The sequence below is a fragment of the Rhinolophus ferrumequinum genome, chromosome 8 (assembly GCF_004115265.2).
Source record: "Rhinolophus ferrumequinum isolate MPI-CBG mRhiFer1 chromosome 8, mRhiFer1_v1.p, whole genome shotgun sequence".
Lineage (NCBI taxonomy): Eukaryota > Metazoa > Chordata > Mammalia > Chiroptera > Rhinolophidae > Rhinolophus > Rhinolophus ferrumequinum.
In genome coordinates this window covers 26,450,304-26,594,482 of record NC_046291.1, presented here as the reverse complement: position 1 = coordinate 26,594,482, position 144,179 = coordinate 26,450,304, and the positions used below count along the sequence as shown (strand labels likewise).

The following is a 144,179-nucleotide window of genomic DNA, read 5'->3' as shown; positions in this document are numbered from 1 at the left end:
GGCCCAGTGTAATCACATGGATCTTTATGAGATAGAGGCAGGAAGTCAGAAAGGGGAGAAAATGGTCCATTGCCAGCTTTGAAGATGGAAGAAGGAAACATAAGCCAAGGAATGGAGGCAGACTTTAGGAGCTGGGAACAGACTCTCCGCTAAAGCCTCCAGAAGGAATGTAGCCCTGTCAATACCTTGATTTTAGACTTATGACTTCTAGAACTGTACAGTCATAAACCTGTGTGCTAATTTGTTACCATAGCAACAGGAAAATAATACAATGCTCTATACCAAAGACTTTTTCCACATGGAATCTGGAAAGTTCACAGGCCTTGACCTTGCAGCAAGATGCCCAAAGCAAATCATAGCTCAAGTAGAGAAAAAACACACGACTGTATTTTTTTAAAGAAAGATTTGGCATCATCCTCTGGATTGTTTCATGATCAACTAAGAATGAGATCATTTGCTGTCTAGTCACGAATCATACCTGCAGGTGTCTCCAGATAGGAGACAAATGTCCATATAGCAGGAAATTTATTCTTTAGAATATATTTGAAAAGTTTTCATTCTTCTTTTGTGCCATTTCTTCTATTGTTTTTGTTGACTGTTACCTAAATCTTCTATTTACATTTTTATGTATTTATATAATAATACTGATAGCTAACATTTATCTTGAGCCTCCTGTATAACAGGCACTGTCCAAAGCATTTGCACACATTCATTCATTTAATCTTGATGATAACCTTTTGAAGTATATACTACTGTTATGCCCATTTTACAGATGAGGAAATTGAGGCACCGAGAGGATATGTCTCTTTTCCAAAGGCATACAACTAGGAAGAGGCATGGCTCCAGAGTCCATGAGCCTAACTGCTATGCTATTCATATCTTGTCCCTCATAACAGTGAACTTCCGAAGGGCCCAGACCCAGTGTTCCTCTTGTTTTTACCACCTTACCCCACCATGCCTCACACATTTATTGAACACCTATTATTGCTAGGACTGTAATGAATACTTCCACATATATTACTTCATGTAGTCTCTTCTATAACCTCAAGTGCCTTGTCCAAAGTCATACAAATATGGAAGTGGAAGAATCCCAACTCTATGCTCTTTCCAAATCATCATGCAGAATTATAGAAATGAGAGCCCTGGAGTTGGAGCCAAGAGCCCTGATTAGAGCCTTAGCTCCTCCACTTATTACCAACTGTGCAACTTGTACCAGTCTCTTCACCATTTGGGCCTCTGTTACTTCACCTCCGAAACGGAGGTGACAAAACATACCCTGTAGGGATTTTGAGCTCCTGCTGGATGGGGCTGGTAGAACAGTGCAGTTAGGAGACAGAGCTGAATGGGTATATGAGGCTGGTTGTTGGAGCAGAGCAGAGCTTCTCGTCTCCCCAAGCAGTCCAGCACTGCCCCTCCCTCCTTGCCTTCGTTAGGAAGAGCCAGCATCCAATTAGAGCGGTTGGGGATTACTTCCTCCCTAGGAGCAGCATTGCATCACCTGCCCCATCTCCCCTCCCATTCATTAGGTGCCAACGCTTTTCCTCCCTCCCACCTTCCACACCCCAACCAGGGTCTTATTGCCACAGGTATAGACAGCAGCTTAGAGAACCACTGTCATGGGAGAATGGGGTTGGCACCTGGTTGGCACCAGGGGCCGAGGCTCTACCTGATCTTTTCCCTTCACCATGGTTCCAGACACCCATGCAGGCATTGAAGGAAATTTGAAGACTAAAGGACTATGGGACCTTCTTGTTTGAGGTGAGGGACAAAGTCCCAGTGCCTGGGACATAGGTGAACCACCAGGTTCTGCTATTTCCCCAAGTCAAGGATAACGGAGAAAGGAAGCAGCCCAGAGTAACCTCCAACCCCAACTCCAGGAACCAGGAAAGCCTCTCAGCCACCTACCAAGTTATTTAAAACACAATTCAGGATTTTCAATTGTTTAGTTCTCTGGACATTATAATATGAAAGTCTATGCCTTGCTTTTTGGACATTTTACTTTCAAACAAGTTTCCAGTTCTCATTGTATGTGAATGAAAATAGAAGATTGCCTCTACTACATAGGCAGGTGATTCTCTGCTACTCACTGACTTTTCAAGGGCAGATTATACTCCCTGGGTTTCAACTGCTGTAGCAGAAACCATATTGTCCGGCTCAGTGTTTCTCAGTGCTGGCTGCATGTGAGAATCACTTGAGGGGACTAAAGGAAAACACAAAGCCCAGATCCGACCCTGACTAGTGAAATCCCAATCTCTAGGGCTAGTCATCGGTATTTGTAAAAGCTCTTCCTTTGGTATGAATGGGTGGCCAGGACTGGGACCTCCTCGTACAGTGGTTAAGAGCTCGGTCTTTGGAATCAGACAGACCCACAGTATCAATCACTAGCTGTATAGCGATGGGCAAGTCACTTGAGTATTCCTTGCCTCAGTTTATTCATCTGTGGACCAATAAGGAGAGCAGCCCTTTCCAATTTTTGATGTCATGGAACACAGAGAAAATAAAAACGTTTGTAAAGCATTCCAGAGTAATCAAATGAGGGGAGGCGATTTCTCAGGTGCTTCAACCACCCCAAGAGCGGAGGGGATCAGCACCTTTGCACACTTGTGTCCCTTTCAAGGCATGCTGGTTGGGGGACTTTGCAGAGAAGAGCGAGTGGTGGAGGTTTTGCCAAATCATCCACCATAGACTAGGTAAAAGGGATCTTAGAAAATGGTCTGTTCTAACTCCTTCATGCCACAGAGGAGGAAACTGAGGCTAGAGAGGTGGGGTGACTCATTCAAAGAGTGTGCCAGGTCTGTGCCGGGGATTGCTTCGGTCAAAATCAAATACCCATCCAGTAAGGTGCTTATGCTCCTTTGATTAGAAGACAGCCTGGAAAAAACGCTTCCATCTCTTGTCAGGGGATCTCACTGGCATCCCCTTGGATGACAGGCTCATTCGCCAGCCCCAGCCTCTCCTTAGCAGCCCAGGAGGCTGGCTGAGAGACAACTTAAAGGGCAGTGCCCGTGCAGAATGACAGCAAGCAAGTTTCTTTGCTCTGCTTCTTTTCCTTTTCAACGTGAAACCCTGCAGTCAATGAATATGTGCAGAATTGAAGCCGGGAGTAGGGTAACAGAGGTATAATCAGAGAGCTACTGAAGACTAGGGCAGCCGTTCGGCAGGTTGAAGTCATGTCTGGCTTGAGAACTGCTTTCCCCGTTTAGGTTTATTTCAGTGGCAGAATGGTTGGGGTTTGGGGGAGCTGTTTGGGTCTTGACACTTGAGCTGCTGCTGCACTGCTGATTTATACCAGACCCTTGATTCTGGAAACACTGGTTGCCCTGTTTACATGCAACTCAGAATTCCCTCCCCTACCCAGCCTCTCAATTCCGTTTCCCCTTGCTGCATGAAAAACCAGAATGTGAAATATAAAATGTGCTAGTGACAAAGAAAGGCCAGGAAGCCACTGGTTACATGGGTTTGAAAGTGGAAGCCAGGTGCATTCTCTCCAGTACGACTGCAGACTGTCTTTGAAACAGATGTCACCCACTTCTCCGCCATTCTCTCTGCATAAGGGAGGCACAGAGCTCTAGAATGGGAGACAATAGGCATTAATATCCATTGGAATGACAGCTGTTTATGACTCGCTTTGCTCAGGACACGTGTCCCCCAAGCAGAATGATTAGCACTCCAGCAGAATACAATATTTGTGGCTAATCAAAAGCGAATGGCAAATGGTTGGGACTAATGGGAAGCAGGGCCTGCATCAGCCTTTCTGGAAGTTCCCACCAAGAATAACTAATAAAGTGAGCTCCTCGCAGTAGCCTCCCTCCTACTCATAACATGGTAGGTTTGTTTAATGTATCCTGGGAAAACTTACCTGCCTCGCCGGGGTGTTATGAGGATTAATTAATGTTTGTGAAGAGCTTGGAATTCCGCTGAAGAAATGTACCTTGTCGACGCAAATTATTATCATTCTATAGTGCCTTTCATCCCAGAATCTCAGAGTGCTTCCCCAACAATTAATTAAGCCTCACTACACCCCTGTGAGGGAAGAAAGCATCACTCTGCCCTCGCTAATACAGCAGAGTTTCTGCACCTGAGTCACAGAGGCTAACGTTCAAGTCGCCCTCCAGGAGGGAAAGAGGCCCCATTAGCGAGCGTCCCTAAGTGCTCCATAATACATGAGTTGCTAACAATGCAAGGCAAAGCACTATGCCCCATACCTATGGCCATAAGGACTTGTTTAATTTTGCTTGGTCCTAATTGCCTGGGATGCTTGTTTTATTTTTCTCCTTCTCCTGTAAAGCAATAAGGTGCTTGTCAGATGAGAACCCAATTAGCCTCTGTAATGAGTTACAGTCTTCTGACTCTGCCTTCTAATCCTATTCCTCAGCTTCTGTAATTCCAAAAACAGGTTGCATCCCTCTCACCGTGCACACCCTAAAAGAAGTTGACTTACCTTTCCTAAAAATTTTAATGGGATGGTTAACAAGATGGGCAGTTAGATGCCATGTTAGCAATCTAGAAACCACACGCTCATGTAACATATGAGCATCTCAAGCATGTATTGTAATTCTGTTTTCATTACAAGTGCAGTAATTCATAAGCACAAATCTCTTGTCTTGGCTCCCTTTAAAAGGAACCTGGAAATCAAGTGAGCATGTGTAGCATTCCAGTGTGTGCTGGAGACAAATCAACCCCACAGAGTCTTCACCAAGTGCATTTTGAAACAGAACTTCTTGGCATTAGTTCTGAACAGGTTTTAAGAGAGGAATTTCCTTAGGAGGCCAACATTCTGGCCATGAAAACCTGGGAGAGAAATCATGATTTCCAACTCTAATCCTATCTCAGCGGTTGAGTCACTCTGTGACCTCAGAAACATTCCCTAAGCTCACATAAAGCTTCCCATTTCTCCTTGCTCATCTTGGAGCTGGAAAACCCACACTCCTAGTGAGACTGACTGCTTACCAGTCCTATTACCTGGGACAAGCCACTAATCTCTCTGAGACCCCATTTCCTTATCTATAAAATGGACATAATGATGGCTTCTTTTCATGTTGTTGTATAGATGGGATAAGATTATTTTTACGTGGGAGTGCTTGGTAAACCATGAAAGCTATACAAGTATAAGTGGCTGCTAATAGCAGGAGGAAAGTCACCATAAGAACTCTGCAACTATAGGCAGACATACGTGTTCATAGTCCTAAATCACACTGAGGGAGCCATCTCTAGCTGAGGCATATTTCTTGTCCATGCTAAGCAGCAGTGATAAGGGAAATTAAAGCGCTCTAAAATCTGAAATTCTTAGGCATGATCAGATGGATTGTAGCAATTCTGGTTCTGTTGCTCTAGCTTCTTTCCCCCTCCCCCACCTGACCCCCAGCCTCCTAGTCTCCTAGGATTCCTCCCCACTGTGTAGTCATGGTGGGGCTTTCATGTATGGGGGCTTTCATCCACATCCCCCTGTGAGGGTGGGTACACGACCCAGGTTGACACCGTCTTCTGGCCTCAGAAATGGGATCAACTTAAGTATTGCCAGTTGTAGTCTTTTCAATGACTGATGTTCAGATGTTGGGACAGAGAAGTTCGATTTCCCCTGAAGTTGTTAAAGCTGGGAGGATGTGACTTCCCTGCCACTTAAACAAAGCCTGCTTGGAAATGTCACCAGGCAGAGACAAGCTGAGGCAAGAAAGAGACGATTACTTGTGGCACATATGTACTATGACACAATGACTTGACCATCCAATTATTTGGGTTCCTGGATCTAGCTGCTGTGCCTAGATTCTTACTTTCCTGATGATATGAGCCAAAAATTCCCATCTTGCTGGAGCTAATTTGGGTTGAATATCTGTTCCGTGTAATAGGAAGAGATTTGATTAATTCAGGCATGAACTTACCAATGAAGAATAGACAAGGTTGATCAGTTTATCTTTGGGGGAAGGTGAGCCACGTAAATCCAACCTCCAGGATTGAATGAAGCAGTTGCTTTGTGATTCCTTTCACGGTACCTATGAAGTAGATAGAAAAGGTGATTTAAAAGTACCCTGTTCATTAAAGAAAATACTGTTGGTCTCCTCAAAAGTCAGTTGGGCATCATTAGAAGTTTGGAGTCCATTCGCTTTGCCTGCTTCTTATAATTGAGTCCATATTGTCAAATAGCGACTATTCTCCTGATATTGGTTCCTTTGTTCGGGCCTCCCACTCTCTTCTATTCCTACCCCATCTAAAGGCTTCATTCTCATCTCGTTGCTCTGCCACTTGCATAATGTTATTCTCAGTAAGTTAGGTGCTATCCTGTGAGTAGATTGAATGCTTTTTGGGGACAAGTTTGGAATCCCTGAAAGTAGAGCACATTGCGTGGTACATAGTGGGAGCTCGCGTTTACTAAAGTGCTATTGACTCTGACATACTGCTCACTAGATTCAAGGGAAAGCTAAGGTACAAAATAATGACTTTTTGGAAACTACAAGACATTTTTAAAAGAAATTGAAGAAGACACAAAGAAATGGAAAGACATTCGGTGCTCATGGATTGGAAGAATCAACATGGTTAAAATGGCCATATTACCCAAAGCAATATACATATTTAATGCAATCCCCATCAAAATCCCAATGACATTTTTTAAAGAAATAGAACAAAAAAAGTCATCAGATTTGTATGGAACCACAAAAAATCCTGAATAGCCAAAGCAATCCTCAGAAAAAAGAGCAATGCTGGAGGTATCACACTCCCTGACTTTAGCTTGTACTACAGGGCAACAATAATCAAAACAGCATGGTATTGGCAGAAAAACAGACACACAGACCAATGGAATAGAATTGAGAACACAGAAATAAACCCACATAAATATGGACAGATAATCTTTGACAAAGAAGCAAAAAAACATACAATGGAGAAAAGACAGCCTCTTCAATAAATGGTGCTGGGAGAATTGGAAAGCCACGTGCAAAAGAATGAAACTGGACTGCTATCTGTCACCATGTACCAAATTTAATTCAAAATGGATCAAAGACCTAAGCGTAAGACCTGAGACAATAAACTGCATAGAAGAAAACATAGGTACTAAACTTATGGACCTTGGGTTCAAAGAGCATTTTATGAAATTGACTCCAAAAGCAAGGAAAGTAAAAGCTAAAATAAATGAATGCAATTTCCCTCATCCAGTAGGGGCGGCTGAGGTGTTCATGGCTGGCTAAGTGGATCTTTGACAATTTGCTCCTAGAGCTTGACTGGATTGGGGTTGATTTATACTATCGTGTTTCCCCAAACATCAGACCTAGCCGGACCATCAGCTCTAATGCGTCTTTCGGAGCAAAAATTAATATAAGACCCAGTCTTTTATATTATATTATATTATATTATATTATATTATATTATATTATATTATATTATATTGTATTGTATTGTATTGTATTATTATATTCTATAAGACTCGGTCTTACTGTAAAATAAGACCGGGTCTTATATTCATTTTTCCTCCAAAAGACGCATTAGAGCTGATGGTCCGGCTAGGTCTGACTTTTGGGAAACACGGTACCGTTTATGATTACAAGCTCTATCTCTGGTTCCAGATATCTTGAATTTAAATCCTGACATACTGTGCGACTTTGGGTTAATTATTGCCTTTCTGTGTCTCATTCTCCTTCTCTGTAAATGGGGGCAACAAATAAACCTATCTCATTATTGTGAAAACCAAACTTTGCACCAGTAGAGCAGCTGACCATTGCCTGGATTGTAGCAAATACTCGATAAACGTAAGCTAGTATTATGAAGAGGTAGCATACTCCTCCTGAAAGCCTGATATATGGCCTATCATACTCATGCACCTGTGGGCGCGTAAATACAGAATCGACCAGCAACTCTCTACTACACAAGGTGTACTCTCTAGTTTTTCTGATTGTTTTGCCCGTGAAATCAGGTGTTTGTTTCTCCACACTCAATCATTGTCCTGTATGGTTGGGCAGCAAATGGCAAGCTCATGAAAGCCTACGATGATGTGCCACCACCATGGTAAGTCACAGATGACGTCCTGAGATGCCGTTATGGAAGCCAGTAAAACGGGACTGAGAAGCTTCAGTTAAAAATCTGTTAGTTCAGTTTAAGAATTTTCTTTTTGTGCGTGTCAGTGTTTTTTTTTCTGGCTTGTTACTCTCGTGAACATTTATTTTTCTTTATCACATCCCAGTGGCAGGTTTTACTCTCTATTTTGGGGAATAAACTTTTACTTTTTTGCCAATTTCCCTCCCCACTCACCCTCATCTGACCTTTGTTTGCATCTCCTTGCTTGCGTGAGAAACGCAGTTGTTCACGAGTGTCAAACAGATGAAATGAGTCTCATGCTAAGGCAAGCTCATGCGTCCTCTGAGGCCTCCCACGAGCTAACTTCTGACCTACATGCACTTCGTTCACAGAGCTTTGAAATTTGTTCAACTTGCTAACAAGTTGGAGAGTACTTACAGAGCATGGATGAGTCAAATGGGGAACATGAACAGATGGAGAAGAGCCAGTTGTCATGCTTCAAGTACATTTCCCACATCGGAATGCATCAAAGCCTGGCGGTATACACTGCATGCAAGTCACCCACATAGTATAAAACTGATTTAATTTACTATCAAACACTTTGTTTTGCCATTACACAATCACGAGTGTGCCCCTAAAGAGGCCATATTGGAACATAAGCCAGGGCAAGGAGCCAGCCAGACATGAGTTCTCGTCCTCGTTAGATAACTCCTCCACTTTCCTACAAATCCTCAGTGGCCATGCTGATCTGTGACAAGGATGTACCTTGATGCCACGCTTATTTGTTGACTTGCCTTCCGTTTATCTCACTAGTGAGGGGTGCAGTTTACCAGCCAGATTCCAGAGTATGCTGGAGATACATAGGGTAACTGACATGGTACATTCAGGTGTTAAAGCGACGCCCAGTGCCACTGCCTCATTTCCTGCCTACTTCCTCCTGAAATCACTGCTGTGAAAACAGAACTCAGTGCAGCAGGAGAAGGGCCTGGAGAGTGCAAACCTCACTGCATTTCCCCCCCAAGCCTGGCTGTTAAATCACCTACAAGCTCTAGGAGCAAATTGTCAAAGATCCACTTAGCCAGCCCTGAACACCTCAACCGCCCCTACTGGATGAGGGAAATTGCTTTCAGGGATAGACGCATCTCAAAAAAGTTGGCTACAAAATGGATTTCTATAAAGAGAATTCCATTTTCTCCTGGCTTCCATTACAAAATTGGAAAATTTGTCACACTGGGGGGAAAAAATTCTCTCAGGAGACTAAAATGAACATTTAGGATGAAAAAGAAATTAACGTAAAGCCATAGCAATGGCATGTGTCTCCTTGGAATGGACCGGTGCATGCTGGGAACCACCTGATGGTTCACTTTTCCTTTGAATCACTTCCAGCATTTTGTAGAAATGTTGCAACTCGTGAAACTTACATACACTGTCAGTCCTTTTCCCTCCTCACCCATATTTATTAGAATTGTCCTCATGACTGAAGGTTCCATTTCCATGTTCTTGAACCTCTCAAAACTTGCCACTGTTCACTCATATTAGTCTGACTATGGCATTAGGCTGCAACGTAACATTTTATTCATCCATTCACTTATTCATACCCCACTCTATTTCCATTAATAATTTGATGTGGCTTATAGGGATAAAGATGATAAATTGTAGTTTGTATTTCAGATTTAATTCTACTTATTTGCCCTAATTAAGTCAATTTTGACATTTTAATGTCATAAGTTATAGCATTAAAAAATAAATATTAATCTATTTGAATTGCAAGAGTTTGAGAGGTCATCTAGTCCTACCTCCCACCCAATATACCTTCTACCGTATCCTGTCCAGTGACATGAGAGATATTTCTATCTCAGGTCTGTAACAGATTACTAAGAAACTGCACAAAACCGTTCTCATGAAACAGTCCACGAGAAGCTGTCATTTATGACATGAAGCTTGGTGAGGTCCCCAGTGAGTTAAGAAAAGTTAGTTTCTCTGGGGAGGCTATCACAAATAACCCAGATCATTTCCTACCGCCACTATCAGATGATAGGGTTTTGTCTTTCAATAGCAATACCTCGGGCATTTCTAGTTTCTCTTTTAGTTTTTCTCCTTTTTAAGGTTCCTGGAAAAGCAGGAGTCTTTGCTTTCTGAACTCCAGTCCACCCTCTCCCTTACCCCTCCTCCAGATGAAAATTGCTCATCTCATTGTTACCCACACTCTGATTCAGTGGAATTTCCTGGACTCTGTCCACAGAATCTTTCTGCCCCAAACTTCCTCTTTTCTGGATCAGTTCCCCCTGTTATTTCTGCTTTAAAGATTTTGTAACTGTGAATAAGCCACTAGGTCCTTCTCTTGGGCCTTCTATTTTGGGGCGGAGAAAACACAGGCAGGGACAGTGAGCTGACAGCTTAGCTGGTCAGCTAGTTGCCAGAGACCTCCTGATTTCCCTACCTACTCTATGGGAGCCAAGCACACCTCTTTCTGCAAGGACACACCCTCCGTCAGAACTCTAGTCCCATCCCACCCACCACATTGATGCAGGATCACAGGGAACATCCATACAATGTAAAGTGGGTTTGCATATTCCACATTCACTAGATTATGCTGTTGTAAACCCAAGATCTTAGTGACTCACGGAGCAAAGGTCTGTGTCTCCCTCACAGCTCATATCGACATGGCTCACCTGCAGCGTGGCTCAGCATCTTATGTCATCTTCATGCTCGGATCCAGGTTGGTGGGCAGCCCTTGGCTGGTACATGCTATTCTCATGGCAGAGGGAAAGGGCAATAGCCAAACCTCATGATGGCTCTCCAGATGACTGACTGCAGGTGACATATGTCACTTCCACTTACATTCCAATGACCCAAGCATGTTATATGGCAGAGTCTGACAGCAAAGGGATAGAGATGTACACTACACCACAGAGCAAAGAAGGGATATATCATCCTTTTGCAGCAACTGAGGTGAATAATTAGGACCAATAATATAATTTATCCCAGTTGGTGACATTAAAGTTTGGGGAAAGCTCCCACAGAGAAGCTAACTAGTTTATTCCAACTACTAAGCATCATGGAGTTTCACTGTGTAGATTTGTGAGGCAACAGCTCACTGCCATTATTCTTCACGCAGCACTGAGTGTCCTCCACAGAATTTCTTGACCTTCCTCTATGCCAGATTCTTCACTTCCTAACTCCCTCCTCACCTCGCACAGACAGCACCGGGGTCTTCTTTACTCTCCCAAATTCCCTGCTTCCCCTTCATTCCCAGTCTGTGGTCCTTCCCAAAGCTTCTTCTTGTGCCTTGGAAATCTTTCGGGCTATGAGTCACGGATGTTCTTGCCTGGGCCCCAAGTCTTTATGGTGAAAGAATGAAAGGAAGGTACATTGTGGGCTTGACTTTGGGAGACACTGTGCTATTGGTCTCTTTCTCTCTCTCTCTCTCTCTCTGAATCTTTAAATAAATTAGATATCTCACAGTTTATCTCCGACCAGTGGGTTTCCCTGAGTTTTGGGGTGAGACTTATATTCTCCCTGCTAGCAAAGCTCTTGTACCTTCTTAAGCTAAAAGGATACCTATCTGTCTCCTTTACAACCTTTGGTTACAGACAACTTACTTTTCTGTCAACTTATCCTTGAGAGATGTATCCAGTGGTTGCACTTTTAACATTTCTCAGTGTGTAGGGGTATGTGTGTGTTCCGCTTTGGGGGAGTTTTGTTCATTTGTTGTCAGCGATAAGTGAAATCAATTCTGCCACTCGATCAAATGGGAGCCCGCGGCAGGGTACCATCCACCTTTGTTGAACTGTCTCACCCCTGCATCACCACCACATTTTGTCCTCTCTGCCAAAGGTACCACTGTTTCTTTATACTCCTCAGGCCCTTCCTCCTGCCCAGAAGGAGCCAGGTACAGATGTTCATTTCCCAAGTCCTACGTCCACGTGTACTTCTCCCAGCATCGTACTGTCCTTTATCATTGACCCACGACCTCATATCGTTGTTTAAGCTCTCACATATAGCCTGAGGTTCTAATTACACACTGACATGTCTAAATCATCTCCAAGACAACCCTTATGGGCACCGTGACTTTCATTTTTAGTTTTGTCAAATTGTCTTTCTATTGTCGCTTAAAGAACTACAGCCCTAACTCTGCTTACGCCCGCCTGTGTCCCTTGAAGAGCCCCTCTACCCAGGGTATGTGACTCACAAAATACTCCAGGGCAAAGGGGCCTTGAGACTGGCCCAGATCAAAATCCTATTGCCACTCAGGTATGCAGTTGCCTTGGTTTCCACCCAGAAAGATCCTGACCTTTGACCCTCATGATGTTTGCATTCTGCCCCTGTGTCTAATCCCACTGCTTTGGGACAAAGGGTGCTAACCTATAAATTGCCAGGCTCTTTCTTTCCAAGTATGGATGACCGCTTGAAATCATGTAAAGCCAACTGCCTCGTGAAAAGAACGCACATCAAGAGAAGGCTGTTGATAGAAATGTCTAGTGAGCTCATAGAACTATGGAGTAAAAGGAAGACTAATCTTGCAGGGAGTACCAATCTATTCCAACCCACCCAGTTTATAGAGGAAGACACAGAAACCTAGATAGTTAAATACACCTTGCTTGCAAAGCTAGTAATGACAGAAAGTTGACTTCTTATCTCCTAACACATGCTCTTTCTGTTTCCCCGTGCCCCTTCCTTGGGCAAAGCACAGTAATTTTTTTTCAGCAACAACAAACCCACATGAAGATATTTGAGGTATTTCTATTCCTGAAACTGTTACATGACAAATAATGGCAACTTGTTCCCATGTAGACAGGAGTTGGGTGATTTAACTTAGTTCCCATTGGAACTAGCAGAAATAATATTCAGTGGTTCTCCCCCAACCCAAGCACATCATATCTGCTTATTCCTGGAGGGATCTGCCACACCAACACGAGACATGTTATCACTCGGGAGTGTGTTTCTTACTTTCTGTGCATGTCATACCTGGGTCTTTCCCTCTCTTGCTCACAGACTGTTTAGCTCTATGATCTGCACTCATAGATCTGCTGAAGGAGGAGCTGTATGTTTGCATGGCCCCAACTACGCTCCAGGAACAATTAGTTGCTTGGTAAGTGCTACTGCAGGGTGACATGTTTTACTACAGTGGTGATAAATGCTTTTTTAAAAATCAACATCCTGGTGACAGACCCCATTTTGGCAAGCTGATGCTGATTTTTGATATGTTGCAAGATTTCTTTTGAATTCTATTACCAAGTTCTTTTGCTGGCAAAAAAAAAAAAAAAAAATTAAACAGACCATGTGGAGAGAGTTAGGAAGAACTGGAGTCCCTAGTCTGAATGTTACCCTGTGGTCAAAGTATAGAACTTGGTGTCAGAAGTTTAGGGTTTAATTTCCTTCTCAGCCAACAACCCTTTGTGTGATAAATAAACTGACGGCCCTGCACCCATAGGCAGAATGAATACACTACTTGGAGGCAGATAGGTCTGTTTATTTTGCAATTAGCAAAAGGTAAAGTGTCTTCTCTGAAACATTTAGTGAGGATCCCAGACTTGATCCTTCTTCCACAGACTGTATGCTACTCCCTCCTCTTTAAAAACAGACTTTCCACCACCACGTTTTAAGAGAGTCTGGGATTTTAAAATTATTACTAACCATAACAAATATCACAAGAGCATTTGTTCAAATTGACTTTCTAAAGTCACTTTCATTGGATCTGGGGTTTCTCCAAACACGTTACCCTTGAACAGAAAGGATCAAAATACAAAAGCTATCATAACAGTATTCCTGATGGAATTGCCCTGGTGAGTATTTTAAAAATAGCAGCGGAAGAGGCTTTGATTTCTTCCCATCACAATGTTGCAAAAGAGCCTAAATACAGCTTTGCATTTGTTTAACTGAAAGCTGCCATTTTGGTGTCGCATCTTGAAATGATGAGCACAGTTAACTTCAGTTACCAGCAAAAAATTATGTCTTAGCATATTTTCACCGGAGTGTCATTGTTAAAATGATTCTATGAGAGATTCTGCAAGGAGAAAAATCTACAAAAACCGAAATGACTTGGAGAAATACATGGGATGGGTTTGCATTTTATATGACTTATATTGGCAAGAAAAGAAAGGAAAAAAAGTGAATACGTTGTACTTCCCTGACCTGGGCAAATTCATCATTAGTAAAGCAAGTAATAATAACAACAACAAAAAATAACAATACAAATGAAGACTGTAAAATGATGCAAAAGCTTCATGATTTTTGCACATTTTGGTGTAAACAGTCATTTCACAACTAATTCCAAGCAAATATCCTTTACTTAATTCCAGGTGTATCTAGACTTCTTGGACTAATCAACTGTGAGATCCTTATTTGCTTTAAAAATATGGGCTTCCTTCAAACAGTATCCTCTTTTTGATTATTTATAATATACTTTGATTCACAAAAATGTGATTTCCTATGTTTAAGTGCACTTAAGAGCACTTTTTGGCATGAACCAAGGTGCCCTGTAACAAGAATACAACGGTGGCCATTGTGTTGGTCCACGCGAGATAAGCAGTCACAATGCAACTGGGGTGGCAAGGGTACTGATGCTTCTTCTTGGTATATGTGTCCGCTCTGCCTTGGGGATGGTGGGAGGGGGTGGATACAGATGACTGGGTGTAGCCATCCTATACTCTGAGTCCATTTTACTGGCTATGAATTTTCAGGCAATTAAGGAAACGGACTTGAAAATGAACTCTTGGGCATGTGCTTTGAGCCCTGAGCGGTGTCCATTGACTCTTACCTTTCTTAAGGGTGATGTATCATTGATTCCTCAATGAGATCACTTTGGTCTGGTTCTTCCATCCCCATGGACATCAACAAGGGTTCCAGGAAAGGAAAGAAGGAAGACTTGGGTCATCTATTTCTAATCAAATATATAATTTTAAGAAATGATTCTGAAACTAAAACGCCTATTACTTAAGCCAAAAAAAAAACTCTTTGTTAAAGTAAGATTACTACTACTTTGAAAAACGTGACTTAACAAATGAAAACTCACAAGGCCAGTTTCAGGAAGGCAGAATTATCTAGATTCCCCAAGGACAAGAAATAGAAAAATTTCTCCACTAATTCTTTTTTTTTTGAAACATTCTAAATGTTTATTGAATTATAGTTATAAGTAGGAAGAAGGCAGTTTCCTCCTCCTTGAGAGAAGAATATGTTAAGTGCTCTTCTCTCTCTCTCTCTCTCTCTCTCTCTTTCTCTCTCTCTCTCTCTCCCCCTCCCCCCACCCCAATCTTAACAGAATTTCTGAGAATTCTAAGAAAAGACAGTTCCTAGCATCACAAGGGCAATATAGTTCTGAGTTTAGTTTTTAAGGCTGGCATTTGGGAAAATAGATTATTTTAATACTTTCGAAAGTTATTTGGTAATTCATAGTAGGTTGCTGTATTTATTTTAAGACCTAGTGCACAAATCTCATTTCCATTAATTCAAAAAGCATTTATTAAGCACCAATCATGGGCCGGAAACTGGGTTAAACACTGGGATTATCTGGTGACCAATGCTACTATTTATTCAATAATAAGTAAACTCAAGCAAGAACTATGATCCATTGGGCCCCTGCTATAAAAATTTAATAGAATTATAGACTCTGAGAGCTTAAAAATATTTTAGAGATCACTTGACCCACTGCAGCTCAAAGAAAGAAATATATTTTATGTGTGATCCAGAATACTTCTGTGTGTTTCTGTGTATATAAATATAAATAAATATATATATACACACACATATATAAATGGAAACAAGTTTCATGAAACAATATACACTCTTATTTTATCAGAATAAGATAAAATATCAGAATAAGATGAAATGACTGTTAATAGATAAAAAATGATCTATTGCATTTTTTTTAATGTCGATCACAAACTTTTAAATTGATTTAATAACCTCCTAATGGGGCTCAACCTGAACTTTGAAAAACACCAGTGCAGCATAGCGCCCTATCTTAAAGGTGAAAGACTGATCCTGAGCTAGGTTACTCAGTTATAGTAGAGCTTTGGTTAGTGACAGGGTTAACCCAAAATTCCTGTCTGTTGCTTTACTGATCTCTATCACATTATCTTACTTTGTTTTCTTCTTAGCACTCACTATCACTATCTGAAATAATTCTACTGATTGTTGACTTGGGTGTTATCAGTCTCTCCCACTAGGAAGTGAAGCTCTGGAGAACAGCCGTTTTTCACTGATGTAGGCACTATTATTCCACCTGCGAAGAGCTTGGCATATACTAGGTGCTCAATACATTTAAAAAAAAAATCAACGAGGGCTCTAAACTGGATCCTGCTTTATATCTAGCGTAAGTTTGCCTGCATAGTTTGGTAGGGTCATTGCTTTAGAATAACAACATATCTTTTACCAGTGAGGAAACAGAATCACAGTGAGATGAAAGGACATGACATAAGTCACACACAGCATCAAGGAAAAAGCTAGAAACAGAAACTGTCTCCTGACCCCGGTTCATGGCTTTGAGTGCCCTCGGTTCATGGCTTTGAGTGCCCTCTGACGTGTCTGTCACCTTACATTGTTAACCTAATTATTAATGTTATTAGGCTGACTTGCCTGAGAACACTCCTCACCCTTAAAGTGCAGCTTTTCCATTTCCTAAGGGTTAGAAATGCTCAGTGTTGGAGATGCTACAGTCTCTGTGGTCATATGGTCAGTCTGGTGTAGCAACAGGACAACGCACTTCCAGATGTGTTGAAAGGTCAAAAATGATATTCACTTCTTCTAAATTTTGATCAAATCAAGTGGGAAGTGTTTTGACATCCTAAATCCTAGACAAATGCTAACAAACATGCTTTGTAATTTAACTTTGGGGGACTTGTTTAAAGGGAAGCAAATTGCTTCTGGTCAGAGAGGTTTTTGTTTGGCCAACTTTCCAGTATTACTTTAAAAACTTCTTAGACATGAAATTCCAGATTCCGTATCAAAGAAAAAGAGAATGAGAGAAGGGACTGAAGAGAGCTTCTGACTTTAAGCTACAGGGGAAACCCCAAATTCTGTAAAATGACTACTGTTTAGCATAGCTCATGTTGTTACTTTCCCAAATTCCTCAAAATCCACTCCCACTTGAGAAGGACCAGTTTCATTTGACACAGGGTTTAGGGGTATCTTATGGCAAGTACACGTCAGGCTTTTCCTTTAAAAATCCCCACATGCCCATAGTGTCCCGTGCCCATCCTGGGTCTTCAGTAAATAACTGTGAGTCTAACTGCTGTGATGGGTGATTAAGAGTGAGTGTCTTTGATCCTAAAATGAGAGTTTTCACTGGATTGTGATGCATGACCTTGGGTATAGAGTTTGGGGCAGCCTGGGAGGATTCTATCTTCTGAATAAGATTTAGCAACTCATAAGTACAGAATGCCCAAGCATTTCATGTTTTATCTGGTGACGCTAGACCAGTGTTACCTTAAGTTTTTGTTGTCTGTTTTAAGGTTGGGGAAGGGAAGTTTGGCTTAGAAAGAGAAAAGAAGACGAATCTAAAAGTGATCATATTTACTGTGCCCTAGAAGCAATTTTCCGTTTCCTCTTATCCCAGTATAAATGTTGCCCCCCCCCCCCCCCCGCATTCCATTCACAGTGCCAAACAGCAGGGTACAGAACTTCTACGAGGGCTTGTTTCTGCCTAATGTACCCAGGAGTGGGGAGGGAGGGAGCCTAGAAAACATTCAAGTAGTAGCGAGGAGCTTTAATAAAGTTAACCTGCTGAAACCAGGGGGAGGTTTGCCTGAACTCCACCTGAAAGCACTTTGATTATGGAATCAGCTTCAAAAGAATACCAGTCCCTCATTTCTGAGCTCTGCTGCATTGAGAAATAGAATTACACCTTTATATTCAAACTGATTTCGCAGCCTTACTGAGGGCAGAAAGCATTCTTCAGCCCTCTGAAGATGTAAGGAAGGGCTACTCCTCTCCGTTCCCATCCCCCACATCAAGCCCAAATGGACAGAGGGCACTCTGAATCCTTCAGTTCGGAACAGGGTCTAAGAATGCCAAGTCCAGCATGATAAATGCCTTCCAGTTCAGAAAAAGATCACCTCACACTTTCTGCTAACATTGAGCAATTGGAGTCCTACAGGTTTGCCTAAAACAAAACAAAACCGAAAAACCAAACCAAAACGCAACAAACATCTCAATCTCTGGCCTTTGGAAACTCCCCCTTTCTTAACACATGCACTTCCTTGAGCTTCTTAATACTGTTACTTCATTCTTCAGTTCCTTTTATTTTGCAGTGCTTTGCATTTGTTTGTTTCTGCTTTCTTTTTCACTTATCCCTTTTGCTTGTCTCTGTCCTAGCATTCTTTTCATTGCCTTTTGCATCTCTTCTCCTGGATTTCAGTTCTGCATTTTCTCCTGTTCTTTCCTTTTCTGGTCACAGCTGCCCCCTAATGGTTTTCAAAATCATTACTGCTTAGGGTTGGGGGTGGGGGGTGCAGAGAGAGAGGGAACACATATGTGTTTTTGCTTTTGCAACATAGTCCCACTATCGCTGGAAGGATACCCAAAACCTGTATGGATGGGGAACTGGAGAGGGGAACTGCAAAACTGGGGAACAGGGTGGGAGGGAAGCTTAAGTTTTCATTGCAAACCTTTTTTGTGTTTTTGAAATTTTTAAAAATGATATACATGTACCACTTATTCTCTCTTTTTTTTTTAATTTAAAAAATAAATAGATCAAAGTCTAGAGGTGGAAAAGGAGACTGCCTCTACAAATGATTTCTTGGTCCCTGAAGAAAGCATCCTTCTGAGCCTCCTCCCCATCAGGGCTCTCATCCGGATCCTAAGGGTTGATTGGCAGCTCAGTAAACTGTGTAGGAGTAAATATGAAGGAGGAGTGTGGGAACTAATGACTATGGTGGGTGTGAATTAACCCACCCTGGAGTATCCTCAATAGCAAAAGGTCAGCTCCCTGACTCTTGCCTTTCCATCACGACTTTCATGCTCAAATTAGCAGCTATTGCCATCATAATCTAACAATCACCTGACATGTAGATGTCTAATTAAGGTACCATAAGTCACAGGTTACCGATTTAAAAATAGCAATAACCCTCCCCCCACCCCCCAAAAAATCCCTTATAAATATGTGGGGCTTAATAAGGTACTTAATGCAAGCGAATGAAGAAAAAGCAATGGGTACTCATGGATGGCTGATTCAAGTTTCCAAGAAAATCAGCCTACAAATTTAGTAAGAGAATGGGAATTTTAGTTCAAAATAAGATTTTCCTGAATGGTAAAAAATTTTAGACAGTAATTCCAAAATTTCCAATCACATCACCTTTAAATGCTATGAGATTACAAGTAAGTTCTTGTTTTTAATTGTCAAGTGGAATCTGCATTTTGTTTTGAGGGACTAGGAAAGGCCTTTGCCTGAAATGTCTTCTCTCAAAGCCCTGCCAAGATACCTAACATACTTACACTTTGAGAAAAGGTACCCAACGTAAATACTGTGAAAATGGAATATCCCATTAAGCCTCACCCGTGCATTAATATCTCCTTGAGTGATAAGTGATTATTAATTTCAATTCCTTAGGGTAACTATGAAATTAGGACTAAAACCAGTTTTAAATTTATGAATGAGAATGGAGTCAGGAAAAAGCCTAGTCAAAATTCAAAACTGGAATGGAATAGTAGTCACTCAAACCAACCCCTTCCTTCTACAGGTAAGGAAATTGGTCCCAAACTGGTTAATAGACTTTTCAAGGACACCCAAGGGCAGTGGAGACCTAAGGTCCATTTGCCCTGATCTCAGGTTCTGCTCCTCTCCACCAATCCCTGGAGCTGAGACCAAGAGCCTGGGGAGCGCTGTGCAGTTCTGGATCCCGGGTGACTATTCTGGAAAGTCATCCAAGATCACACAGAAGGGGCACAGGATCATAGAGAACAATACAAGCCAGTCCTTCTCTTCTTCACCAAATAGACACCAAGCATTTTCAAACTGTGCCTCTGCTGCCAGTGGGGTTCCCTTTTTGGTGAACAGGTGAGGGTAGACTTGGAGATTTATAAAGGTCTGAATTTCTCTGGGCTTCTGAGGAAAATTTCCATCTTTGGTCTTATGATTATCTGAAGTTGAGCTGCCCAATACAGCAGCCATTAAATACATGTAGAATCTATATACAATTTTTAAGGTGCTAAGAAATTGTATTTAATAAAATTATGTTCAGTTAATCACACCAGTCACATTTTAAATGCCCAATAGCCATGTGAAAAGCACAGATATCTCTAACACTGCGATGAGTTGTATTGGAGAATGCTGTTCTAAAGGTAGAGGTTGACTAGGTCTTTTTTGAAGCACAGATGCTTCAAACATATGAAAATTAGTGTAGCAGAGGGAGATGAGCCTCATGCTTAGGCCGAGCAGATTAGAAAGAGCAAAATGATTTCTTTAGTATCCTTTGCAGTTCCACCGATGTTTAAATAAATTTTGCACATTTCGGTCCTTTTTCTCTTTTTTTTTTTTCATTCATAAGTTTCCCTCCAACTTGATTCAATGTCTGTGGCTGAGAAAGAGATGAGAGACACACATACAGTTTAGAGTGAAGGAGATTTCAATACTTCATGGAAATCTGTAAGGATCCTGGGAACCCACCAAAGGTAATACCAAATAGAAACTATTAGGCAGTATTCAAATGTGTTGAAATGAAAGAAAAACGTTAATTGTTTAAAGGGTGAGTGGGAAAACCCCTACTGACCAGAAACCTGACTTTAGCTTCAAACAAAAGAATAAAAAATGAGGAGCTATTACATTTTAACTGAAACTTTGCCTCTAAGAGAGATGCAGCTAAATATTAACTAGGGCAGTGCAGTCAATTACAGATTAAGACACAATTATGCCTCATATCTCTCCCTTTCAGGGTGAGAGCTTACTGATGTCAGTGCTCAGATAAGGGAGAGCACCATGTGACAGGTGGCATCTATTGTGAAAGCATGAAACTTCTGGAGCTTTCAAATGCTGTGTTCCCAGGGGACAAGACCCAAATGTCTGACTTGCTTGCGTACCTCCTGCACAGTCATGCTTCCGTGAGCATTTAATAAGTATGTGGTGAACACAGATGGAGAACCCTACCTGAAACAAACCTCTAATAACAACCAATGGTGAGTGGGTTGGTGGTGAAAGGGCTGGATCCAGCTCCATAAAGCCCATCATCAGCTGGCACTTGGAACACGTTTCTGCAAAACTCCTGCCCTTGTGAGGTGGGCTTTTTGGTGTTTTCCCATGGACTCTTTGCTGTTGCTGCTAAATAAAGGTCATGAGGGAAAGCTGGGAATTCCCCCACTCTGACATTTTGAGGGCCATGTTCTTGGTGGCTTTTCCCAGAAACTTGAGACATCGGCAACCCCTATCTGAAAAATGCCTGGAGAGGAAATGTGAAAAAATGCTTGTCCAGGTGTCCTTCAATGGACGTGCAAACATCAAGGTCTATGTGTAAATGTTATACTTCAGGACAGACGTTCCCGATTGCTGGCCTGTTAAGCATCTGCATCAGAATCACCTCAAATGTGTGTTAAAAATACATATTTTCAGACACCACCCCAGATCCAAGGAAGGCAACTTGCAGGAGAATGGCACATTCGCCCTAAGTGATTCTGATGCAGCCTCCATTTTGGGACTAGCTAGCTGGAACGCCCATTGTGGCTAGGTTACAGCTTTTTCTTAGCCTCTTTTACAAAATCTATTTTATGTTCCCACATCCCTTCCTGACAAAGGAATGGAATGCAGGGTGGGATTATCTATTATTATTTCACAATTAAGGAAAATGACATGAAATATCCTAGGTGAGTCAGCGATGCTGCCAGGAATCTCAGCTTTACTAGTTAGCTGTTTTCTCGTCAGTGGGGTGTTTCTGTTTACAAGCCGATTGTTTCTGTCGATGCTACTTGCCTTTTAGTAGACAGGCTTCTCTATGGGGCAAGGATGTGTACTCACAAAACAATGAAAGGTATGGTGCTGGCTCACCTCACTCCAGCACCTCTGCTGGAAACCAAACCCATTGCAGCCAAAGCCCTGAGATTCCAGTCCAGATAGAAACTGGTGCTTGGCAGGTCTGAGCCAGCCCCAGTTTGGAGAATTTCCCTAAAGATTCATTTTCCATCAGGCACACGTGGAATTTATGTTTAGTTCTCAAGAGTCCTTGGAGGTCCTGGATTAAAGCAATTCTAAGTCCTCCCTGTGCCCAGGGGGTCTTGTTCAGAGTGGGCTGGGGGAGAACAGGTCTCACTCTGAATCTTCCCTGGTCTTATTAGGGCTTTGAGCTCCTAGAAGTAAAAAGCACCATCAGAACTGCTACGGCAGGTAGCGTTACCATTATTTATTGAGTGCTGCCCCCTAGAGGATTAAAAACTGGAGTCCTGAGGGTTGGGAACCAGACACCAGACCTCTTCCCAACTGCAGGAAATCAGGCCTTTTACTCAAGTGAACTGATGAGAAGTTTTGCAGCAGTCTTTCTGAGGACTCCCAGGAAGTAAGTTAGCTCCCTCTTTAGGACACCTCTGAAAAATTAAAATCCATAATGCTGGGAATCAGGTCCAGGAACAGAACACTGAAACTGAAACACTCTACCAGACCAAGGACTCTGGAAGAAGCCTGATGAAGAGACCCTCAACCCTGAGACCCCAAGACCAGAAGCCCAGAGTTGTCATTCTTGTCGTTTTACAATAGACTTCAGTTTATGTTTTCTCTCTCTCCTCGTCCCTGTACCCTTCACCTAAACTCTGGCTATAATGTTCTCAGAAACAGGATTCTTCCATGTTGGGCACTTGCTAGAATGGTTTGGCAAGACTGGTAAGTGGTGAGGAGAGGTAATACTAAATGACCCTCTTCACTAAGGCGCTGTCACTGTGGATAGTATTATTTGTTCTTAGGTTAGCTTCTCGGCCATAACAGAAGCCGGGATTTTTGCTTAAGATTCAAAATCCAAACTGACTCTTATTAAATACAGGGGAGTGGCAGTCTTTCTTTACAATTGACATTTAAACAGGGGGGGAAAAAGTAAATCTGGAGTTTTTAAATATTGTGGATGTGCTCTGAAACCAAGGGAGAAAGGAAGGAAAGAAATAAGGGAGAGAGAGAAAAAAAAAATGAAAGGAATGAAAAGTAGCCTGTAGTCCAGCCTGGCCATTTGCTTGCTGGAAGAACTCACCAGGCCTCTCTTAAATGCCCTTTCAAACCAGGCATCTAAGATTCACAGGGTGATATGCAGCCTGTGGATTTACACAGTGCTGTAAAACCCCTCCACGGCTTGGCTCCACTATTTGCAAATCACTTCTGATTCAATTTTGTTTTGGTTATCTCAGTGTAAATAACAGTTAAGTGGGAGTTACAGATTTTTCAAACACTAAAAGTGATAAACAAAGCTAATGGCAAGTCCAGATAAGGAGGAAAACCACCCAGAAGAATCCACAAGTACAAGCAAAGAAATAAATGGGATAGTCAGATGTGTGTGTGTGTGTGTGTGTGTTTCTTGTCACCGAAACTTTATTTTTCTTTATCTGCAGAGTGGCAGAAAAGGTATATTCAGGGTGTTGTTTAGACTGTTCCTGTTAGAGTCTTTATGATAATGTAGTAATAGGTGTCTAGTGAAGCAAGACAGTTTGGAATCCACAAAGCCATCCTCAGAAACAAAGATACAAGTGTTTCCCCAACTGTTAGCTTGCAGCTCCGTCTAAACAGTTTTTACGCCTCCATTTAAAAATAGTTAGCATAATGTTGTATTTTTTTTCTCCCCACGTTGTGGCCACATTTCCATGGGGGAAATGTGAACAGATTAGTTACAGAAGCATTTCGAGGAGAAGGCTTCCAGTACCTGTACTTTTTGGAAGGCTGGGGAATCCAATTTAATTATCTGAACAAATTCTTTGAAGTCCTTCCTCTTCTTCTGATAGTTGCAAGTTAGGGGAGCAGCGAGAACTAAATTCTCACCCAGGGAGAAGAGGAATATGTTTGGGACACAACAAAGGATCTGAGTAGTAAACGGTGGGTGTTTGGGGTTTTATTCAGCCGGGGCTGAGCGTGTGTGTCGCCGCCACGCACTGCTGCCTGTGCGAACGCATGGCTGAGCTGCCGCTGAGCTGCTGCTCCCTACTGCAAACACCTTACGCCTCCCAATTCCTCTTGTAACGCCATTGCGCGTGGCATTGTGTTGGGTTCTACGTGTGTGGCATCGGAGGCTGGGAATTTGGGGAAAACAAGGATTTCCCCCGTTTCCCGCGGAGTCTCCCTCGGGAACGGCCGACGCGGCCAAGGGCAGCGCGCCCTGGAGGTGTCCGGGGGCGCTCCTTCTCCAGGGCATTACGCACAGGCGGCTCCGCGCAACCAGGCGCGGAGGAGCCCAGGGTGGGCGGGAGGTGCCGGGTGGGAGACAGGCGGCTAGGTGGGAGAGGGACAGCTAGGTGGGCGCTGGCTTAACTTTGATCCGACCGCGGCCGAGGAGGAAGCCGCCGCCGCCCCGCCCGAGTAGGGTGCCGCGGCGCTCGGCTCTGCGCCGCGCGTCTCCGCGGCTGCCTCTTTAATCAGGAACACAGAAGGGGCGGGCCCTGAGCCGGCGCGTAATCGGATAGCTCTGCCGCGGCTCTGACATCCACATGCTGCACGGCCTGAAAAGGCAGGGGGGAGCCGGAGGGGAAGCAGAGAACGCGAGCGAGGCAGCAGCCCGCAGCCCGCCCCCAGCACATCCTCAGACGCGCAGACACACGGCGAGGCGCTGGGCGAGGTGGAGGTGAAGGCGGGCGCGAGCGAACTCGGAGAGGGGCTCGCTCACTCCCAGGCGATCCCAGCCGCCGCCGCACCACCACCAGCAGCAACAGCAACAGCAGCAGCAGCAGCTTCCTTCCTCAGACTCCCCTCGTGAGTCTGGCCAAGCGGGTGTAGCCGCTGGGGGAGGCTCCCGCTAGGGGAACTCGGCGAGGGCAAGAGCCCGGCGGCTGCCTCCCACTCCGGCTGTCCGGCGGTGGGTGCCTCCGCCCGCGTGTCGGTCCCGGGCGCCGGGAGATGTGTGGCAGTTTACGCCTCTGAGATCACACAGCTGCCTGGGAGCCGTGTGATGCCCAAGGCAAGTCTTGGCTTTTATTTTTATTATAATTTTCTTTTTTACGCTTGGCTTTCGGGAAATATTCGTGATGTTGTAGGATAAAGGAAATGATACTTTGAGGAACTGAGAGGACATAGATCCGTTTTAAGAGAGGAAACCCGTCCTCTCTTCCAGGCTTGCTCCCTCTTTGCTGATTTCAAGAGCGACCCTCCTCCTGGTGAGGTGGGGATCCAGCAAGAATAAAGGTGAAGACGAGCCGCCCGGACCCAGGAGGGAGACTCTGACCATTAGAAACCTTTGCAGAAGACACTGTAAAGGAGAACATAAGAGCGAGAAAAACACAAAGACTTACAATTGTACAAGAAACCTACAAATCCAGCTCTGGAGAGAGCCTCTTTCTCCAAAATGGATATGTTTCCTCTCACCTGGGTTTTCTTAGCTGTCTACTTTTCAGGACTCGAAGTGAGAGGCCAACCAGGTAAGCCCCTGAAAGTTTTTTCTGTTCATTTCAACGTGCTTTCCCTTTAAAAGCAATGCTAATGCAGGGGGGCCACACGGAATGGCACAAAAGGAGGCTCCCTCAAAACTGAATAATTTAAAGAGAGATCCCAGCCGGCCCTCCCTACACCACCACTGCTGCTAAAACCCAACTTTTCTGTCCTGCTAGGAGTGTGTGTGTGTGTGTGTGTGTGTGTGTGTGTGTTTTGAAACACAGACAGAATTTGGCGGTGTTCAGATGTCACATATGGACTGAATCAAAGGTTTAAAAATACTACAAAGCCTTTGCATTACAGTATTTGGGGATTTTTTTTCCTGTCTTGAAGCAGAGCACATCTCCCTTGAGTTTCTTCAACCTAGCCAGCGAAATATAAATCATTTGCATTCCCTCCACTTAGCTACATTGAGCAATGTTAACTGAAGGGCTTGGGAAAGTCAAGAGTCTAGTTTTGGTTTTCCAGTGCTGTAGATTCTTTGCAGAATGTGTGGATACGCCTCAAAATCACAGCGCTCAGGCTGATGGAGCAAGTCGGCTTGCGGCTGAGCTAGGGGCTTGGGGCTGGGCGCTGCTGGCAACCAAGGCAGTTAATCGTCCCTGCTCTTTCCTGCATCCATGTGTTTTCTGGGAAAGTAAATCATATGTTCTTTTAAAAAATATTATTAGATAAAACAAACTGCGTGGCCCTCCAAGGTCTCACTCTTGTGAAGTGGTTAGAAACTTTTGAGTGGAATTTGTTCTCAACCACTGCCAAAAGGGGTGTGTGGACTGAGTGCAGAGATAAGCACCGCAAGGCCCAGAACGTCTGCGGCCAGTATTTGTGTGGGGGAAAGGGAGGGGTTTCTGGCAAGGGGTACACTCCTTGAGAAGGGATCTCTGATTTCAGGGAATCCGGTGGGGCTTGTCCTTCCTTCCCCACACAACTCTCCAGGGTGAGCCTCTCTCCCCTCTGAGAAGTGTCTGAAATCTGACAAAACTCTTAGAAGCTGCTACAGGTGATTGAGAATAGGGAAGCCATCTATGGAGGAAATCGGGAGGTATTAATACTTACAAGGCTATGGCCGCAGTGGTTGGGCTAACCCCTTCCAGCTTCCTGGGCACCTCCCCCATCACAACTGGCTAGTGAATCCAGTGGGAGCCTGTGTTGACTAAGGGGGAAGCTTTGCACCTGGTACTCTGGTTCTCACCTCCGAACAGACACACACACATCCCATTTTAAGCTTGCATATTTATTTGAGAGGGAGGAAGATTCACGAATGCCGTTATTATCCAAATCCACACGTTTGCTGCACCTTCTCTGCCATAACTGGTCTTCAGGGCAACTGCAAATCGTATCAAAGAGATGGTTGCAGGTCCCACTTGGGCAGATTTCCTGTGTTTCCCCATTCCCTCCTGCCTTAATTCTAAGTTCCCAGTTTGAAGCGAAATTAAATTACCTCCCACAGACCTGGAGGATGCATAAATTATGTACGTTTGTGTGATTTGCTGTGTGTGTGTGTGTGTGTGTGTGTGTGTGTGTGTACGCGCCTGAGAGCCGGGTGAGGATGCCTACGGTATATTATGTATTCAGCCACGGTCTCTGGTTTAAGGCCCCGGTGCGCGAGTGCGCGCATACTGGCGCACACACGCACACAAACACACACACGCACGCATACATGCACACACACAAACTTAAGGTTCTGAGTGCTGTGCAGAGCGGGAGGGGTCGTGAACACTCAGGGGCCATCTCCTCCTACCCCAGATGTTCGCACATCTGTCCCCGAGCGCTGCGTAGTGTACGTGTGCGACACCCGCTCGGACCCACTCCCGCTCCGCCACCTGCCTCCCGCGCTCTCCGCAGAGCCCCCTCCCATCCTAGCCCCGGGCCGCGCTGCGTCACTTCTAGAGAAGCCCAGAGGCGCGGAGCCCGGGGCAGGTCACCCAGTACCGGGCTGCAGGATGCCTCCGACGCGGGTTGGGTCCTCCTGGTGGGACGCGGAGCTGGGACCTACCCAGGATAGAAAAGGCGATCTCAAGCCCCGAGCTGGTCAGGCTTTCTGTCCGAGATGCCGACAGGCACCCGGGTAGCTGGCAAAGGGCGAGGCCCAGCTAGACCTCTGAGTCACCCGGTGCGCGCCGGCCGAAGGGGGCTGGGCCCAGCCGGCGGCGGCGGGAACCCATTCCGAGGAGTCATGGCAAGGGTTGGGGTGTGTGGAAGGTATAAGCAAGGAAGCAACTGAGCAAATAACCCCGCGGCGCGCGGCCTCTGCGACTGGCGGGCGGCAGGGAGGCCGCGTGGGCGTAGCGCACTAGGCTCCCCTACTCCTTGCCACGCCGCCTGGCCAGATCGCAGCGCCGCCGCCTTGCTGCCTGCTTTCTGCCATGGCCCGGGGAATCGCGGCCACTCGGCCGGCCCTGCCCGCAGCAACCCCTCCTGCCCCACGCGTTCCACTCTGCGCTGCATTTCCCCCCGCCGCCGTCCCTGGAGAGTCTTCTCTGAAGGGCTGAGGCCCGGAGCCCGCGGGGCTGGAGATCTGAGCTCTGCCTAAGCTGGGTGGCGGGAAGCTGGGGTGGGATTTCGGAGCCAAGGGCGGAGAGAGACGGAAAGGAGCCAGCTGGAGCCGCGAGAATGCGCGCAACTTGCACCGCCTCCAGTAGCGGTGCGCGCCAAGCGCCCTCGCGTGCGCCGGAACAGGTGAAGAGTACGCAGCGCGCGGGCATGCACGTGGTGGGGACGTGGTGGCCCCCAGTCCCCCATCCCCCCCAGCGCCATCTCTAACGCCGCATCGATTTGTTTGGGCTACGCAGCAGAAACAGAGCCGAGCGATCCATAAACATTCTATTAGGCAAAAATATTCCCAGCGAAAGCAAAACCAAGGCTCAAGCCTGGCAAAGTTGGCCGCCTCCAACAACTCCAGCCGTGTCCCTCCTCCTCCTGACTTAGGACACCCCCGGGGGGGAGCTTGAGGCATTTCCTCGACGTTGCCCATAGCCATAAAGTTAAGTCGCGGCTGCAGTTCCCAGCTTGGAAGAAACCCCCGTAGTCGCCGGCAAGTTCTGCCTCCCCTCCCCCGCCGCCTTGCTCTTTGGTTTTCCACGTGAGAAAAAGAAATATTCACGGCCAAAGCTTCATTTTCACTGATTGATTTCTTTTTAATATCAACACAAGTTAATAGAGGCGAAGCGAGCTGTGATTAAACGGCTGTCCCCAACCTTCGCCTGGGGCTAACTGCACTGCAGTTTTTCCCACCAGGTCCTGGGCGCCGGCTGCTGGGTGGGGGGTGAGGGAGGGTGGGGGTGAGTGGGCTTGGGGAGACACACGCGGAGCAAACGTCCTTGGGGCTGGCGGAGGGTAGTAGTGTAAAGAACCGGTCGACCCACTGGAAATCAAAGGAGTGTAGGGTGGGAATCAGCTTTCCAGGCCAAGCTTAGAGGATCCGGCTCTTCCGTGTCGCCGCTTCTGAGGCTCGGGTTGAATTCGTCTGGAACCAGAGGGGATCGACGCTCTGGTTTATTGGCGTGTGCTCACTGCTCGCCTCACCCCCTCCCTCCGCCTTCCTTCCTTTCGGTTTTAGACAGAGAGAGCCCCCTGGCGCTAGCCATTCCCGGTCAGCGCCCGGCCAAGAAACTCCCCTTTGCTAGAGTCAATCGTGGTCCGCGGGGGACTCCGTTATGCTCAGGAAATCATTCAGGCCCTCACAATGGGTTTTTTCAGATGGTGGCAACTCCCAACCCCAACATCCACACCGCTTGGGGCCAAAAGAACCTGGACCCTATAACCCTACTCCCCCACCCCCGGCTATGCCTGGAGAGCTTTGATCTGTGTTAGGGTTTTAACACCATTGCCATGGACACGGGCAGACGCGGTCAATTCGACCTTCTGTCTGAACTGGATGATCAGATAAGAGGTGTAAATTGGCTGGGGTAAGCAGGTCAGGGTTCAAACAAATCCTGAAAGAGAAGCAATGACCGTCTAGGAGCCCGATAAGGGTTTGAAGAGGGTCTTTTCCAGCCTGTCTCCCCCAAAATGTGGGGTAATTATGAGCAGGCATAGTAATTTGCAACAAAATTGTAAACGCCTAGATTCTACACAGACAGCCTGCTCTAGGCTCTGGAGAGGGTTATCATGCCCACGTTCAATGGGTTCCCAGTCAACTTTACCCCATAAACTGCCACTGGAGGTAGTGAAACTGTTGCCTGTTGCCAACAGCGCACACAGTGCAAAACAGTGGGAAGAGGAGAGCTCCCCATGAGGGCTTCAGGGCAAGCAAGCCCCTTCTTGTCCAAGATGTGCCTGGTAGAATTGTGAATGCCCGGGCAGCACCGCAGGTTTGGACTTTCACGTCATTCTGTGGAACCCTCAGATTAAGCCACAGAGCACCCAGCTAGCAATGAAAGGCTGGAAGGCTGCAGTGACTGAAACCCCAGGCTATCCAGATAGGATTCCTGCTGCTACCAAATGGCTTTCATTCTCTGCTATTGAATGTAAAGTCCATCCTGGCGGTAGAAGGCCAGTTCCTCTCTTCACGGTATAGAAAAAACTAGGAGCCCAAATGCCAATTCAGATGCATTGAATTGAGAGGTATTAATGCGAATAACAGTTGGGGAGGGCTCTGGGGGTGTCAGTGGGGAGAGACATCACAGACTAGATGCTTCTGAGTACCCTGCCTGCTGGTGTTTTTCATTTCACTCAACTGCTCCTTAAAGCAAGAGAATGACCTGACTTTGCGTCACCCAAGTGTGGGACAATTCTGAGTTGACAGAATTCAGAGGTTCATTGGTAAAGAGTTTTCAGAATATACTCCCCAAAAGTCCAGTTTGTAAGGATTAGGAAATAGAGATGTGATTTTCCTTTTGTAAAGGATGGGGCAGAAGCATAATATCTGTTTAATTTCTTGCACTGACAAGAAAGGACTTGACAAGTGATGTCTGAGAAGTAGTTTGTAATATCATTAACATATTTGAGGTATTATATCATCTGACCCATCACTTGCTACTGGACAATCTTTGAGGCACCGTCCTGGAGTGGCAGACATGTGTTCAATCCCCAGAAGTTAGTCTTTGTACTATTCCTTCCAGGTAAGAAACTGATTTTTTTTCTTTTCATTAACCCATTCCTGGAAGATACTGTGCAAGTTGGTCTTGGAGAGTCTGCAGCATTTTTCAGAGCTTTATCTGCCTTGATGAGAAGTGGCCCAGGGGCTGAATGGTTTCCTTACCTACCAGGACTTAGTGTGGTTGGATTCCTAGAGACAGTGGCCTTGTAGTGTGGCTGGCCCTCCAGGAGAAAGCATCTTCTAAAGGTTTAGGAAGCTGTCAAGTTTAGATAAGGCTGAGCTCCAATCCTATGGGACCTTGGTTGTATTAATAAGGAGAAATTAATTTTTAACCACTGGGAACGTTGCCAAATTATGTGACCTTTGGCAGACCAGCTGTGCTATAAAAATAAATCCCCCATTTCTGAAAATGCTGCTCCTATCCAGTAGAACAATAACTACGAGGCATTTAGCATAGACTAAGAGTGGGGTTGAGAAGAATGGAGAAAAATGGGAATTGTCAACAATAAACACCCCCAACGTTGTAACAGAACGCTTCAGACCTGAACATTCTATCCACCCCACCCCAACCCCAAACACACATCCTGGTTTCCAGTACGTAGGAGAGAGGGCCAGGATAACAAGGAGCAGTGTGCCTCCGTGTGGGGAGTGGAGAAGGTGTTAAGTGTTTCCAGCCCTCTCAACCCCAGCCTTGAACACGTCTCATTGTCCACACAGATGACTGGCGTAGGAAGAGAAAAAGGAGTTTTCAAACAGGCAAAACATTTGTCTTTCCCTAAATGCCACTAACTAAGTTTGTCACAGAGAAGTTTTGCAGAGACCTTCATTGGGCTTTCCAGCTTCTGAAGCATTGGAGCCAAACTGCTTGGCTTTGCTGTCTAGCTGAGCCCCTTGTCTGCTGTGTGATCCAGAAGACTTACTCTCTCTGCACCTCAGCTTCCTTTACTGTTTGATGATAATGTCTACTTCATAGGGTTTTTGTGCTAGGTCAGATGCATAGAATACTCTCTAGTACCTATGAAGTCTCTTCTGAAGTCATTTAATCTTCAAAACAGCTTCAGTGTGGCTAACTGTAGCTCATGATCACACAAAGCACACTATAACCATTGTGGCGAGTTTATGTTATTTTTATGAGTTTTTTTTTTATAAGTCAATAATTATTCATAATCAGCCCTTACCCCACTAAATCTTTGCCTGGGTTTTATAAACGTCAGATTATCTCGCAATACACCATTCTTCAGAAACGGATATCCCCTGCTTGGTTCTCATCTTAGATTTACGTCTCTTCTTTGCAATTTTTTAAAAATCTCTCTCCTTTCCTTTCCTTTTCTCCCCTTCCATCCTTCATCAGGAAAGTGTGCTCAGTGGGGAGCACAGTGCTAAAGGTGCCCCCCCAAATGTGTAATAACTTCTACTCTGGCATTAAGGCCCCTTAGCAGCTGAACTCAAAAAAGTCGTCATAAAGACAAAATAGCTTTTACCCAGCAAGGCTCTTAATAATCCCATTTCCCTCTGGGTCTTCATAAAAGAGTCATGATCTAATCCAGAAAAAAAAGAGAGGGGGCCTGGGACTAACAAAAGGAGAGCTCTCCTGGTAGTGTGCAGTGGATGAAGCTTCTGACCAGCTTAATACAACGTCCAGCGTGACCCTGCGTGCTGCCTCCGAAGATCCCTTGATAACGAAAGTCTGTTCTGGCCAGTCTTTCAGTGAAGAAGATAAAGGGAATTGCAAATTGCTGGACCGAGTGGTAATAATAATTGTTTTGATAAAGGGGAAAAAAAATAAAACAGATGTGCCCAAAAGGCATATTGGGGGCCAGGTAATGGGAGATGGGGGTGGGGGTGGAATGGGTGGAGAGAAGTGAACTAAAACTCAGCAAGAGACGATCCATTATCAGCAAACAGTTTAGTGATGAAGTAATAGTTTGCATCTTCCTGGAGCTACTGACAACAAATATCTTGAACTTGCCTTTGGGAGGATGGAGGACTGGAGTGAGGGGGCAAGAAAACCCTCCTCTAAATCATTTTTATCATCATTAGAAATAAAATGTAAGTGTCCTTTGAACTTCATCATTGTTGTCTGACTTTAAGGGGTCTTAGGAGACAGAGTTCACACTAACTCTACCTTGACTTATGACTGTGTGTATGTAATATTATCCCAGACAAATTATTTAAACACTCAGTTCACCATTAAAAAACAAAAATTCCCATTTAATAGCAGCTGTGGGCTGGGAAGGACGAGTCGTACGTAGCAGGAGAAGCAGAACAATTTGTGATAAGAATTTCTTAGAATTTGTGATACCTACTAATACTTTTGGTGTTACTTTAGCCAATTACTAGTAATTCACCAGTTTATCAAACCTCTTCTAATCTGACTCTTGGGGAAGGCTCTGGGTTTGATCCTGTAAGGCTCCCAAAAATGAGTCAGAAAGGAGTCGTGCCCTCATGAGGTGGTGGTCCAGCAAAATGGATAAGCCTGTCCAGAGCTCTCACACACCTTAGCAGATACTGAAGAGCTTCAGTCTCCTACGTTTGAGATAGGCAGAGGGATAGGGACCCCTCGTGTGGGTGATCACAGAGGGCAGAGGTGGCAGCTAAACCTGGAGTGAGAGACTAGATGGCACTTAGAGGTGGGAAAGGCACAGCAGGGGAAGGTGGGAGCAGAGAAATAGACACTGGTTTTGTTGGAGGAATACTCAGAAGCTGCAGTTTAGAATGTGTGGAGGGAAATAATTGCAAATAAGGTTGGAAACAGTAGCTTGAGCTAAATGTAAGGCCCTAATTGCTAGGCCAAGAGGTTTCAATTTCATTTACTAACCAATGGGGAGTCATTAACGTTTCAACATAAGCCTTTAGTTAATCAAAATAAATGAAATAAAATATTATGTTACTTTTTTTCTCTCTCCTTTGGTTTTTGGAGAGACCTCAAAATTAGTCTTCTTCTGCTTCCTTCCCCAAATGTCTGTTGAAATGGTCAGGAACTGTAATCCCAGATCTCTCATCAATGGCATCAAAATTTCATTTGCAATGAGGGCTGGAAAAGAGTGGACATAAATATAAACTAATGATATTATATTGGCTGCCCTATTGGAATTGCATTTGTTTATGATATAAGATGACAAATAACAAGGTTACCACAGGTGGCATGATTCGAGGTCAGGGGAGGTAATCGCATCAAACTTACATTTTAACGATTAAACAAAGGTTCGTTTTTAGAATCCAGATAGAGGGGAAGAGACTTTCCAAAAGCCCTATTTCCAGACCCAATGTCCAGTTCTCTCCTTGGTGAAATGAATCATTGGAGGTATTCTAGAAGAGGCCCTTGGCCTTGTTCCTTTTTCCACTCTCGTGTCCTGGTTTCCTCTCCCGCTCTCTGATCACCTCCTTCCTGCCCTCCCAGAGATTCTTTTATTCAGATTGTGAACTTCATCACTGCAAAAGTTCACAGGGATTTCCATTTGCTGTGCCTTCAGGAGTGTACCATTCACTGCCACTCAGCCCCATAAATTGAATAGATTGCATCCCTTCCCAGTTGCCTTAGGAAGTGGTCAAACGGTCGCATTCCTGGGCTGATGTATTGGCTTATTTCTTCCCAGCTTAAGCCAAGATACAGATTTTATGAGACTGTCTTGTGACAGGCTGAAGTCACTTTGAATAAAACAAAATCCAGCCTCAGCTCACAGGAAAAAAAAAAAAAAAAACTCTTAAAAAGCAGCTTATCCAGGGTTAGTGAGCAAAATTTGGTCAAAACCCTGAGCCGAGGACTTCGATGATTTAGGCAAGGGATTTGAAGAAACTCTTTTTGGTCTTTCTTTTCATGCATCACTGTTGTTGACTTGCTCACACACAGAACTGTGTATCCATAATATTTATAAATGTGCAGCCACAGACTCAGTTAAGAAAAGAAACCCACGTCAGTAGAGCTAATGTGATTAAAAGAGATGTTTGAACTCTCCTTAATGCAAGACAGACATGTTCATCCGAAGAATCCTGGAGTTTTGTTTTAGGTTTACCTAAAGTGGATGAATGGGGAATAACACCTTGAAGAAATATCTGGTTGTCTAGGAGGATAGAAAGTCTTTTAATTTGGGGTTAGTCTATGGGTAATAGAATATTTTCCCCATCTTATTATATAGGCTTTAAATTTTAGAACTGGAACTGACCTCTAGAATCACTCTCTTTATTTTATGGATGAGAAAACAAAGGCTCGTAGTTGGTTACTAACTTACCCAAGGTCACACAGCTTGCCCATGGTGAGACCACACTTGAGTACAAGGCTTCTTACTAGTTAAGTGGCAAGGTGACAACCCTCTCTCTTTTTAAGTAGGAGAAGAGCTTCTTCTTTGCCTTGCTACTAATAATTAAATGAAAACAATGCTGTGGAAATAGGAATAGGATGGGATTACACTGTGGATAAAGGATAAATTGTAAAGTAAACAAAGTGTATTATTTTCAGGGGAAATGAGACCCACAACTTTTCTCCACCACCATATACCTGCTGTCAGGTATATGCAAGAAATAGATGTCTTCTAACCCTTCTACCTTTTCTCTTTTCCATGGCATTTTAAAGTAGCCAGGGAACTGAGAGCTGGTTCAGAGGGTTTCCCACCCTGTTCCACGAAGCCCTGATGGTCTTACAGAGAAGGCCCTCAGGGATAAAGAAAGGGAGTTCCAGGCCTGGACGTGACCCAATTTTGGCCGCCCTCTTGTCCCTGCACCCAAGGAGAGCTCCACTTTTAGCTGCTTTGCACATTGGAGTGCTGGGTAGAGTTTTGTTCAAGGAAAAACAAAACAAAACAAAACACTTCTAGAAAGAATTTTGAAAACTACACTGTTAATTCAATCCACTCAATGAATTACAGTCTAGGAAGCTGAGACCCAGGAAGGTCACCGAGTTAAGAATCGAGGTGCTGCATCCCTAGTCTTGCTAATATCAGCACCACCCCCCACCCCACACACACCCGATTCCTAGTAACCTGGTCTTGTTACCCCAGACCCATCAGTAGCAACACCCGGACTCTCCAAGCCCACATCCAGCCTGTCCTAAATTCCCCAAGGATTTTTTTTTTTCCCCTTTAAGGACTTTTTCCTTCAGTTCAGCTAAATCAAGTGATCTGATTGTTCTTTTATTGTCCAACTGCCAGTAAGCTGTTGCCTGGTGTTGTCTGGTGTCTCAAGCCGTTGTGATTCTGATCATTTAAAAGTCTTCACTGCAGTCCGGCTTCAGTTCTTAACGAATATTATTGTCAAGTTCCAGTCATACAGTGTCCCTTTAAAACAACTCCCGTTGAGTTTCCTTAGAAGGCAGACCAGATTTTTAAAAAGATCTTTTACTCCTTGTTAATACTTCCTAAAAATCAAACATTACAAGGAACCAGTGAGTTGTCTGAAATTGGGTTCTGTAGGAGGGAGAGTCTCTTCTGAAGCTGGCAGTGCCTTAGAATTGTAAGTGAATGGGTACAGAATTTCTTTATGATCCATGGCCAGATTACCCCTGGCAGTATCAGTTGGTGCTTAGGCCACCAGCAAAGCAAGGGTACCTGAGGAAAAAGGAGAGGGAGGGAGGGAGGGAGAGAGACAGAGAGAGAGAGAGAGAGAGAGAGGGAGGAGATCAGAAATGATCTGACATTTTATATGTCAAAAACACCTAGGTAGTCATTATGGGGGAAAAAAATCCAACCTTTGTGACTTTAGGACTTACTATTCCCTTTATTTCAAATTACTTTTTATAAATGTATTGAGGTAGCCTTGGTTAATAACATTACGTTTCAGGAGCACAGTTTTATAATACATCATTTTTATATGTGCATCGTGTACTCACCACTCAAAGTCTAGTCTCCTTCCATCATATGTTTGACCCCCTTTACCCTGTTCATCCTCCCCACACCACCCTGTTAACCACCTGTTAACCACCATGCTGTTGTCTAGAGGTGTCACTTTAACTGCTATATTCTCAGGCCTCTGAAGTCTTTATCTGTCTTGACCTGGCCCATGTCTTGCGCTTCCCTCCCAGATGTACAAGAAAACTGCTCTAAACAGTGCAGGCCTGAAATGAATTTGCCCCAGGTGAAAGGTAGTCACAAAATCATTGGAGAAAGAAGTCCCCTGGGCAACTCACCAAACTGGCTCAGTCGCTCAAACTTCAACAGGGTCAGCTTCCCTTCAGGTGTGTGCATATTGGCCTAAAGGGGTTTGCCCTTGAGTTCACCTCTCTTTTGGTTGGGCTGGACGCCTCTGCAAGAGGACACAAATTGTTTCTGCTCTTCCTTTTGGAACACAATAAAGACCTCCAAAAGAATTGATGGTATATCTCTTCAGAAGAAAACCCAGCTCGTTTCTCTTGGTGGCTTGTTTCTATTTAAGAAACGAAGTATCCCCAAACCTGGAAATGAAAGAGCAGTTACGAAGAGGAGGTGTAGGAGGATTAAGTGTGTTTTTGAAATAATTTTTACTGATTTCTAAGAATTCTGTTTTTCTCTAAGAAACATAGAGACTGAAATTCTAGTATTTGTCTTGGTGGATATACATCTATACAGAGGACGTGTGATATTTTATGGAAGGTGTGAAAGTGTGTACAGGACTAAAGTGTGAATTTCTAATGTGTATGTGTACCTGATGTACCGTATGTTTAGTATCTATCTATGCTTGTGTGTGTTTCTGAGTGTGAGTGCCATTCAGACAAGAATGCGCGTTTATACAATGTTTGGATATTGGAAAGGCTAACTACACATAAGCAAAGCAGATGTTTTAATGAATTCTCAAATATTTTATTAAGTGCCTTGATTTTCTTCACATTAAATAAAGCACAGAAAAAACGAAATGGGTTACCCCTTGTTTCTTACGTTTTTACCAGCAGAAAACACAGACGATCAGCTATAGGATATATATAGTTTAAATTTCTTCTTCGGTGGGGAAATGATTAGAAATGGATCAGCAATGAAACCTTTCTATGAGGAACTTTCCTCTTTCCTGCCTTTCTTGCTGATGATGTGTGCCTGCTCTAATTATTAAAAGCTTAAACTTGGGGGGCTGGGGAATTGAGAGGAAGAACTTCCTTTTTCCATAAAGAAGTTCAGTAGAAAATTTCCTCTCCTGCTAGCTTGGTAAAAGAGCTGGTGACCCGAAGTCCTCACACCTATGCCTTTCTTAGAGGGCTACTCTGGGTCCTATTTTCACATGCATGAGCCAGGACCAAAGGGCTACAAATGGACTTGTTACAAGATGTTGGGTGCCCAGCATGGGTGAGTAGAGTGGGCACCTGCCTGGATAGCCTTCCGGGACTGGCTGCAGAGGAACTGGTGGCACAGGCCTCACTGCTGCCCTCATCTTCATCTGGGTGGGACGGCTGGGTGCACTGTCCTCCTGGACTGGGGAGGGTGCAGGGTCATTAGTTAGAGGATGATGTGGTCTCTGCTAGCCAGAGGAAATGGCCTGCTTTTGTTTTCCACTCAGTAGGAAATGGAACCTGAGTCCATTAGATTCTGGGCAGTTCAACACAGCACAGTTTGAGCTCTTGGAGGCGTGTTGCCTAAAAGGCTACTTGTGTGGATTTGTGTGCCCCAACCGCCATTGTGCAGCGTGCCCATCTTTTATGCATTTAAAGCCTGTCAGGCTGATAATCTAAAGCAGAGGTCTGGAAGACAGTGATGCCAACAGGCACAGGGAATAGTAAAGTGCACCTGTAGAGATCAAAAATGCATGACCCTTTCCCTCAAAGGGTGAACGCAGGAGAGAGACCCTGTCCTGGAGGGTGACTGCTGAGCCGTAATACATAATTCACCGGGCCCATGCTGATCCATACAGATGGCGATATTAAATCATGATTGATGCTGAGAGAGGCACACCTCTCAGGAAGGTCTCCAAGAGACTTCTGAATATTTCCAAGTCTCTCGTGCCTTCCTGTGCCCTCTCTTCTACTGTGGTATGAAGCAAACCCCCCATTTCCCAGGAACCCCTTCTGGGGATTAAAGAACTTCACTCCCAAATATGAGATTCTTCAAATGTCATCACCCACCTTTTCTGCCTTTGAAGATTGCCCCCTTCCCTCCTGGCACACATGAAGCTGTTTACCTCCAGCCAGGCACTGCCGGGAAGGGGGAGCCAGCTGTTCCCCTGCAGCCGCCTTTCCAAAGGCTGGTTACCACTAGACAAAGCAGCAGCACACTCTGGTGGTGGTGACCAGGCAGGAGGGACAGTGGGCAGAAAAGCACGGAAAAAACACAGCCGTCCACTCAGCACAAAGCACTTTTTGTCAAAGCTCTGAGGTCAGAGCCAGTGGGTTCTCCAATGCAGATTTTTCCACTCAGTGTGTAATGAAATAATAAATCAAATTTGTGGTGTATGTGGAATTAAGTGTTTGGGGGTTTTGCTTTTTCTTTCTTTAAAAAAAAAAAAAAAAAAGTGCTGAAATCACCCTCCAGGGCCTGTTCTGGCCCAAAGCTGAAAATGCTTCCTCCGCATCACATATAATTGTTACCAGGCTTGCTTGTGGGTCGGCACCACAAAACCGCTATTGTCAATTCCTGGAGCCGTTACTTCAGGCTGCCTGGGCTGGGCTGGGCTGGGAGACACCGGAGAACATGAAGGATTTACGAGGTAAAGATAAAGATGAGAGGTTTGAATGAGGAGAAGAAGATGGGCCCAGGAGAGGAGACAGGAAAAGGCAGGGAGGCATGTTAAGTTTGCAGCTTTCTTGTTTTTTTAATCTCAGAGCATGTAATTGGGAATATTTATGAGCATTTTCTGGAATATTTTCATTTGGGGTGTGTGTGTGTGTGTGTGTGTGTGTGTGTGTGTGTGTGTGTTTAGTTGGATAAGTTGGGGAGAGGATGAGCTGAAATAATCTCTTCCACTGAATGAGTAAGTAGGTGAGTCTTCTAGACTGCCATACAAGGTCTGTACAACAGTTGTAATCAGCTACTGGTAGAGAAGAGAAACGGAGAGGGGAAAAAATGCAGTAACATATTTGAAGTTCTTTGGGTTGTTTGCCTTCTCTTTCAGACCCACCCTGTGGAGGTCGTTTGAATTCCAAAGATGCTGGGTACATCACCTCCCCAGGTTACCCCCAGGACTACCCCTCCCACCAGAACTGCGAGTGGATTGTTTACGCCCCAGAACCCAACCAGAAGATTGTCCTCAACTTCAACCCTCACTTTGAAATTGAGAAACACGACTGCAAGTAAGCACTATCCTGTCCACTGTACATACGTGAGATACACTCCCACCCCCAAACCTGGGCTCCTGCCACTGCTGCCACCTAGTGGCCGCACCCCTAACCCCAGGACCCGCTAAACAGTGCTCCATCCTGGCCCCAGAGAGAAACCTCAAGATGGCATTCTGTGGGGACAGAGCCAGGAGAGCAGTTTCCAGGCTCTGGGCCTCACGTGGAAAGGTGCCGGCTCAGTTATTAGATAGCCATCCGCTGTGGCTGGTTGGCCATCAGCTGTTACTGGTTAGCTATTAGCCACTAATATAACTGCCGTGGCTACGCTGGCGGGTTGGTTGGTGGCAGAGAAGCGGACAGCGGATTGCGGATCGTGTGGCTCCTGCTTCCTGTATCTCCAACCCAACCGCCAGTGAGAATATAGTGGCATGAACCCCCTATCCATGGCTCCATTGTCCTTCCTTTTTGGCCTCACCATATCCTGAATTCTGGTGCGGGGAGTGGGACCAGAGACGCTGCATGACACATTCTCTTTTAGGGGGAGAGAAAGGACTAATTGGTCCTATAGCATGGAGAAAAGAACCTTCCTGAGTGAAGAGTGTAAAGAACAGCAACCTATCTTCAAAAGCTGGCAAGGGAGGAGAATTCCTTTTGGGGGCGGGGGTGGACTATGTGAAACTCCAGCTCTTGACTTTGGGATTTGCCTTCCCCTTGGAAAGCTCCCCATTTCCACTGCTGCTACCATATGTAGGAACCCCACCAGCTTCCTTAATAAAGTAGTAGCCAAATCCCCAAGTGGAGACTTCCTCTGCAACCAGCCGCGGAGGATCACGCTGTTATTTTATAAGCAGCAGCTGATTTCCTTATAGAGAGTTAAAAATCTGAGTCTCCACTGGTAGAGCTAAGATTTGCCTTGATTCTTGGTATCTGTGCTGAACAGGTTAGAGTCTCAAAGCTGCATTTCTTTAACACTCTTCTAATAGCTTTATAAATATCAATCCATTCAACTCTCACAACGACCCTGGGAAATTGGGGTCATTACCACCTCCATTTTGCAAATGAGAGAACCAAAACCCAGAGAACTTTTGTCAGTCACCGAGGTGACTCAGCTGATCTCACAACATCAGTTCTGTCACTGTGGAAATGTGTGGCTTAGGAGACACCACGTGGACATTTAGACATCTGTGAGTGCTTTCGAAATGCCATGTTAACACCGAGGTCCCTACAAGTTAAGGTGAGGGAGCAGCAGGCAGCTTTGTAATGTCAAGAATGTGAATGTGCTTCGGACCGTCTAGTGGGCTCTACCTTACAGTCTGCCCTCATTGAAACAAAAGTGAAAAGTTTTTCTGTGCAGGAAAGAATATGCCAACAATCGTGTCCTGAGCCAGTTGGGCACCTCCAATGTGTCACTGCTCTGATGGGTGTTCAGTGCCTTCTAATGATTGATAAATAGTCGGAGCCTGTCTTGTAACCCAGGTGTTGCAAGTACTGAAAAATTGATAAAGCGGCCAGCTGGTGGGAAAGGTACAATCAGAGCGCCTAGGTCCAGTCAGTGCTTCCTGGTGGAGGAGCTGTGGTGAATTGGTGTCATTGTTATCCTCCGAGGACTACTTTGCACCTACATAATGGTTTTCTCTTAACAAGAGATAGTCTTTGTCGAAAACTGAAGGGTTTCCCGGATGGATGCCTCATGTGACAAAGAGTCATAAGACCGAGTTTCTAATCCCAGCTCCACTCTTGACCCCATGGATGACACAGGGTAGCTCATCAGTTCCTCTTTAAGTTAAATACACACACATTTGCACAGCACCTCAAGGCTGCCTGTTTCCTGCCAGTGAACTTGATGAAAAATTTCTGTTTGAGGAGCTTCTTTAAAAGGTGTTTTTGCAATTGGTGCAGGGCTGCAGAAGTTTGGCACAAACAGAAGCATAATGCACAGGGAGCTGGGGTCTGAGCTCTGAGAAATTTGACTAAGCACCTCTCTCAACTGAGGGCCAAATTCTGTTCTGCTTAGGCCAGCAGATCTCCCAGGGAAACTGCTAAGAGGTCATCTTATGTATATGCATAGTGGCAGAGGAAAAAGGCATGGCTGTGGAAGGAAAAACTCAGGAGCTAGTGAGCATGACTTTAAACATGTTGGGAAGTGTCAAAGGCCAGGAAAACATGCTCCTGCCCTGTTTGGAGCTGTGGGGTACCCCTTCCAGGACTCAGTCCCAGGGAAAGGGAGAAGTCAAGGTGGCCAACCACTTTGGTAGAGGAGGGACAAAGTAGTTTCTTGCTGGAGTTGGAGTAGGGGAAGCAGGCAAGTGACAGGTTATCTTCTGGCTTTATCATCCTCACTAAGTAGCTTCCTGTTTTTCTCCCCACTCCCTCATTCTATGCTTCTGGCTTGAACTGAAAAGGTCAAGAAGGTCAGGGAAAAAAAGTCTTCATGGTGTCTCTTTCCCCCAGTGCCAAATTGTCAGAAAGACTCTGTTGAGGTCAAGCCTTCACTACTTAACCTCGTCCTTAATTCTCTCTCCCTCCCCCATGTCCCCTCCGCTCCCCATTTCTCTCTCATCGTGATTAATTTTTGTACTTAGAAAGACACGTCCGGTTCTCTCAACCTCTCATACTGCAAGGTATTTTACCCTTCTTCCCTGGCCATTTGCATTCAGAATAAATAGGCTTCTCATCCCCCACTGCCTTGTTTCACTTTCCTGTGAAAGGAACAATTAATCTAATTGAAGTCCTGGAAGTTCTGTCTTGTTCCTCCTCTTTCCCTCTCTCATTTTCGGTCCAAGGGAGGTCCTGGGTTTGGAAAGCACTCACTATCAAAGCAAATTAGCCTCCTAGCTCCTTTCATTTCGGGTGCATGTTTCGAATTGGATTTGGCTCTCAGGCCCATAAGGTGGATGCTTATTTACCAAGAGAAAACTGCCTAAACCGTCCTTCTGATGAGAGAACATAACAGTGACACCCCTGCAAAAAGAGAAATGAGTAAGCAAGTCAGAAAAAGATCCAGCCCTGCTGTAGAGAAATGGCAGTGGTTACCATGCTCGCCCTCGTGTTTTCCCCCTCTTTTTCCTCTGTGTAGGGTTAATTGCAGAGATTACCCCATGACCTGGGAAAGGGCCTTGATAGGAGACGATCATCCTGGCCAGTGCCATTGGCACTCTTGCCTTGATGTCAACATCCCAAAGATCGAAGCCGTTACTGAATAAACCCCACACAGAGATCTTTACCCCCTAACCGTCTCTTGTTAATTTTGTTCCGTTGAAGCACGCTGTCTGCTTGGAAACTTTCACTCACAAGCCTCAGCTATGCCTGAGTCAGTGCCATCCAAGGCCACCATCTGTGGTGAGCTCCCCGACTCTTCCCTCTGGTCCTTCTTAGGAATCCAACTCCCCCAGCACCCACAGGCTGCTCTGAGGCTTATTCACCGGGTGTGGGCGGAAACCAGAGTCCACTCTGACCCTGCCAGGTTGGTGTGGCCGAGGGACAAAAGGGCAGGGACGCAGGGCCATCTGAGCAAACGGGGAGAAGCCACTTCATTCCTTGTGGTGGGAAGAGGATTCTGCTGCCTTTCTTTCACTTGTGTCATCAGGCAACAGGCTGAACGTTAGAGTTTCAGAAATATATGCACACAAAGCTGAATATTTTTTCTGTGTCTGAAATCTAAAATATATGCATTTTGAAGAACACCCACCTCCATATGATACACAGCTTATTCAGGTGCCCTCACACGGGCTTGGCATCCCAGAGGCTCCACCCAATAAAACCAAAATCAACAGCCTGGGTCCTTTTAAGGATTGGTCATTTCCAGATGGGTATCTCGAAAAATGTATTTCACAAAGTGCAGAAACCACTAAGAAGACTTGAAAAAATGTTTCTTAGGCTAAAAACCTACACAGAAGTCTACACTAATGATTTTATGTGTGTGTTCGGCACAATATCTGATTTGCCATGCAGGATTGAAGAATAGCACTCCATCTAGGTGAAATTTCCAGGTACTAAAATATACCCCTTTGAAGTTCCAAAAGTTCATTTTTTTTAATTTTTTTTCATTTAGACTTTATTGGGGAAGGGGAACAGGACTTTATTGGAGAACAGTGTGTTCTTCCAGGACTTTTTTTTTTCCCCCCAAGTCAAGTTGTTGTCCTTTCAGTCTTAGTTGTGGAGGGTGCAGCTCAACTCCAGGTCCAGTTGCCAGTTGCTAGTTGTAGGGGGCACACCCCACCATCCCTTTGCGGGAGTCAAACCGGCAACCTTGTGATTAAGAGGACGCTCTCTAACCAATGGGAGTTCAGCGGCAGCTCAGCTCAAGGTGCCGTGTTCAATCTTAGTTGCAGGGGGCGGAGCCCACGATCCCTTGCGGGACTCAAGGAGTTGAACCAGCAACCTTGTGGTTAGAGCCCACTGGCCCATGTGGGAATCGAACCGGCAGCCTTCGGAGTTAGAAGCACAGAGCTCTAACCGCCTGAGCCACCGGGCCGGCCCCCAAAAGTTCATTTTTAAAAGGTTATCTGATAAAGGACATTCTGAAACATGTGCCACACGTTCTATCTTCTTAAAACCAAAACTAAGGCGAGTTAAGTTTGTGTTTTTTGTGTGTGTGTATGTTTTTTTTTGTTTGTTTGTTTTTTTGATGATTCAGGCTTCTAACTCTAAAGTTTACTTTTTGTGACAGAGGCTGGGTCAAATAGACTTAGAGTTGTTTTTGTTGACCTTTTCCCAGGCCTCAGTTTCCTCATCCGCAAAACAGTGATGATAATAGCCACTTTGCAAGATCACCAGTGTCTTGTTTCTGTAGCTGCACAACAAATTAGCAACTGTGTAAGCATCTTTGTGTTTTGTCGTGGGGAAGTTTGGGCCTTTTTTCCATCGATACTCTTGCTGTCACTTCCTGTTACGAGTATGCCTGCCTCCTGAAGCCTTCCTCTTCTGACCTGTTTTTACTCTTGTATGACGGGGATGGATTTTGCTTCAGAAGGTCTTGCTGTCCATTGGGAATTTTTGGTCCTGGGGTCTAACCTTTCCCCCAGGCCGGTACGGGGCACGCATGTCAGTTTGCTTCAGTCAGCCAAGCTCACAGCAGAGTGAGGATGGGGACACAGCCTAAGAGCATCATGGCATGGAGGGCGTGGCATGAATTAAGCTGCTCATGACCTTTTCTTCCGAAACCATCACCTCACCCCCACCCCACCTCCATGTTCTGGATATTTGAGGTTTAGGGATATTTGACCTCTAGCTAAGTGTTCTGGGTAAACAATGTGTTCTTGTGTTTATAGGAGCCCTCAAAATCTTAGAAGATGTGTCTATTTCTCCCCAAATAGGATGATACCTTAGAAAGGTAGCAGTTTTTCTGGGAGATAAATTGACTATAGTAACCAGAGGAAACCAACCAGACCTCAATAAATTGGCCACTCCATAACCAGCCAACAATGATTTCCTGTGCTCAGTAAACACCCTCAATTTCAGCCAAACAACCAAATACAACCTTACATCTGCATGAGACCCTGCGTGTGCCCAGAGCTCAGACTCCCCTCCCTCCAGAGTGTCCAGCTACACGCCCCCCTCCCCGGCCCCTTTGTTTCCTTGATTCCTCCAGGTTTCTCTTAGGGATCCTGACTCTGAATTCAGAGTATTGCGTAACACCTTGATTTGTTTACTTTAGTTCATGTGTGGTCACCTTGTGTTTTGAGCATGTATATTCTCTGAGGACATGGACCACATATTTCATATTTATACCCCTATGGCACCTAGTCCTGGAGAGTGCTAGACAGGTGCGTGCAGGTGATTGTTTTAGTGATATTTTACATTTGTGGTGCCAGGACATGGGTCAGCATGGCATGCACCTGCATTAGAAGGCGAACAGAGCTGTCTTCCCTATTTCTCCCTCTTGTGATGTGACATAATGACAGCAGGAGGATAAGACTCGGGCTGTGGATGTCACTGAGCTCACTGTGACGTGATCTCTCACCCACAGAATGGCAATACACCATTCATCCATTCGTCCAGAAACGGTCACTAAGCACCTACTGTGTATCGAGCAGATGATAGCATTGGGAATGCAGTGATGAGTAGGTTGTACTCTCTGCCCTCATGGAACTTAGAGTTTGGGAGGAGAACACAAGTAAACACGTGTGGTTACTGACACAGCCACCATCACCGGAGCGTCACCTATGGGCCCTAAGCCCTCTACGTACGTCGTCTCATTTGATCCTTGTAACCAACACCTGTGAAGTCGTCGTTACTCTGCCCATTTGATAGATGTAGAAACTTGGGCTCAAAGAAGTTACGTAACTGGCCCAAGTTACCTCTTTGGGAAGTGGCAGGACTTTGAAGCCGTGATACCCTACTTTGCAACCTGTGCTCTTTAATGCTCTACTTCCTCCCCCAACACCGTGCATTCTGACTGGAGACGTGACGTTATGTGAACCCACAGCACTGGAATCCAGCCCAAGCTGGGGAGATCAGGGAAGGCTCCCTAGAAGAGGTGATGCCTGTACTGTCCCTGAAGAAGTTAGCCAGGCATAGGGGAATATGTATGGCTGGTGGTCCAGGCAGAGAGCAGCATGTCAAAGACAAGAAGGGGAGATAATTTAATGCCTTCGGGAGCCACAGTAATGGAAGGTCTGTCCTGTGACTTGCTGCTACAAAGCCTCTTCTAGGTGAAGAAGTGCCTGAGCAATGCTATTTGATTTTATTTTCTGGCTAGACAACTTTGAGCATCTCAGTGAGAGGCTATGGGTCAGGAAGCAGGAAAGACTGAGCTTATGAGGACTTTCTGCTGCCCTCACACCCTTGGCCAGGGTCTCTCGGTTTCATACCTTATCCTATGTCCAGGAACCCCAGTTTAATGCCTGAAAGTGGGGTGGCCTGGGAAAGTCCAGGTGACACTTTGGATTAGGCTCTGCTCATCAGTTTGCACCAACACAGGACTGTCTCTGAACACACGTCTCTTTCCTCTGAATGGATAGCAGGAGGCCATATTGTCCAACTGGCGGTATGGCTTCAGCTGGTGTCCATTTGAGTCTGTAGAAGTCAAAGCAGAGTGAGAGTTCTCTGTGGTTTAAGAGGGTGTCTTACCCTCAGGAGACACCCTCAGGTTGATGACTCATGACATTATTACAGATTTACTGCCTGCACAACCACAGAAATATTCTGATTCCCCAAGGAACCAGTGAGCAGCAATACTTTTCTGTATTGCAACAACCCTGCTAATGACAGAACCAGATCCCCCTCCAGGTACTTGGAGCAATAAACGGGAACAGCCCTGCTGACTCGCGCTCAGCTGGCAGCTGACCCCACACTCACCAACCTTGACCAAGGACTCCACCCAGCAACAGAGCTCGCTGAAGAAGTGCAAAAAAAAAAAAACACCCCAGATTGTTCTCCTCCTCCTACCAAGGTTAAAGAGCAGTTGGGACAACGGTTATTTCGGGCAGTTTGTTTTTAAATAGACGATGTTGCAATCGCAACTCTCTAAATGCAAGCTTCACTGTGGATGTCCTTCTTAACAACGCATTTTATCTTCTGATTGAGAAAATCACTTGAGATTTTCTAACACACAATCCCACTTGCTCTGCCTCCTAGCACAGGCACCTTCTCTGAACCCAGAGGTCTCAGGAGGCATGCGTCTCACCCCATGTAACTCTGTGTAATTCTCCCATCTAATTACACTGGGTGAGAGTTTGTCTGCAGAAATTCAGTAGGAGCTCTGGGTGTGGAGGGGATAAAGAGGAAAAGGAAATAGACCAAGCAAAGAAATTAGATTTTTCTAAAAAGGGATATGTGTGTTTTCCTGTAGTCATGAGTCCTCTGGAAATATATTCTCTTTGTTTTGTCCTTTTTAGTGGCAAGGGGGACTGAAACCTTTGGATTAAGAGAAACTCAGCAGATAATTTAATTCCATTTTTCTGCTTCTGCTTGGATAAATCATCGCAGGAAAAAAAAGCTATATATATATTGGCTGCCCTTGCCTTTCCTTCTAGAAAAGACCTTCCATAATCGTCCTTCATTATGAGGCCTAGTGCCTCACAACTCTTCTCAGTTGATTGTGGAGTAGATGGTTGTATTTAATTTACATAATCAAAAAAAATTTTTTTCCTAGAAGAAAACTCCTTGAAAAAATGTCAGCTGGTTCAAAATAAAAATTTGAATTAAAAAATGTGAGTTGAGCTTAGGTTTGGGAGGGCAGCAAAGCATGATAGAGAAAAATCCGCATGATTTTTTTTTTTTAATACTTTTTTTCCTAACTTAGTAGCCAAGCATCTTGGCAGTCTATATATACTTTTCTGCTCTGCCTCATTACGGCCTCAACTGTATGTTTGTAGGTGGTATGGGGGGGCTGTCAGTTAGACAACGTCAGCAAACATTTATTGTACCCAGAGCACCAAGAACTTTTCCATGTTTTACTCCTGCAACAACCTTATGGGGCTTGTACTTACCTGTTATTCCCATTTAACAGATGGGGAATGCTGAGGCCCTGAGAGATCACACAGATAGTAATGGTAGGACTGAGATTTGAAGCCCATCACTCACAGCTGCCTTCATATGCCTGTGTCCACGTACTTAGAGCTGTCATCCACTGTCCCAATGCTTAGGTATTTGAGGCTTCTCCGATTTCCTTAGGTATCCTTGACAAGTCTTTTTCCTTTCCTCCTTTTTATTCCTTTTCTTTGCCTCTTCCTGCCACGCAGTCACCTCCGGATGCCGGCAGGGCAGTCAAGGAGAGAGAGATTTTTCTCTTTAAATACAAGCTGGAGGCCTGACTCAGTCAATAGTCTCTGTCTTCCCTCCCTGTCATCCGCTTCCTACTCCACTGGTCCCCTCCAGCCCCCCTCGCCATCCTCTTCAAATTCCCTGCCATCCCCCCACCACCTCACTCTTCATCTGGAATCCAAAGATGTGAGGGCTAGTAATAGAGTGTCAGCGGAAGTAATTGATTCCTCACACAGAGAGAATTCTCCTGCCTTTAGTGTCAATGGAGCTGAACCAGAGTCTTGGAGGGCGAGCGAGACATGTAAACAGTCCATGGCTGAGCTGTCAGGACAAAGCCAGACACACCAAGAGTGAGCGAGAGGGAAAACGGTGGAACAAATAATTGTTTTATTGGAAAGGAAAGGAGTAAATAATATTTCAGCTCAGGAATTGGCAGTTTGAAAGAGATGGTTGAGAGCTAGGAGCAGAAGGAATCGTGATGCAGGTTTTAATGGAAAAGTTTTTCTCTTTGTCTCAAGGTAGGAGGTTTCGTCTCCCCCGCCCCCCCCCATTATCATCATTATCATTAAAATAATTACCCTAACAATTACAGTTGATGAGACCTCAGGTTTATAGAGCACCTTTCATCTAAAAGTTCAAAGTGATTTGTCTATGTGTCATCCCTTTGAGAGTGGTAGAAGAGTAAGAAAGTATTGTTATTTTTTTGGTCTTATCTGCCGGGAAACTGAGATACAAGATTTAGGCCAAGCTTCAGGGTAGGCTGCTGGGTTAAGTGTTGGAGTACTGACTCTTCTTCTGGGGGTCTTTTTGCCCTCCTGCCCACCAGGGCCCTTTTCCTTGTGTAGCCCCCACAGTTCGTCCCCAGCATTAAGGTTTCCTCCCACACTGTGAGGACCCTGCCGCCTGCTGCTGTGTAGTGGCTGGCCAGCCCCCCGGAGCTCCGTGCACAAATCAAACAGCCCCCTAGAGCTGTGGGATAAATAAAGTTCCTTCAAGGTCTGACTCACACTGCTCCCATCCTGCTAGGAGACTTCCTGCAATCTGGTTCCCTTTCTTGTAGAAGCTGATGTCCTTTCTAGATATATTTGCTCCTTGTCTTCTGAAGCCTTCAGCCCAGAGCACCCAGCATTCCAGAATATTTGCTTTTCCACCCTCGACAAACGCCGCCGGTCAGTTCTTTCAGAGCAGAGGGGCCTTTCTGGGATGCGGCGAGGCCAGTGTTCTAGCGTGGACAGAACTGCTTTTGCTCCAAGTGCAGCCACGGTGCCTGCAGAACGCAGCCATCGAAGAAATCCCAGGTACCAAGTTGTTGTCTGAGAGGCGGAAGCAGTTCCCGCTGACTGGCCTCTGAGGGCTACATTCAGACTCTCCACCGTGGCGTGGCAGCAGCCCCTTCCTGCTCCAACATTGGTGCAGGTCCATCATTCCCACACCGTGGTGCTTTTCGCACAGTAATGACACATTTGTCCCTGAAACCAGGAGAAGCTCTAAGCTCTGTAACCTGAAGCTCCGAGTGAATGAAATCCAAGGACAGGGCCCATCACACCTGCCACCTACTCCCGAACTGTCCCCTGCTTAGATTTCTGCACGTCACGTGTTTTTCAAGACAGGTTTCATTTTCCAAGTTTCGTTATGGAGGCTGGATGCCATCAAAGGGGGATAGAAAAATGATTGGGAGCCTAAATCTCTGGAAAATTATAAAGGACTTTTCCAATGCTGTGATTGATTGCCTGGTGCCCAGCACACCTCGTTCCCAGCAGGCTCCCATTTTTCGGACAGATGGAGAGGTTTTGATTCGCGCTCGCAATTAGAGCCTCTGGGAGCCAGGGTTAGTGAACACCTGTCCCAGAGGGAGCCATTCGCCCAGCCAAGTGCAGGGACGCGGCCAGCACACCAGGCCTGGGGTTATGAGCTCTGATTCCCCTCAGTGGGTCCCAGTCACTTTCTGGCCCTTCCAGTCAGGCCCGAGTGGCACAGAGACATGATCCCTGTTTGCATTTATGAGGTGAGGCAAACTGAGGCATGGGAGCCTCATGGACCCAGGCCAGCCAGGACAATTTAGGGAGTCTCTGTCCTTGCTGGGGTTCACCTGCAAGTCTGAGTGCCAGCCTGCTGGTGAATGGACATAAGTTGTGGGCTGCTCTTACCTACTTTTTACTCAGGTATCATTACAGAATGCTAGCAAGGGGCTGCTTAAGCTAACTGCAAAGGGCGAGGACTTTATAGACATGTACAGCAGACAGAAGAAAGACCCAACCATCACTGTGAAAACAGCCTACCCTAAACCCTGAAACTTCCCATTGGCACCGAAAATCATTTCTTATGTAAGCAAACACGTTTCATCCAAGCTGGCCTCCAGAGTGCTTGCTGGTCTAGGAGCCGAGCAGATCTGTGGCCTCGTGGCCTCAGGAATGTGCCTTACTCAGGGAGCCAGGTCAGTGGGGGAAGTGGTGTTTGGCCAGAGGGTCAGGGGAAAAGAGGTGGAAGCTTTGCTGTGTGCCCTTAATTCTCTGAAAGTTCACCTGCAGTGACACTTATCAGACACCCTGTCTGGAGCGGCCTCCTTCCTCACGTTGCGAGGCGTTCTTGGCAGCCTGCTCTGTCAGGAACAATGAAATCGGAGGGCCCTCTCCATCATTCCAGGGCTTCTGCGGAAAAACAACCAGCAATTATAAATAGATGTTATTTGTAGTTTCCATATTCTTGCCTTCAAGGTTTTTTTGGAATAATTCCTTCAGTTTGTTTTGGGTTATTCTCTTCACATACTTCCTTTGTTGGGTGGTCAGATTTCCTCCCTTCTCAAGAGCCACGGTGACCCTGGCTGTGGGGGAATTGCGAATAAGCTCAAAATATCAGAGATTTGTGGTGGGAAGAAATGAAGGAAGAAAATGGAACTGCAAACAGACGCTATTAAAAAGACACCTGGCACCAATACAAATACACAAACAAATGTAGTCTTGGCACTGTTTGAGTCCTTGGAGTTAGATAATAAATGATAATAAGCTAGAGAATGAATAATAATAATAATAGCAGCAGCAACAACAACTAACATCTACTTATTGAGCACCTACTATGTGCCAGGCCTGTGCTGAGCTGTCGGTGTGCATTAACTCACCAAATCGAGGGAGGTTCAGTACCTCGATGTTCAGGATCCGGCAAATGGGAGAGCGGATGATTTTGAACCCAGCCTGGCAGGCAGGTTCCACAGCCTGGGCTCAGAAACATGAGATTGAAATGAAATCTCAAAAACTCAAGTGATTAAAGCACTGTTGATGGATTTGTACAGAAGGAGGATTTTTAGAAACCACCTTCCCTAGCACTGAGTTTGGGGCAGGACGGGGACGGGGTACCGAGATGCTCTGTAACTTTGTGACTTTTCATTTCATCGTCACATGTTTGGTTTCCAAAGTATCGTGTGTATGTAAGTCTCCTCTCCCCCAAGTCTACCACCCTGCTTTGTAAAACATAAGTCATCATAAAAATAGCCAGTGTCTCCCAGGCAGTGTTCTAAGGCGTCCAGCCCTGTGCCGAGCCTTTATGTACCTTCACAATCCTTTTACCAATCCCAAAAGCTGGGGACTATTATTATTTCCATTTTATAGATGAAGAAACAGACTCAGGATAAATGCCTTGCCTGCAGTCACACCACTAGTGAGGGCCAGAAACTAGATGGGCGCTTCCATCTACAAGGCCCATGCACTACCCTTCCCAGAGTACACACACCCTTACAGACAGATATGTTTCTGTGTAAGAGTAATTTGAGATTTTTTTTTCTTTTTTGTCACAGACCCCTTCTCTAGGAAAATGTGCATAGACACAAACTCACAAAATTTCTGCATGTGATTTTAGGTGTTTCCCCAGCGACTGAAACTCATCTGTGAACCCTATTGAAAATCCCTGGGCTTAAGAATATGTGCTCTAGATGGTATTTTGAGAGCTTACAAATAAATACACAGGATACTATTTTCTCACTCGATGGGCCATATGTTCACATATGGGTGTATATGTGCTTATAAAAATACTTCCCTTACATAAATTAATATGTTATCCCATCTGAGCACTTACAAGCTACATTTCTACTGGGTGAGTCTTGAAACGATGAATTCCAAACTTGCTCACTGCTTCTGTTGGTGATTTGTCTATTAATTTTGGCAAGTCTTATAGGCTTTGTTTAAACAAAACAGCTAAATAAAAAGCACAAGATTCTGTTAAGTCTGTAACTGAGACCAAGCAGTTTCATTATACCTGGTACCTTCTCATATTCTTGTGCTATGGAAATCTGGCATTCCCAGTCTCTCAGATCTTCTTTCAAAAGTGAGGCAAAGGGACAGAGGTGAGGTCTGTGTGCCCTGGAGTGAGACTGCCTGGGTTCAAAGCCTGCCTCCGACCTTTCCTCGTGACTTTGGGCAGGTCACTTAACCTCTCACATATGGGTGTATATGTGAGTCTCAGTTTCTGCATGTGCAAATGGATGGTAAGCAGAACAGGGCCTGGTGTGCATTAAATAAGGATGGAATGAAACAATATCTAAACTGAGGGCCTAACTCATAGTAAATGCGTAGTAAATGGGAGCTCTTCCCATTCATGCAGAAGCTTCTTACTAAATGGGTGGTACCAAGGAAAGGGAGAAATTCAAGAAAACGAAATTTGCTTCTTCAAAAAACCCCACTTGACAGCAAGCTGATTTCTCCATAAAGGCTGGATGTCCCTACTGAACCCAAGATGCAGGTGACCTGGCTTTGGGCCTGAAGTGACCGGGCACTTCAGCATCCTGCAGCCCTGCACCCTGCGGCCTCTGTGTGTCTCGGGCAGTCTCGGGCACCTTCTTTATTGGGAATCTGTATATGACAGTGTTGTTTTGTTCCTCCTATTTTTCCTGGGGGTTTTAATGTAAGGATTAATAAAACAGCATTTGTAGATGTCTTTGAGCTTCCTGGAAGAAAGGCACTCCAGGAGGTGATAAATTCTCTGGCCTGGATAATCTACTCATGAAATATGGGACTTTGAAAGTGTGAGAAAAATCTCAAATCACTTTGACAGCATTTTAATTATAGTTGATTTGTTTGCCACTAATAGTAAAAATGCTGTCAGCATGATTTGAGATGTTTCTTCCACTCAAAATGTTATATTTCGTGTTTTTGAGTCATAAGGCAACATTTTAGTTTCCAGATACAAGCAGAGTAGCTCAGTGAATGTGTTGGAACAAAGGCAAAGGGTACAAAACGGACCAAACATTAAATTCTTCAGAAAACATAATCACAGAGTACGTTCTTCTGAACATGTCACGTCAACTTCAGGTCCCTCATTCATTTTCTCACTCAACATAAAGTTAGTGAGCCCTCCTATGTGCCAGGTACCAAACAAGGTCCTTGCCCTCATGGTGCTTATTGTCTAGTATGGGACACAGATTCTAAACAAATAAACAAGCATATTGAGAAGACCTTTACAGATTATGGTAATAGCTGTAAAGACAATAAGAGGGTGGTGAGATAGAGAATAAGGATATGCCATCTGAAATAGGGTAGTCGGGGCAGGTTTTTCTGGGAAGGTGACATTTGCACTTAGATGAATGCGAAGGTACCAGCCAATAGAAAAAGCTAACAGTATTTGTGGTCAGAGAGAAGAGAGGCCCAGAGGCTGGAAAGAGCATGTCCTGTGTAAACTGTGATGTCTTAAATGTTTTGTGATACAAGTAGCATGAAAGGAGGCATTGCCTGGTTGGCAGAGGTTATGGGTTCAGGACTTGGGTGGGTACAGGTACTCTGATGTATAATCGCATAGGATGGGTACTGCATTCTTCCTCAGAGTATCCAAGCACTCACCTGTGATATACAAATTCCCTCACAAGCCATTCTTCGTGACATCCACAGAGGTAGATTCTGGAAAGGGCTAGACATTATCCTGCCCTGCAAGAAGGGTCTCAGCATGGTGACTATTCCAGCACAGGCTCCATTGGCTAAGCCAGCCTTTGGTGGCCTGCCGGGAAGTGTCAAGCATAGATAGAGTTATGGAAACGAGAAAGCCTCTTTTCGTGTTTGCCTAGTGATGAGAGGAAGAGATGAGACTGTTGCTTTTTCATATCTCTCCCGTGGACTCTTAAAAATAATTCCACTGTCAAGATTCCCACGCCCCCAATGTGGGTTTGGGGAGAGAAATTAAGACTTTGAAGTAGAGCAGGAAAGTATAGAAAGCATTCTGTAGACAAATACTCAACCCACAGATGTCAGAATCTGTGAGGAGAAAAATAAAAAGGCACTCAGGGAAGCATTTTAGAGAGGAAAAAAAAAAGAACTGGGAGTAGAGATGGCTACTTCAGCTTAGGAAAGTAAATAAATAAATAAAATACTAAAAGGTAGTGGTAAAGCTTTGAAAGGAATTTTCTCATTTGGGGGGGATTATGAATAATGAAATGCAAACATAATAGTTAATATGTCTGGTTTATGTTTCCTTCCGGAAAAAGAATAATGTGTTCTAAGAGGAGCAGCTTTTTAGGTTATCCTACTGGACTGTTGTCGGGGTGAGCCCTGAGTTTGTACCCCAGATTCCTCCACCAAGTGAACGCTGGTTATTAGATGCTAGCAGCAAAGCCATATTTATTCCAAAGCAACAAACTTTCCAAGCTTCTGAGAGCTTTCACAAATGAATCTGACAACACTGAAATTTCTGAGGCGATTTACTCCAGCTGTGGCAAATCCCTAATAGTAAAAAATTTCCCCAAATGAGTCAGTCACACAGGAGGTAAATGAGACATTCTGTGTGAAGTCAACATGTCATTTGGTGTGGGCCCTGTATACAAAAGGCGAGCCAGAGACCTGCTGGTTAACTGGGGCTTGTCCACGGGGCACAACCTGCATCCTGGAGGGAGGGGAGATTTTAGCCACCAAATTGGAACTCTCTCGTAGCTTTCCCCTCAAACAAACCTGATAGGAAAAACCAGCTTTTCTAAGAAGTTCAAGTAAGGACTGATTATTTGTTTCACAGAAGGATTCACCAGAGGGACCGTTTAACTAACAAGTTAGCTCAGAGAGAAAATTCATAATACCATTGATTTACATGAAAAGTTTTTTCTCAAAAATGCATCCCTTCGCTCTGCGTGTACGTGCATGTGTCATGATGTATTTGTAACTGCATTACTGAAAAGGATTTGGGGTGGTATAGCCATTGAGGCAAGCCTGTAGCTGTGGCATTTGCTGGGTAGCCCCACTGCAGCCCGGATAATGTTAATCTCTGAAATTGCTCCATGGGTGATTAGGCAACCGGATAAATCCCTCCCACTTCTGATGAACGAGTGGGGTGTCAAGGCTTCTCCTTGTCCTTCCTAGAGAAATTGACATCACTAAGACTGGAGCTATCTGGTGATCTTTAAAAAAAAAAAAAAAAAAAAAATTCTTTTTAGGTTAAATTTAGGGCTATGTCCCTGGCGGTATTGTTATGTGCTTCCACAAGCTGTATTGTGTTTAGTCCTCACTGCGCATCTGTGAGGTGATGGTGAGGATGGTGATACTTGCTCTTTCGTCTGCTAAATTATGAAAGCGGGTGTTTTTTTTTCCCTGAGCTCTTCTACTTTGGAAAAAAATCTTCATGGAAGCAGTTTTATTTTATATATTTGTGGCTTATTAGAAAAATGTAGGCTTATTGTGAACAACTCAGATACAGAAGGGAACAAAGAAAGTAAAATTTACCAATTATCCCACCACCCATAGATGTCACCACTGTTAATATTTTAGTATATAGTCTTTCAGACTTTTTTCTGTACGTGTATGCAAGGAATTATACACACACACACACACACATACATGTTTTAAAACATACTTTTAAAAATATCTTTTTTTCAACCTAACAATGTATCATGGTCATTTTTTCTGTAAAAACAAAAAACCTAGAGCTACAACACTATTTACCATAGCAGCGGAGTATTCCATTTCATCTATATACCAAAATTGATTCACTCACCCTCTGTTTTTGTATATTTAGACATAATGCTGTTTACAAACAAAGCATCTTTTTACTTTTCATATGCTGCTTTTTATATGGATACGCACAAAGATGCATATACATCTTTGCACAGATCTGATCGTTTTCTTAAGAAAAATTCCTAGCAGTGGGATTGCTGTATTAAAAGGTATGTGCATGTTAACTTTTGTCAGATTTTTGCCAAAGTGCATTCCAAAATGTTTGACCAGATATATATTCTGGCTTATACTGCACCTCTCCTTACTCACTCTTTCTCTCAGGGAAAGTCGATTCTGCTCAAGGCTCAGCCTCTTCGCCTCTGAAATGGGTATGAGGCTACAACAGGCCACAATTAACATTTATTAAGCACACACTACCTGCCTGTGCAGTGACCAATATAGATTATGTTGGTCATTTAAATCTCACAACAACCCTTAGAGAAAGGTTCTAATATCCCTATTTTACTCTTCTTTTCCCCATTTCTGCGGCTCAGAAAGGTTCAATAACTTGCCTGAGGGCACACAGCTAATGAGGCTCGAACCCAATTTTGTCTACTTCCTCCATGGTGGGGGAGGGGGACTCTTTCCTACGGGCCCATGCATTTTCTCCTCCTGGTGAACCAGGTAATGTCTGTTTAAGGAATCCTCATGGCTTCTCAACCATTGTGCAGACTGCGCAGACATCACCATTACTAAGCTGGGAGTGACTGTCCAGCAGTGCTTATACCTCATTGTGGAAATAGTAAGGAGGGAATTTCCAGAAGGTTTGGGGAATTTCCTTTGAGAACAAACTCAGTGTCTTCACTTTTGTGTTGGAAGCGAGGAAGCATGTTTTCAAAGTCAGCAGCATCTCCCACACTGAAATCACAGCCCTAAAACAGATGCCCCCACCCCCACTGCCTTTCTCAATCTGTGGCCATCTCTACAGAGCTCCTGGGGGAAACCCTGCCATCTCATCTTCCCCAGACTTAACCCGGCTTCTGTGATTCATTTGACTGTAGGATTTCAGCTCTCGGGGGTAAAAGAATAAACGAATCCTGGTCCACTCCTTATACTTCCTTCACAGGCCTCTTTATTTGGAAGTGGCTGAGCAATCTGAAATACGGCTCCTGAGGGCTGAAGGGAGGCCTCAGGCCACGCCGGCTCAAACAAGCCACTTCTGCAGGCAGCCAGCTCCCACTGGCCCTGTGTGTGTGGCAGGAGGCAGCAGGCACGTCCCAGGGAGGGTCGCCTTCCCTCTTTTTACCCAAAAGAAAGAGTTTTCTTCGATGTTGTTTTAACAGGTTGACGCAAAATAAATAAACACGGAGAGAGAGGGAGAGAGATAGTTTTCAGTAAATAATCAGCCATTGTGATAAAAGTGTTCTCTGGGACCCCAGAGAAACAGCCCAAAGGAGCACAGTGAAGCTTGCCAGAACACATACCAAGGATGAAAGTGTGTGTCGATACAGATAAAATGACATAGTATGTTTGCGCCATCCGTGAACCTAGGCCAGGATGTCTTGGAGGTGTCTTCCCCCCACCGAGGCCAGTTTGATTATGTTTGGAATGAGCTCAGGCCTTAGCCGCCTAAGGAGGGGTGCCTGCTCTGCCTCTTGCTGAGGCTAGGAGCTATGTGTTCGTAGAGGCTAGTCCCGGGGGATTCACCCCTGCTTTCGGAGAAAGGTTTTTATTGCGTTATCTAACATGATGCCGATTCCTTTCTAAAATGTGTTGTTGACAACACACTGCTGATGTGAACTCAGCAGAGTTGTCTCAGGGAGGGAGGTGGCCCCTGTTTGAGGAGTCTTTGTCATTAACATTTAAAGATAAGAGAAGCAGGGACAACCCAGGAGAAAACTGAAATGTGGGGGAGGAGGCAGGAAAATAAAAATATCTCTGAAACATCCCTGGTGCCTGGCTCGGTGCCTAGCACCTTACATATGTTTTTTGTTCATTCCATCTCCATCCCAACCCCTTGAAGTGGATATTTTTATCCTCATCTTACAGAGATGAAGAAGTGGATGCTCAAAGGGGTTGAGTAACTTGCAGTGACACACAGCTAAGAAGAAACGACTAAGATTCAGAGAGCTCCTGATGGAAATACAAGTGGTGCTACAGAAGGAAGCAAAACGTGTTTTTTGGAGATACTTGTTCGAATGATGTGACTGCTCTTAGGTGGGCAAAGAGATAAGGCCTTAAAATCTAGCCCTCCGCCAAGGTGCTCCTCCTCTCGGGGGCTTTCACAAAGCAACGCAGCTTCCTCTATCTGTGTTTGACAGTCTACAAGCAAACAGAAGTGACCTTGGTATTATATCAATCGGAAACACCTGGTGTCTAGAAATGAATGGCGAGCCCGTGAACTGGAGTTGAGATGCTGGTCCTTTTCTTCTCCTTAAAGTGATCTTGTCTCCTATGTGTTCCTTTCTGCCATCCTCACCTAGGTATGACTTCATTGAGATTCGGGATGGGGACAGTGAATCCGCAGACCTCCTGGGAAAGCACTGTGGGAACATTGCTCCCCCCACCATCATCTCCTCGGGCTCCGTGCTCTACATCAAATTCACCTCCGACTACGCCCGGCAGGGGGCAGGCTTCTCCCTGCGCTATGAGATCTTCAAGACAGGTCAGTGTGGTCGTGGGTGGAAAGCCGGGAGCTGGGCGTCTGAGAGAAGGTGGGACGCCGCCATCTGTGTCTGGCCATAGGGCACTGTGTAAGGGAGTGTGTCATAGTTATGTGCGCATAGACGGAGCCCCGTCGGTTGACACAGGTGGTAAGGGCTTACAATTTTATCCAGCCTGAGCAAGCTGGTGGAGAGAAGAAAGGTTCAAGGTGAACCTAGAGACAGTCCCAGATGAAAAACCAGTCTAGGTTCTCACCTAACCTGAGAAGCCGAATTGGACGATTAGTGCTGGGTGCTGCCTGGCGGACAGACAAGCATCGTTTGTGACATTGAAAGAGTAGCGGCACCAATTAAATAGAAAAACACTTTTGGAAAGAATTTGATTCTGTGTGTGTTTAAACAGCACAGTGATCTTTATGAAAAAAAGCAAAACTTGGTTGAACTTCCTCCTAATTACTTCATGGTTTTAATGTTGCCTTTATTTGGAATTACCTGGAGCAGAAGGACATAATCTTTCCAGTGTTTAGTCTCCAAAGATCTCACTATGTCCCGTCCCCTTCCTGAAGGGGTCATGCAGTAGCTTTTACGTTCAAATATGGCTCCTAGAAATTCCCCTGGCTGATCTATTTTACAACTTCTACCCATTGAACCCTCACTTCCTAAATGCCAATGAAGCCGATGCTCTGAAAAGCAATAAAAAAGATGGCAGAAAAGGATCCTGAGAATGCTGCACATCAAGTTGACCACTGTCTGTTTTTTCATCAGGTCCCCCTTAGATTACTTTAGGCCCTGAGAATATGGGCCAGTGCTTATTTCCATAGCTGCTTTGAGCCAACTTTCATTCACAAGACACCGGTTCAGCATCGACACTTAAGCACTCCCAGCCTCACGCCCTTCCCCTGATATGTGCACGCATTATCTTGAGGCTAAGTGAGGCTTAGCCTCCAGTGCTCCCCTCTCTGGGCCTGCTCTGCCTCCTAACAGGCTCTCGCCCCATCTAATGAGTATGCTCCCCTCTCCAGCAGCTTAAGTTTTGCAACTTGCGGATAGAGTCTGGTGAAAGGGGAGGCTGTCAGTCTTGTCATCGAGAGGCCCAAGTCCGGCGCCTGTTGAGTTCAGTGTGAGGGGAACTATTCATATATATTTTCTTTTTCACTAAACAGTTCTTGAAAGGAAGTGGTAGCTGCTGAAAGCACTTTTTATATCCACTCTGTCTAAATATTTGTCGGATTTGTCTGCCTGGGAACAAGAACGTAGAGTCCAGTGAAGGGGTGGGGCTGAAGGAACTGTGTCAAGCCAGAGTAGGAGCCCGGACTGTCCCAGGGCACACGTCCCAAAAAGGTCCATCTGTCTTGTGTTATCATGCTCCTGATTGCATGAGGTCACAGACACTGACCATCTGTAGCCAGTGGCTCAGGGCTGGTGTGAGGCTCCCGAATAGCTTGATCCATGTCCCCTTGAGTCCTGTGCGAGACTCAGATCGGTCAGTGCCTTCAGCACTGGTGAAACTCTCCTCATACCCTTCTCTGCTGGGGACAGTGGGGAGAGAGGAGAGAGAAAGGAATGAAACAGGGTGTTTTTCCTCTTCTAGTGGGGGAGACAGATGTGTAATAGACGCACAGTAGATGTTGTTGGGTGAATATAGTACATAGATACGTAAATTGAGAGGAAAACTATGATATGAAGCAGAATGAGTAACCGTGAAGTACAGGTATGACTGACATGCTATGGTTTTGAAAATGAGGGCCCCATCGAGTGGCTTAGCAAACAGAATCTGGGAAGTCTGTTAGATGCAAGGTCCCCAGTGCTAAAGCTGTCATTCAGCTTCACTGTGCTGACCGTGACAGGAAAACGGGTCCGAGCAAGATATTCCAGGGACCTGGCCATGGGAAGTCAGAACAAGGTGAGCAGAACCATTTCAGCTCATCTGTTTCCTGCCTCCTGACTTAGTATTTCATAAAGGACGATGCCATGTTCTCCAGAAGCCACAGAAAAAGTGAGCATTAACTCTATCCATAATGAAAATTTGAAGGGACAATGTTAAAAGATAAAACACACACGAGGCTATTACGGATCAACTCCTCATTGCTGTTTTGAGGACAGACTGAAGTAGGATTTCGAATGAAGCAGCCAATCTGGCCTTCCTAGGAATCATAGTGCCAGCCACGGGTGGTGTCTTGGACATGGAGAAATGGGGCAGCCTACTTTAAGGAATGGGATTGCCTATACAAGGAATAAGGAGATTACTGCAGGGGGAGTTATCTCTGTCTACAGCAGCCATGATTCTGGGGAATGGAAAAAAGAAGATGAGAGCCCAGGGGTTTTTTCGGGGACCACTCTCACCTGCTGTCATGCCCACTTGAAAGAGCAACTCTCGGCATGAAACTCAACCCTAGATAAAACACATACATGTGTGGGGGTGCAAGTTTCACACTGAGAAGTTTAGGAAGACGAACATTCTGCCAGGTGCCATGCCCTGCACCCACTGTTGGAGTCTTGAAAGAAAATACACCAACTTTATGTCATCCGCAAAACATGAAAGAAATGCATGAACATGCTGAAGAAATCCAAACAAACACAGCTATGTTTTCTGGTCAGATTCATAAAGAGAAAGAAGGGGGAACTGTAAACACAGATACACAAATAACCATACAGAGGGCTCTGGAAGTCTTTGATACCACAATGCCCTGGCAAGACTCTGCTGCAGAATTAAAGTGACAGACATAAGCCCACCCCTCGGGTACAGACAGGGACATGTGGCTGGAGTGGAAAATTCATGTCTGTCCTGAATGAAGTCATTTTTAAAAGAGACTATATATTACCAGACTGTCCTCATATAAACAGGTAAACCAAAACCAAAACAACTTGCAAATTTAAAGGATCTCAGATCACCAAATCATGAGCAGAATGGAGAAAGAAATTTTTAAATCACTTAAAATGTGACATTGGAGACCGAATCACTGGAAAATGTGGGTTTTTTTGTTTGTTTTCTAATGCTCGTTGGACCAAAGTTTGAGATCAAGTTTTCTTTCCTGGGGCTCAGTGACATTTTGGAAACTGAAATCTTTGGGGTCATTCACAGATAGAGGAAACCTGGCATGGCCCTTCCCCAACTCCCTGAATTGAAGAACTGCATTCACAGCCAAGCTCGGCTGTGGATAAATCCACCATGTTTTAAATAGCTTTATGTGTACAGATTCTTCTTCTTTTTGTATGCAGAGTTACTGTAAAATTTACAGTGGAAAAACCTGGAGTGAGCATTTTTCATACCAGAGTCCTTTGGTATGAAATCATTCACTGCAGCCGAAATCCTCCAGCTTCTATGGACCATCTTAGCAATGAGTGAACTTGAGTATTTGTTGACTGAACTATTTTTTAACCTTTAATCCCTTTAATATATCACAGAAAGGATCTTTGGATTAGGTAGATACCTGCAAGATTCAGCTTTTGTCTCAAGGATGGTCACCCTTTTCTGAGATCTCTTCTCCACATTTGATATTCAGCTGCCTGCTTTCTGACACTTTGACCACAGTCCAAACAGTGAGACGGTGTGATTCCAGGTGAATTCATGATTGTAATGGACAAGTTTGCTTTTTCTGCATAAAAAGGATAATACTGTTTGTCTACCTCATTCAAAATAAGCCAGAGGATATACCCATGTATAGCCATATGTCAGAGACAGATACACACTTTAAAAAATTTTTTGCCTAAGGATGTCAGATTGAAAAATTCTGTCCAGTCAAATACAAGGCCTCAGAACCCTAGAAAGTGTGGGTACTTTAGAATCTCACATTCTCCAGGCCTCTCTTGGGCTTACAAGGTGTCCATTGTGGAAACCCCTATCCTCCCTGGATGGAGGGACCAAAGAAAGATTCCACCATAAATTTCCCACTCCCAGGGGGTGGAGATTCCCGTTGCCTTGGAAGGGAAAGACCATAGAGCAAACTCTAGGAGAGAATATCAGGATGCCTTTTCTAGCTCTACAAGCAAGTCGTGAACAGAGAGTTAATTTCCTTTGGCTGAGTGGCCTATACGAAGAAGGCTGCACAGCAGCCCTAAACTCTGACCTTTTCAATATTCCTTTCGGCCCCCCAAGACCTGCCAGCTGGCTTGGCTTTGTCAAACTGCCTCATCCCAGATCATTGAGGAGGCCCTTGGGAGCTAGGGGCTTGAGGATAAACAAAGCTGGGGACTCTATGGTTAACAAACTGGGGGAGGACTGTCCACCTCATCCCTCCAGGTCGGGCTGCCCACTGGGCTGCCTTACCCCTGAATGATGAAGTACAGGGCTGCTGAGATGTGACACTTACAGAGCCTCCAATGAATCCTGTAAAGGTTAGCTCTCACCCCCGGTGTCCGGGGTCCTCACTTTACCACAAAGCACAGTGCTGGGTAGAAGGGTGCAGGTGATGGATGGGTAGGTAGGGATATTGGAATTTCCTGCCTGATGCTGAAGAAAGTTGCAGTCTCTCTCCCTTGCTCATTTGCATGGCACCTTTTCCAAGGCAGACATGTGCCGCTTTCCAGAAAGCAGTCATCAATAAAGAGACTCATGGAGGGGTCTCTGCAGGAGCCTGGGATAAAGACATCGCTGCAGGCTAAGATCAGCGTATTGACATTACATAGTTATATTTCAGTGGGATCCCCAGAGGACACTTCCTGCCAGTAAACACCTGGTTTATTGAGTATTTCCGTGTTTTTTCCTTCATGTTTAGAGTGCCTATTATCCTCCTCATAAATCCTGCTATCTTTTTTAATTTTAAAATTGGAACATTGTATAATCAATTCTAATTGTCCAACATTTACATGCACCACATTAACTCAAGTCACTGCCCGCTCTGTGCAGTGTCATGGGTTCATGGTCTGGTCCGCAGGGTCCTGGGACCATCCCTCGGCCTCCCCTGGCAAATGGTGGCTCGGATAAAGCACATGAAGGCCCTTTTAATATAACTCCATCTAGAGGCATTAGGAGATATGGTGGCTGTAATCCTTTTACAGCTCCCCCAGCCCTCCAAGCCTGCAGCAGGATGTGACTGCAGTGCATTTAATAAGGACACCTCCGTGAGTCCCAAGAAGGCAGACACAAGAGCTTCGGGGAGAAACAAGGCCATCCCCAATAGAAAGGAGCCAGAAGCCTTCCAAATGTCAATACACTGCCGCCTTTTTCCAAACTTGCTGCTGGAGCGGCCTTTAACATGCCCAACGCCCTGCTGTGATCCACCGGCTACAAACGTCGATTGTTAATTGTCTGGCCACTACAGAGCAGCTCGTTTTAATATAGTCATGACATGAATGAGACCCAAGCTCCCCTTTACCCCTCCCCTGAGGCACCTTGGATCTTGGAGGGAGAAGGGGGCACTTAGTTGGCTCTGGTACAATAGGGGCTGTGTTGAGGTCAGCAATAAATAAGGGGTAACATTGTTTGCCCTGCTGGCAATCGGCAAGCCTTCCTTAAGGATTGAAATAACTTACATTTCTGGAGCAAGCAGCTGAGTAATTGAGAAAGAAGACTCTGTTCCTCATTTCAAGAGAATCTCTCTCTCTCTCTCTCTCTCTCTCTCTCTGTCTCTCTCTCTCTCTCTCTCTCTCTCTCTCTCTCTCTCTCTCTTTCTCTCTCTCTCTCTTTCTCTCTCTTCTTTCTACCCCCTCCCTAATTCTTCATTGCTGTTCTTACTCTAATATGTAACATAAGCTCTAATTTCTCTCTTAAAGGGTCTGACTTAAGGGCTTGAAACGTGAATGTAAAGAGTATGTTGCTTCAAGGGCCACTCTAGCAGAAACAAATACCTCATGAGTAGGGGGATTTGGGCCCAAACATTTAAATAACCCATATGACAGAAGCAGCTAAGGAAGGCATCTTCCTCTCTACTCTTTTAACGCTACAGTTCTCGTTCACATACAGGCTCCGAAGACTGTTCAAAGAACTTCACAAGCCCCAACGGGACCATCGAATCCCCTGGGTTCCCTGAGAAGTACCCACACAACTTAGACTGCACCTTTACCATCCTGGCCAAACCCAAGATGGAGATCATCCTGCAGTTCCTGATCTTTGACCTGGAGCACGACCCCTTGCAGGTGGGAGAGGGAGACTGCAAATACGATTGGCTGGACATCTGGGATGGCATTCCCCATGGTGAGTGATGTCACTGTCACAAGGCACTTCTTAGTAGCTCCACCTCTGCCTGTTAATTGCTTTAGTAACAATAAAGAGACAGAGAGAGAGAGAGAGAGAGAGAGAGAGAGAGAGAGAGACTTCAAAGCTCCTTAGGGTTTGTATGTTACCCATGGTGACTCTTCTTATCCTTCACCAAGGATGATTTCAGAGACATTGCAGAAAGGCAGTTCCTTTCTTGGAGATAATTTCTTTGGAGAAGGATAGGAGGAGACTGAGTAGATGCTTAGATGAAGATGAGAAAACCTATAGGTAACCTGCTCTAAGTTGTCGGGATTTCCATAAAAGTAACTCAGTGACCACCTTCTGTGCCCACATTGGACTCTAGAGCCCCTTGGATGAGATTTCAATTCTGGCTCTGCTGTTAGCAGCTCTGCAGCCTTGGGCAAGTTATTTAACCTATCTGTCTTATCTGTATAAATAAGCTGTTGTCGTCATCATAAGAATTACTACAATTTCATCATTGTTAATATAGTCATAGACGTCAAAAAGGTGCATCACCCAAGGCCAAGAAGACCCAGGAACCTGTACTTCTCAGGGGGAGACCAACATAAGTCTTGAGTCTAGTCAGTATCGGCGAGGACACCAATCTCTCACTGCGATAGCCATTTTAAGTAGTTTGCACTGTAGGCGAGACTCGTTGGCTAAGCAGTTTCGTTTCCTGAGAAAAGCATAAGATTCAGTCATAAAACATGGGTTTGAGACCCAGCTCTGTTATTTCCTAGCTGTAGGAACAACAAGAAGTCATGTGACCTCTCCAAACCTCAATTTATTCTTCTGTAGAACAGGCATTATAATGATACCTTTCCAGCCCATCTCTCAGCGCTATGAGAACGGAATGAGGCGAGGTCAGGGAAAGTACGTTTTAATGTGCAGGAGAAATATTGTTCTTAAAACATATCTTTGGTTGTTCTTTTATGCCAGGGCATAGAAAGTGATGGTCCAGAGAATGCCTTGCAATTGTGGGAAGGGAGAATGTATTGAAAATGGAGTTTGACATTTCCGTATCTGCTGACCTCTCTTTGTCTTGCACATCAGTTGGCCCCCTGATTGGCAAGTACTGTGGGACCAAAACACCCTCTGAACTCCGTTCGTCGACTGGGATACTCTCTCTGACCTTTCATACAGACATGGCTGTGGCCAAGGATGGCTTCTCTGCACGTTACTACCTGGTTCACCAAGAGCCAATAGAGAGTGAGTTGGTGGTTGGGAACCTCTGTCCTGTCCTTCCGTCAGAGCTGTGAGGGTATGCAGTGAAGACAGGTTGACCTTTGCAAGAGAAGGAAATGGGAATGCTACAGACTTTGGAATGGCATCTGAATTAGGGAATGGTAGCTGTGTCCTTTTGCTAGGCAGAGATGGATGAAAATAGAACAAATGCTGATCTGGGTGCTCACTGCTTTAAAGAAAACAAAAGTATGTGTACCAAGAATGAGTGATTCCCAGGGTAAGTTGCCGGGCCATCTCAAGAGAATGAGTTTTCTCATTCTCAGTTTCTCATCTGTGAATAAAAGCCTCAGTTTTCTCATCTGTGAATAAGAGGGAGGTTAGTTAGGATATCTCTATAGAGACCCCTCCTTTGCTAATATTTTTTGAGTCTGGGGCCGTTTTTCTCCCTTTCCAAACCTCAGTGGCCATTGTCAGAAAACAGAGCACTTTTAACTCTATATCAGTATATATTTTGACATTAAATGTCTCTGTCCCTGAGTAGTTTCTCTCACTAGGCTGCTACACTGCTTGGACTTTCACTGCCTACTTCCCATAATCACAGCTTTTGGATCTTCAGCTATGTGCCAGACACCATGCAAAGCATTGAAAGTGTAGCTATGACGCCAGCAGTTGTAGAACTTGCCAACTAGGCCATCAGTCTCTTGCCCCCTGCTCCCTCTTTAAATCAACTTCTTTTGGACATGTGCTTCAAATATGCTGCCATTTCCACTTAGAAACCCGAATGATAACTTTAAGGATGAAAGAAACACTTTAAGGATGATTAGAGCTAGGGAAATCCTGCCAGGGTTGTAGACAGTGTACCACATGCTTACCTCACAGACGTGGCAGCCTGGCCGGCTGGAAAGCTGATGGGTTTTATTCTGGGTCTTGCTTTTGTTTTTTCCTTCAAAGAGCTCATGAATATTGAGTGACAAGAAAATAGTATTGCAAATTACACCAAGTTCTGCAAATGGCAAGTACAGTCATAGAGCTAACGAATATGTTTGATACCTGAAAAGATTGCTGGTCCTTATCAATCACATGCACACTCAAATATTGACCAGTGTCTGTGGTATCCATGGGAAGGACAGTAATTATACTGACAGCACAAGGTCAGAGTAAGTGACTTCTGGGGCCATTTCCCTAGACAGGTGGCGCAGGGGAATGTTGGGTGACATGCATGTACTCATAGAGAGGTCTCCCAAAGACAGGTATTTATTGCTTTGTAATGTCTGTCTTCTGTGCCAGAACTCATGAGACACTAGAGTGAAAACAAAAAAGAAAGAAGCAAAAGTGCCTTCTGGGTGTTTATTAATAAAGCAGGCTTCCCACGATGTGTCAGCCCACCCAAATTGCCACGAGTCTATCACACTTGTACCTGTATTTCAGTAATGTTGCATCTGGCGTCTGCGAGCATCCATAGCCTGCAGCACCAATAGTTCTTGTGCTTTAGATTGTATTTTTAATTTGTATGATGATTCTTATTTATCCACAGCCTGATTTCTTTTAGGTCCAATTTAGTTTCTTTCAGGCCCAGAGGGGTTGTCAAGCTCTATGACTTGGCATAGTTTTAAAAATGTGAGTGTATAATGAGGTCTTTAAGATGAAAGAGTCCCTACGAGGACTTGTCCCTAGAAGGGAGCAGTGTTTTCAGGTTGAAATACCTAACTCTGCCCTTGACTATCTCCATTCCTCAGACTTTCAGTGCAATGTCCCCCTGGGAATGGAGTCTGGCAGGATTGCTAATGAACAGATCAGTGCCTCGTCTACCTACTCTGATGGGAGGTGGAGACCTCAGCAAAGCCGGCTCCATGGTGATGATAATGGCTGGACACCCAACTTGGATTCCAGCAAGGAATATCTCCAGGTACTTACTCAGCTCCCAGAGGGTGTGCAGTGTTTGTGTATGTACTGGTGGACAAGGTGGGCAGCTCCTCTGCTGGAGTGAACAAAGGATACAAAGACTAGAAACACAGCATAATTGAGACCACCATTCATCCATTCATCCAAACAAATACATGTGCCAGGCACAAATCGGCTGTGCAAGACACTGTGGTAAGTGCTGGGGTAAAATGACAAGTGAGACGGACACTGCGCCTGTCCTTGTGAAGATTACCAGGCCTTGGAGAAGTTGTTTGGCCAGGGTGCTGTTTGCCCTATCATTATGAATATCCAAGGAACATTCTATGAACAGATCCAGATGTTCCTCATTCCTGGTACAGGGAGGCATCAGAGACTTAATTGGGGGGAGAAAGGGGGAATCGTTTTCCTAAGGGCATCTTCTTGTGTTGCTAGCTGAGCATGGCACCTTCTCGTGATCTCTGTATTTGGAGGGAATGCTGCCAGGAAGGTTTTGCACATAGCTATCAGAAGAACACATGGGAAAATGTCACTACCAGGAATGAAACTCTAGTTGCCCAGAAGCTCTGCAGCATCTTTTCACACTATTGTTTGCTTTCTTTCTGAATAAGACTTGCAGCTCATATTGAGTAATCCTCCCTTGCATGACAGACTGGTCTAGTTCTCATCCCCAGGGAAGAGCAAGCTTCTAGTTCTATGCTCAAGCAATGGCTTTTATGACACATGGCAGACAGCCTTGTGACCCACTGACAAGCCTGTCCTAGCTCTGATGCGACACGGTGACCTCTGTTCTGAGGAGGACGTTGCAGAGCACACAATGGGAAAGGAAGAAAGACCACTTAGAAACTTCCAGGGAGTCCACAGAGGTTCTCACAGTACAACCCTAAGGCTATTTATCACTGCTTCTTCAAAAATCCTTCTCATCCTGCAAAGCTTCCAGAAAATTCTCCATGATAATAGGCATTCCATTGATTTTTACCCTTATTCTGGGATCTTAATCACATACTTTCTCTTATTGCTATCCATCTGTTTAACATGCAGATATACAGCACCGGGTACTTCTTTTGAATGCATAATAATGCTGAGCACATATTAAGTAGCCCATAAATCTGTGCTGCATCAAATTTTACTAGTGTGTGCTAGCTAAATGTTGATGACATGGAGGTTGCCATTAAGAAACACTGTGGCCGGCAAAAGAGCAACATCCAGCACTTCCCAAAGGGGCTTGGTGTTGTGGGAAGGGAGGTGCCTCAAAAGGTTGGCCATCCTCCTCATGGAGCCAAAGGTCAGGACTTGGTGCATAAGCCTAATTGCTTGGGCAGACTCTGCATGCCCTTTGACCCCGTAGTGACCTGAGCGACTAAATACACAATGGAGTAAGGGACTGAGGGGAGGGAGACAGCCCTGAGCTGAGACTTTTGCAACTAGGGCATCATAAGTGAATTGAATTGAATTGGACTGGATTGGAGTGGAGTGGATTGGATTTAGCCATTGTTCCTCTAAAAGAGCATCTGCTTTCGCTATCCAAGGCAGTCCATTGTTTAGTAAGAAGGGGTCACACTTCTGGATGTTCAGTGATTCCTGGAAGGTAAACTTAATACTGTCCATTCAGATTTGTGAAAAAGAGAATAGAAAACAAAAATAATCAAGTTACAATTTCAAAGGTGTCCAATTTAGTGCCAAATAAGTTGAGTTTAACTGTCCAGCAGAGTTGCAGACTGGTCTTTTGTCACCAGTCCATCTGAGTGAATCACAGACAGGGGTTGCGAGCTAAGTATTACAATTGTGCCCTTTGAAGAAACAGCAAGATGCTGCCCTGTGTCGGGAGTCAGGGCCCCCTTACTTCTCCGCCTCCCTTCCTCAGGTGGACCTACGCTTTCTGACCATGCTCACGGCCATTGCAACACAGGGAGCCATTTCCAGGGAAACGCAGAATGGCTATTATGTCAAATCCTATAAGCTGGAAGTCAGCACGAATGGTGAAGACTGGATGGTGTACCGGCACGGCAAAAACCACAAGGTAAACCCATTTCCCCACCTCCAAGGTGAGTGGGCTGGGATAAGAGGAGCATCAGGTCGACCTCACACAGGGGAAGAGGCCAAGGTCGGGGAAACTCAAATAATTGATGGAGGGTGGGAGCCGCTGGCCTGGAAAATAGTCTTTCTTATGCTAAAATGATTGGAAAACACTGTTTCTCCGACAGCCTGGCTGCTGTTGCATCTTGTGGAGCAGAGAGAGAGAGAGAGAGAGAGAGAGAGAGAGAGAGCGAGCGAGCTTGCAGAGTGCTCTCTGACTGCAAATGAAGGAGAAAATGTGTTCCCAGACCATGCGTCCTCACACAGGATTCATTGAGCATTTATGGCCTGAGTCCTTTCCCCATGCTGGGTGAACAATCACAAAACCACATGAAACTGCAGTTCAGGAGTTACCAAGGTCTAGAAATGAAAGGGCACAAATCCTGAGAGGGAATCACAATGTCTCGAAGAAGAAAGAGGAGAGTACATAATGAGGAGAAACTCAGTTTGTCAGGGATGGGATCTGAACTGGCAATCATGCTTGGCAACAAAGCATTGAACTCTCTCGGCTGGTGCTTTCAGTGTCTGTGGCCCCTGGAGGTGTGTCGGGTGGGGCTTTTGTTGTACATATGGATGAATGTCTGGCACTCAGCTTTCTTCAGACACATGGCATCCTGGCAGTGAACAGGCCTGCAGCTGGCGTGGTGACGTAGTGGCTGTACGATGTACTCAGCATGTGGGGGGCCGATTGGAAATGGCCAGAGGTCTCACCTGGGCAGGGAGAGAACTCTGTTTATCCTGGGCTGGCTCACAGGTCTAGAAGGAGAGTACTCATCCTCCCGTGAAGGGAACTGGGAACAAAGGAAACGGGGGTCCTCTCTTTAGTGCTACAATTCTGCCAGGCCCCTGGTAGGGTTCCGAATGATCAAAATGGGACACATGTGGCCATACCGAGAGAGGCCAAAGATCTTTTCCAAAAAGAGTTTCCTCAGCTCCTGTCACTGTCCCAAAGCAGCTTACTCTTGCTGGTGCAACTGGAAACTTTAGACCCAGAAAATCCTGAGCTATCACGTTGGTACTGTTTCACTTGGGAAACGTGAGTTTTTAAAGGAGTAGATTTTTTTTTTTTAATTAACATTGCCATAGAAACATGGCACCCTTCATCTGAAAATCGTGGCTCCTAGACATTACTAGGTATCAATACACACATACACAAAACTTCACAGACAGAGAAAGCGAGTGAAAGACTTCCCCACCTTGACCTGCGGAGCCACGTCTCATTTGTCATTGACTTTGTTTGTTTCAAGAAGAATGGCCAAATATCACTTGAAAATGGCAAGCCTGAGTCAGCATTGGGTGCCGGGAGCACTGTGGACTAGGTCCTTTTCCCATCCCACTCGTTTTTACGCCTTCTTTATCCACCCAACCTTTTCAGGAAGAAACTGGTAGAGAGCCCAGAAGCTCAGCCAGGCAGGTGAGGGCCTGCAGCTGGGTAGGGGTGTCCCGGGGGAGAAGGAAGAGGTTCACCTGACTGCCTCCCTGTCCAGGCTCAGTGACTAAGCAGTGCGGGCCAGAGGGATACTGTAGCATAAGCTGATTTTAAAAGCACGCAGATGGACCAGGATGCTATTTAAAACACCATTTGTAGGAAATCTGCTTTTGGAAATACCTTAGCGCTGCACATTTTGATAGAATGCTGTCCTCCCTGGATTCATCCCTCGTATTCATTCTGCAGGGAAGATATTCCTGAGAACTGAATTCCACTGTCTGGGTTCCTTTAGAATCATTCTTATCAACTTTTTCATATTGGACACATCACTTTCTTTCTCACGCTCTCCTTTGCCTCCCCTTCCCACCCTGAGCTAAAATTCTTTCCCCAGGGGTAATTTTATTGTTGTTGTTTGGTTTTTTGTGAATCGGCCCTGCCCACCTAAAGGATGTTGGAGCAGAGGAAAAGCCCTTTCTCTCCCCATTAGAAATTTATCCTCTTGGTACATAGAAGGAGGCAGGAGAATGCAAAGCCTGCTAATTGGGCATTGCCCCCTCCCCACGCTCCCTCGCCCCACCACGGTGTCGCAGGCTACATGGGCGACCCGCCCAGTCCCCCCCTCCGAGGGCGATCTCTGCCTTTCCTTCATTAGCAGATCTACCTCCCAGATGTCTGTATCCAATGTGCAGATGCCACAGCGTTCATGTGCCTCAGTGCAGCTCTCTGGGCTGTTTGGGTTGGACTCGTTGAGTGAACCGTGCCAAATAGATTTGTCAAGTCTGCTGCAGTTTGATTTGATGCCATGAAGGGGAGGTGGCGTGAGGAGGGGACTTGGGGGCAGTGGGGGGAGAGGCTTCATCTATACCCGGAGATACCGCTGAGTCTTTCTTTGTAGCTGCTGGATGGTGGGCTCTGTGCCAAGGTAGCTGGTGCTAAGTGCTGGGCTTGAAAGCAAAATTCAGATAGCAGGAACTGTGAGCAAAGCACAGCCGAGATGGAGGCAGCAGCCTGCTCGGCTCCGTGGTACGGGCAGAAGGTTTGCAGATACAAACCAGTGCACGGGATGGTGGCATTTGGGGCAGAAATATGGGAACTTGATTTTATTCCCTGGTCACTGTCAACACCAGTGCAGTGTACAAAAGACCAGGGAATTGGGGAAATTGGAGAAAAACAAGATTAATGAGCACTCGAGGTGGTGGGAGCTGGCCGTGCTATTTCCTTGCAAAACACTATTTACAATTTGGACCCAGGCTGGGCTAAAGCCAGCATTGGGCCTATGGGGGAATGGCTTTCTTCTTGCGGCCAGGATACGAGGAAAGCTAAGAAACTCTTTTCCAGCCTCTCCCAGCCCGGGAGCAGCCTCTTCTTAGTCTCTTTCCATCTAACAGGTAGTGGTGAGGTTGCCTATGAGAAAGGCAGTACACCATTGCCGGGGGTATTACAAGCATCCTCCTGGCAAAACGCAGCCCAGTTAGGCAGGCCATGTGCACAGCACATTCCCAAATCCTAATCCAATTCCACATGCCATAAATATGGAACCTATGATTTTTCCTATAGGGCGGGCCCTCCTCACGCGTATTTATGGCATAACCTCAAGGCTGAGAGCTCGTCCGCCTGATGAAGACCATATCCAGCCCATGTGCTTGCTTAGATTATACAAATTGCTTCACATAGATTTCCTCAGAAACCACAAGCAGAAAACTACTGCTTTTGGTTTCCCCAGTTGTATTAATAACACCCCAAACATAGACAGTGTGTTGTAAATACACTGGTGGAAGGTTCATGGATGTGTCTATAATTATAGTCACAATTATGTACACACAAACCCAGGGAGAGATGTGGAGAAAGATGGAGGCGCTGGAAGACGGGAGGCCTTGGCCGAGTTCCTGCTCACCTCTGAGATGCTGATTCTCTGAGTCTGCACTGGAGGGAATGACACCGAGACTGGTATCAGGATGGTGGCAGAGGCCATTGTCCTTACATGTCTAAGCAAAAGCCCTTGTCTTCAGTTCTCCTTTATTTGGTTAAACGAGGGCATCTGTTGACGCAGCTCTGGTTACCTTTCTCTTCGTTACAGTGCTTCTGGGCTGTTCTGATGTATTTGGAAGGAATTTGGGCTAAAAAAGTAAGTCTAGGGGGTACTAAATATATCCTGATGACCACCCTGAGGGTGGGAAGGTGAGCCCAGGGATGAGGAAAGGTTTGGGTCCAAGAGTTTTTAGAATTACCCCGTAGTGGGTGGCAGAAATGCACTAAGCTTGTATTAATATAATGACCTCCAAGGGACTCAGAGAACCCTCAGTCACCAGCTTATTGGCTTCTGAATGTAACAGAGTTTCAAAGACTGTGGAATTGAAGCTCTCAGAGACAAGTAATTTGCCCCAGGGACCTGGGGAACTGGGGAGTCCCTGCGGAAGGCACCTGGTCTCCAGGCTTTTATTTCCAGGCGGGTGCTCTCGATAATCTGATCCATGCCTTGCTCATCATCTTGCATCCAGAGGGAAACTGGCTTCCTAGATGGTCAGTCTAAGGGTCGAGAGGTGTGCCTTTTCCTGGAGAGCCTCTGTAATGGTGGAGATCTGAAGGCAAGGTGTGCTTGGGGACAGACTGCATGGCTGAGAGTGCCAGGCTCATCAGTTTGGAGTTTGGGCTCCAATCCTAGAATCCTGAGGATGTAGAGTTGAAAGAAGTTGCTGTGCGTTTGATTTGGCCACATCCCTTTAAAACAAACACCCCACTTCAAAAATCCCTGGTCCTATATTTATTTTCTAAATTAAAACAAATCAGTTTGAAAGCCATTTGAGAATTTTAAAACCTCTGAGAGAATATCAGAGACAGAGGGGAAGAGAGAATGGTGTCGGAAAACCAAACCCCCACCCCCACCCCCAAATCTGTTGGCTCCCAATTCAAACCACGTGAGGTCTATTCTTAGATGATGCGCTGTGTGACCTTGGAAACTTCTCTGAACAGCTCCGTGCCTCAGTGTTTCCGTTCACCCAAATGGAATGGTGCTGCTGTTGGCAGAGCACCTTGGGATCTGTAGATGGAAGGCTCTCTGCAGATATAATTAATGTATTAGACCCACAAAGCTCTTCTTGAGCAGAAGCAAGTTATCAATTTAAAAAGTAACAAGGCCCCATGGGATATTTATCTGCCTCTTTTAAAATCAGAGGTCTGGAAGGGACCTGATAAGTCATCCAGACCTCTCCCTGCATCTGATGGGGCCTGCACTTGAGCTGCCTCAGATAAACGTGACCCCTCTTAGCCTCGTGCTTCTCTAAGGAGTGCAATCATTCCTCCAATTAATAATTTTGAGTTTTCCAAAAGACATTTTTCTTTAAACCTCCTGGTGGATGACTGGCTTCCCCTTATCCTTTTTATGTCGTAATTTTGTGTATTGTATACAAGATTCGGACGGCGACTCAAACTGTCAGCTAGTAATGGACGTTGGGTTTCAAAAGTCGTGGATATGCTTGCATCGTCTAACCAGAGTTATGTGTGCTCAGAAAAGGGCCAGTACCATTTCCAAATTCAAGTCCCCCGGTTTCTCTGCCCCCCTCAGTTATAACCGAGGAGAATCCAGGGCCCTAGGTAATTAAGTTTGTTCCTTATCCATTTGCCGTGGGATGAGCTCAGACCTTTAGCCTTTCCACTTAGGAAGCTCTAGGGAAAATTTCATTATACATAAGCTTAGAACCTCTTCTCTGTCGGGCTCCCATGGCTGGCTTCACCCAACTCTCGTGGGTGCTGAATTGTCTCCGGGAGCTGAGGCCAGCCTCCCTGGCGCTTTCAGCCTGATGCTACATTCCACGTGTTTCCCCGGCCACTGCTGTGCACAGAAGGACAGAGCAAATAAGCAGGAGATCTGGAAGGATGTCACAGTTTTGCTTGGGCTGGGAAAACACTCTCTTTGCCCTAACTCGAGAGTCTCTAGATGAAACCTGGAGATAACACTTCATCTGATAGATGGTCAGGTTGTTTGCCGTCACCATTTCCCTGCCCTGGTTTGCTGAGACTCCCCCCCTGAAGAGATTGAATGCAGATGGCTGATAGGCTCAGGAACCTCACTCCCTTGACCCGTTCACTTTCTCTTCTGCCCACCTGCAAATTAGAGGCATCGCCTTAAAAAATGTGGCAGTGTCTGTTTTAGGAGGCTTTTCCGTGTGGAGGGCCCTTTCTACCCAGTCAGAATGCCTGTGTTTCTCCCCCCACCTTTACAGGAGGATGTTGGCCAATCCCTCCATCCCCTCATTTCTCTGATGCTGCACTCTCCCCCACCCCATCTCCCCTCCAGCCCCAAATCCCTGAGCGACCTTCCTCTCCTTTCCTCCCTGATGCTTTCCTGTCTCAAATCATGAAACCCTAATCCTGTTAGTATGCTGTGTTCCAGGGCTCAGCGTCTCGTTGGGGGTAACATAATCCTGCAGTAAATCTAACGGCCCCACAAGGCACACACAGATGGGGATACGCATATCCCTCCCACCTCCCCGCCCCACCCCCAGAAGGAAACCCACCGGCCTCTACCACCCTACACCCCATGACACACTCCTGCTTCTCCATCTCCCGCTTCACATCAGCAAAAGTGCTTGATGACAAAAACAGCCCGAAAGTAAAGGAGGAGGAGATAGGAGGGCATCATGGTCATAAATGAGCATTTTGTGATGAGGGAACTTTCTTTGTCCTACCCCCATCCTTACCCTCCCTCCAAGTCTCTATCTCCCTCGTATATAGTATATATGAGAGAGACACATCCCTTCTTACTCTGTCTGGCAAAGTTCCCACATCCACTAGAACGAAAGCAGCTTGAAAAATAATTTTTTATAGTCTTTAAGGAGGAGTTTTAAGAGAGAAATGTCCGGACCATGATTTACAAAAAGGAACAAAAAAGTCCATTACCTTAACATCATTTTCCCCAAGTGTGTCCGCCCCCACCCCACCACCACCCCTTGCCTGTTTGATGCAACAAAGTAATTAAACAGGATGGCATCCATTGATTAACCATTTATTTTTACACGTCGATCCCATGGCTGGTTTCAGAGAAAATGTAAGGGAAGGAGGTGGGGAGGGAGGACAGGCACTTGGTTCTGCAGTGAGGATGAGTTGGAACAATTGTCTCTGAGACGAATTTTTAAAATGTGCTGCTCTTGGTTTCCCCAGTGTCTGCCCTTCACTCCTGCCACTACTCTTCTCTGCCTGCTTTGTTCTCCTCCTCCTTGAGTGTCTGCGCCAAGCAGATTGAAAAGGAGAACTTTGGGTGCAATGAAACATTTATTAGTGGAGAGAAATATTTATTTTCAAAAAGGAAGAAGAGGAAGAACATCTCTTGCACAGTTTTTACCTCAGGGCCCCAGCACTGTGCTGTCTTTGAACAATTTCCTGCTTTCTTTGCAGTCCCTGGAGCTGGTTGCATTCAGATATTTACAGCAAAATAGAAATAAACTGTAGGTCACACCGTAGGAAAGGAAGAGACAGGTGTGTGCAGACTGAACACGGAAGCCATACTCAAATTGAAGGCAGTGCTCAGAGGCGAGTCTGCATCTGTCAACCAAGGGCCTGCCTCGCTGAGGAAGGTTTAACGGCCAGGTAACACCATGAGCCTGCACTGCCTCTTTCCGCCAAGGAACTCAAGGGCTGTGGTGTTGGACGTAGAGCTCTACACTGTCCCGGACACCCAGATGTTGACGGCAGAGATTAATGGTGCATAGGAGGACGTAGGCCTAGCAGAAAATCCCGCTGCCTAGAGGCCTCCAAGGTAGGCAGGCGGAACACTCATTGCTCTCAACAGGGCCAAAGTCATGGCATAGTTTTCAACGGGGACTTACGGATGGGTCACCAGGGAGAGGTGGCGGTGACTAGAAATGGGGTGAAAAACAGAAAAGTTGACCTCAGAAACCCTCAGTGATGCTTTATGGCTAGATATTTCTTAATATATATTATATAATATACATTATATCGACATATACAATGTATGTGTTAAATATTATATGTATATATTATATATAATATGTAATATGTATGTTATGTATAATATATATACATATAATGTATTATAATATATGTATATATGTATATACCATAATACATTATATATATTTATATATATACACTTTATATATATATATATATATATATATATATATATATACAGTTTTATTTTACATAGTATTATAGTTCATGTCCTAGAAGCTCTCAGGCATGGTCAAGACACGTTGATTTTCTTTTCCTGGTTGGGATGGGGACATGTAGATAATAACCAAACTGGGATGTTGGATAGCAGCCAATTTAATTGGCAGATGCCCCCACCCTTCTCCCAGAGGTGCAAATCAGAAAATCTGTGAAGTGCTGCTGATTTCAGATTGTCTTACTGAAAATAAACCAAAGGTCTCAAGAATCAATTGGCAAGTGTTGGATTATGCTCAGAATTCAGCAAGACACCAAACGGATTATCCAAACCACTTTGTGCCCTGAATCGTTTTTTAAACTTGGTTTACAGAGATACACCTGAAGAAATCTTTATGTTCAACATAGCATCATATATATATTTATACTTTTTTCTATCCCCACTTCTTAAGAAAACAAGGCTCATCTTAAACATATTTCTGGTTTTCCTTTGGGTGATAAAGCAATCATATTAGCAAGTTTCTTTTAAAATGAGCGTAAATGTATACCATCTATGACATCCAGCTTTTAAAGCAGATGTTATAATTTGATCATGACATTTGATATATGCCTACCTGGGTGTACCACACGCTGACAATCCACTGAGTTTTCTCAGCATTTATGGGCATCTCACTGCAAAGTTATAGCCTGAAAATTTTTGGCCTTGAGATTTGACTTGAGAGTCAGTGGCTTTCAGAACTTGAATTCTCCCAATTTAACAAGACTCATTTGTTACTTGTGACATAGTTTCCACTCTAACATCTGTCCTGGGTGTTGTGCAGGCGTTGGAGTCAGCAGGGAAGGCTGGTAGACTTTAGTGTCTATCTGCAAGCCTATTATCGACTTTATTTTCCTGAAGGAGAAACCAAAGTATCTAAGGTTTATTGATTTGCCTATAGTGATTCAGTGAGTCGGCAGGGAATAGGGAATAAAACCAATTTCCTGGCATCACTTCCCGTGCACATAACCCCTTACCTTGCAATGCCCAGACTGGAAGCCAAGAATCCATCTCAGAAAATTTGATCAGAAAACATATGAAGGGTGATTCTGAAACCACAGAAGCATTGAGAAAGTCATAAAGATGTATAATATATGATAGCATTTACCAGCTATAAATAGGGAGATACATGGAGAAAAATAGAGACCTTGTAAATCCATTGGGTCAGGAGAAATAGAGAGTGCTTAATATTTCATTAAAAATGGATTTTCATAAATTGCACTTTGATATCTTTGGGTGAAAGACAATATGTAAGGACTAAGGTGTTATTTATTACTCTTTGTTATTAATAATTTGAACTGTCGTTGAACCAAAACATCAACAAGGTATACTCTCCCTCTGAGTGGGACACTCACCGTGTATTCTGGGCACCATTTAAAATATATAAAAACCCACAGCACTTGTCCACAAAAGCACTTAGGCTGTAAGGGACAATGGGTAACTAAAATGCCCTGTTACAAAGTGGACACTCTTGGGGCAGTTCTAGATTGGAAACTCTTGCAAAGAAAGCCTTAGAATCTAGGGGACAGAAAAGACCTTACAAATTAACTCAAACAGTCCCCTCATTTACTAGAGGAGGAAATTGGGGCCCAGGGGAAGTAGATATTTGCCCACATTTTTGAGCTAATTAACAGCAGAGTCTGTCTCCTGACTCCTAGTCCAGTGGTGTTTGGGTTTTGTTTTGTTTTTCCCTACTATGCCACACTCAGAGTGAAAGGTGTATAAATAGTTTAATAAAGTAAGATGGTATTCCTTCAGCAAAGGGTCCAAAGAGCAGAGGGCAGATATGAGCCCAAGGTCAAAAGCAAATAAGGAACCAAGAAGGGATTGGGCTCAGAAACATGAAGGGTCATTATGAGACCACATTGAAAGAGCCTTCATTTGGTTCCAGAGGTGGGAGAAGGTGAGCAAAAAAGGAATGGCAGAGTGAAGTTCAATTTGAGCAGCCAGGTCGATGGCCTAGGGCAGATAAACTGAGTGCGTGCCTCCCTTCCTGACTGATGTCACTGTCGACAGAGACCTGGAGGGCTGCCCAAAAGTCTGTGACCATGTGCATCCATGGGAAGACCAGCCCTCTCCACAGACATGTACACACGGGCGTGCTCCCACATGCAGCCACACGCACATATACACACCAACCTCCCAAAGGCAGTCCAAAGACACAGAAAAAGTTTCTTGGTATTATCTGCCAAGGCTGAGAAGTGAAGGGGTCAGATAAGATAAAATTAGATATTAAAGACACATAAGACGTGCTGTGTTTCTATACAGTACCAGCATGGTGTGGGTGCTGTGGATTACAGCTGTGTTAAAGTTCAAATCCACTCAGCACTCCAATTATGTAATCACTTGGCAAATCAAGCTCCGCCCACCCCTTTTCTTTAGCATCTCTTCATTTAGACCACAGACAGTCACCGTCACCATCCTCAGGGAGCTGGCCAGTGGTGGGCCCCTCACTGCTCATCACGCCCATCCAAAATAAGCAAGGTGCTGCAGTTGCTTCTTCCTTGCCAAAACAAAATGAAAAACAAACGCAAAGCCTCTGCCTGATGCTTGATTCTAGGAGAACTGATTAATCTCCTTCTCTAAATGGATTCAGTTTCTCCATCCCTTTCGTTGGAGCTGCAGAGCATTTTATTGGCACCCAGGAAGCTGAGGAATGGGCGTGGCAAGTCCTGAGCCTTCCTGGGCCCTGTTCCCTCCTTCTGGTCACCCCTGTCCGAGATTAAAATCACAGAGCCTTGGGCACCTCTCTCTACCTCTCTCCGTAGGCCTTCTCCCAGGTGTCCAGCTCTCACCCTCTTTCCATATGTTTCCTTGGCCCTTCTCCTCCCCTCACTTTGTCTTCTCACCCCTCTTTATCCTCAGTCACTATGCAGAAAGTGGCCAAATTGAACCTGGGAGAGATGAGTGGTCCAGCAGTCCTGCTTCTGGGCTCCCTGTGGTCAGTAAGGCAGTAGAGGAGGAAACTGACAGCCTTCTGACTAGGGCAGGAGGCTCCCCAGATTTCAGTGGGCTTAGCAAGAGGAACAAAAGAGGTGAACAGATTATGGTGGACTGGTGAAAACCTGTTTCCTCCTTTCCTTTCCTCTGTCGTAAGCAAGCTCCCTCTCATTTGGTTGCAGAAGGTGTGATATCTCTTGCCGTCTACCTTCCCCATCAGTGGTGTGCTGTTTATTAAATGGCTCTAACTTAGGACCTTAGCAAGTGGGAAATATGGCAGGGTCAAGGTTGCCAAGTGGCAGAGCTCCTAGTTAACAGTTTCTGGAGAAGAAAGGAACATGTTGTTCATTAGCTCTGAGCTTCCGTGGTACTCTTGGCTATTACCCGGAGCATTCTAAGTGGGAATGATAACATACTGGGAACACATCAGTGAACAGCAGCTCTACATCTATTCAACCCCTGCTCGGAGACCTTAAGGGGCTCCATGACTCCTCGCCACCAACATAAATGATGCCAATGTATTGAGAGATGAGAGTCAACCTAGGAAAGCACAGCCTAAAGCCTAAAAACATGGCAAGGGCCTTGGACCCAGACAGACATCTCTGAGCCTCAGTTTCCTCATCAATAAAGTAGAAATAATAATACTTAACCTCCAGGATGTTGTGGACGTAACTGTCTTTACAGAGTGTCTGTCTCAAAGGTATTCATATTTAATTATATTATGCCAGTTTCCCATTTCACTTGTCCCAGCCTTGTCAATGCTCAACCACCTGGCATGTTATAGGTATCATGAGCTGAAGAAGCATCTAGTCCCCCTACCCAGGAGAAATTGCTAGTTGTTACAGAGTCAGCTGTGGGTACATTTATAATCACTTGGTTGTTATGGCTATGGCAGGTATGATTTAGAAGTGATGGTTGCTTAGTTGGTCTTTCCCTCCTTTCTTATCCAAGAAAACCAAGGAAACTCACATGTACTTGCTCCAGCTACTTTTTTTTTTTTTAATGGAGAGGACAGAAAAGCATAAGGTCCATATGGCAGTTATTGATTTGGTCCATCTGGTAAGCTAGGACTTGCTCCCACCATGTTGGATTAGAAGCTATTCGAAAAGCCTTTCCTCCCATAAGAGATGCATTGGTCAGATGGGGACAGGGATGGATTTCATTACAGGGCGGGAGTACAGTGAGAGGAAGCCAGAGCAGGACTCCAAGGGGACTGTCTGCAACCCCGACCCTACAACAAAGACCAGAGAGAGCCAAGAATGTGTTGATTGACACAGGGGCACTGAGGGTAGACGGTGCCCCCACTCTCTCACCCATTCGTGGCACAGAGAGACCTCTAAGTGACTAACAAAAACAATTTGAAAGAACTTTATAATTATAAAATACTCTGCAAATATTACTATATGCCTGCAACATGAGGAAGAGGGAGAGGTCAATCAAGTTCAAGCTAGTGAGTGAGGTCCTCTAGCCCTAAAAGATGACATTTCCGCTACATTTTTAAAGGATATTCTACTTTATCCCCCCTCTCTCTCTTAGCTTCTCAAGTGTTTTCCTTTTCAAGGCGCCTTCCTCTACTTGCTCTCAGCCCAGAGGCAAAATTTTCTTTGCCTCCAAGTTTTTGTGAAGACCATTTATTGTTTGCAAGTTAGAGCTGTGTGAGAAATTAGATTTTTTTTTTCATGGTGCTTCTAAAAAAGCCCCCAAACAACGAACTCACTGATTATTTTTAAACTTGAGGGAAATAAAATTCCGCACAACTTTCCCACCGCCTTGAAAGGCTGCACGAGTGGCTCCATTACAAATAGGGGTTTTAATAACGTGGTTTTCCGTCTTATGTTACAGGTATTCCAAGCCAACAATGATGCGACAGAGGTGGTTTTGAACAAGCTGCACACCCCACTGTTGACGAGGTTCGTCAGGATCCGCCCGCAGACCTGGCACTCGGGCATCGCCCTCCGGCTGGAGCTCTTTGGCTGCCGGGTCACAGGTGAGATGGGGCACCCGTGAGGTTGGATTGTGTCCTGGGCTCTGCTCTCTCTTTCAGGTCTCTGCAAACAGCATGATTGCACCACGTGACCTTTCCAGAAGGATTGGTTCAAGGACTCACATCCTAGCAGCGTTCGTCTTTTCATTCATTTATTCAGTATTTCAGTATTTATTAAATGTCTACTATTTCTACTAGCTAATATTTTTTGAATGCTATGTGCCAGGGAAACCAAGACTTAGAGACTTAGGTCCCCCAGCCACTAAGTGGTAGAGTCAGGGTTTGAATCTAGGCAGTTTGAATTCAGAGCCCAGCTCTCAGATGACACTTTCTGCTGCCTCAGCTGGGGGCCAAGAGCTATGCAAGGTGCTCTGGGTACAGCGATGAGCATAGCAGACCCAGCTCTGTGGGGGCATCTGGACAAATTGAGAAGACATAGTAATAAACAGACAAACCCATAAATATATGTAAAATCAAAACGATAAAGAATATTTTAGGGGATTTGACCCAGTCCTGGAGGTCAGGGACGACTTCCTTGAGGAGGTGGTGACCGAGATGATGGCAGAGGGCACATAGGCATCACGTGGTAAAGAGGGGAGGGAAAGTGCACCAGACAGCGATCACAGCTTGCTCAGTGGCATTGGGCCAAGAGAGACCAAAACAGAAAGTGAGGGGGTGGGCATGGAATGTGAGCTGAGACCCCAGAAGTGCAATATGGAGGACAGACTGGGGGGCCCAGAGTGGCAGTTGGGATAGCATGAGGAGGCTAGTGCAGTGGTATGGATGAGAGAAGATGGCGGCTGGACCAGTCCCAGCCGTTAATAAACAATCTGAACCCTTCATCTTGTGGACTCAGCCCAGAGCAAGCAAGTTACTTCTTTGGCCTGGAAGGGTCTTCAGTGTACATCTGTCTACCATACTGTCGCCCAGCTCTAATAGCTCTGAGAGGGACTATTCCATGGTGGGACCTTGTTTTAAGCTTCTGGCTAAAACACCTCACATGTATATGGTCTCTCCATGTTTCACATCCCTTCTTTGGACACCATCTTTTCTACTGTCTCTAACAACCCTATGAGGTGAATGGGGCAGAAAACCAAGACTCAAAGAGGATAAACAGCTTGCCCAAAGTCACCCAACCAGGAGGTGGCAGAGCCAGGAACTCAACCCACATGTTCTCAATACAAATTCTCTGCTCTTGTCACCTTTTCACAATTCTCGGCTTCCCTCTTCTGGGAGTGGTTCATCCTAACCCCACCTGTCCCTTTCATGTTACTCTTCCAGGCCAGCACAAGCTAACCAGCCAGGACTTAGTTAAGACTTCTTTTCTAGAAAATTGAAAAGAGAACCAGTGGATTTGAAGAATTGGGACCACCTGGAGGGTTGTTTTGATCTTTAACTCAGTTTACAAGTATTTAATTCACACTGACTGTAGACACTGCCTTGCCAGACACCATTTATTCATGCATTCTCCACTCACTCATTTGCTCCACAAACTTATTGAAGGCCTGCAGTGTGCCAGGCCCCATGCTGGGAGTTGGGGCTAGACTAGTGAGCAAAGCAGATGGGGTCTCTGACATCATGGAATTTTCAGGCTAGTGGGCAAGACAGATAATAAACAAAGACAGGCACTGGATAATTATAAACTAAGATGTATGTCTGGAGGAAAAGAACAGAGTACTCTGACTTAGAGTGACTGAGGAGACCTAATTGACTGTCGATTGGAAGTTTGGGCACAGCCTTCTGAGGGTGTGACTCTCAAGCGTGGGGTGGGGTGGTGAGTAAAGGTTAGTCTGGTAATGACTGAGGGGAAGAGCATTTGGGGGAGCAGGAACAGCATGTGGGAAGAACAGAAGGCAGTAAAGAGCTGTAATAACACTGTGGAAGTAAAGACCTGACCCCAGGAAGGTTTCCCTCCAGTTGGGAAAACAATCACCCAGGAAACAATGCTCCCCTATGCTCCCTGCCCCGGGAGGGTCAGTGGTGACTGGTGCCACTGACAAGGATATGAGTCCTTGGCTAACAGCCTTAGAGGCTAAGACATGCCAGGCCTTGTGCTGTGAACTTTTATATAGTAACTAACGGAATCCTCGCAACAACCCGTAAGAGGTAAGTACTGCTGAGTCCTCAACCTAGGGAAACTGAGGCACAGAGTGATTCCATCATTTGCCCAAGGTCATACAGCTAGTATGTGGCATAGCAAACATGAACCCAGGTAGCCTCGCTCCCAGTGCTGACTGAGAGTTTAATAATTGGATTCTTTTACAGCCCCCTACTGATGGGGGGTGGTCCCAGTTATTTGGGTGTGAGCCCTGACCTCTTGTATTTTCCTCCTCTCTCCGCAGACGCCCCCTGCTCGAACATGCTGGGGATGCTCTCCGGCCTCCTCGCCGACTCTCAGATCTCGGCTTCCTCCACTCGAGAGTACCTCTGGAGCCCCAGTGCTGCCCGCCTGGTCAGCAGCCGCTCAGGCTGGTTCCCTCGGATCCCTCAGGCCCAGCCGGGAGAGGAGTGGCTTCAGGTGGACCTGGGGGTGCCCAAGACAGTGAAAGGCATCATCATCCAGGGGGCCCGAGGAGGAGACAGCATCACTGCCGTGGAAGCCAGGGCATTTGTGCGCAAATTCAAAGTCTCCTACAGTCTAAACGGCAAGGACTGGGAATACATCCAGGACCCCAGGACCCAGCAGCCGAAGGTAGGCCGTTCCCGGTGGACCTTACCCTAAACAGGGAGGTTAAGTTGGGGGTGCTTATGTCCCACCTGGACAGTCATTCACCAAACTCCTGCAATCCCATAAAACAAATATTAATGCCTTATTTTAATCCTTATTATTATTTTAATCCTCACAACATTTCAAGAAGGTAGACCCTTTTGTCACTTCCATTTTCGAGATGACAAACTGAGGCTGGATGTCCTGCCGAGGGCCACACAGCGTGGCCTGTGGTAGAGCCAGGTCCCATAATTCTGACTCCAGAGCCCAAACGCCTGACCACTGCTTAACTTCTGTGAAGTTTGATGCCCTTTCTACTCTCTTTCAGACAAAGTTTCCTCAGAATTGGCCAGACATCCAAAGAAGATGTGGTTTTTGGAGGCTAGACTATAGAAACCAGGGATTTACTTCCAAAAATATCTGTGTTTTCCTGAAAGTTGCTACCCTCCTTTGTAGTTTCCTAGTCGTGACTCTTGGATATTTCCCGCCTCTCCTCCTGAGGTTGTGGGAAAGCAAGAGAAACTTGCTGCAGGCCACAAGTGCAGGCCAGTGCATGCGCTTCTTCACTCAGAGGAGTGAAGGTCAGCCTTCCACAGGGCACAGAGGCGCCCCAGGAAGGGGAGAGGGCATCATGCCTCTGTCCCTCTCCAGGTGAATTTCCCAGTTAGCTGGGCATTACGATCCTCGTTTCTAAGTTACCCCTCATTTTCCTCAGAAGTACAGGGCCCCTAGTAAGGAAGGGCGTATCACATGTCTCTGTTTAGCCCCTCGACTGAGCAAATGTTTTCATTCTTAACGCAGAGGCAAGGGCTGGGTTGGAGGTTTTGCAATGCTGATGTCAACTCCCAGCTTACAATTCCAGAGGCTTGGAAAGGCTCAGGGCTTGGTAACCAGAACCTTCAGTGGAAGGAGAAGTTGAACCACAGGCTTCCCCAGGGACAGCTGACCCTGGCTCTTCTTAACCCTTCTGGGGGCCTGGGAAAGGAGATGATGGAGCCAGGGTCAGAGCCTGCCCTCCCTGTGACAGCGCCTCCCTTTTGGAATCGTGGACCCTGGGCATTCTGCAAAGTGGAATGGTCCTGCAGCATCCGTGACTGCTAATCAACCACAGCCCCTGGCTGTCCCCACACCCACATTCTCCTGAATCAGTGGCTCCCAGGTGTGCTCCGGGTTGGGTTCCCCACCTTGCTTCAGCCAGGGCAGCCCCACTGTGATCAGTTTTATGTATTGGGGCTCTAGGCAAGTTTTCTTTGGACGGAATTACCTCCACTAAGCAAAGGTTTGGGGAACACAGTCTGAGCGTATCAGTGTGTGACCCGAGGGCGTGGTTGTTGACCTAGAGAAGGGGATGGGCACTTTGTCTTCAGGCTCTCAGTGAACTTGGAATGATCAGTCAACTGGGACTTTCTGAATCTAGACTTTCAAGCATTAGGAAAAGAACTAGATTAGAACTTCTTTTTCTAAGACACTGAGGACTTCAAAACAGGCAAGGTAAACTTAACTCCCTTCTCTTCTCTCTAGCTGGGGCCAACTTAAGGCTCATTTGGAGCCTAATTCTTTTCCAAGCCCTCGGTTTCAGTTTCAGGATAGAAGAGAGGTCTGGCAATTGCCACTTTCATCTGCTCCCTATTTTCCATGTTTGTGGCTCTCTAACCACCTTCCAACTGAATAAGAACTTTGGTCTGAGAATGGCGCTCCCATGGATTGTAATGTCCAACCTTCTGGTTGGATGTGAAGGGTGGGGAGGAGGAGGAGGATAGAGAAGAAGGGCGTGACGGAGGAGGGGTCTCCCACAAGAAGGGCTGAGTGGCCTGTCTCCCCTGCAGCTCTTTGAAGGGAACATGCACTACGACACCCCTGACATCCGAAGGTTCGATCCCGTCCCGGCACAGTACGTGCGGGTGTATCCCGAGAGGTGGTCACCAGCGGGAATTGGGATGCGGCTGGAGGTGCTTGGCTGTGACTGGACAGGTAAGGCCCTGGCTTCCCAAGATGCTCTGGGAGGAGGTCAGACCATAGCATGGATGCAGGCAGAGAGGACACCCATTTGCCCACGCTGGGCTCTGTCATGTTCTCAAAGCACGGGCCCCGCAGCCTCTAGTCTTAGGACAATTTCTCAAGGATTGTGCTTTGTCCTTTTTAAAGGACTATTTCAGCTCTCCAACCCAAGCCTCTCAAAAACAAATCATAACCACATACCACCCACCCAAATTCAATTAGACCCTTACTCTTCAGACCAAGGAGCTGTGGCTGTTGATTTAGGGAAGAAAAAAAAAGAAATCCTCACGATAAAGTAATCGGTTTATGTCTGAATCTGGCCTCCAGATGTCAGTGGCTAAGAGACTTCATTTTCATTTCGAAGCCACATCTGTAAAAGGCATTTATTTGCTCAGGAGGGACCCTGTTGCTGGTGAGCTGATGGGAACAGGATTTCATCCCACTGTGTGGCAGGAGGAGTCTTGCTCATTCCTGCCTTTGCCAGGTGGCCCAGGTTCAAGCAGCACCTCTAATTCTCCTTAACAAGGAAAAGATCCTCTGTGCATGCCCACCTTTTGTTTCCAGGGAAGCACCCTGTTCTGAGTCAGGCCCCCCTTTCCTCTGTGCACCAGCCCTCCTTCCTCAGCAGCGCTGGCACTTGATCTCCCCTGGAGCTCACTCGCTGCCTGCCAAAAGGAGCTCAGGGCAGCTACACGAGCCCAGTGCCAGCAGGAGCAGCAGCAGGCTGAGCCTTCTTCCCCTCCCTACCAGGGCCCCAGGTATCTCCCTTTTCCTGTCTGTGCTGTACCTGTCACCAGCTCCCCTAGCAGGGTATGGTGAAGGATTAATAAGGGCATGTCAGAAAAGTGCTTTTGGCTCCCAGGGAGAAAAGTGCTGCCTGAGCACCAGCTACGATGGCAAAGAGGTGGAGTCCCGTTGAGACATGCAGGCAGCAATCGGGCCCAAATTAGCCTCTCTCACCTTTGGACTGAAAGGCACCCCAATGAACACATTCAGTGGGGCAATATTTTACTCCCCAATAGGTAGGAGTAAGGCCATGTTTCCCTGGAGCCTGCTGAATGTGCATCACCTGTCTACTTGCAGGTGCTAAAAACTGTCCCTCCAACAGTGATACAAGATGGCTTCATTTATGGCCTCCTTAGCATCAGAGGGTTAGAGATTCAGGGGACGTGGGAGTTTCTATGCCAGTGGCTTTGAAACACTTTGAACCATCATCTATAGAAACTTAAAATAAATGTCTATCACGACCCACTTGACTTGTAAGCACACATGTGTTCACGTGTACACACACACATAAGAACACACATGTGTGTGCCTATGGAGAATAGAGTATCCCTAAATGAATGGACTCCGGGGACAGATTGCCAAGTACAAGTCCTGACTCTGCTGACTGCTGGTGGTATAACCTCACACAACTTACTTAGCCTCTCAATGTCACAGTTACCTTAGCTGAAAAATGAGGAAGATAATGGTATCTACATGGTATCTACACCCCCTAGGGTTGCTAATAATGAAGATAAAGTACTTAAAACTGCAGTCGGGGCCCGTAATAAACCTGTTAGTATATGTAAACGTAACTGAAACAAAAGGTTCCCAATGCAGTGCTCATCCTTACCAGGTGAGTGCATTCTGAAATAGTACAGGCTGTGTTTTTAAAATAGTCAAGACCCATTACATTGATTCCACAACCTACTAATGAGTATGACATACAGTTTGAAAAACATCTCAGATCCAAGCAAGTGCCTCTTTCAAAGACAGGGACACTGAGTCCCAGAGAGAGGAGGCCACTTGCCAGAGGTCGCTCAGCTAGCTGGAGGCTGACTCCCACTTCACGATCTCCGCTGCCCCTCTGTGCCGTGCCTCTCCCAGGCTGACCCTGTTTTATGACTGACCGGACAATTGCTAATGGCCTTTTTCACTCTTGCCCCAAATCACATGGGCCATGGTCAGCAACAGGTTTCTCATTTCAAAGTCCTGCCTGGCAATTCCTTGGAAGATCCGAGTTAGGGTTTGTTCCCCTCTGCCCAGCCTCCTTCCCTTTGAAGTCTGGGACATCTGGTTTCAATTGCGGGAGCGCTGCAGTTTAATGGGCAGTTACCTCGGAGCTCCCAGAACAAACACAGTGGACACAGAGGCCGGCTGCCGTTTCCTCACTGTCAGTCACACGCCCAGCCCTCCTGTGGCCTCGCTAGCCCCTGGTGCCCCTGGATGTAGTATCTCCACCAACCAGCTTACCCATTTTGCTATCTAACATTTCCAGATACTGCTCTCGTAGGCCGTGTGGCTTTCTTGCGTTTCACATGTCCCTTCATTTCTGCGACTCATCCTTGATTCACTTCTTCATTCCTACCCTAAAAGGATACCAGGCAAAAATCATGGGCTGGGCAGAGTTGCTGCAGCGAAATAATTTGACAGAGCTGCATCACCTGTTAGTCGGTTTGTGTTTCAAATGATTGCTTCTTGCCTTGCTGCCCAGAGTTTGCTTTACAATTGGGTTGGAGATTCTGTGACACAGTGACACATTTGGACTTACAAATTGGGACGCTTTGAGGTTATTTGCTATTTACTGTGAGCAAGAGGCAGACACGGCAAAGGGAAGTCCGCAAGGTGATGTGCATAGTATTTAATAACAGAAAGATGGCAAGTCATCCGTGAAAAAGCTATTCAGTGTATTTAGTGATTTCCTTCAGCTCCTGGTTTTATTAAATGGTATCCTGAAGGGGCCTGACAAAGAGGCCTAATCACTCACAATAGTGCGAAGGAACATGTATAGAAATGGGAGGAACAATGCACGGGCTTATTTGGGGAGTCTCACTGGAGTGCAGCTCGGGCACGAAGACCCCGCCCCACAGTGCATGGACTTGAATACCAGTTACCAGACTCCTTTAGGCCCCACCCAGGGGTCTGACTCACATCTTCATTCATTTCATAAATGGTTGCTGAATGAATGACTGGCATAAGCAAACAAACAAGTGAATGGATGGGTGAAGGAGTCAGTTGGGTCAGAACTGACTGCCTCCTGGGCCAACAGGTTTGGCCCAGGGTTTGTTGCATGCTGTTTGTTATACTATTTTGAATAAGTTGCCAACATTGACAAGTCTGGAGGTTTTCCATGGGGATTTCTAAATTCATGTGGTGAAATTTTTTTTTGCAAGATCTGGCCACATGGGGCGACCTCCCCCCCACCACCCTGGGTCCTCAATCTGCTGGAGCCACTCATGGTGGCCTCCTTTCAATCAGGCTTGCAAGATCCCCTCTGTCACCTTCTGTCCCACACTTTCCTCTCTTCCCAACCCCCAATCAGCCATCCTCGCTTATAGCAACTGTGTGCATCCAGGAAGCATTTAAATTTGCCACACCCTGACCTAAAGGCACAGCCCCAAATTGTTTCCACCAAGTGGAGTCTGAGTCTCTTAGAATCCATATTCCTTTCTATTCGTTTTGCACAAACGTGGAACAACAGTGTCTGGGGTCACACCTCCCAAGCGTCTGGCTTTGCTTATGGCTTTGGCGATTGTGCTTTTGATTATCTTATTATAGGTGGGCCTTCCAAATCGCATTAGCTTTGGTTCAAAAAGTTGTGACTCAGAGAAGGCTGAAAAGAGAAAGTCTGTTCCACGTGAAAGCAGGGGTGAGCTGGGAAGGCACGTCAGCTGCCACCCAGGAGGCAGTGCACAGATAGGCATTTTCCACATCATTAAGCTCACGAGTTTTTCTCAAACTGTTTTTGATGGGCAAAGTTTATTTTGTGTGTGTGCATCACCCACACTTCTGTCTTAAATGGAATACACAGAGCATGGTTTAGCGCTGCCTTGGGGTCAGCATCCTTCATATCCATGACTGCCTTTCTGGCCCTTGTGTCGGCCCCAGGGCCTCTGCTGTGCTGCAAAGAGCATGGCTTTGGGTCTGGGCTTGTGTCAGGGCTGTTTCTGCAGCTTGGGACCATTCTTGTTCAACTCAGTCTAAGTTCCTGGCTCCACTGATGCCCACAGAGGTGACTTCAGAGGGTGTGTGTGTGTGTGTGTGTGTGTGTGTGTGTGTTCATCTTCATTTTCCCTTCTTTTTCCTTATCTAATAACCCCACACTTAGAGAGGAAACTTAGTTTCTGGCATCTTCCTCCTGCTGGTTTCAATGCCGGCTGCTGCATGCAGCATTCACGTCCCTTCCTTTTCCTTTACGCAGATACAAAGCCCACAGTAGAGACTCTGGGACCCACCATGAAGAGTGAAGAGACCACCACCCCATATCCCACTGACGAGGAGACCACGGAGTGTGGGGAGAACTGCAGCTTTGAGGATGGTGAGAATCGGGGGTCAAAGTCGTATTTCATCCAGGGTGGCACAAGTGCCAACCAGCTGGAATAGAGAGGCTGGCCTGTGGCTGGAGCAGGGATTTGGGGGTCCTCTGGGTCAGAGGTCAGGGAGGTGTTGGGTACTCGGGGGCTTGGGGCAGTGGCCATTTACAACCAATGTAGAAGTATTCAGATATTGGGACAACCAGTACAGCCCCACGGACATGACCCTCTGGTCATCAGCTGAGATAAGGGTCCATTTAAAGAGGACTCCTCCTTCGAGAAGTCTCCTTCTCTAGCCCTCACTTCAAATCTTAGAATCCACAGCCTTGATCCTTTTTCCTACTATGCGGTGTCCTCACGGTACAGTCAGGTAAAGACCTGTAGGTGACATGGCCCGTGGAGCACAATGGTTGGGTTAACTCAGCATTTAACCATTCCTTAATTGCATTTCCCTGTGTCTTTCACCACCGCTGATTGCGAACATGTCATAATTATGACTCCATAAGATAGCGCATCCCGTCCTCCATGAGGTGAGTGACGGTCAGTGACAAAGGCAGAAATGTGAAAAGGCACTTGAACCATTCCTTCACAACTCAGGGCCTCCTCTTTCTGGGTCAGTCTCTTCACATGGGAAATCTGTATTACTTCCATTTCTCATCTTCTCAACATATCCTAGTTAGTTAAAAACAGTAATTGGCAGAACCCAAAAGCACGTCACATTTTAAATCCTACTGCTAAGGTCACGGAGTTTGAGGACATTCCTAACAAACCACAAATTTCAGAACACCTGGCATTTTTGGCTAGAACTTAATGCTTGACAATGTACGGTAAATTACTGATCCTTATTAAATGTTCATTTGAATAGAATGAGGGAAGATTGGTGAAGAGACTTGGGAAGTGGAGACATAAGGATGTAGCCCCGACTCCGTAGGTCGATGGTGGGCTCTTTCTAACCGGCACATTCAGCCATCTCTCAGTCGGAGGAACAGCACGAAGGCAGTGCTCGAGCTCCGCTCCCCCCAACCCCCCAAAAAATGGCTGCAAAGAAGAATGGGAGGGAAGCCAAAAATAAATGTTGAAGTCGTGTGACTGAAAAATGATAATTTAATGCATATGCTTTTAGGAATGTCCTTTTGTATATTGTGTGGGCGGAGGGACACTGTTGGTCAGGGTGAGTGGAATACAGAATTCCGACATTTTAATGAACTTGTTTTTGTTTTACAAAGAGGAGAAAGAGACGGGGAGAATCTTCCGAGACATGTGTAAGACAGTTTGAGAGCCAAAAGTGGACTGCATAGGGAGTTAATATAGGGTTTTGGATTAGCCGCGTTAGCTTGGTGGAGGGCGGGAGGGCCAGTGCAAAGGAAAATTTAAGGGTTTTGCTGCAAATGTGCAGGAGTTTAATATAATTTTCCCGTTTGTAGTGGTTTGTTTTATTTGAGGTTTCTTTGGTGGTGCCTCCCTTCACTTCTTTTTACGAAAGATCTCTTTGTGGAATCTGGTTCCTGAGATACAGTATGCATGTAAACATTAGAGAGGAATTATAGTATATTGAATTACTCCATATTTTTGAATGGAAAAATAGAAATTCAGAAATTGTCGGGAGAAAGGGATGGTGAGGGCTAAGGGCTGACTTTTCCAAGCCACAGGTTGATGCGTCTGTAATAGATTCCATGTGTTTCTTCTCGATTCAAGCTGCCTTTGGCCATGGGTGGGCAAACATTAAATATTCCCTCTTGGGCAGGGGAGGGACAGGCGGCCTGGTGACACTGCCTCTGAGGCCACCCGTGCCCTTCCCCTCAGAGGTGAGCCCTCCTCACCCCCATCGTGTGAGCAATTTGTTTCCACCAGTCTGTTGTTCCCTTTAGACTTTCTAACCCGCATTCTAGGCCTTTCTCATGGAAATTCCTCCCTGGGAACCCCAAGAAGGGAAGTGAGAAGGCTGGAGACCTCACTTCCTCTCTGCCACCAGCATTAGCCAGCAATTTTATGCTGTCTCCACAGCCACTGCCAGCAAGTTTCCAAATTTGAGTTCCCATTTCCTCTCTTTCCCCCACCTTCACACCCACTGCCACTTAATCACATGTTTGGCACCAGCTCATTCTGATTTTTAGAGCTGAGTGGAACCTCAAAAGAAATGCCTTGAGTTCAGTCTTCTAGCTCAGGCAGGTGAACACCTGAGCAGACAGGACAAGCGACTGTGTGGTCGGTTTTTAGATTTCCACAAGGAACGCATTCTCTGGGCCTTCAGGCACTCAGCACCATGTGGATTTATTTTTCCTCCTGGTCAGCGCTGAGCTGGGCACCTGGCTGGTCTGGGCCCCTCACTTTGCCCTAACATGCCAAATCTCCCACCTGGCCATGCCTCCCCCTGTGGATGCCGAAATGACCTAGTCTTCTGAAATGAGAGACGTATCACAACTTGGTGAAGGGTGGCAAACAAACCTTGCTTGTTTCTGAGGCCACTTTCTCCTCCCTGGCCAGCACCTCCCTGGCATTTCAGCCTCTCTGGATGCTAATGGACTGCCCCATCACTTCTGAGAGCCAGGTTGGCAGGAGCCAGCCTTCCACGGAGGCACTGGGGAGACACTCTTCTCTAGCATTTAGGGAACAGTGATTTTCACATTTGTCTGCTTTCCGAGGTGGACAGAAGAGGCTGATTAGAGCCTGAAGCCATTTGGTGGCCTCATTTATAATTGCTTAGTATGGGAACCACTGGCAGACTTGGCTTTCATGCCTGGGAAGGATGAGACCAAAGGCTGACCCGAGAGCCAGCGATCGCCAAGATGAGTTAAATGAATAAGCAAACGGAGCCACTTCTTTCTCTGCTCTGCACTCAGACTTTGCCAGCCATTGAAAGAGCACCACGGTGGCTGTTCTCTGAATTTCATTTGCTTTCCTCTGGGTTATTTTTTCCCCCTTTTTAGACAAAGATTTGCAGCTCCCTTCAGGATTCAACTGCAACTTTGATATCCTGGAGGAGCCCTGCGGTTGGATGTACGACCATGCCAAGTGGCTCAGAAGCACCTGGACCAGCAGCTCCAGCCCAAATGACCGGACATTTCCAGGTAAGCCCACGGTGAATGAAGAGCCGAAAGAGTTAAGGCTAGCCTGCTCCATGTTTTTCAGCTCCAGAGTCCCTGACAGGCTTCATAACTTCCCACCACAGAGCAATCCTCTGCTCTTTGCCCACAAACCACCACAATCTTTGCTCACAACGTCACTCCACAGAATGATGGGTTGGTGGTTCATACCCACTCTTGTGATTACAGTGCAAGAAGCTGGGAGGGAGCAAGAGAGACCAAGATAAAAGAAGAGGAAGAAAGAAAGAGCAATTGGGAGGTCCTAGGAGATGGGATGCGTCAATGTCCCCTTGTTCCCATAGCCAGCACTCACTGCCACCATCACAGAGCCTCTTGTCAACAGCAAACTGGGTATTGTTCCTAAAATGGCTCATTAGGAAACCACTGGCCTCAGAGTCTGACCGATCCTTCTCCTAGATTATCATTGCTTCTGTAGCAAACCAAGTCGAGGGCCTGAAATACTGCCACACCCATGGGTCTCTCACCATGCTGCCTGGCACTTGTCCTCAAAGAGTGTTGCTGCCAGTCCTTGGAATATTGTTAAGCCATCCTTTTGCTTTCAGAAAGTCAGATTTCAGAAAGCTCTGTGGCGCTGTTTATAGTGAGGGGCTGCCGTTAGCCCTTCTAAACAAGCAGAAGCAAGAGTTATCTACTGTCTCCACTGTTACATGCTTTTACAGGGGTATTCTGGTAAATATTTCACAATCAGCTCTCCGGGGATTTAAAAACAAACAAACACAAAAAAACAGCTTTATAATGTTGATCAGCTTCAGTGATGTAAATGCTCCTACTATGATTGAATTCAAGCTACCAACCATCGCTGGAGGTGGAGTTGGGAAATGCAGTAATACTGCAGTGTATAGGTTTTTTTCCATCATACAGATGTAATAGATATAAATAACTTTGGCAGCATTGGTACTAGTAAAATGTATTAAAATAATTAGGAAGTGTTGAGTTTTGAGAATGTATTACCTTTAGTTTCTCCTATCATTTATTTCATTGTAACTTTATGTAATTTAATTTTTCATAATGCTTGTGCTTAACAACTGGCTTGCAAAATTCCAGATAATTTAGCAATATGCTCTCTCACAGGCATTGGCTGCAGCACTCCATGCATTAGCTTTCCATTTTCCTACACCCCCTGGGCTGGACCTTAGGTCCCCATAAGCATTTGAGAGGAAAGGGGTTAATTCTGAAAATTAGTCGATTAAATGTTGCCTGACTAGACAATCAAAGGGGAAAGGTGCCCTCTTTCTGCCCGGTTCCCCAGAGCTGCTCTGCTGCTCCTGTCCCCAGGGAATGGCTGTAGGACGGACACTAGGAGAGCACTGTGGGCCAGCCTCCTGACACAGCCTGCACTTGCTTTCCCAGAGGGTCACAGCGTCTGCTCCGGAGAAAAACATTTTCATATTTCAAGTGTTTATCTCTTCAGCATTTGAGTGCTCGCAGAGATTAATATCTGAAGATCACTACGGCCTCGGGCAACAGGAGAGAACACTTACCCTCGTCCCAGCCTTAATCACCCTCCCTCCTCTCGTTCACTGCAGTAATGTTTAATTAATATAATGAGCCTCCTGCACGTTGGAAAAAAAAAATACTTATTTTTATAACCCAGCCTGGATTTTTCATTTTATTTCCTCTCCTTTGAGACTTGGCCCAATTAATTGGTTGTTTTCCCCACCCCCACTTTTTATCTGAAAATAAAAATTTATAGGGCCTGTGTATGTGTATGTATGCATAGTGCGTGTATGTGTGTATTTCTGGGTTATGTGTGTATGTATGTGTTTTGGGATGTGTTTCTTTCTCAAAGTGTTTGGGGGTTTTTTGTGTGTGTATGTGCTTTATGTGTTTTTATGTGTAGATGTGTATATATTTGTAAATATGTATATGCATGTGTTTTACGTGTGAATCTCTGTGTGTTTGTGTGAGCGTGTGTCTCGATTTATGTTTGAGTGCGTTTGTAGTTTACATGCATGGGTGTGTATATAAGGGGAAAGCTTGGCAGAGGCCCTTTGAATAAAGGGATGAAGATGATACAGCATGGGGAGATTTCCTGGCTCTTATTCAGCATCCATCTTCAGGTTCTTTCTAATAATTCAGCCTCCTCCCTTGCACTCTTCTGACCAGATTTTCTCAAAGACTGTCTGAGGCCAGCCCTGTCCAGGCTACAAGGCCACCAATTAGCAAGTGACAGAGAGCTTCGGTTCCTCTCCATTTCTCTCTGGCCGTCACTTCTGTCCCTTTGCCCGTTCACCTCCGTCTCCCCCTTGTCCATCCCTCTTCCTCACCTGAATGCCTGGTCCGCTGACCCTGGCTACCGGCTGGGAATTGTAATCCTTCTCCTCCTCCCAGTTGATTCATTAGGCCCTGCGGTTTGGGAGGGTTTTTCAGAGCAAGCTCGCAATGCGGGCAGAATTCCAACCTTTGGCTGGCTGGATGGGGACAGAAAGAAAATTAAGGCCATAAGGAACTGCTAGATCTAATGGTGTTTCTCCCCTAAGATACTGAGAAGGAAAATAGTTCTTTTCTTCTTTCAGAGGAATCCCTGAAGTTTGGAAAAATGGCACTTGTAACTGGCTTCCAGAAAACAAAATCATAATATTGTTTTCAGAGCCCTTCCCTGTACCCTCTGATGATTTAAAAAATGATTTGCTGTATTTCCCATATTCCTTCTTACAAAACTCGATACTGGGCTTTAAGTAAGAGAGGATAGAAAGCCCTTTCTGTTCAGGGTGGTCCTTTCTTCTTCTTCAAAAAAAATGGGGCCCGAGGGGAGCAGTTGGGAGAAAGGAAACAGCTGTGCTTGGTTAGGGGCAGGGCAAATGCTAATGGGATCAGAGTCCCTGGACCTTCCAAGTCAAACCTGAAAGCCGCTGTGTCACCCACACGTCACCATTTCACAAAGAGGAGACCACTCCACTCTTCAAGAGAAGTGTGCCATATGTTTTATCTTCCCTATTAGATTGGTAAACAAAAGTAATTACATTTAAGAAAGGAGGTGTCTCAGTCAAGTGTAAAAGGAGTAGGGCCAGAAGAGAAGGGAAGAAAGAAAAAGGAAAATAGCCATGTTGAAATATCATACACAGGCTATTTGGTTAGAAGTGTCTGTGGAATCAACTTACATTCCTTAGATGTTTTCTGATTTAGTTCTTTTCTCATGTTTTGTTTTTTTCTCGTTTTGTTTTTTTCTTTTTCCTTTTAAGTAAGCAATTAGTTCTGTTCTTTTGGCTAGCAGTAATGGTTGCTTAAGGCTGACAAGACACCCACTGGTTTCATTCCACTGTTTTTGTTTTTCAAGATAGTCTTTCAAGGCACTCAGAATTTCTTTTTTTAGCTCTTGGCTTGTGGCTCAGAAGCCTGGAGTGTGTTCCTACCCACCCCTGGGGAAGCTTTTCCCAATTCACTGACCCCTGGTGGTTGCAAAGGAGCCCGTCCCATGTTCCCTGAGAAGCCACTTGGCCGTTTCTCTGTAACTACAGGGACACAGAATGTCTCCCCTAGTGGGAGTTTTGAGGAAAATCCGATTTAAGTCTTGAAACAATAAGACAAAAATCCCTTGCGATGGCCCTTGTGTCTAGACTTGTACTGTCTTAAAATGGTACCCACTAGCCACGTGTGGCTATATTAATTTTAATTAATTAAAATTAAGTCCAACTATCAACGTCAATTCCTCCGTCACACTAGCCGCATTTCAACGGCTCAGCAGCCACACTCCATGGGAAAGCATAGGTAGAGCCCATGCCCGTCGTCACAGAGCGTTGTCTTGCTCCTCGCTGCGCCAGCACCAGCAGGCCTCAGCATGAGAGCTACTTCTATGAGCTATGAGCTACTAACCGGGCCCTGGCTAATGCGGTTGCTCTTCAGTTTGGTGAAAAGCAAGAAGCAAGTAGTTAGGGGAATGTGCCTTCTCTACGACCTCTTGATGGGAGTGTTCAATGGCTAATGTTTTGGTCATTGTGTCATTTTACCTCAGTGCACAACCATAGTAAAGTACGCAAGTAACATAGCACTGGTTAGTGTAGGAACTACTTCATTCAATCATTAAGAGCCTCCTAAGTAATTATGAAGTACTACAACTAATAGTAGTAATTGTCTTTGTCGTTATTGTCGTTACTATTACGTATGGTCAAGAATGAGACAAGAAGACTAGAGATACAGGGCACTACGCCAGGTCAACTTCAGAATCCTCCAGTGTGTGTACTCTCCATAAATGTGTGCTCCTGTATACATTTGTTGACCTCATGAAGGATGATTACAGTATTACTTCATTTCAATAACTTTAAATCATGGAAGAGATATAAGGAAAACAGGCAAAGCCCATTTGGAGTAGTATGCCATTATGGAAGGACAGAGCTTTGACTGCCCAGCATTTATATGTTTGTTGGGTTGAGAGAACAGCACCTTTACTCTGGCTTCAAAGGCAAACTTAAGTGGGAGTAAATTAAGAACACAGTGTTCTGAAATATTTGCATTTTGCAAATGGTGGTCATCCAATCCAAGGTAAGAGGTTGGCATGGGCCTGTTTTGATACAATCGGGCCGCTGAATAAACTCCATTAGAATGGAGGACCAGAACTAGGGTTCACCGTGGTGTCAACATGCCTACGAGATGAAGTGTGGGTCGGTGTGGTGGGTAGATGGTTGCAGAGAAATCAAAGGAAATAATTGATGAGTGGCCTTGCTTATCATGGGCTTGATTTTTGTCAGAGAGCTACTGGTTACTATGAATTCAAAATCACCTCTCTGAATTCCAAAGACCTTCCCCGTAGATGGGACCGATGGCAACAAACAATCCAGAGCCTGGACTGGCATGAACTTGAGTTGCCATCAGAAAGAGGTTGCTGTGGCTTGGCTGGGGCTCTGCAGCCACTGCACATACCGAGACAGGAACTTCTCAGGCTTAGTCCGTGATAGATAATTAAAGACCAGGAACAGCTTGGCGCTTGGCTAAAAGAAAACCAATATTCAAGCAATAATTTTAACTGGAAAAAGAAAGCACAGAGGCCCTTCTTTAAGGGAAGTGGAAACACTTCTCTGACTTTGTAAAAATGACAGTGGTAGAGAGGAGTGTGATTGTTCCTTTTCTCTGGAAGTCATGATTGCTTGAGTTCCCAGCCGTGTATGGATTGATAATGAAGGGGCAGAGTGATCCCAAGACGGCCTCGATTGCAAAACCTTCATGAAAACTGACAAACCAAAACACAGCTACAGGTAGACTCCTGCAAAGACCAGGCCTGAAACCTCACATTGTCCATAAAAAGCTCAATTGTAAACCTTGAGAACATCCTGCTGAGTTTATCCAAAGTCAATGTTTCCCTTAACTGGTTGTTAATTCGAGGACCTTAGCAGAGACAGACTGGTCTTGGGAGGCCAGCTGAGGGGCTGACTCATGTTTTAAGCATGACCTATACAAAGAGACGATATCTCCTGCAGCACTAAATATTCTTTCAGATGTTTGCTCTAGTAGGAGGGCAAGATGCTAGCCAGGAGATGTGTGTATTGGACAGATGGTGTGTTTGGCTTTGTGATAGCCAGGAGGATCAGACTGGTGATTTATGTCAGGGTTTGGTAAGGTGTGGACACAGTTGGTTCCATTGCTGTTGGGCCAAACACTGTCACGTGTTCACAAAGCACTTATGCAGCTGAAGCCAGATGTGGCCGTAAATCGTCAGGTGAACTATCAGGAGACCCTTTTTAGAGACAGCAGCAGGTTAAAATGCCTGAATGACCCTGTCCTCTGCACTTCCTCTGTGCCCTTTGGAACTCCTGTTGTTCATTCCCAAGTGATTGTTTTCCCTGTATCATGGGCAACAACAGATGTTTTGAGTCAAGGACCCTCACAAAATGCCTCCCAAGTATGTCAGGTCTGGGAGGAGAGGGATTATGTCTCTGAGACATTATTTCTTCATTCTCTTTCAGCAGCTAAACATATTTCCTTCCCATTGTCTTTCTGTTGGAAGGTATCCATTGCTGGCATCACTGCCATTAGCTATAAAAATAAGAAGACAGCCTTCAGCAGGCTGGGCTGGTTCTTAGCTAGTCAACGGTCAGGGTTTGAGCAACCTCCTAACAACCCACAGGGCTTTTCCTTAAAGTCCAAGTAAATCATGACAGTAGCCCACCCATGCCATGCCAACCCTTTGCTCTATCAAGTAATGAACAGCCATTGTGTGCTAAACAATCCCTCTGTGTTTGGCAATAATGGGCCATCAATTGGGATGTTCCAGAGGAACAGACTTCACTTAGAGCACATGTGCTTACAGTACATAAATGGGTGCCATGACTTAAAAGAACAGAAGCACTTAGTTGGGAGAAGGGTCAGTGGAGACCTATCACTATAACTAAAGGCCTAGAAAGTGGACATTTAAAGGAACAAGGGTTGTGTTTCCTGAGGCAGCGAAGACTAAAGGTCTTAATTCTTCACAAGTGACAATGTTTCTAAGAGAACAGAAATTGGCTGTGCTCCATCAGGGGTAGAAGGAGGACGTGTGTCTAAATGACAGCAGGAAAACTCAAAACTGAATTTAAGAAGTCCCTGACAGTTAGGGTTGTGACCTAGAAAACACGTTGCCAACATGGCCTATGGAAACTCCTTCTCTGGGAAATTTAAAGCATAGGGTGGACAGCTTCTTCTGAGGATGTTTTCAGCATCGTTTCTTTGGGCAGCAGGGCTGGCCTCCTCTAAACCGTCTCGTGAAGGCCTGCTCTCGTTCCAGGATGGTGAATTATTTTATTTCATCTACCACAGATGGACACTAAAGATATGTGGCGAGCAGTGCATGATGCACAGCTTGGGGCTGGCTGTTTTCTGGGATTAGGATGACAGAACCGTTTTATTCCAGATAACATTCCAAAACACGTCTTATTCCAGAAAACATCTTTACCGTCGTCAGGCCAAACCTTACTATCCTTTGTGTCTCAGATTGGTCTTTCCAAGTTACTGGAGCTCTTCTCACCCTTCTTATTTTCTAAAAAATCAAAAAGGCACACACAGGAGGCAGTGTGTATAGCGATGGTAGTCATAAGGAAGACCACAGCTTCTATTGAGCTCTTACTGTGTCCCTGTTACTGTGCAATGCACTTTGCATGGCTCATTCCATTTCCTCCTCACAACCCTAGGCAATAATGATGTTATTACACCCATTTTACAGATGGAAAGCCTGAGGCTTTAAAAGATTAGTGAGCATTAGGCCGGGATTCCAGCCCAGATGAGAGGCCATGCTCTGGCAATTTTATTCAATCTGATCAGGCTCATATCCCACTTCTGTCACTCGCTAGCTAGGGTCTCAAAAACATCACTTCAATCTTTTCTTTTCTTTTTTTTAAATGAAGAAAATAATACTATTTCACAGGGAAGATTACACAAGAAAAGGCAGACAAAGCCTCCAGTGCAATATCTGGCACATAGTAGGTGCTCTGTTAACATCAGTTCACTTGCCCTTGCGTTTCCTCTGCCCGCTCCCTGGGCTTTTCCTGGTCTGAGCCATTCCTTCATGTTGTCCTGGTTCTAATCAGGCCTCTCTCAGTGATCGGCAGGGACGTTTTGCAGCTCAGCGTCCCTCTGACTGATGTCTACTGCTAATTCCTTAAATTTACATATCATCTTTCTTCCCTCGAGCTCATAGCACTTAACAGACAAGTGGGGCACAAATGATTTAACTAAGTGAAATTCAGAGGCCTGCTTGTCTTGAGATTCTGCAAACTAGTGGATTAGCTCAGATGTCAGCACTGAATTATGATCCTTCAGCTGCTCGTGCTTAGCACGCCACCAGCATTAACTCCCTGGTCTTCCAGTGGTCCTTTAAATCATGCATAGTGATTATCATCTTATTATAAGAGTAAGAGGAGAGAGGAGAAGAAAGGAGGGGAGAAAGAAGGAGAGGCGTTCCAGCCCCTAGGAGAGGCAGTCTGTGAAACCTATGGCCTGATTGTGCCTGAAGTTTTAGCACCAGGATGGGTAAATAGAAAAGACCCAAATAACATCAACATCCAGCCAGCCCAGCTCTTCACACCTCCACACATTTTACTTACTAACTTCTAACCATGATGCTATGACTCCCCTGCCACTTGAGAATGTAAATTCATACAAGTGACAGTATTTCTGCCAAGCAATTTTCAGGCAGCAACTGGGTCTTATTTGTGAAACTGAAGGAAGAAGGCTGAATAATAAGTCTGAAATCTGGTTTGCTTTATATATAAGGTGGGAACAGTAAGGGCTTGGAAATTACTAGAGCGTGGGAGCCTTTGGGGGTTTCTCACTGGTGGCTCGGTGGATGGGTGCTTCCACAGGTCACCTGTTATTATTAGTTTACCTCACCTTTGAAAAGGCTGGTGGCTCAGGAGGGTAGGAGGGAATTGTTAAGAGATTTCATGAATCTGAGGGATTACCAGAGGCTAGCTGACGCCCCCTCTGCTCTTATTTCCAGTATATAGCTTTATATCATTCTTTATCCATGTGTTTGTCATTTGGTCATTAATGGGAACAAAATTTTCTTAAGTAGTGGCGTATATATGTCACTAGTGGCCGGGAAAAGAAGCAGTATTAAGTCTTAAAAGTGTAATACTCGGACCTTGTCATCTATCTGGGGCAATTAGAAAGACATACACAAAACAGTTATTGTACAAGGTACTAGGTGATTGGTTACCTGCTGAAATGCATAAAAAATGGCCTCGAGTCTTTTTGAAAACAAAATAAAATCAGTGGTACAGTCAGTAAATGCTTGAGTTGCTGAAAGAAGAGAGGAATTAACGCTGAAATATGCCAGAATGGTTAGAAAAGTAGCAGAAGAGGTGGGATAGGTGGATTGGTCAAGGAGGGAGGAATTACAGGTAAGAGGAGAAGAAGGAGCGGGGCCCAGGGGGAAAGCCGGCTGTCCTTGAATGGAGTGTGGTTGATTGCCTGGACTTGGGGCAGGTACCTCAGGCACAGCTGAGCCAGGGAAGAGAACAGCCTACTGTCTGAAGGTGGGAACACCTAATGTCAAGTCCAAATCTATAACTTAGTAGCGTCTCCACCTTGATCAAGTACCTGGAACCTTTCTGAGCCTCAGATTTTTCTTCCTGTGCAAGGTAAGATGAATGAGACCTAGCTCACAAGTATGTAGCAAGGATTAAGTAAAACAATGCATATGAATGTGCTTTGTAACATGTATAGTATTATGCAAATACGACTTATAATTATTATCATTAATGGTAGTAGTAATGAGATCTGATAGAAAAAGTATAGGTGTAGAAGGTCGTTGAGTGTCTGATTGTGGCACCCGTGTCTCCTCCCTCAGCAGACCACTATCATTAAAATTCTCGACTGTAGATCACGGCCTAGTTATCTGCATTGACTTTGGCCTTGAAGAAGGTCTCAAGTTGTGGGGTATTAGACAGATGTGGTTCTGGATGGTTCAGGAGACGCAAACTGGAATCCCAACTATGCGTCCTAAGCTGGTCTAATTTGAGTTCAGGGCAGGTCAGGGTAGCTTCTAGAGCAATAATCCCAGGGAATCTAACTGGAAGGAGCTTCGGGGAGCCAGGGAGGAGGAGAGAGGTGGCTGGGAGGAGGAGAGGGAGGAGCTGTTTCTGGGCCACTGTCGGGAGGACTGCCGCAGGCTCAGCTCTCACCAAAAAGATGATGCCAAAGGAGTAACAGCAGCAAACCAGTTGCTTCAGGGCCCTGGAGTCCTCACCTACCTTTCCCTGACAAGCCCAGGATGATCACAGACCCTGTTGAGGAGGAAAGCTCTGTGCCCATATCTCAGATTAGCATGAGCCTGACGTGGCTGAGGTGCTGGGGGCGTGGCGCAAAAGTGCCCATGCCAGCTTACAGATGTGTTCAGCTTAAGATATTTCAGGGCCGAAAGGAGGCAGAGAGATTTTCTCCGCAAATGCCACCTTCCTGTCTGTACAACCAGCCAGAACACTCCTGCACAAGTTGGATTTACAAGTGCAGGTCCCCCCACACCTGTGTCTGCAAGGCTGAGGTCTGCAAACAGGAACAGGATCTCGGTCTTCCGCACAGTGTCTGACATATTGGAAAACTAATCAGCCAAAAGGCCCACTCTCCAAACATTTGGGTGGGTGAAACCTGAATTTCCCAACATGTATATATTCTCTACTAAACACATAGCCTTTGTTAATGATGATGCAGAGCCTGGTTTCACTGGAGCTATGTTTGCCTGGCTGTCTGAGAAAGGCCAAGTTCCGGCCTCCCCAGGCTGGGCAGAGAAGGCAGTGGGGCCCCCTGAATCACCCTTTCAGCCACCATCCCCCGTTCAGCTTGAAGTTGGCACTGGGCTTCTGATTTACAGTCACCCAGGCACCATCTAGTAACACGGGTGGAGACAGAAGGTTTTAAATGTCTTCCATTTGGACAGTGCCCAGCTGCAATGACAAACGCTTGAAACATAAACCACCTGGCCAGAATCATCCTCTAATCTAGCAGCCACCTCATCCCCTTATAATCCAGTTCATTAGACTGCATTGGCCCTTTGGGTAAGCCAGTGATAAATAAGATGTGAGTCTGGCCTCTTGGAATCTAGGGAGAGAAGAAAGTGCAGACACAACCAGCCAAGACATAAGGCCAACCCACCAGGTGCTATTTGTAAAAGAGGCTCAAAGAAAGTGGTGCAGGGAAATAGGCAGGAGGGGCCTACTTGAAGTAAAAACTCAGACAGCTTCAAGAGGACTCAGCAGTTGACTCAGGGCTCTGATGGAGCCTTAAGAAAGGGATGCAGGGCCTGGAGAACAAGGGCATGAATAAACAAGACACCCAAACTCTGGTCCCAGTTTTCCCCTGCAGAGGTAACAGCTGCAAACCAGTGCCTTTCCCAAGCGTTTACCAGGAACCTCTCTTTGGATTTGTTTTCCCCAGATGACAGGAATTTCTTGCGGCTGCAGAGTGACGGCCGGAGGGAGGGCCAGTACGCGCGGCTCATCAGCCCACCTGTCCACCTGCCTCGAAGCCCGGTGTGCATGGAGTTCCAGTACCAAGCCACCGGCGGCCGCGGGGTGGCGCTGCAAGTGGTGCGCGAAGCCAGCCAGGAGAGCAAGCTCCTCTGGGTCATCCGCGAGGACCAGGGCAGCGAGTGGAAATACGGGCGTATCATCTTGCCCAGCTACGACATGGAGTATCAGGTGGGGTGGTGACGGGAGACGGGTTTGGAGAGCCGTGGGAGTCCTTGTGGTCTGTATTTCAATATTTCAAAGGGTTATGCCCATTCATCATTAAGGACGATGGTTAAGCGCTGCTGTTTTCATTGTGTTTCTCACGTTGCCATGGCAACTAAATGACACTCTTATTTGTTATTCAGAATGTGCCTATCTCTACACCCAGACTTGGTTCTTTGTTCCTCCTATTGCCTTTTATATTGCTGAAATCTTCTCCAGCAAATGTTTCTTTACTCCGTTTTATTTTAGATTGCTATCAGGTAGGCTGACAAAGGGACACAGAAGCCAGGGAAATAAATACAAACAAACCCTCCACACACAGGGCAGAGGCCTGTGAAGCCACTCTCAGACTCCAGGGGGGAGAGGGGAACCCCCAGATGTGTCCCATTGAAAGTGTGAACACGGGAAGGGAAGGGTTGCTGTTTGCGCTCAGTGGCCAGCAGACCAGAGAGACGCGTCTCTAAATGAGTGGTTTCTCTCCCAGCAGCTACAGCAGTTGAGTTCTATTATCTCTGCCCCACAGAGCGAGAGACTGAGGCACAGATGGGTATGCGCAGCTGTGCCTGAAACTTGGGTAGGAGCAGACACACTGTGGAAGAGGTGACTGAGAACCAGCCAAAGCATTAACCTGCTCCTCCCCAGACGAGAAGCAGCAACAGATGGCTGGTGAGGCAGCCAACTGCTTGCTGAGCTTGCCAGAGGACATGTGCTAGTTTGCAGAGAGAACCTGGGGAGGGTGAGAGTGAGGAATGGTTGAAGACCACAGAGCAGAGGGGTTCTGTAGCGGCCTGCCTTCACTCACGGTTGTAAGGTGCCCTGAGTTCCTCCCCACCTCCACGAGAGTCCCCATTTATAAACCTGAATGCGTTGTATTGTAAGTACCTGTTTGCATTTTTGTCTCACCCCCTAGATAATGAGATTCTACAAGCAGAGGGTCTTGTCTATTAGGTTTTGTAACTGTCCTTGTGCCTGGCACATAGTAGGTGCTTGGTAAACTATCGGTGAATGGACAAATCATGTCCCTCTTAGTTGTCATAATGGAGCCAGAAGACAATAGTACCCCCAAGGCAATCCAAACCCGAATATTCTATTTCTCACCTTACCCTCACCTGCTCATGTCCTCTGAGTTTCCAAATACCTGGATTGGGCTTTTGAAAGATTTATGAAAAAAGAGCCTCAAAAATAGCTAGGGAAATTTTAACCCTCCTTTAAACACATTCTGATTGTGGTCCTTTTAATCAATACATTCGAGTTACTGGACAACAATATCCATCATCTTGTAATATATATTTTTTAATCCCCTCAAATATGCATTTGATTTGAACCAACTCTTTTTAAATTAAGATTTCAAGCACCGTAGCCATGTGGTCAACAGATGTGTACCAGGAACAGTGACACACACACACACACACACACACACACACACACACATATATTTTAAGCTGCAGTTAACAGAAAATTGGAAATCCTTGCACTGTCTGGACCAGGAAGCATAGTTAACCATGGCTCTTGTTCTTCTGGTTTCTAGATTGTGTTCGAGGGAGTTATAGGAAAAGGACGTGCAGGAGAAATTGCCATTGATGACATTCGGATAAGCACCGATGTCCCATTGGAGAACTGTATGGGTACGTGAATATCTGTCTCTTTGTGGCTCTTCCAAATGAAACACCAAGGAGTGGGATATACAAGAGAAGGAAGCACACCATTTGCAAACACAGTTGTTACCCGGTGGGTAAGGCAGTGACCATCTATATAAGAGGTGAGGTGAGTGTAGCAGTCTCTTAGGCTGTATTCACGAAGGAAGGGGTGTGAGATGGGAAGTCTTACAGCCCTATTCCCATTCAGAAATAGACATGCATTAAATATATGGAGATTCAGAGTGTCAAGACCCCTTCATCAGACTCCAACTTTTAGCAAAGAAAATGCTAGAGGGCGAGAATAACTGCCAGTCAGAATTACATGCAGGAAAGGTTTGATGGAGTTAATGGAAGCCTTCACTGGTGAGCAAAAATAGTACATATGTTATATCAGAGTGATAACATAATTCCCCAAGGAGTTCTTTTACATGAACGAATTGCAAGACGAACTATGGCTTGTGAAGTAACATTTTAGATTTTGCTTTGAAGTTAATACCTCTTAATGCCCCAAATCCCAGAGTTATTTTAAGATTAAACGTTGCACACCAGGTGACCAGTATAGGAAGGACACCATAACTGTCCCCTTGGACAGAAGTGCCGGCCCACCCGAGATGCACACATTTTACCCAGCTCACCCCAAGGGCACCCTGACCATCTCCCCTCAGAACCAGGGACATTCCCAAAAGCAAGCGGGAATCCTGAGAAGGAACGGACCTGCTTTAAGTCAGAAAAATGATGGTAATAACTCACCAACTGCTTTTCTTGGCACCTGAGTACCGTGTGTGTGGGGGGGTGCCTGATGATGTCAGAGCACCTGGGACCGCCCCAGTCCCTTCAGGCAACTCTCAGGCACCGGGCATCTAAAAGTAATCCAGGCTCTGAGAAAGTAATCAGTGGTAAGTGACTGATTACAATGCTTTGGGGACCCATTACACTACAAAGGACTTTTTGTTCCAAAGCAACTTTGAGAATCTCTCCCCACCCACCTGGCCCCCATGATGGTGATGTGTTAGACAACAGTCTAGAGCATGTGGAGGAAATGGGACACTTTCCATGGGGTGTTATAAAAAAATTTAATGGAAGTCATCTTCATCATACCCTACATTCGCCCAATTCTTTCTTCCCGTATCTAACTCAAAATTTCTTTTTGTTTTCCCCCCAGAACCCATCTCAGCTTTTGCAGGTGAGAATTTTAAAGGTAAAAAAAAAAAATATTTTTTTTTTGCATGCTTTTCCTTCCCTCCCTACATGACGTGAATTTGGTGGAGGGAATAAACCTCACAAGAAAAAACAGACACCGCACCTTCCCACCGCTAGATGGCACCAAGAACACCTGGAGATGCCAGGGAAGGGGGATTGAGATCCTCACTGTCTGTTGTTTAATTAAAGTTTAGAAACCGATAATAGAGACAAATAGGTTACAGATAAACCTTTCAGCCTTGCATTGTCCAACGGGGAGCAATGAGGCTGAAAATGCATGAGTGGTGAGAAAGGAGAGGCTGTAGGGAGACTGAACAAGAACAACAAAAAAATCAGTAGTAAATTAAAAGGGAAATGAGGTGGCAATGATTTATTTTAGCCTGAAGATGGTTTCTTTCCAGTTCCAGAGTACCAAGGCAGCAGTCTCAATTAACCCTCAGTGAGATACAGTGGCAGGAGGTTTTGTGAGGGAAGAAAGTTAGGGAAAAGACACAAAGAGTGATAATCCTATTGAGGAAAAGCTGCAGAATTCAGGAGCTGGTGTCTAATAAAGGGAATAAGAAAGCATATTGGATGACTAGAGTGAGAGCACTTTAAATAGAGAACTGAAAAACAGAGAAGGACATTTTCTTCCTAATAAAGTAAATAAAGAGCAGAGCAAAGAGAGAAGAATTTGGAGTACTTGCCTCCTCCATTGAGAAGGGGAAGGGACTCCAAACTTGGGGATGTTTATGCCCCTGCTGTTATAATGCAGTGCATTTCATATTTTGGCCCTTTTTGCAATCCGGTTACTTGACACTGCTGAAGTTTCCACCCAGGTTCCCGTGCTAAGTGTGGAAAAGCCACTCTAAATGCTTCACTTTAGTTGGCTTGGGTGTAGAAGCACACTCAGAGACAGTCACCCTCACCTAAGGACGTGTTTTTCATAACCTATTTAATGCAAGCAATTGTGAGGGTTGTTGGGCCCTGTGTGTACTGGCTGGCCTTAACCCCATAGGTGACAGCATTTCAGAGATAAGGGAAGTCAGTTTTATATCTGAAGTCTAGACTTGTTATCTTCACTCTCATTAATCTGTCCAGCTCCTGGCTAGAAAGAGATGAATTCCTGGTTTGTCACCTAGATGCGCTCTCTGACTCCAAATCATCTCGCCTAATTTGCCATTCATCACCCATAGCTCTAAGACAATAGATGGGGGAGCGGGGGGAGAGCCCAGCAGAATAGTGAATGACAGACCTCCAAAAAATTTCTTATCTTCCTTTCTCACCCTTCCTTGCCCCCCTGAACCCCATTCCTACTCCCCATGGCACATTTTGAAGTGTTAAGAGTATTCATACGCCTATGTTGGTGCTCTTTGGGTGTGAGTTTTATGTTCATGCAAATCTAAAGCGTTGGAAGGAAAGCTGAGGTCACAACTGAACGACTTGGATTCCAGTTGAATTCAAGTTCTAACCTTCAGGACCCAAGGTAATGTCGATGCTGGGGAAGAAGTGGAACCGGCTTATGTTGTCTCACCGGACTCTCATTGGTTGTTGAGACTCACAGCTCCCAGGACAGGGCTGATTAAAAACTTCCAGGCACTGCCGCAGACAGTGTTCTGTGTGAGCACACATGCCCGGGTCCGTGACTGACAGGTACAGTGGCTAAGTGCTTTGCTTCTGTAAGAGAATAAACAAACCAGGGCACATGTGCTCTCCTTGAGGCTGTGTTTACCGTGAGGCTTCACAGTCCAGTCATGTTCTCTTGTAAAATATATATAAATAAAATATCATCAGAGCCGCAGTGCTCATCTAGCCAAAATAAACACAGGGCTTAGTGACTTGAAGGTAAGACTTTCCGGTGTGCTCCCGATGGGCTGGTTTGGGGGATTAAGCAGAGGCAGAGCACCGGTGGCATGGATTGTCCTACAGCTGATGTCTTGGGAGATAACGAGCATCTTTGGAAGGAGGAAACCAAATCTTGGGGAGCAGAGACTTGGCCAAGGAACACTTGGCCAAGTCCAAAGCAGGATCGGAGTTGAGAGAATGGACAATTTTAATCCCATTGCCAAGTTTCACATGGAATGCCGACATGGTAGCCAGATGAACCCAGGGCCAGAGAGTCTTCTTTTGGGCTGAGGCCCATTTGACCTCAGCATGCAACTCTGTGTTTTGATTCAAGCAAAGCTTTCCATTTGGGAGAGGAAAGAGGAGCATTTGCTCTGTGTAACCTAGTGACTGGCATACCGTTTCTCTCCTGGTCCTGGCAGAGGCAGCCTTCTCTCAGTGGGGGCGTGGGGGCCTTAGGATTAAATCTGCCTTTTCACTCAGAAAGGGAAACCAAGAGAAATCAGATTTGGGCAGCAGGATATGGAAAGTTGATGGCAAAACACTATTAACTACAGACACTTCCATTGTTAGTATGTTTTCTTGAATTCGAGTTGTTTTTCTTTTCCATTATAAATTAACCATGAGACAGAAGCATTCCCATTCTTTAAGCGAAACCAGGTAAATCTTTAAGGAAATGCAATGACAGTGGCCTCCGGACTTGAGCTTATTAGGTATTCTTGCTCTTTTGTATTTTGAAGTGTCTTTCATTTTCCACCTCTTACTCATTTCTTGCCATGAGACATGTTCTTTTTATGCAAACCACCTTGTGTTTTCTGCTTAGTGTGTATACTTTGATTGTATATCAGGGTGTGAGTCAGTAAGAAGAGAAACAAGCCATGAAGAGAAAGAGAACTGTGTAGAGAAGGGACAAAGAAAAGAGAGAATGAAGAAGCTGTGTTGTGATTTTTAAAAAGACTTTTTTTCTTGTTGGTGTTATGAGTCACATTTTAAACAATGTAGACTGGGTGTGCATTTTTTCTTTTCTTTCTTTTTTTTTTTTTTAAAGCACTGGCTATAAACATAGTACCATCATGTATCTTTTTCTAGAAGTTGAGGGTTAACAAGTGAAAAACTGTGTGTAAAGGGAAAAGACAAAAAAAAAAGTGGTGTAATTGAGGTGATGAATTATTTCCTCTTAACTGATACTTTCTTTTTTCAATAAAAGAAAAAAGAATAATAAAGAAGCGAGTAAAAATATATAAAGCCCATAATCAGAGTTCTGCAGTTGTTGACTAGGTGGTTATTTTTAGCAGCTCACGGTGGAAGCAAGAGTTCTTGTTCATGTTAGAGTCTCTGAACAAAGCAGCAGCAGAGAGACTGGGTCTGGTACCCAACCCGTTAGAGACCCATGGAAATCCCGGGGATGGGGGCATTTGTGGAAGGTGGTTGTAAGAGTGAAGAATTCAGAACTGCTATGTCTACCAGTGATGGATGCTAAAAGAAACATCAGTGTCTCCTGTTAACAACTGAGGATGTAGGTTTCATGTCTCAGACCCGTTCTTCGGGACATGGGGCCCATCTCTTGGGTTTCACTTTCTGTAGTCCTCCTCAATTTTCATCCAGGTAAAACCAGGAGAAAATGAGCACCAAAGGCATTTCTCGTGGGCATAGAGGAGAGCAGTCTTCAGAGAGACCCATTTTGGGGCTGTGACAGCTGGCAGGGGTTTGTGCATCAGGTTGGAAGTTCTGTTTACTTGGTGCCAACTAGCCCATCTCTGCTATGTCCCACCCCCTTCTCTCCCTCTGCATACCCACCCTCATTCCCTGTTGGCTGCCTCCCAGAACCTTTGCCCACCAACATAAAGGGCACAGGACCTGGAGTCGGCCTCAAATTCTTGCTCTTCTTGGCTTCTTTTCTCCCACCGCTCTCTTGACTAGAAGCACTTCTGAGATGCAGTGAGGGTTAAATGGCGTGTATGCACGTAATCCTCTGATGAAAGGCAGAGAAGTATTCCTAAATCCTGCCAGGGTTCCAGATAGGCAGCTGTGCTGTGTGACTCCTCCTTGCTCCCCCTCCCCCTTACGTCTCCAGCTGCCAGATGAAGACTAGGTGTTACTGAGCAAGGAAGCCTGGAGATCAGATGTGTGTAAAGCGGGTAACTGCTTAGCTGCCATTGCTCGCCTAAGGGGACACTGAGGCATTCTTTGTGAGGTTTGCTTGCGCACACTGCCACCCGTATCACGGAGACCTGGCGCATCCCCTCCCTGCAAGTTTACCATTCATCTAAACAGCTGCCAACGTCAGTTTCTCTAAGGGAAGAAAAACATCATTCTCACCGACTTTTCTTCTCTCCAAGAACAGAAAGGACAGTTTCTTAGTTTAAAGAAAGTAACCTCAGTGCCACTAACGAGATGAGATGTGTCCGAGACTTTAGCCAACCAACCACAGGTCTGAATTTAGAGGCATCTTATTTATTTATTTATTTATTTATTTATTTATTTATTTAGTCGACACAATAAATAAAACCTATTCAAACAAGGGCAGTACAGGGCATAATTCAGATTTTTAAAAAAGAGAGAAGGAAACAAACACTGTTTTCGACACTTGACCTATTCACACAAATCTTGCCGCTGGGTGTCTACATTCACCCATCAAGCAGGGAATTCCCTGGGTTTGAAATAATTTAGCAAAAGTAGAACACCAGAAGACAAGGTTCCTTTTACATAGGTCCATGTTCTGTATAAATAATAAGAATAATAACAAAGAGGCATTTTAGATAGATGGGGGAATCAGCATGTTTTCTGCTACTCTAATGGAAACCTTCTGATGACCTTCCATACACTGCTTGGAAGGCAAATCAAAAGAGTCATTTCTCAGGGTATTTTGTACTTTTACATTCTTTGTCCAAACAGACCACATTCTTCTACTATCTTCTGTAAACTTCTCCAGAGGAGCCAACCTTTTTTGGGGGGGCTTGTTTAATCTCACAAATTAAATAAACCTTTTATCTGAAATGCCCCTTCACCAACACTTTATTTTCAACCTGTCCAAAAAGGACTCCCCAGACAGGCCGGGCCTAAAATAGTGCTTATTTGCAATGAGCCTTTTTTTCTTTTTCTTCTGAGAGAGACAACTCGACCATTGTTGACTTTTAAAACATTTCTTTAAGAAACTTGGGTGACCCCTCCAGGCCCAGAGGACATGTCGTAAACTTAGTTGTAGCAGATGCTTTCTCTTTTCAGTGATTCAGTGAGAACCTAACTTGACTGAGACAATCCTCAGACAGGTTCCAACAGAAGCAGGCAGCAGAAAGGGCGAGGGCCACTTCCTGTTCAAGAATGGGGGTCTGCACACTTTTTCTGTGAAAGGCCAGATAGTAAATATGTTGGGTTTTATGAGACTCTGAGTCACAAGTTCTCAGCTCTGCCATTGTAGCTCAAAGGCAACCACAAGCAGTATGTGAACAAATGAGGGAGGCGGTGTTCTAAAATGGACAGAACAGGCAGTGGGCCAGATTTGACCTATAGGCCATCATTATCTGAGCCCTGGGTTCGAGCACAGGATGTGCTTCCAGGTCTGACCCTGCCCCTGACCAGCAGGTGTGAACTTCTGAGGGCTCTGGGCCATGGATAGGGTTTCATCATGCGTTGCTCTGCCCTCTTCCTCAATTTTCCTCCAGGTAAAACCAGGGGTGAATCACTTATCCTCTCAAGTTCTCAGGTCTTGCATCTCAGAGTCATGAGAAATAAACAAGATAATTCACATGGAGCCCATAGCCGAATGCTCACCGCTCAGGAAATGCCACTCATTGTAGCCGTGGTACTGGCCACATTTCCCAATTGCATATTAATCCAGTAACCCTATTTGCACAGTAAACATGGAAGGAACATTACCTACTGTGTGATTTTTCTCCTTATGATCCTCCCATGCAGGGCTTCTTCACATTTCTTGTTTCTCAGAATTCAGATTCTTTGCGTTCATGTTGCCCCTTCTCCAGAAGGCTCAGAACCTTTGCAGGTGAAAGCCTGTTCAGCCTTGCAAATACACTTGTAGTTATCGACTCTTTCAATATCTGTTTCTCATTATCTCACACAAGGAGAAAACTCTGTGGAGAATTGAAGAGTTGGGGGTGAAAAATAATGAAAAATAATTCCGGAGTTGATTTTCCAATTGGGAAACAAAGAAAAAGTATGTAAGTGGTAGAAGTCGGAGCAATCAAAGGGAACATTCAGGTCACCAGCGCTAGGCAAGGTTGAAGTCGCACTTTCTAGGTTGAAGTGCTCTTCCTCCCTGGTTGGGGAGCTACCTCAGGCTCCTTTATTGTAAAGCACCCCATATGCCTGAGGGTGTGAGTGAGGCAAAAATACAGCCCCTCACCAACCCCGTACCTGGTGCAGGCAGCATTTTCCCTAAGAGGCCACATTTTTGAAATTTTATTTAGAAGCACAGCATGAACTAGCAGAATCTCTAGCACTTTCCAAGAATAGCAGTTATGTGAAGTACCAGTGAGTCATTACCATTTTCCAGAGAATCTGAATGTTGTTCCAGAATACATTCCTCCATCCATCCATCCATCCATCTGATATCCGTTGGATTGCTGCTATTGTCTGAGAAGGTGCTCTTTAGATGGTGATTTAACCCCGGTTGATTCTTTAACTTCCTTTTCTGGCAAACCACACAGCCTCATTAGCATATAGCCCTGGACGGCTGCCACAGAGCCAGGTTCCAGACCAGGGATCCACCTGCCTGTGGGAGTTGAGTCTCTTTAGCTGGGGAACGTTCTGAGAAACTCTGGCCCCCAACCACAGGTCACCCCAAAATTGCCTGTGGGTGATGAGGGAAAGGTTGTTAGGTGTATCTTCTTCTTTCTTACTCCCTTAACTTTAAAAGCACAAGCTCATGTAGTATGTGTTTTTCATATCTCCAAATAAATGCCCAAGGACAACGTTTAAGGAGCCAATATAATGTCCCTCAAATCGGCTTTTGTCACTAAAATTTTCTACATGTTGATAATTTCAGGGGAGGGGAACAGTGCTAGGAAAGGGGAAGAGAGGGTCTTCTACCTAAAGTGGAGTTTGTATTTTAAATGTAGCAGAACCCCGAGACCAAGGGTCTTTCTGATTCTGAATAGGTGATCCACATACGGTGGTTTTACTTTCCCCAGCGAGTCCCCTCAGACTTCCCCACTGTGCCCCAACTTTGTCTCTATAAGAAACACTTTGGGAGTAACATTAAGGCCGCATCCTTCCCCAGCGCCAGCACGTTGGGCCCTCGGTGGTGTATTTAATGTTGAAAACCCGCCTTTTGGCGGAAGAAAAGCACACCTTTGAGCTGAGACTAAGTGGTGATGGCGAGAATGTGGGCAGTTGTGCCTGTTTTCTGCTCGACTAAACTTTGCACTCCTGCCTTTGTGGTCTGGTCAGGTGCTTCATATGGGGAGTTAATCCCTATGGATTTATCGCCTTCCTTTCCTCTCAGTGGTGAGCTGCAGCCCCATTAGGGGATGGCCCTCACTGTGGAACCAAATCGAAATCAGGCAAATCTGAGAACGCCATTTGTTGGGGGAGGCACTGAGGAACTTTGGGCCGTCCCTATACACTTTGTTGCTTCTCGTGCATTTTTCTGAGTCCATGTGAAAATCCAACAGCAGGACGGTTGCCAGGCAGCAGATACTCTTGGTGACCTGAATAATGAGTTGACACCAGTTTACTGTGACTCGAAAGCTGGCCATTTCAAGGAGCTGTTTTCAGCACCCTGTTTTCCCATTCACTGTTTCTATGCATGATTTTAATATGGGGGGAGAGAGAGAGAGCAATGCTTTCCCAGCTACGATAATGAAATTAAAGAAAAATAGAGTAGGTGGTCATGAAGATGACAGTGTAGACAGTTTAATGGTAGGGATCCTGGGATTCTGGGAGCCTTTCCACCCCAGGGGTTGTGCACGTGGCTGTCAGGGTATATGCTGTGTGACACATCCTTGTCAAAGCTCCTCCTGTACTGTGGCACTTCTGATGGCCCTAGAGGCATCAATGACCCCTGTACCTTAGTGGAAGGGATCCCTAAAACCAGAGGAACCAATGATTGAGATCCAGGAAGGTGGGCAAGCTATGAAAGATTTTCCAAGAAAAATACTGTCATTTTTTCTGCCACTTCTGAGAAGACATCAGAAGGTCTGACCCAACCCTCAGCTCTTCCACAAATCAAAGAGAGAAGTCCTGGTGTTCGGGGTAGAGGAATGGGTGAACACTGACTCAGAAATAAAAGTCTCTGCCTCGGTTCAGTCTTTTAATCATAGCATTTATTGAGCGCCTTCTTTGTGCATACCCTGAGGTAGAAACCAAGATGAGAGTGAGTTCTTCTGCTTGAGGAGCTCCGAGTCTCATGGAGGAGGTTTAAAAATGTAAATAAGCCCTGTCTGTCTGCATCTTGAGCAGAGATACACCCACAGAGTAGGACCAACGATGCATGAAGAAGGCAGCAGCATGGCCATAGCTCCCCACTGGGGTGGCCCATGGATAGAGAAGATACATCTTTCTGGCCACCGGCACTTGATTTAAGCACCTAGGGAGGAATTTTTCATAGGTTAAGCATACATCATTTTTCAGAAGTAAAGATCATGTCTGGTTTTGGCAAGCTCAAATGCTCCTAGTCCCATTCTGGGCCAGATTCTCATCTGATGTAAATCTTTGGGAGAATCAAGTTGTAGCACTGTTTTGCATCAAGTGGGATTCTAGCCAGTCTTTCCCCAGAGTTACCCTGGGCTTAAATCTACTACATCATTTCCATGGCAACCAGAGGCCAGCCTGTGAATGTGGTTGCCTTCTAAATCCTCTGCTAGCTTCTTTTCCCTCCTCTGTCTTTCCCTTGATTAAGAATGATCTCCCTCCCTTTGCTCTCACTCATTCTCGCTCTCACACACCCACTTTCATTTTGTGCCCACATTTTTTGTTTCAACATCCTCCCAATCAGATTTTTAAATCCTCCATCCAGTTTTTTAAAAATGAAGATTTGTTAGTCATTGCTTGACAGTGAATTGACCTGTTTAGACAAGACCAGGCTGATTTCAATGGGCATGGAACCCTTGGCAAGCCAAAGCGGAATTTACCTTCAAGTCTAGCCAGCCTAATTAATACACTGTTTGAGAACACTGGCCAGCCAGACCAAATACTGTATTTCCACCCATTCAGGGAATCAGCCTTATGGAATCCCAGAAGTTATTTCAACATCATTTACTTGTGTATATTAGTGTGTGTGTGTGTGTGTGTGTGCGCGCACGAGCGTGCATATGGGTGAATTATAACGCTTCTATGTATTATAGAGTAATTGTGGTTTAACAGAAAGAAGAAAAGAGCTCTTGGTTGAATCCCATACTTACTACTTACTTGCTGTGTAACCACTGTTCGTTTAACCTCACTGAGCCTCTATTTACTCATCTGTATAATGGGTCGTCTACCTCATAATGTTGTGAGAGGGAAATAATATCGGTCATTTAAAAGTGCTTGGCAGGAACTATATACTCAGTACCATCTTATTCCCCTGTCCCCTTCCCTATCCACTCCGAAGCATGTGTGTGTTTCCTTTTTTTTTTTAATTAATTTTTTGATTAGTCTGCATGCTCTCAGCCTAGCAACACTCTTCTGTGTCTCTCCACCAGGGGGCACCCTCCTACCAGGGACCGAGCCCACAGTGGACACGGTGCCCGTGCAGCCCATCCCAGCCTACTGGTATTACGTAATGGCCGCCGGGGGCGCCGTGCTGGTGCTGGTCTCCGTCGCGCTGGCCCTGGTGCTTCACTACCACCGGTTCCGCTATGCGGCCAAGAAGACCGATCACTCCATCACCTACAAAACTTCCCACTACACCAACGGGGCCCCTCTGGCGGTGGAGCCCACCCTAACCATTAAGCTAGAGCAAGACCGCAGCTCTCACTGCTGAGGGCCGAAGCAAGGACAGCACCCAAAACAAAAGAGAAAGACTGCAAACACGTTGCCTCGATTTTGCACTTTTTTCTCCTCGCCTAGTCTCTGTGTGAACTCTCAGACATCTCTCTCTTGGGGCACAAACCCTGTGCACTCTTGTCCATCCCGAACATTCTCCTTGGGTTCTTTTTTTTTTCCTTTTGTTTCCTTTTGTTGATTCCAAACCAACCAACCCCAACTCTAATGCTGCATCTTGGAATTTGAGAAGAGATACACCCTTAAGCACTTCACAACTCAAGGCTCAGCTGGTTTTCTTCCAGAAACTGGTTCCCTGATTCTTCCCCTTGCCTTACCCAATACCTCCTCTCGGTGGGCAGTCTGCCAGGAGACTTGAGGGGAATCCTGGATCTGTGTGTTTGTACATAGTATACATTCGTGTGTGTGACTAGCTCTGTGTGTGGGTGTGAGAGAGAGAGACTGGTTCATTGTGTGGGGGGGGAGTGTGTGGGTGTGTTCAGAGAGCACCCCCTTTCACTCTTGAGTTACTTCTCCGGGGGTACATTTTACAAGAAAATAATATACTGTACTAGTTTTGTTTACTTGGAGAAGAGATTGAAGCTTTTTGTTGCCTTATCTAGCTTTGGCTGGCTTTCTGTTGGCTACCATTGTCATCTCCAGGTACCTAAAAACCTAGAGGCCACATGAACTGCAATGTGGCCCCCCCTCCCATCCCTCGCCCATCCCCCCCACACCTGACCCAAGAGGAAGGTTCCCCCAATGCACTCAGACATGACCCCTTGTCATGTCTCTTGGCATCTTTGAAGTAACAACAGCCACTGGGTGCGAGCGGAACCATTTCTACTTCCAGCCCTGAAGCAAATCTGTCTCATGTTGCCTTATAAAAGAGAAGCTCATAATGAATGTTTAGCTTTTATCAGTTAAGTCCAATCTTGGAATAAGTCATAGAGAATAACGAAACTGAGACTGATGTAGGAAAAGCAGTGGCTTAAGCGGAGAGAGAGCAGGAGGAGGTGGAGAAGGGAGGAGAAGGAAGGACTGAAATGTTGTGTTTTAAAAGTCCCCTCATCTGAGGGGAATCATTGTGCCCAACTTGGGATGGAGTTGAGTAAGAAGGTTAAAAACTGTATTCTTTGGTATTATATTGGTCATTGTAATAGCATTTGTAAAATATGGGGGAAAAGAGATCATTTGCTTTCCTTTCATGGTGTTAATGTGTGCCTGAATCTATAGCCACTAAAATGTAAGGCTGTCCACCTGACTTAGTTGAATACTATGAGAGACTAAAGAGGAATCATTTTTTAAATGCACCCGTGTGCTACCCCTGTTCGTAGCATCTGGCAAATCCACCCTCGTAGGCTGGCCTGGCATTTCCAGATGTTGCTGTATCCTCACGAGAAGTATAATGAAGATAAATCCGTTGCCACCCATTTGTCCTCTCTAAGCAACATAGGGAAAGGGATGTTGGAGATAAATGGCCTAATGATATTGTACAAAGGATAGATTCAATAATGAAGTCGATTTCAGTGATAGAAAATTCATATTTTAATGAGATTCTCAGTGTACTGGGGCTCAGCCTGAGGGTGTTTATTTCTCACCTTCCTGCTAGGAATCCACTGGGGAAGTACAAGATTCTCTCCAAAGATGGTTGCCTGGGCTGAAAGCCTCCAGGTACCTTCGGAGAACAAAATACTAATGATTGATTTTTCTTTTTCTTTTCTTTTTTCTTTTTTGGTTGCTTGGGAGAGAGAGAGAGAGACTTTTAACATTCTTTCAGAATATCCACATCACTCCCTAGTCTAGTGCACACACACTCACTTTTGCATCTGGTTTGTTTCATCCTCTTGAAAGAATGGTGCTCTCCCACTCTTATTCTATTTCAAAGAGCTACTCTGTCTCAACCACAGCAGCCCTGCCAAAAAAAGAAAAGATGAAAGGCTAAAGCGTGAGCTACCTTGAAATTTCAAGACGTGTCCTACCCCAGCTGAAGATGAGAAAAGAAGCAGGGAGAGGGAGGAGGGGTAGGCGCCCATGACACCATGTGATGACTTCCATGCCAGTCACTAAGGGCTTTTTATCTCAGGTGTTCACATCTGGGGCCGGGCATTCCTCTGAAATGATTGACATCCCTGTAGGCACCCCATGGAGGCACGGTGTCAGGAAATTACACCTGGAAAATCCAGCCAGTGTAGCAACTGTCTGAGTTACCATATACCCTCGAGGATTTCCCTTCTTTAAAAGAAGACAACAACTTTGTGAATTTGCTGTATCTTTATCTGATGCCCCATGTGGCATCATCTTTATGTACATGTCATAGTTGAGAATATGAGACTGCTCGAATCTTCGTGAATCCCATGATGCACTTCAGCTGGGGATGTCACACATACTCACTCCTCTCTCTCTCTCTCTCTGTCTCTCTGTCTCTCTCTCTGTCTCTCTCTCTCTCTCTCTCTCTCTCTCTCTCTCTCTCTCTCTCTCTCTCTCTCTCAGCCCCAGCAACTTTCATAGTATTATCCAGGTACTATGCTAAAAGGGCAGCTCTTCTATAAAAGCATGCCTTGCATCTTTAAAAAGCAAAATTCTTTATTTCGTAGAGGGAGGAAAGAGTCACTCTCTTCTAAAAAAAAAAGTAGACTGGACTGGTGAATGCATGCATGCATGTGTTTAGAGTTGCTTTTCAGAAGACAAAGAGGTGATAGCAACTCATAAAATACAAATGAATGAATGAATGAATTTAAGGTCTAGCTCAGGCTGGTAAAGTTTTTGCCTTAGAAGTTTCATGTCAACAGACCCAGGAGGGAATGAATCCCCTATCTCTGGGGTGAGAATTCCCTTGCTTGATATTGATACTATACTAGCAATTGCTATCTCCTACTTGCTGGTGAAGGCAGAAAAAAAGGAAAAAATATCATAGCGGTGCCATTGACAAAACAGGATGCTGAAAATAAAGTAAAATCGTCTTTTCCCTTATCCCACACTTTTGGGATTAAAGCCAGAATAGGATAGGAAATCCAGTAATATCTCTGAGGTTGATGCCCCATTTTTAAAGAGACCCTGTCTTGAAAATGAAACTGACAGGCAAGCTAACACCTAAATAACCGAAAATTACCAAAGAACAACAAGACAAGAAAACTTAAAGATTTTTAACTTCCTATTCTTATCCCCTCTCCCTATAACTGTGACAACTCTTGCATTGCTCAGTTGCCTGTGTGTCAAAATAACTTGTGGACATTGGAAACTATTTGAAAATGTATTGTGTGGAATGTAATAAAATAATGATATTTTTATACAAACATCTGGGTTTTTTTTCCCTGTGCCTGTGAGAACAAAGTTGAAATGTAGGCTTTGAACAAACTGATGTTTTCAAAGTTTACACATTGCCTTCTGAGCTACAGGGCATTTCTGTGGGAGGTAGGTGGGTTTTCTCCTTGAGTCTGAATGCCAGCTTTTCCTTCTGTTCTTTTTATTACTACTTGTTAGGAGTTTTATCCAATTTGTGCAGCTGAGCCAACTTTTATGATGGGTGTGGGATTTTGCAAAAGTTGCCGAGTGCTAAATTGATCAATGTGATTTCCACAAAATTTCTCTTGATGGCAAACCCCTGGAGATTGGACTCTTACTTTCAAAGGGTCCCATAGGGGAATGGGACCGGTAAAGCTGAATCATGTACTCGGCTCTATGGAGACACATAGCTTCCTTTGGAGAAGTGGTGACATCTTACCCTTGTCTACCAAATTATTACTTCCAGGGGAACGTTCATCTCCAACTTATGAGCACTTTCCCAGTCAGAACGAGAACTTGTGGCATGTTCAATGTTCGAAGATATTCTAGACTTCATTTTGGAGCAAGTAACGAAGATAATTATATGATTACAGTAGACCTGGACTATCAGGGTGCAACAGTTTATAAAAGGAACATTCCATGAAAACTTGGAGGAGAGGGACTTGGGGAAACTTACTAAACAAGCCAGATCTCAATGACAAATATTTTTCTTTGGTTCTCCTCTTTGGGTAGTTAGTGATTAGTTATATAAAATATTTCTATCAGAGAGCGATTAGGAGAAAAAAATCTAGGAACTGCAACCTCCAGCTGTTCAATGTTTCTAGAACGTGGTCAAGAAGAGGTCGTTGGATATATTAGGAACATTCATTCCATCAACCCAGGAGACTTCCTCAGGGGTCCAAGACCCATCCATAAAGGTCTTAAGAAAAGGGACATGTCTGAGAGACCATATTTCTGCCAGAGTCTTGCTTTTTCCCCCTGTCTAAACCCAGATCCAGGAAGGAATGCTTTTACAATTAGGAAACCTATCCAACTAGTGCTACGAGGAAACAGGCTTCTGGTTTTCAGATCTTCGAGGAAGCTCTGTTAGTAGAGAAGGCTCATCCCTGTTTGTCCTCTCCAGGAGAATAGAGTGGAATATCCATGATTAAAGCCTTGTTTGTGCCTGTCATGACAAGCACAATTACCCATTTTGCCTAAGTAATATTTGGCTTTCCTTAAAGCCATTTGTTCCCATTAGAAAAGGATGAAATGAAGGCATCTCGAAAGTACTTCTTTCAGACAAAGACCCAGGCTCAGGTACCATTTTCCTGAGCTAGCCTAGGACCAAATTTGCCAGATGAAATTAAATAAGCCATCGCTTATATTTTGTTAGCATTACTGTTTTGGGAGCCACCTTTGAGAATTTTATCATTGCTCTTTCTGCCTTGGTTCTAGTCCCAAGGCTCATTCTACAGGTACTCTCTCTTCCCCAAAAGGGCAAAGACTCTTAGGACTCTAATCTTAGCTACCAAGCACAGCACTGTTACCAACGTGGTATCATATATTTCAGACCGAGCTCAAGCACAAGTGTTACAGAAATTGTGTTTCCATGGATCATAAATACCAGATGTCAAGGCCCAGTAAGGTTTGTTCGGGCTCCTACCTGGCTCTTTATGAGGGTTTGAGTGTACCTTCTTGCTGTTGAAACAAGACACTGCCCTCCTAGCCCAGATATCCAAAGCCCGGCCAATCAACTGCGGCCCATGTTTGTTTTTCTCGCCCCTCTTTACTGACTCTGCAGTTGTTTTTCACAAACATCATGGCCTTTCTGTAATCTTTGATGAAAAGAGCGTTATTTTTAAGTTTTGATTTGTCTGCGTTGTGAGCTGCACATCTGAGCCAGACTGCAGATCTGTCGGTGCAGCTTGTTTTCTCTCTTTAATTGTGCACGTCACTGTGGCTCTCACAGCTGTAGTTTGCCTTTCATCCCCTTCCGTGACTGCCCAAAGAAAACACGAAACAAATCCAACCAGAGCAAAAGGAGGGGATAAGGGAACACAAGCTGATGGTCCTACAATCAGCAAGGAAAAGAATCACCGTATGGAAATAAATTAAAATCAGGAAGTGTGTAGGATTTAATGACGCCTGACAGAGGTCAGGTGCATCCGAGGTTAGGTATAATCAGAAACCTGCACCCTCAGAAGGCATCAAGCCACAGGCTTCAGCCAGAGTACATTTTTAATAACTGTGTGGAGGAGTTCCGTTTGGCTCCAAGCCTAAGCACTGAAGAGATATGAGATTGGGGGAACTGCCAAAGAGCAAAACCCTTTTAGGATGGTCTGGCACAATGGAGAATCTAGGTGCTTCAGGAAAACCGGCAGAAAACTAGTGGATGGGCAGGAAACACAGAATCATTCTCCTCTCATCTAGGTGAAGTAATTATTCTTAACCTTTGTGGACACTGACCTTCAAGAGCCCCAAAAAACTAAAGTCCCATGGGCATTGGACCAAGAAATAGGAAAGGCCATTTGAAGAGTTAGCAACAGATGTGCTGGGTGTTGAGAGGGTGTGGAGCCAGAGAGAAATTTCCAGGCTCTCGGCCTCACATGGAAAGGTGCCATCTTGGTTATTAGATGGCCGTCAGCTGTAATCAGATGGCCATCCGCTGTGGCTGGGTGGCCATCAGCGGTTACCAGTTAGCCATTAGCCACTAATATAACTGCTGTGGCCATGCTGGTAAGGCAGTTGGTTGGTTGGTTGGTTGGTTGGTTGGTTGGTTGGTTGGTTGGTTGGCAGAGAGGCAGATGGCGGATTACAGCTAGCAAGTGTGGTTAGCAAGCAGATTACATTGCAGATCGTGTTGATCCCACTTCCTGTGTCTCGCCCAACCGCCAGCGAGGATATAGTGGTCTGACTCCCCTATCTATGGCTCCGTTGTTGTTCCTTTTTGGCCTCACCATATCCTGCGTTCTGGTGCGGGGAGCGGGAGCTGAGACCCTGCATGACAGTGGGGAAGCACCTTGTCTTGGAGTCTTATGACCAGAGCGGTTATTGATCCTGAAGGAGGTTGTTGGGGAAAATTTTAGGATAGTAACTGGCTGGTTTCTCATCTGTATTTTTAACGTACAAGATATACACAACTACATCTTCAAAAAGTGCAAATAATACAGAGAAAACAGAAGTCCATTTCATTGTTAACCAGTCCCACTCTCCTCAGAGAGAGGAACCACAAGAAGTGGTTGGAGATATATATTTCCAGGCCTTGTTTTATATCTTTAACAAACATCTATAGTCATATCTAATTCCATGCTTTTATTTGGTTGGCATTTGGTTTTGTTCTGTGTAAATGGTACCATCACATTTGCGCTTTGTTGGACAACTTGCTTCCTTTCGTTGGATAAAGTCTTGAGTATACTTCAGTACATACTTCAGTACACACGGACAGATTTACCTCATCCTTTCTAGATGTTGTACTGCATTCCTTATTGTATTGATGTACTGCTCCCCTACTGGTGGGCATTCAGGTTGTGTCTTGTGTTTTGGTTTTGGTTTTGTTTTTTTTTACTATTATAAACAATACTGCAATGACCATCCTTGAAGTTGCCTCTTTGGGCACATATTTCTCTCCGATAGAATTTCTGGGTCAAATGGTGTGCCTGTTTTCATTTTCATAGAATGAAATGGCTGAGGTGTTCATTTTTAAATGAACCTGTCCCCTTTTGAGAAGGTAACAAATTAGTGGACAGCCTGGGTGATATCTCCTGCCATATTTGCTCAAGCTGCATAATCTTTGTGACTATCTCCTTTTCTCTAAAGTGGGCAGAGTGCTTGTAAGAGAAGACTCTGGACAGTTTTAGCCGAAGGGTATTTTAATCCTAGTGACCTTTTTTTTTTTTTAACTGCCAGTATGTGGAGAAAGTGGGCCTACCTGTATGTGGCAGCTCGCCGGAGCAGTGGCAGCTCACTGGGCGGTGGCCCAGGAGTTAATTCTATCCCTGGGTTCAGCAGGCAGAGCCCTGTCCTCCAAGATTAATGAGTTCCACTTGGCTGCTTCAAAGAGTGACTGTACTGTGCCTTGCTGTTATTTATTTATGTTTTCTACTAAAAAATTCATGTAAAAAAACATCCTTTAAGGTCAGTGCACAGTACTGTGCTGTAGACTAAAATATTCCAGCAGCCACAGTGGGCCTCCAGGCCCACAGAGATGCTCTAATCCATGCTGCCTTGTGACCAACGCCCTGAGAGGAGCAGGCTTTCCGGGCTGAAAGGTGGTGTCCAGCTTCCTTCTAAGGAGGTTCAGGAAAGGCACCAGGTGACAGGTTTATTTTCTAGTGGGAGGTTTATACGTACAGGCAAAGCTACTAACCCCAAATGGCTCCGGCAAGGAGTGGCAAACAGAAGAGAGAACAAGGGGTCTCTTAGTTTGAAACGCCATTTCCTTCCAAGAGCAGTACCCTGATTTCTACCATCGTAAGACGAAGGGGTCATGGTAATGTGACTTCATGAGCATAATGGATAGCTTCGTCATCCACATAAGCGTTTTGTGGGCTTTCTCTGACCTGCCAGAAATCCAGGACTGCTAAATCTTGGGCGTGGGACTTGGGTAGATAACTCTGGATGGCTCAGGGAGAAAAAATAGCATGAGCTCAACGTGTGGGTGAGCTAGAGACATTTCACACCACACACACACACACCTTATTTTGTCTTCTGTGTGTAATTGTGCAACATTGAACCCTTTTAATATCATTAACTAACATACCCAAAAGCAAAGGTTCTGATCCAGAACTGGAATGACAGTATACCATGTTTTGGCCTTTCTTTCTCAGGCAGCTCGACTCATTAACAAGCTGCCTGGACTAGAGTTCCCTGTAACTTGTTAGAGAGCAGCCAGGTCTAGTAATGATGGGAGTGTGGAGAAAGCTTTGAGCCAGAGGTGGCCTTAACCAATGTCATATCCTCAGCCGGCCTGCTGGATATTGAGGCTTCATTTTAGTACCAGCTGTTAAAAGAACCGTTTTGTCCCTTTGTGTTTTCCTACTGTGACCAAGGGACTGGTAGGAGGTGCATAAGGACCTCAGGGACCCATGTGGGCTTCCCCATTGCTTCTCTATGGTGGTTCTGACAGCTGGTACTGAGGTGGGAAGATAATCGTTAGGACCTAGATGGGGGCTGACACGGGAGTGTCAAAGGAGCCTTGGGGGTGCCTCACTGGCCTCAGCCAACCTCGGACTAAGAGTATGAACTCAGTAATAAGGTTCGTGGGAAGCCCTGGGCCTCCTCTCTTGGTGGCCCCTTTTCCTCTCCTCTGGCATTCTTACGTTTTCTCTGCCCTCCCTTCCTCCACCAAAGCCTTCGCCCAGAAAAGCTTGGATCAGATTCCTTCACACAAAGGCTTAATTGGTTATTTCCTCCGACTAGTTTCATTCTTACAGGAGACCAAACCTGAGGAATTATTCTATTACATTATAATTACATAACTATACATAATTACATTGGTCACCAGCAAGCTTCTGGGGGGAATCACCTCTTGAATGGGTAGAGAGAGGTACCTTTTTGGAACCCCTAAAATCGTATCACAGAGTCATTCATTCTTGTGTTCATAAGAGCTGTTAGATACTTGTGTATAGGGAGTCTTTTCCAAGGACTTCCAAAATACGAAGGGCAATGTTTAAGAAGACATCCTTTTTCATGTTGGAAGGGGATGCAATTTTGTTTCTTCACCTCCACACTTTCTCTTGACCCAGCTTGTTCCAAATGGCTCCGCCCACACAGTGTTTCAAGTGTGTGCATTTCTTGAATATTGGGACTGGAGGAGAGGAGAAATGTCAAACCCACAGGGTGAACACTCTGAAATGTGAAGGTAGAAGACTTTTTCCCTAACATCTCAGGACAAAGAAGGGGAGGGGAGGGAAACACTACCTTTTCCCTGAAAAATTCTGTGGTTTTTCCACCTACATACCCTAAGAAAAGGTAGCCAACAAAACAAGTGTGAAGAGCCTCTTCCTTGTTGACATATCTACTTACAGTGATGGAGAAGATCTGATTTTTCAAATTCCTAGAATAAGGAAGGGATTCCAGAATTGTCCTCCATCTCTGTTCCTGAGTTGTTCCAGCCTGCACAATTGTAAGCCCATCTTTATAGCTAAACATTTCTCTGGTTGCATTTTTCTTATTTTCATGCCATTGCTGGGCCTCAGTGGAGCCATTCTGGCCTTAGCTGCTCTTCCGCCTCCATACTTGAAAGTATTATTAGATCATTTCATAGCCTTCTCATTTGCAGTTGGTATTTCCAACCCTTTTTAGTGTTTCCTCGTAGTTATTAAACTAAAAATAATAGAAAATAATGGCTAAATTCAAGTTCAGACTTTTGATATCTCAAACCAAGCCCCCCCCCCTTTTCCTTTTCAGCTTAAAACCATTGGGAAACTCCAGAAAATAATTTTTCCATGATTTTGTATAGATTTGGCTATAGCCCAAGAGATAAAAACCCATGATAACAGATCTTCTGCTGGTATTTCTAAACTCAAGCCAAACCCAGCAAGGGATGGATGGCTCTCAAGTAGCCAGACTCTATGGAAGATCTCTGGCAAAGTTCAGATCAACATCTGAACTTTTGGCTTCTTGTAACAACTGGAGATGAGCAAACTGAATTAGGAAAATTAAGTGTAGTGGAAAGGGGGAACCTTTAGCCAATACTAAATGGTAAACTAAACACTTTGAAGTGCCAAGTAATATCTCCTAGTCTTTCATTATTTCTCATTTATTTTGATCCCAGTGTTGTATCTCCTGCTGAGATCAAAACAAAATGGCTGAGGGTATTTTCTGAAGGCTACTCCCATCCAAACACTTAGGTATTTAGCTGGCTCAGGGGGTTCGGGAACTTGAAACTAAATTTAACAAGGACTCGAAGTAGCCAAGAGCTTATCCCACACAAATCACAGTCCCAAACTAGGTGTTGAAATTGTGGCTCACTCTCCGTTCTACTGCCGATTTATTCAATGACTTATTGCATTTTGCTACCCTCCTTCCTCAATTTCTTCCTCTTTACGATAGAAGCGATAACAGGTGGTACCTGTGAAAATGAATTATTTCAATGATTTCCTGTCTTTTCGTTCCTTGCTTTAAAGGCTGGTTGCAGTTTGGTGAGTTAAGTGGATGTATTAAGGCTGGCTTTCCATGAGGTTTTCCTCAGCCCTGACTCAGTTAAAGTGGAGGCTTCAAACTTAGAGCACAACTTACCCGCTTTCTCAGTTCCTAGATTGCCAGTTGTCAGGACTGGTTCCTAAGCCAAATGAGCAAGTATTGAAAATAGAAAACCTCATGGTTTCCCCTTTATCTGTCCTTTTTGTGGTCTTCTGTTTCCATGCACACTGCAAGATGGATGTCTTCAGGGAGCAAGAACTTCCAGGAAAGGACAGACCCGGGACAAAGACTAGGGCAGTGAGCAATTTATGACCATGAAGCCCTTTTCTGTAGAAGTCACCTCGTCTACTTCCTCCAGCAGCCATCTTCAGAGAGCCCTCATCAGAAGGACCCTCACAGCTTTCTTCTCATTTCCTGCCCATAAAATTAATAGGATTCTAGAACAGGGAAGAACATCAGTGGTTGCTTTACAGAGGAACAAACAGAGACTCCAGGAGGTCAGTGATTTGCCCAAGCTCTCATACCTGGAGCAAGTAGCAGAACTCAGACATTAAGTAGGCCATCTGCTCCTAGTCCAGTGCTCCTGTGCGACTTCCTTTCAGGTATAGAGTGAAACTGATGCTGACTGGTTCTTAGTGTCTCTGCTACACATTCTGGATGGCAAACCTGTCCTCCATTTCAACCACGCCTCTTAACCCATTGCTCAGAGTTGTCATGGAAGAGACTTTTCAGAGAACCAGCCTTTGCTGGTGTCCTGAAATGACCTGTGTACAAGAACCCAGGGACGGACTACCTTAAATCATGTATCTAAAAGTAGCCAGTGGTTTGGGGCAGGCTTCTCACACTCCTTGCCATCCTGTGAAGCTCCCTTTACAATGCAGAAAGTACACAGAACAGTGTCAATGCCAAGCCTCTCACAGTAGACCATAGCAGAGCTGAAGTGGTGAAAGTGAAGGTCATGATTTTTCTGTGAGTAACAGAAAAGCAGAAAAGCAAACTAACCCCAAAGGATCTTAATTTAAGAGGCAAAAAAAAAATGGAAGAAAACAAGAGAGAAGAGGATAGTGTGTGTGTGTGTGTGTGTGTGTCTGTGTGTGGAGAAAGAGAGAGAGAGAGAGAGAACTGTGAAAGAGAGGGAGAAAGCTTTCTTGTTTGAGACCGAAATCACACAGCGGGGACTTTCTCAGTGGCAGGTTGGGGTGTTTCCACTGCATAGCATGTGTGGTCTTACATCACCAAGGCAGTGTTCCAGACCCCTTGGGGAAAAACATATCTCTTTAGAGTAGGTTCACTTCGTAACTGGGTATTGCTGTTCACCCTTCATGCCGTAGTATTGCAATCTACTGATAAGGACACTAGAGGATATTTGGCTCTTCTAGGGAGGAAGGAGTTCCTGGAGCAGTCCAGTGGGTGTTTTAATAACTAGCCACTATGGATCTCCTGCTCTGAAAAATCAGGATAATGGGAGACAGGAGAGACCTTGAATAACTCTTCACGGTGTACCTAACCCACCTCGCGACGATACTAAGAGAAGGGAGTCCTGGGGAAACACGGGGACTTTCAGTCTGAGGTTCAATGTCAGTATGAAAATGACTTTGTTTGTTTATCTTTTAAGTCATGGCTGCTCTGCTCACATGAATAATCCAACTCGATTAAACTCCCTTCCGGTCACTCATGAGTTCCTCCTCTCACTGTGCTGCTCCACGGCAGCTGGTGAAGGGACCTGACTCTCATATAGGGAAATACAAGGTGAAAGATTCGTGGCCTGGCAAGGCAATCTCTGAATTCCTCAGTGGATCTGATAAAAATGAATTCAAGCCCAAACCCAAGAGCTGGGTGTGCGGGTAAAAAGGCTCCCGTGCCGTGTTTGAACCCATTCCTAGAACTCCCCAACCCCCACCTTGAAGCAGCCTCAATTCTGAAGCCTCCTCCTCCTCTCTCCAGGTATCCTTCCTGCCAGTGGCCCAGCCTCATTTGCCCAATCCCTGCCCTGCACTCCAACAGCACTTAAAGCCCCCTCCACGATGCCCCACTTTCTTTTATGCTATTTTGTTATGGGCGACTCTTTGCTTCCCAAACACACTGAAGGGCGTTGATTGTAGACCCCTGGTCCCATACACCTTCATTTCCCAAAATCCTCTCTATGGTTCCCGGGCACCTAGTCAACCCTCTTTACAAGTGCTGGGTGCTTGATTGGTTAGTCAGTCGGTTAATGAAGACTGCCCTGAGAAGGACAACGTAAGTCAGCCTTCCCTCTTTGCGTAATGCCTATCATGAAAAATGTGAAGCCCCAAATTTCAGATCATCATAACTTAACGTTCATGAGAGGTTTTTGCTAGTTGCCATCAAAGTGGTGAGGGAGTGCTGCAGGCAAACAGGTGGAGAGTGTATTCAGTCAACTGGGATCCAAGCCAGGGAAGACCTTTTTTTTTTCTGTTCAGATGGGGTAGTTGCAATGCCCTGCCCATCCCAAAGAACCTGAGTGCAGACTTGGAGAGGGGAGGTGCTCTCCTCTGGCCCTAATACAGTGCTCAGAATCAGATTTCGGGCTTTGCAGTCAGACTGGCCTGAGATGGAATCCACACAGGGGCCCAGAAGGAAATAGGGTCATGTGAGCACAAAGGTTGAAAGTGGAAGTCCTGTAGGTGGTAAGATCCATTCTTGATCTGTGTTCTTCTAAAGGTGTGGCCCGTTCCACTCTCCCTTGGCCATTTCACACTCACAAACACACCCACCCACTAAAACAGGCTCCTAGAAAGTCCTCTACAAGTTTTCCTCATTAAAAAAATAATAATTCCAAGTTTCTGGTCCCCATATTCTTTTGCTGTCTGCCTCATTTGCCAAGCTGGGTCCCCATCCTGTGGCTGTCGTTCTCTTCCCAGGAAAGTGCTGCCTCCACGCTCTGCCTCAAGCTCCTGGCTCATCACTCTCCCTCCTCCCCACCTTTGCCTTTTCTTTTCTGGAAGTACAGGGACCCAGTGGGAGAATCACACTCCTTCCTGCCAGCATCCTGAGGAAATAGGCTAAGGTTTACCTACTGGGCTCCACAGAAAAGGAAAGTGGACCCATTCCTAGAGGCTTTTGAGAAAGAAAGCTGTTAATCAAACACAGATATCAAGAATATTAGCAAAGGGACTAGAGAAAATTGCTATCAAAGTGAACTGCTTTTTGTACAAATGTTCCCTTTATTTGGGTTTTCCCCAGTGTGCCATTTTTTTCTTTACGGCTTGGTGAACAGATGCAGTTTTGAAAATGTTGATTAACTTATCCTTTTTTTCCGACCTCTTCCCACTCACCCAAACTGCTGGGAGCAGCCAAAAGCCTAGTCAAACCTCTAATATGTTCTTATTCACCTTAAGTAGCTTTTCATCTCCATGTACAGAAATCTCAGCCACATCTAGGCAGTCAATTTCATAGAGCCTCAGAAACGGACCAATCCTTGGGAGGTCATCTTATCCAGTCCTCTGCCTCCAAAGACAAGAGGTTGTGATCTCCTGGGGGGTAAAATGTTCTCAGAGTCATTACCATCCTTTTAACCTTTTTTCTTTAAGATCCATGCCACATCCACCCCTTTCTGGCCCATCATCAATAGTGTCCTAAGAGTTCTCCCCTGAAGGTGTGAGATGGAGCAAAGTGACATTCTAGCCTCCAAGAATTTGTCACATCCTTGGCAGAGACCAAATCCCTAAAAGCAAGAATAGGAGTTGGCCCAAAAATCACTGGCAGGAGCCCTACAGTTTGCGTCCTAGGCTGATTCATATATTCTTCTCCAGTGTTCTGCATCTTTTAACCATGAAAGTGTTAAGACATATGAGCATCCCTTCAAAACGATTAATTGTTGGAACTGTGATGGTTTTCTTCCATGTTTGTTTTTTTTCATAAGTTTAAAAAAAGCCCCGGCTTGACTTTCACAAGCTTGACTTGATCCCTGTGACAGACACCACCTGCTTCTTGTTGAGTCATGTTCACGTCTTCATTCCAAACAGGCTTCTTTGCAGGGACCTGGAGAATAAGGCAGGGGACGGGCATTGAGGTGGGCAAGCTGGCGTGGACTGCAGGTGCCAGGACTGCAGGCTATAAACATGCCAGGAGCCAGCTGAATTTATTGAAGATCAGTGCCACGTGGCATCGATCCTTTGAAGTAGCGTCTTGGCACGTTTTTTGCATCCCTTCCTAGCGACCAAAAGGATAAGAATGTGTTTTAGCACTTTGGCCAGGAATGAGGAAGACTTCTAACATGCTTACAACCAGGAAAAGACTAAATTCCCTGTGTGGCCATAACCCTCAGTCTGGGTTATGGTCAAGTAGGTCTTCCCTGAGACGTTTGCTGAGGAGGGAGAAGTTCAGGCTGGTCTGAAGGTCACTTTTTCCCCTCTTCTTTGATACTTTAGCTGTTTGGTATTTTAGTTTTATTTTAATCCTTGATTTTTGGATATCAATTGATACTGCTGACTTCAAGGTTGTCCACCTGACTTTGGGTTGAATAAAATTCCTAACAGGCCACATGCATTCACTTGGTGCCATTTTGCTGACCACTGGGACAGGTATAATTAACTTGTGAGATTGGAAGAAAGGATATGACCCTGCTCTTTACCGCATTATTTGATTCTCTTTTTTAATGTTTTACCATTTTAGACAGGTAATTATCATTGGCTCTGATTCTATAAGATAGACAGCCTGGTGAATAGAGAGACCTGAATTATCCCCTTCCCCAAAAATTAGTATTAAAAAAAAAAATAAAAAAACAGACAGTGATAATACTGGAGAAAATCCAGAGTAAATTAACTCAGCTCTATTCAAGCCTGGGCTGGTCAGATTGGATGCCCACGTTTGATCTATTCAAAACTGTGAAGAAAGCCAATAAGAAAAGTAGATGGGGAAGGAAAGATGAGAGATATTTGCACAGATATGTGAAGGTGAATAGGCCTTGCGACATTCTTTCCAGTTCTGCATCTACGTGAAAACATATAACGATGAAACATGACTTCCTTAACTTACCATTCATTTATTTGAAATCCAAAGGAGAAAGACTCTTGTACTTGGTGTCCACTTAGATGCACGCATATTCTCATATGAGTATCACGTTACGCTAGACAACCACCACAGACAGTAACGGCAACTGATGGCAAGCGTCTGATGTCATTGAAGTTGCCTTAGATAGAACTCAGACCTATATTGGTAATGAACGGCAGTCATTATAAAGACACAAGTGAGGATTTACTTGGCACTAAAGACCTTTTTTATTGTCTCCGTTTTTCTAGTTGTTGTTGGAAGTAAAGACAAATCATGTGAAGGGGAAAGTCTCCAGTAATATGCCTATTAAATGATCTCAAAGCAGATGTGATGCTTTAGCTGTCCACCACACTGGGGAGTCGTTCTCAGGAAGGTTGCATCTCTGCCTTTTAGCCATGGTAATAGAACTTGTTATAACTCGATTTGTTTGTTTTCTTTTTCATTATAGTGGACATCCCAGAAATACACGGGAGAGAGGGCTATGAAGATGAAATTGATGGTGAGTATTGCTATGATTTAGCAGATAATCATGAAATTCAAGTTTGGTTATAAAGATGTCAACAAAAATAATGCCCAGGGTATTGGAGAGCCAGAATTTAGAACTACCAGTCAGAAATATAAGTGAAAATAATCCAGAGAGGAATGAAAAAACCATCAGTTGTTCTGTCAAGGTCAAATTTAGAGATGTAGAAAGTTTATTGAGTTTCCTCTGCCTAATCTGAAACAGGTCCCCTCTTTTGGGCAACGTTTAACATTAAGGGACTTCAAATCTGGATAAACCCTTTAGAAGTAAAAACCAGGCTCCTCTATACAAGTCACTGCTTGAACCCGTTGACCTCCTTTCAAAAAGGGCCTGAGCAAATGAGTGTAAACGTGAATATTCTCCCAGACCTGCTGTGGTTTCCAGTTCCCTGGCTTGTAGGAACTGTTATCACACTATCCAAGACTCCCAGCTGAGGCTTACTGCAAGATTTAGGTTTCTTTTTCACACTGCCCCATCTTCTATTTTCATATTTATTCTAAGCTCTATTTTCCCACCTCAAATATACACACTTCAAGAAGCTAACGCAAGAGTCCTGACTGGAGGTCCACTGAGCCAACATGTAGATGTAATTTCTTCCCTCGACTCAGAGCAGCATAGGTCTCTCTGGGCTTCTCTGGCTGCCAGAGTTGATCTCCGAGAGAGATCACTAAAGTTCCCCTCAAAGAACAGCTTTAGACCAAGATTGATGCATTTAAGAAGAGCAGTTTATAGAGCAGCTGCTTTTAACCTGACCTTAATCAAACACTTCAAGTGTAGTTATAGAAACAGAATGACTAACCCAAACAGCACCTTGTTAACTGAGTGCAGACGCTCTGGAAAAGCCTAGTCTAACACTCCTTTTATGGGCAAAGCAGCGCAACTGGCCTCCACAGACAGGCTGCAATACGTAGACCAAGCAGCAGAAGCATTGAGACCGGTGGAAAGAGCAAGGAATGAGGTGGCAGGAAGCCTGATTTCTAGGTCTAGTATAACTGCTTGTTAACTCCGGGACCTTGAGGGAGTACCTAGTCACCTAATTTCTTAAAACCTCAGTTTCCTTATCTATTAAAAAAATTATATTATCACCCTGCTTTCTTCATGGAATTATTAGGGAGTCCCACAAAAGGAGCCATAGATGTGATCATGCCTTGGTGACACTATAGAAATATATTAATTTTCTATGTCTGCCTAACTAAGTACCACAAATTGGGGGCTTAAACAACAGAAATGTATTTTCTCGCTGTTCTGGAGGCTGGAAATCCAAGGTCAAGGTGTCAACAGGATTGGTTCCTTCTGAGGGCTGTGAGGGACAAATCTATTACAAGCCTTTCTCCTTGGCTTGTAAATGGCCATCTCCATGTCCACGTGACAATTTCCCATCTGTGTCTGTCTCCAAATTTCCCCTTTCTATAAGAACACCAGTCACAGTGAGTTAGGGCTCACCCTAATGAACTCATTTTAACTTGATTCCCTCTGTAAAGATCCTATCTCCAAATAAGGTCACATTCTGAGGTCCTGGGGATTAGGACTTCAACATATGCATCTGGGAAGGGGACATAATTCAACCCAGTAGTAAGGGAAGATGTATGTCAAGTGAGGTCTGATGGCTCATAGAAACATCTCCTGCTTGGATGGCAAGGAATGCTAACTTGAGAACCTCTTCTTGTGCAAATAGTCTCAGCTTGTCCTTTGATTTAACTGGAAAGCAGTAGAAAATGAGGGATGAGGAGGCAAAGCAAGAAGGGAGCCCAGAACATGGGGACGTTCCAGGTGCTCCAAAGGCACCCTGAAGATGCTGTTAAAATCTGAATGTACCTAACATGAGTCAAATTATTTAAGTTTCCAATACTCAGACTACACTTAACTACGTGCTGGACACTGAGCACTTTACAAATATGAATTCATTTAATCCTCCTGACAACCTAGTGAGGTCGATTTTATTAGTATCTCCATTTTACGGATGAGAGAACTGAGGCAAAGAGAGGTTAAATAACTTACCCAAAGTCGTACAGCTAGGATGCCACAGAGCTGGGCTTTGAAGCCAAGCAGTGTAAATCCTGACATCCTACTGCTTACCCCCCTATTCTGAAGAACCTCCGAACTGGCCTGGGGAGGCTCAGTTATCTCACCGTGAAAGAAACAGTGCCGCAGTCTCTCATGTGCTTTCTGTCACAGATGAGTACGAGGTGGACTGGAATAACTCTTCTTCCCCGACCTCAGGGGCCGGCGCCCCTTCGGCCGACAAAGAAAAGAGCTGGCTCTACACGCTGGATCCCATCCTCATCACCATCATCGCCATGAGCTCGCTGGGCGTCCTGCTGGGGGCCACATGTGCGGGGCTCCTGCTCTACTGCACCTGTTCCTACTCAGGCCTCAGCTCCCGCAGCTGCACCACGCTGGAGAACTACAACTTCGAGCTGTACGACGGCCTCAAGCACAAGGTCAAGATGAACCACCAGAAGTGCTGCTCAGAGGCATGACGGATGGCACCCGCATCACATCTGACATTTCATTCCAGCAGAAGGGGCTAGTGAAGATTACAGTTTTTTTCCTTTGGAAACTGAATGCCATAATCTCGATCAAACTGATCCAGAATACCGAAGGTGTGGACATGCTAGACAGGCGAGTAAAGAGGAGGGGAGATACAGGCGCACGGGGTGGGGGGGTTACGACCCACCTAGCACCTCGGTGGCTGAGTCATTGCTGGGACATAGACGGGAGCTCATCTCTTTGGGGTCAGAGTTCTATTTCGTTTGTGAGTTTGTTATTATTCTATTGTATTGCTTTGATCTGTGAGCAACTCAAAGAGGCACAGAGAAGGACCTTTCCAGCATAGAGGTAGAGCAGTGATCATTAATCTCAGCTTTCTCTGTCCAAGCAACACTTGAAAAGCAAAGGGTCTTTTCAGACTTTGCATCTTTAGGAAAAAACTCAAAAAAGAAAAAGAAAAGAAAGAAAGAAAGAAAGAAAGCTGTCCATCGTATCCTGTCCTCTGATCCTCTCGTGACTCACGGGATTTGCTGTGGTGTAGGTTCTGCCAGCCAACCCTACTACAATAGGCTGCTTCCGGTCCTAGCATTTAAGTAGGATGTTGTTGCCTTTAACTTTTTTTATCCAGGGGAAAATTGCCATTGTAGGGTCAGCATGAACAGCTATTTCTTATATGTGATTTAAAACAAACCAGAAAGGAAACGTCACACGTCAAAATCCATAGAAGCACCTCCATGTTAGAAGCGGACAGGCCTTACCATGCTTTGTGAATAGGAGCCATTCAGACCAGAATTTGAGGCTGTGAGGCTACCCTGGGGGGGCCTCTGGTGGTGGTTTGGTTTGGTTTTATTTCCCCTCTGCCTTGTTCTTCTAAAACATACACAGAGACACACGTGCACATACACACACACACGCACACACACATATTTGTCCGTCCTCTAAGTCCCGGGAATAGCACTGTTGGATATTCTCAGAGACGGGGTGGGAAAATACAGGCTCTTGCTGTGTGTTCTTCGTCCGTGAGATGTAACTGGTGAGCACTGGAAGGAAAGGAGAACCGTGGAGAGGGCAAAAGAAGTCCACTCTCTGACCGGGTGATGACAAAGCCTGAGCAGACTGCATGGAGACGTCTTGATGAATTAGTCTCTCTGACAGGCTGGTAAACATTGATTTCTCCTTAGCCTGACAGCCACCAACCTCAACCTTTCAGGAGAGTCAGTCCCAGGATGTATGCAAGTCTAACCAGAAGTCTGCAAACACTGTGGGCCAAAATGCTAACAACACTGCTGCAACCCCAGAGAGACCTGTGTTCACACACACACACACACACGCACACACACACACACATACACACCAATTTATGATGTGTTTTTTATTAAGTGCCTTGAAAACAGTGAAGAAAACAATGTGCTTTCCCTCTATGTAGAAATCAGTGAATATCATACAAGTTAAGGCATTCCTCCTTCCCTAATCCCAATGGCTCCCATCCCAGCTCCCTCACCTCACCACTGATCCTACCAACGGAATGAGCCCTGCTACCCGAGCGGTAGTCATATCCCTAGATGACTCTCTACGGCTCTAGAAGGGGAGGCATCAGGAGTAGAATGAAACTGTGTGAAGGCTACGATTGTCCACGTCGAGATCCAAATCTGACTTTGTAGTAATGCCTAAGGATTGCCTGTGTGCTGGAAAATCCATTTGAAACCCAACCAGTGTGCCCAGCCTATTGCATATCAGTAGTAGACTGTCTGACCGTTTTTGCTGCTATGGTCACCCACGATTTCATTTGTCTCATACCCAGGTGAAAGGGGAAGGGTGAATGGGGCTGGCACGTTCCTTTAAATGGTAACTTATGGAAATGCTCGTTCAAATGGTAATGTCACAGTGTTTTGTATGCAGAGACGGAGAGTTCATACCGACAGCTATTTATTCATATGTGTGTGTGTCTTTGCTGCCTTTGAGTTCTCTGTATCTACTGTGTATGTGAATGGTCATGTGGGACTCAGTGTTGTCGTGACTTTGACTTTGACCGAAGGCCCGAGTGTCACTGCTGATCTCGGCACTCGTTGGCGCAGTGGTAGTTAGAAGTGAAAAGTAAAGCTGTCAACCCAAGGGCTTAGCTTTACACACCCCCTGAGCTGGGCAGACAGCAGAAGCAAGGTTTTAAGGAGCCCACCCTCCTCTCCACCTCCCCATGTAGCTCAGTGTTCAGGAAGCTAGCAAGTCCTGGGGATTTCCAGAAGCAGCCTGCAAAAGAAGGGACGTTCAGAGGCCTATTCTGGGAGTCCTGGCCTTCTCATGCCCAGTGGGCCATTTTACAGTTCTCCAAAGACCAGCCTTGTCTCCGGCCTGCCATTCTTCTCTAAGTTATATACAACTCAACCTGCATCCCTCTATATCCATATTCACCATGGGCTGATTTGAAGCCCTAAGTGGGCCCTGAATGCTGACCGAAAGCAGGCTACCCAGGGCTACATGTAGATACCTCACCAGCGCTGGAGGCTGGTCTGTTGTAAGACAGTGGGCCCATTGATAACTTGGTCAGGGGACACCCTGGTTGCTTTGCTGTCTCTATCTGCAGGTAGGCTGGCTGACCCATCTCCTTGATTCGTCCCCTTTGGGAAACCCAGCTCACAGTATTGATCCCCTTTTTTGCCTTGTACCGAATGACACATTACCTCCACGCTCTCCCGGACGAGGTGGCCAACAGGGCCACAGGGTTGCTTTCTCTCTTAGGTGGGGACGAGGCGTTGACAGGGATGAGGATCCAAGGAATGAACCTGAATGGCACGAAACCCAGGGGAAAGGTAACCCATCACCCCAAAGGTTCACTTTTCCAGGGTTTGCAGTTAAAGGTGTTCGACCATTCGCTGGCTGAGCCAGACCACGGGAACTTGAGAGCTCTTACTGTGATTCTTCGATGTAAAAAATAAACAAACAACGTTGTCCAACTGTGTTTATATGATTTGTATAAAGCCTTTCTAAGATTACTATTTAAATAAACATTATACCAGAGATATTTTGCTGCATATCTTTTTATGATTTAAGACAAAGAGATTTGGGTTTGGGGTGACCAAAGCGTCCCAGTTTATCCAAGACTTTTCCTGAAAGTCCCGTATCCCGGGAACCCCTCAGTCCCAGCCAAACCAGGATGGTTGGTCATTTTCTTGGAACAGTGTTTCTCAACGTTTTCATGTGGAGTTAGTAGATTGATTGGCTGGCTGGCCTTTTATACAATGAAAATAGGATGAGGCTGGGTAACGGGCTACCTGGCCAGGTGGGCTACTTTAACTGAAAGACTTGCCTGGTGGATTTCCGAGACGGATCCATGCAAACACGTCTCCTCCCTCGACATCGCCAATCCTCTGCAACTTTGACACAACTCCTGCTTCCTTCCTGTTCAAACATTGGCTTGTCACTCTCTGCGGTGACATCAAGGCCTAAGGCAGTGCTTCCCAAAGTGCAGTCCCCGGACCAGCAGCATTATCATCCCTTGGGAACTTGTCAGAGGTGTCCATTCTTAGGTCTCATGCCAGATCTAATGACTCAGAAACTCTGGGAGGATGGCCTAGGTGTCTGTGTTTTAACAAACCCTCCAGGGGTTCTTAGGCACTTTCCTATAAGAACCTCTGGTCTGGGAAACAAGGTGATTCAGGATCTTTTTACCTGTGTGTGACTGGATTCAAACCAAATAGACTTTGGCCAGGAAAAGCTAAAGGACGTGACACTCCTAGCTAAGGCAAGGTCTCAGGGGAGGAGGGAGCAGCTTTATTATGAACCGCCCTCCTTGTCCCTCCCCTCCTCAAGCCGCAATGCAAGTGGGAGACTTGAAGTTGGGAACCAGACCTGAATTTTCCCTCATCCTGAGGCTCTGTTCACCCTGGAAAGGAAATTTGGTTCAATCATTTATTCAGTAAGTGTTTTTGAGAACTTCTTAATTTTTGTAGGCTCTCAGAGCGTACAATCCAGTGAAAGGGACAGAAAGCAAACAGTCAAGCCCATAAAATAAGGCCTGGTTGTGATAAATGCAATGAAGTTAGCTCATAGAGAAAGATTAGATATTAAAAGTGTAACATTTGTGTTACTTGACTTCATATTTGCAAGACACAACTATTTATTACTGATGTTACAGGCATTGGGTCAATTATATTGAATAAAATGTATCTGCTTTATAGTCAACAACACATATCATAATGAAACCAAATGAATCTGATATAATATATCTCTTTAAAATTTTTTTTTAAAAAAATTACTAGGGTCACTCCCCTCTGAACAGTCGGTCAGGGAAGGCCTCTCTGAAAAGGTGATATTGAAGTTAAACCTAAAGAGATAAGGAGTCAGCTAAGCAAAGTGCCTAGGAAAAGCTTTCCATGTTAAAGGAAGAACAGCTTATAAAGATTCTGCGGGGGGCAGACGGGTGCTCAGTACGGGTGGCTCAGTTGGTTAGAGCGCGAGCTCTGGGCAATAGGGCTGCCTGTTCAAGTCCCACGTGGGCCAGCGAGCTGCGCCCTCCGCAACTACAGTGAGGTCAATGAGCTGCCGCTGAGCTCCCGGGTGGCCAGGCGGCTCAGTTGGTTGGAGCGCGTGCGCTCAACCACAAGGTTGCTGGTTTGACTCCCGCAAGGGATGGTGGGCTGCGCCCCCTGCAACTAGCAATGGCAACTGGACCTGGAGCTGAACTGTGCCCTCCACAACTAAGATTTAAAGGACAAGAACTTGACTTGGATGGAGCTGAGAAGTCCTGGGAAAAGCACACTACTGTTCCCCAATAAAAAGTCCTGGAAATACACACTGTTCCCCAATAAAGTCCTGTTCCCCCTCCCCAATAAAATCTTTAAAAAAAAAAAACGAAAAGAAAAAAGAAAAGATGCTGCTGTGGGAAAGAGTTTGCTGTGTTCCTAGGGACACAAAGCAGTGCGATGAAGGCATGATTAACAGGGAAAGGGTATCGAGAAGAGGACAGGAACCAGGTGAGATCTTTTAATGCACAGTGAGGAGGTGCTTTCTAATCGGCATCACCCTAGCCTTCCTTAATTTATAGAAAGTACAGCTCCCCCACTCCCAGTCCTCATGCCTCACTGACCAGTAAGGTCACCAAAGTCAAATTTCTGCAACTTCCATCCCAGCCTCCTCCTCAGCCCCCGCCGTGATCTCTATAATATGTGTCTCCTGAGATGCCCGCTTCTATTGCATTACTGACCCAGCAACAATAACAGAGGTTAAAATGAAAAGCAAATTTCTACGTTTCTTTAGTTGAGCTTTTGGGTATTTTCAAAGCCCTAAAAAACTAATAATATCTCCTGGTCTCTAGCCATCCAGTGTTTACATAAGTTTTTTTTTTTTTCTTATCTCTATCCTTCTGGAAATGTTTATACAATCCTCAGGGGAGGCAGTGAAATGAAGTTGGAACAGGCCCATCCTTGAGGGAAACAGGACCCATCTGGATACCGAGACGCCTTTGCCCCTGCATCGTTGGTGGTGGAATGGAGCACGGGAGGGGAGCCTGAAGAAGAAACGGAAAGATGACTCTGTTCCAACTCTCACAGACGTCAGGCTTTTATCTGAGGCACAGCTAAACAAAACTCCCGGGGAAAATATGTTCCCCCAGGAATCGGGTATGAGATGAGGGGGTGATGGTCAGAATATGAAATGCTACCTGTGTGGGTCCTCACAGCTTCCTTCTGTCCACTCCTGGGCTTCATGGCAACTTGAACACCTGTTCGCGAAATCAGCAAAATGGGGAGGGTCCTAAGAAGCCTAAGGACTGAGGCAGAGGTACGCTTGCCCCTGAATTCGCACCTCTCAGAATTCCCAAGGCTCGCAGGCTGCTCCCCGCCTCTGCCAAAGCTGGTCCTTCTTTATTATTCTCTCGGTGACCCTGAGACGAGTTCCTGGCAAAAGAACATGCCTTCTATGTTCTCCCTGAACACCAGGGCGAGCGACCACCGAGGGAGCCCTGAGCCAAGTTGTTTCTGCAGCTCATCCAAAGAATGACACCTGCTTCCTCTCTCTTCCCTGCCAGAAAACCCCACAGGAGTGATGTTCAAGTGCTCTAAGAGAAAGAGACCCTTCTGCTGGGGACCCATGCCCAACTGGCCAAAGTGGTCAGAGCCTTTCATCAACCCTCCTGCCCGGCGTCACCAGGTTAGCTGGGCTCCTCTCTGCACAGAGGATCCAGCCTGAGCAGACCCACAGGACGCAGAGCCCTAACCTGAGGGCCAGCAGGCCCCTGTGCACACAGAAATGCCCACAAAGCCCTTCACCAGCAGAAAAGTAAAGCTCCAACCAGGCACTTGGGGTGTGGAGCTTTGGGGTACTCTGTTTTTGTGCTGCCCCTCACCAAACCACCAGGATTTGGCAGCTGTGATCAGGCGTGGACTGTCCTCTACCCTAATTTAAACAACCTCCCCTGGAAACAGGTACCGTTCTCCTTGCAAAGCACAGGCTGCAGCCCCTCCAGCCTCCCTCCCGCCCCCCGCACCCCTCCCAGGCCTCTCAGAATTGTCTGCAGGGCCAGGTTGCCATGGTTTGGAGCACAGCTCTGCTAATAAATCTCCATCCTGAAGCCCTGACTGCCTCCACTGGGAACTGAAGCTCAGCCACCGGAGTGCCTGCTGGCTGCCCGCCGTATGGCTAAGCCTCATGCCTAACTGCCCTGGCAGGGCTCTGACTCCAGGGCTGTGCAGGCGCCTTTCTGGATTTGCTTGTTTTCTTCCCTTCTTTCCTCCCCCAGCCCCCTGATCTCACCTCTCCTGGAGCAGTCACATTTCTATTCCCAGCCAACTATTTTTAAATCCAATGGGAGTTCAAAGAAATCTTTACAGGGTTTTGAAACCGGTCAGTATTCCTGTCATGCAGGGTGTCAGGCGGGGTCTCAGCTCCTGCTCCCCACATAAGAACGCAGGATATGGTGAGGCCAAAAAGGAACACCCACGGAGCCATAGATAGGAGAGTCACACCACCACACTCTCGCTGGCAGCTGGGTTGGAGACACAGGAAGCAGGAGCTACACTATCCGCAACCTGCCGTCCACTTCTCTCTGACAACCAACCTCACTTGCTAGCTGCAATCCGCTGTGCTAACTGCAATCTGCTCTTGCT

The 144,179-nt window shown here is 45.4% G+C and overlaps 1 protein-coding gene across 6 annotated transcripts; it reads left to right on the top strand.

Annotated features, from left to right (window-relative positions):
• The first annotated feature begins 24,583 nt into the window (after window positions 1-24,583).
• NRP2 (neuropilin 2) lies at window positions 24,584-140,098 on the top strand. Of its 6 annotated transcripts, none has more exons than XM_033111541.1 (17): window positions 24,584-25,521; window positions 39,576-39,753; window positions 58,820-59,001; window positions 64,902-65,132; window positions 66,210-66,365; window positions 68,078-68,247; window positions 70,105-70,260; window positions 82,685-82,829; window positions 85,169-85,518; window positions 87,360-87,504; window positions 91,715-91,831; window positions 94,754-94,894; window positions 105,770-106,032; window positions 107,594-107,690; window positions 108,865-108,900; window positions 134,515-134,565; window positions 136,765-140,098. In XM_033111541.1, exons 1-17 carry the CDS (start codon window positions 25,449-25,451, stop codon window positions 137,067-137,069), a joined length of 2,796 nt encoding a protein of 931 aa, XP_032967432.1. In that variant the 5' UTR covers window positions 24,584-25,448; the 3' UTR covers window positions 137,070-140,098. The 6 variants fall into 6 exon arrangements, with proteins under 6 accessions (XP_032967432.1, XP_032967435.1, XP_032967434.1 ...); XM_033111542.1 differs by having other exon boundaries at window positions 24,585-25,521; window positions 108,865-108,885; XM_033111544.1 differs by lacking the exons at window positions 134,515-134,565; window positions 136,765-140,098 and adding an exon at window positions 118,364-119,265 and having other exon boundaries at window positions 108,865-108,885.
• Window positions 140,099-144,179: the final 4,081 nt, after the last annotated feature.

Coding starts and splice junctions, on each gene's coding strand:
- NRP2 (XM_033111541.1), top strand. CDS start 25,449: ATGGATATGTTTCCTCTCACCTGGGTTTTCTTAGCTGTCTACTTTTCA. Junction 82,830..85,168: donor CTTTGGCTGCCGGGTCACAG/GTGAGATGGGGC, acceptor CTCTCTCCGCAG/ACGCCCCCTGCTCGAACATG. Junction 91,832..94,753: donor GAACTGCAGCTTTGAGGATG/GTGAGAATCGGG, acceptor CCCCCTTTTTAG/ACAAAGATTTGCAGCTCCCT.